The sequence below is a fragment of the Erinaceus europaeus genome, chromosome 21 (genome assembly GCF_950295315.1).
Source record: "Erinaceus europaeus chromosome 21, mEriEur2.1, whole genome shotgun sequence".
Classification (NCBI taxonomy): Eukaryota; Metazoa; Chordata; class Mammalia; order Eulipotyphla; family Erinaceidae; genus Erinaceus; species Erinaceus europaeus.
The window spans coordinates 338,566-460,461 of NC_080182.1; the positions used below are offsets into that span (position 1 = coordinate 338,566).

Genomic DNA, 121,896 nt, shown 5'->3' on the forward strand with positions numbered 1-121,896 from the left:
TTTTTCTTTCTTTACTTTCTATTTTCTTGATTATTCACTGGAATAAATAGACAGGAATTGAGAGGGAAGGGAGGTAGAGAGAGTTTGAGACACAGAGAGAGACAACTGCAGCACTTCCGCACCACTTGTAAAGATTTCCCCTGGCAGGTGGGAACCAGGGTGTTGAAGCCCAGTCCTCCTGCATTGTAACATGAGTGCTTAACTGCGTGTGGCACCACCTGGTACCCTTGATGGGACACTTTTTTTTTAGCAATGAAAAGAAATTCTCGTGGCAAGGTAATAAATACATGAAGAAGTAAATAAAAGTGCATTTACATTAACTCAGTGGAAACACACAGGGACATATACGTCTCTGTTACCTGTGTTACTTCTTCATGTATGGATTGATTGCCTCAAGGGGTTATTGCCACAGCTGAGTGCCTACGCCACGAATAATCCACAGCTCCTGCACTCCATTTGTTCCCCTTTCGCTGCCCTTGTTGCTTGGTCACTGTGGTGGTTATTGTTTTTGTTGTTGTTGTTGTTGTTGTTGTTGTTGTTGTTGTTACTGACCTTGCATCTGACAGACACAAAAGGAGAGAGCAGAGGAAATACAGGGTGGGAGAGAAAGATAGAGCTCCTAAAGACCTGCTTCACCCCCTGTAAAGCGAATCCCCTGCAGGTGGCGGTCTGGGGGCCAGACCCCAAATCCCTCCACCTGTCCCCTCTATTCGTGAGCGCCACAAGCCTTTAACCCTCTGACATACCGCCAAACCTCCCTGGATTTACTTTTGAAGGCAGTATCACCTGCCTCGTTTTGAATCCTCATTATCCTGAGGGTCAGTCCTGATGACAGTGTCATGACACGACACACGGAGATCTCTGTTATCAGAGAGCACCTGGAACAGCAGCTGGGGCTCTAGTGCCAGGGCAGGAGCAACTCCCCATGCACCCTCCACGGAGTCCACCTGCCTGCATTTTGGTCCTTTTCCCTCCAAAAAAGATTTTTCCCTTTTTTCACTTTGAAACAGGCAGCAGACAGGTTACCCAGGCAGGGGAAAAAAAAATAAAAAGCCTTTTTTTTTTTTTTTTTTTTTTTTTTTACCGAAGTGAATGACCATCTTCTGGCAAGTATAGGTTTTGAACCTGAAAACTCTGTCTGTCTGTCTGTCTCTTAGTCCACAGAAAGAGCCACTAGCCCAGCCAGATCTCACACTCAGATGGGGTGTTTTTGCCAGTCAAAGGTCTGCACAGCGCACTAGGGATTGGGCGGCCTGAGACCCAAATGTTACATTGTAGATGGACTGTTTGCAGTTCTTGCTCCCCAGGACATTGGACTTTCTCAACTCCCTCCCCTACAGCATGAAAAAAAGACTCTTGACAACCTTGGAGCAACTGTAGTGGGGGCAAGGGGAGCTGTTTGCATGTCTGCACTGCTCATGCCCAGGTGTCTGTGGGGGTCCGTGGCAGAGGCTGTAAGGGGGCTAGGGGGCAGAAGGAGACTGTTTGAGAGGCAGGCTGCAGGCAGGGGAGCCCAGGAGTGTGTGCAGGGCTGTGTGTGTGGGTGTGGTGGCAGGGGGTTAGGGCAGGTCCCCCTGCTGGATGGTGAGATGGCAGCTGGGCTGGCCCTGGGCCCTCATGGCTGAAGGGCAGAAGCAGGGTGGCAGTAAAGTAGCGCAGGGAGGAACACAGTAGATGTTAGTTGGGAGCTGGGGGACAGAGGGTAAGGGGAAAGGGGGCATCCTTGAGGAGGGGTCAGGACTAGAGAGTGGGGGCAGCTGGAGGCATGGAAGGTCCCAGGAATCAGGGACTGACAGGAACAGATTCCTACACCCCCCCCCCCCACTGGATAGAAGCTGCAGCAGCCAGAGCAGCAGCCCTGGCTTGCCTAGGCCAAGGGCCCTGAGTGAGTCCCTCTGAGGATGAGGAAGAGGAGGAGGGGGTGGAGGAGGAGGAGGAGGAAGAGCAGGAGGAAGAGGAGGAAGAGGAGGAGGAAGAAGAGGAGGAGGAGGAGGAGGAGGCAGAGGAGGAGGAGGAGGGGCAGGAGGGCCGCTGTCAATAGGCAACGGGATTAATGGAGGCCTCCATTACGGAGGCATGTGTCCAGGCAGGCACCCACCAACCCTCAGGGGCAGCTCAGGGCACCCAGGGACTTGGTGTGGGTATCTCTGGGGCGGGGACTGTCAGTCAGTCAGCAAGACTGTGTGTCAGTGCACATGGTGGGACAGGGGCCTGGCGGAACTTGGTCCCCCGCCCTGGACTGTCAGATGCCAGCCCCATGCCCAGACACACACCAATCTGCCCATAGCCCCTTGGCCCGGCCGACCAGCACCTGCTTTGGCCTGGGGCTCTGGCTCTGGTGGCTGGCCACCACCCACCCCTCAGGTCAAGTTCAGCGTGGGGGTCATGGCTGCTGGTCAACTGGATGGCGGGGTCCCCGTGGCCTAGCAACCACAGGAGCCCTCTGTGATGTCCTACCCCTGGCAATCTGTGCTGGCCACACTGGCACTGGGCAGCCCAACTGCCCTGCCACTAGGTCAGGCAACAGCGCCCAGACGCCTGGGCCCTGGCACAGAGGGACGGAAGGATGGGAAGACAGTGCTGACCGACGAGGGACCTCAGGGCTGGCAGCTAAGAGAAGACAGGTGGAGGTGCGCCCGGGATCCAGGGAGCCCAGGCCAGAGCTGCCTGCATGCCTGCCTGCCTTCCTGGATGTCTGTATGCTGCCTTTGTCCAGGAAGGTTTCTCAGGTCCCCTCCAATCCTGTCCTCTCCTGTCCTCTCCTGTTCTCACCATCCACTCCCCTCTCCTCTCCTCCACACTTTGCTTCTCTCCTTTGTCTGTCCTCTCTTCCAGGTGCCCTGGCTCACCAGCTCCAGCACTTTTGATGGATCTCCAGTGACAGCTGTTCGCAACCCCTTCCACCCCCTGCCTGCCCCTAATGTGACCCAGCTCACAGGGTCTCCGGCTCACCTCACCCAAACCCACACGCCCCAACACATTCCCTGGTTCAGCCCCTCTGCCCTATTCAGCCAAAATGGGCCTTTGCAACCTACCTATGCATCTTTGTTTCTCCTCACCATTAAGGAGAGATCTCCTTTTGTACTTAGCTTGGTTGACTGGTGGGTGGATGGATGGATGGATGGATGGATGAATGGATGGATGAATGGATGGATGAATGGATGGATAGATGTATGGGTGGATGGATGGATGGATGGACAGGTCAATGGATCGGTTTTGTAGAGGCAGAGTACCATATAGGGGTCACTGGAGACCGCTGGTGTCAGATCCTTAGTCAATGTCAAATGTAAAACATTAATTCGTCAATAACAAAAATGAATAAGCACCTAAATAAATAAATAAATATAAAAACTGGGTTAAAAAATACATGGCGTCTTTGCCTTTCTGCATATGGAATGCTGTGCGGATCTTAACAAGGAAAGCATTGTCCTGAGTAGCCCATTTGAAGTCGTGGAATATTTCCTTTTCCTTTTTCTTTCTTTACTTTCTATTTTCTTGATTATTCACTGGAATAAATAGACAGGAATTGAGAGGGAAGGGAGGTAGAGAGAGTTTGAGACACAGAGAGAGACAACTGCAGCACTTCCGCACCACTTGTAAAGATTTCCCCTGGCAGGTGGGAACCAGGGTGTTGAAGCCCAGTCCTCCTGCATTGTAACATGAGTGCTTAACTGCGTGTGGCACCACCTGGTACCCTTGATGGGACACTTTTTTTTTAGCAATGAAAAGAAATTCTCGTGGCAAGGTAATAAATACATGAAGAAGTAAATAAAAGTGCATTTACATTAACTCAGTGGAAACACACAGGGACATATACGTCTCTGTTACCTGTGTTACTTCTTCATGTATGGATTGATTGCCTCAAGGGGTTATTGCCACAGCTGAGTGCCTACGCCACGAATAATCCACAGCTCCTGCACTCCATTTGTTCCCCTTTCGCTGCCCTTGTTGCTTGGTCACTGTGGTGGTTATTGTTTTTGTTGTTGTTGTTGTTGTTGTTGTTGTTGTTACTGACCTTGCATCTGACAGACACAAAAGGAGAGAGCAGAGGAAATACAGGGTGGGAGAGAAAGATAGAGCTCCTAAAGACCTGCTTCACCCCCTGTAAAGCGAATCCCCTGCAGGTGGCGGTCTGGGGGCCAGACCCCAAATCCCTCCACCTGTCCCCTCTATTCGTGAGCGCCACAAGCCTTTAACCCTCTGACATACCGCCAAACCTCCCTGGATTTACTTTTGAAGGCAGTATCACCTGCCTCGTTTTGAATCCTCATTATCCTGAGGGTCAGTCCTGATGACAGTGTCATGACACGACACACGGAGATCTCTGTTATCAGAGAGCACCTGGAACAGCAGCTGGGGCTCTAGTGCCAGGGCAGGAGCAACTCCCCATGCACCCTCCACGGAGTCCACCTGCCTGCATTTTGGTCCTTTTCCCTCCAAAAAAGATTTTTCCCTTTTTTCACTTTGAAACAGGCAGCAGACAGGTTACCCAGGCAGGGGAAAAAAAAAATAAAAAGCCTTTTTTTTTTTTTTTTTTTTTTTTTTTTTTTACCGAAGTGAATGACCATCTTCTGGCAAGTATAGGTTTTGAACCTGAAAACTCTGTCTGTCTGTCTGTCTCTTAGTCCACAGAAATAGCCACTAGCCCAGCCAGATCTCACGCTCAGATGGGGTGTTTTTGCCAGTCAAAGGTCTGCACAGCGCACTAGGGATTGGGCGGCCTGAGACCCAAATGTTACATTGTAGATGGACTGTTTGCAGTTCTTCCTCCCCAGGACATTGGACTTTCTCAACTCCCTCCCCTACAGCATGAAAAAAAGACTCTTGACAACCTTGGAGCAACTGGAGTGGGGGCGAGGGGAGCTGTTTGCATGTCTGCACTGCTCATGCCCAGGTGTCTGTGGGGGTCCGTGGCAGAGGCTGTAAGGGGGCTAGGGGGCAGAAGGAGACTGTTTGAGAGGCAGGCTGCAGGCAGGGGAGCCCAGGAGTGTGTGCAGGGCTGTGTGTGTGGGTGTGGTGGCAGGGGGTTAGGGCAGGTCCCCCTGCTGGATGGTGAGATGGCAGCTGGGCTGGCCCTGGGCCCTCATGGCTGAAGGGCAGAAGCAGGGTGGCAGTAAAGTAGCGCAGGGAGGAACACAGTAGATGTTAGTTGGGAGCTGGGGGACAGAGGGTAAGGGGAAAGGGGGCATCCTTGAGGAGGGGTCAGGACTAGAGAGTGGGGGCAGCTGGAGGCATGGAAGGTCCCAGGAATCAGGGACTGACAGGAACAGATTCCTACACCCCTCCCCCCACTGGATAGAAGCTGCAGCAGCCAGAGCAGCAGCCCTGGCTTGCCTAGGCCAAGGGCCCTGAGTGAGTCCCTCTGAGGATGAGGAAGAGGAGGAGGGGGTGGAGGAGGAGGAGGAGGAAGAGCAGGAGGAAGAGGAGGAAGAGGAGGAGGAAGAAGAGGAGGAGGAGGAGGAAGAGGCAGAGGAGGAGGAGGAGGGGCAGGAGGGCCGCTGTCAATAGGCAACGGGATTAATGGAGGCCTCCATTACGGAGGCATGTGTCCAGGCAGGCACCCACCAACCCTCAGGGGCAGCTCAGGGCACCCAGGGACTTGGTGTGGGTATCTCTGGGGCGGGGACTGTCAGTCAGTCAGCAAGACTGTGTGTCAGTGCACATGGTGGGACAGGGGCCTGGCGGAACTTGGTCCCCCGCCCTGGACTGTCAGATGCCAGCCCCATGCCCAGACACACACCAATCTGCCCATAGCCCCTTGGCCCGGCCGACCAGCACCTGCTTTGGCCTGGGGCTCTGGCTCTGGTGGCTGGCCACCACCCACCCCTCAGGTCAAGTTCAGCGTGGGGGTCATGGCTGCTGGTCAACTGGATGGGCGGGGTCCCCGTGGCCTAGCAACCACAGGAGCCCTCTGTGATGTCCTACCCCTGGCAATCTGTGCTGGCCACACTGGCACTGGGCAGCCCAACTGCCCTGCCACTAGGTCAGGCAACAGCGCCCAGACGCCTGGGCCCTGGCACAGAGGGACGGAAGGATGGGAAGACAGTGCTGACCGACGAGGGACCTCAGGGCTGGCAGCTAAGAGAAGACAGGTGGAGGTGCGCCCGGGATCCAGGGAGCCCAGGCCAGAGCTGCCTGCATGCCTGCCTGCCTTCCTGGATGTCTGTATGCTGCCTTTGTCCAGGAAGGTTTCTCAGGTCCCCTCCAATCCTGTCCTCTCCTGTCCTCTCCTGTTCTCACCATCCACTCCCCTCTCCTCTCCTCCGCACTTTGCTTCTCTCCTTTGTCTGTCCTCTCTTCCAGGTGCCCTGGCTCACCAGCTCCAGCACTTTTGATGGATCTCCAGTGACAGCTGTTCGCAACCCCTTCCACCCCCTGCCTGCCCCTAATGTGACCCAGCTCACAGGGTCTCCGGCTCACCCCACCCAAACCCACACGCCCCAACACATTCCCTGGTTCAGCCCCTCTGCCCTATTCAGCCAAAATGGGCCTTTGCAACCTACCTATGCATCTTTGTTTCTCCTCACCATTAAGGAGAGATCTCCTTTTGTACTTAGCTTGGTTGACTGGTGGGTGGATGGATGGATGGATGGATGGATGAATGGATGGATGAATGGATGGATGAATGGATGGATAGATGTATGGGTGGATGGATGGATGGATGGACAGGTCAATGGATCGGTTTTGTAGAGGCAGAGTACCATATAGGGGTCACTGGAGACCGCTGGTGTCAGATCCTTAGTCAATGTCAAATGTAAAACATTAATTCGTCAATAACAAAAATGAATAAGCACCTAAATAAATAAATAAATATAAAAACTGGGTTAAAAAATACATGGCGTCTTTGCCTTTCTGCATATGGAATGCTGTGCGGATCTTAACAAGGAAAGCATTGTCCTGAGTAGCCCATTTGAAGTCGTGGAATATTTCCTTTTCCTTTTTCTTTCTTTACTTTCTATTTTCTTGATTATTCACTGGAATAAATAGACAGGAATTGAGAGGGAAGGGAGGTAGAGAGAGTTTGAGACACAGAGAGAGACAACTGCAGCACTTCCGCACCACTTGTAAAGATTTCCCCTTGCAGGTGGGAACCAGGGTGTTGAAGCCCAGTCCTCCTGCATTGTAACATGAGTGCTTAACTGCGTGTGGCACCACCTGGTACCCTTGATGGGACACTTTTTTTTTAGCAATGAAAAGAAATTCTCGTGGCAAGGTAATAAATACATGAAGAAGTAAATAAAAGTGCATTTACATTAACTCAGTGGAAACACACAGGGACATATACGTCTCTGTTACCTGTGTTACTTCTTCATGTATGGATTGATTGCCTCAAGGGGTTATTGCCACAGCTGAGTGCCTACGCCACGAATAATCCACAGCTCCTGCACTCCATTTGTTCCCCTTTCGCTGCCCTTGTTGCTTGGTCACTGTGGTGGTTATTGTTTTTGTTGTTGTTGTTGTTGTTGTTGTTGTTACTGACCTTGCATCTGACAGACACAAAAGGAGAGAGCAGAGGAAATACAGGGTGGGAGAGAAAGATAGAGCTCCTAAAGACCTGCTTCACCCCCTGTAAAGCGAATCCCCTGCAGGTGGCGGTCTGGGGGCCAGACCCCAAATCCCTCCACCTGTCCCCTCTATTCGTGAGCGCCACAAGCCTTTAACCCTCTGACATACCGCCAAACCTCCCTGGATTTACTTTTGAAGGCAGTATCACCTGCCTCGTTTTGAATCCTCATTATCCTGAGGGTCAGTCCTGATGACAGTGTCATGACACGACACACGGAGATCTCTGTTATCAGAGAGCACCTGGAACAGCAGCTGGGGCTCTAGTGCCAGGGCAGGAGCAACTCCCCATGCACCCTCCACGGAGTCCACCTGCCTGCATTTTGGTCCTTTTCCCTCCAAAAAAGATTTTTCCCTTTTTTCACTTTGAAACAGGCAGCAGACAGGTTACCCAGGCAGGGGAAAAAAAAATAAAAAGCCTTTTTTTTTTTTTACCGAAGTGAATGACCATCTTCTGGCAAGTATAGGTTTTGAACCTGAAAACTCTGTCTGTCTGTCTGTCTCTTAGTCCACAGAAAGAGCCACTAGCCCAGCCAGATGTCACGCTCAGATGGGGTGTTTTTGCCAGTCAAAGGTCTGCACAGCGCACTAGGGATTGGGCGGCCTGAGACCCAAATGTTACATTGTAGATGGACTGTTTGCAGTTCTTGCTCCCCAGGACATTGGACTTTCTCAACTCCCTCCCCTACAGCATGAAAAAAAGACTCTTGACAACCTTGGAGCAACTGGAGTGGGGGCGAGGGGAGCTGTTTGCATGTCTGCACTGCTCATGCCCAGGTGTCTGTGGGGGTCCGTGGCAGAGGCTGTAAGGGGGCTAGGGGGCAGAAGGAGACTGTTTGAGAGGCAGGCTGCAGGCAGGGGAGCCCAGGAGTGTGTGCAGGGCTGTGTGTGTGGGTGTGGTGGCAGGGGGTTAGGGCAGGTCCCCCTGCTGGATGGTGAGATGGCAGCTGGGCTGGCCCTGGGCCCTCATGGCTGAAGGGCAGAAGCAGGGTGGCAGTAAAGTAGCGCAGGGAGGAACACAGTAGATGTTAGTTGGGAGCTGGGGGACAGAGGGTAAGGGGAAAGGGGGCATCCTTGAGGAGGGGTCAGGACTAGAGAGTGGGGGCAGCTGGAGGCATGGAAGGTCCCAGGAATCAGGGACTGACAGGAACAGATTCCTACACCCCCCCCCCCACTGGATAGAAGCTGCAGCAGCCAGAGCAGCAGCCCTGGCTTGCCTAGGCCAAGGGCCCTGAGTGAGTCCCTCTGAGGATGAGGAAGAGGAGGAGGGGGTGGAGGAGGAGGAGGAGGAAGAGCAGGAGGAAGAGGAGGAAGAGGAGGAGGAAGAAGAGGAGGAGGAGGAGGAGGAGGCAGAGGAGGAGGAGGAGGGGCAGGAGGGCCGCTGTCAATAGGCAACGGGATTAATGGAGGCCTCCATTACGGAGGCATGTGTCCAGGCAGGCACCCACCAACCCTCAGGGGCAGCTCAGGGCACCCAGGGACTTGGTGTGGGTATCTCTGGGGCGGGGACTGTCAGTCAGTCAGCAAGACTGTGTGTCAGTGCACATGGTGGGACAGGGGCCTGGCGGAACTTGGTCCCCCGCCCTGGACTGTCAGATGCCAGCCCCATGCCCAGACACACACCAATCTGCCCATAGCCCCTTGGCCCGGCCGACCAGCACCTGCTTTGGCCTGGGGCTCTGGCTCTGGTGGCTGGCCACCACCCACCCCTCAGGTCAAGTTCAGCGTGGGGGTCATGGCTGCTGGTCAACTGGATGGGCAGGGTCCCCGTGGCCTAGCAACCACAGGAGCCCTCTGTGATGTCCTAGCCCCTGGCAATCTGTGCTGGCCACACTGGCACTGGGCAGCCCAACTGCCCTGCCACTAGGTCAGGCAACAGCGCCCAGACGCCTGGGCCCTGGCACAGAGGACGGAAGGATGGGAAGACAGTGCTGACCGACGAGGGACCTCAGGGCTGGCAGCTAAGAGAAGACAGGTGGAGGTGCGCCCGGGATCCAGGGAGCCCAGGCCAGAGCTGCCTGCATGCCTGCCTGCCTTCCTGGATGTCTGTATGCTGCCTTTGTCCAGGAAGGTTTCTCAGGTCCCCTCCAATCCTGTCCTCTCCTGTCCTCTCCTGTTCTCACCATCCACTCCCCTCTCCTCTCCTCCACACTTTGCTTCTCTCCTTTGTCTGTCCTCTCTTCCAGGTGCCCTGCTCACCAGCTCCAGCACTTTTGATGGATCTCCAGTGATAGCTGTTCGCAACCCCTTCCACCCCCTGCCTGCCCCTAATGTGACCCAGCTCACAGGGTCTCCGGCTCACCCCACCCAAACCCACACGCCCCAACACATTCCCTGGTTCAGCCCCTCTGCCCTATTCAGCCAAAATGGGCCTTTGCAACCTACCTATGCATCTTTGTTTCTCCTCACCATTAAGGAGAGATCTCCTTTTGTACTTAGCTTGGTTGACTGGTGGGTGGATGGATGGATGGATGGATGGATGGATGGATGAATGGATGGATGAATGGATGGATGAATGGATGGATGAATGGATGGATAGATGTATGGGTGGATGGATGGATGGATGGACAGGTCAATGGATCGGTTTTGTAGAGGCAGAGTACCATATAGGGGTCACTGGAGACCGCTGGTGTCAGATCCTTAGTCAATGTCAAATGTAAAACATTAATTCGTCAATAACAAAAATGAATAAGCACCTAAATAAATAAATAAATATAAAAACTGGGTTAAAAAATACATGGCGTCTTTGCCTTTCTGCATATGGAATGCTGTGCGGATCTTAACAAGGAAAGCATTGTCCTGAGTAGCCCATTTGAAGTCGTGGAATATTTCCTTTTCCTTTTTCTTTCTTTACTTTCTATTTTCTTGATTATTCACTGGAATAAATAGACAGGAATTGAGAGGGAAGGGAGGTAGAGAGAGTTTGAGACACAGAGAGAGACAACTGCAGCACTTCCGCACCACTTGTAAAGATTTCCCCTGGCAGGTGGGAACCAGGGTGTTGAAGCCCAGTCCTCCTGCATTGTAACATGAGTGCTTAACTGCGTGTGGCACCACCTGGTACCCTTGATGGGACACTTTTTTTTTAGCAATGAAAAGAAATTCTCGTGGCAAGGTAATAAATACATGAAGAAGTAAATAAAAGTGCATTTACATTAACTCAGTGGAAACACACAGGGACATATACGTCTCTGTTACCTGTGTTACTTCTTCATGTATGGATTGATTGCCTCAAGGGGTTATTGCCACAGCTGAGTGCCTACGCCACGAATAATCCACAGCTCCTGCACTCCATTTGTTCCCCTTTCGCTGCCCTTGTTGCTTGGTCACTGTGGTGGTTATTGTTTTTGTTGTTGTTGTTGTTGTTGTTACTGACCTTGCATCTGACAGACACAAAAGGAGAGAGCAGAGGAAATACAGGGTGGGAGAGAAAGATAGAGCTCCTAAAGACCTGCTTCACCCCCTGTAAAGCGAATCCCCTGCAGGTGGCGGTCTGGGGGCCAGACCCCAAATCCCTCCACCTGTCCCCTCTATTCGTGAGCCCCACAAGCCCTTAACCCTCTGACATACCGCCAAACCTCCCTGGATTTACTTTTGAAGGCAGTATCACCTGCCTCGTTTTGAATCCTCATTATCCTGAGGGTCAGTCCTGATGACAGTGTCATGACACGACACACGGAGATCTCTGTTATCAGAGAGCACCTGGAACAGCAGCTGGGGCTCTAGTGCCAGGGCAGGAGCAACTCCCCATGCACCCTCCACGGAGTCCACCTGCCTGCATTTTGGTCCTTTTCCCTCCAAAAAAGATTTTTCCCTTTTTTCACTTTGAAACAGGCAGCAGACAGGTTACCCAGGCAGGGGAAAAAAAAATAAAAAGCCTTTTTTTTTTTTTTTTTTTTTACCGAAGTGAATGACCATCTTCTGGCAAGTATAGGTTTTGAACCTGAAAACTCTGTCTGTCTGTCTGTCTCTTAGTCCACAGAAAGAGCCACTAGCCCAGCCAGATCTCACGCTCAGATGGGGTGTTTTTGCCAGTCAAAGGTCTGCACAGCGCAGTAGGGATTGGGCGGCCTGAGACCCAAATGTTACATTGCAGATAGACTGTTTGCAGTTCTTGCTCCCCAGGACATTGGACTGTCTCAACTCCCTCCCCTACAGCATGAAAAAAAGGCTCTTGACAACCTTGGAGCAACTGGAGTGGGGGCGAGGGGAGCTGTTTGCATGTCTGCGCTGCTCATGCCCAGGTGTCTGTGGGGGTCCGTGGCAGAGGCTGTAAGGGGGCTAGGGGGCAGAAGGAGACTGTTTGAGAGGCAGGCTGCAGGCAGGGGAGCCCAGGAGTGTGTGCAGGGCTGTGTGTGTGGGTGTGGTGGCAGGGGGTTAGGGCAGGTCCCTCTGCTGGATGGTGAGATGGCAGCTGGGCTGGCCCTGGGCCCTCATGGCTGAAGGGCAGAAGCAGGGTGGCAGTAAAGTAGCGCAGGGAGGAACACAGTAGATGTTAGTTGGGAGCTGGGGGACAGAGGGTAAGGGGAAAGGGGGCATCCTTGAGGAGGTGTCAGGACTAGAGAGTGGGGGCAGCTGGAGGCATGGAAGGTCCCAGGAATCAGGGACTGACAGGAACAGATTCCTACACCCCCACCCCCCCACTGCATAGAAGCTGCAGAAGCCAGAGCAGCAGCCCTGGCTTGCCTAGGCCAAGGGCCCTGAGTGAGTCCCTCTGAGGATGAGGAAGAGGAGGAGGGGGTGGAGGAGGAGGAGGAGGAAGAGCAGGAGGAAGAGGAGGAAGAGTAGGAGGAAGAAGAGGAGGAGGAGGAGGAGGCGGAGGAGGAGGAGGAGGAGGCGGAGGAGGAGGAGGAGGGGCAGGAGGGCAGCTGTCAATAGGCAACGGGATTAATGGAGGCCTCCATTACGGAGGCATGTGTCCAGGCAGGCACCCACCAACCCTCAGGGGCAGCTCAGGGCACCCAGGGACTTGGTGTGGGGATATCTGGGGCGGGGACTGTCAGTCAGTCAGCAAGACTGTGTGTCAGTGCACATGGTGGGACAGGGGCCTGGCGGAACTTGGTCCCCCGCCCTGGACTGTCAGATGCCAGCCCCATGCCCAGACACACACCAATCTGCCCATAGCCCCTTGGCCCGGCCGACCAGCACCTGCTTTGGCCTGGGGCTCTGGCTCTGGTGGCTGGCCACCACCCCTCAGGTCAAGTTCAGCGTGGGGGTCATGGCTGCTGGTCAACTGGATGGGCGGGGTCCCCGTGGCCTAGCAACCACAGGAGCCCTCTGTGATGTCCTAGCCCCTGGCAATCTGTGCTGGCCACACTGGCACTGGGCAGCCCAACTGCCCTGCCACTAGGTCAGGCAACAGCGCCCAGACGCCTAGGACCTGGCACAGAGGGACGGAAGGATGGGAAGACAGTGCTGACCGACGAGGGACCTCAGGGCTGGCAGCCAAGAGAAGACAGGTGGAGGTGCGCCCGGGATCCAGGGAGCCCAGGCCAGAGCTGCCTGCATGCCTGCCTGCCTTCCTGGATGTCTGTATGCTGCCTTTGTCCAGGTAGGTTTCTCAGGTCCCCTCCAATCCTGTCCTCTCCTGTCCTCTCCTGTTCTCACCATCCTCTCCCCTCTCCTCTCCTCCGCACTTTGCTTCTCTCCTTTGTCTGTCCTCTCTTCCAGGTGCCCTGCTCACCAGCTCCAGCACTTGTGATGGTTCTCCAGTGACAGCTGTTCGCAACCCCTTCCACCCCCTGCCTGCCCCTAATGTGACCCAGCTCACAGGGTCTCCGGCTCACCCCACCCAAACCCACACGCCCCAACACATTCCCTGGTTCAGCCCCTCTTCCCTATTCAGCCAAAATGGGCCTTTGAAACCTACCTATGCATCGTTGTTTCTCCTCACCATTAAGGAGAGATCTCCTTTTGTACTTAGATTGGTTGACTGGTGGATGGATGGATGGATGGATGGATGAATGGATGAATGGATGGATAGATGTATGGGTGGATGGATGGATGGACAGGTCAATGGATCGGTTTTGTAGAGGCAGAGTACCATATAGGGGTCACTGGAGACCGCTGGTGTCAGATCCTTAGTCAATATCAAATGTAAAACATTAATTCATCAATAACAAAAATGAATAAGCACCTAAATAAATAAATAAATATAAAAACTGGGTTAAAAAATACATGGCGTCTTTGCCTTTCTGCATATGGAATGCTGTGCGGATCTTAACAAGGAAAGCATTGTCCTGAGTAGCCCATTTGAAGTCGTGGAATATTTCCTTTTCCTTTTTCTTTTTTTACTTTCTATTTTCTTGATTATTCACTGGAATAAATAGACAGGAATTGAGAGGGAAGGGAGGTAGAGAGAGTTTGAGACACAGAGAGAGACAACTGCAGCACTTCCGCACCACTTGTAAAGATTTCCCCTGGCAGGTGGGAACCAGGGTGTTGAAGCCCAGTCCTCCTGCATTGTAACATGAGTGCTTAACTGCGTGTGGCACCACCTGGTACCCTTGATGGGACACTTTTTTTTAGCAATGAAAAGAAATTCTCGTGGCAAGGTAATAAATACATGAAGAAGTAAATAAAAGTGCATTTACATTAACTCAGTGGAAACACACAGGGACATATACGTCTCTGTTACCTGTGTTACTTCTTCATGTGTGGATTGATTGCCTCAAGGGGTTATTGCCACAGCTGAGTGCCTACGCCACGAATAATCCACAGCTCCTGCACTCCATTTGTTCCCCTTTCGCTGCCCTTGTTGCTTGGTCACTGTGGTGGTTATTGTTTTTGTTGTTGTTGTTGTTACTGACCTTGCATCTGACAGACACAAAAGGAGAGAGCAGAGGAAATACAGGGTGGGAGAGAAAGATAGAGCTCCTAAAGACCTGCTTCACCCCCTGTAAAGCGACTCCCCTGCAGGTGGCTGTCTGGGGGCCAGACCCCAAATCCCTCCACCTGTCCCCTCTATTCGTGAGCCCCACAAGCCCTTAACCCTCTGACATACCGCCAAACCTCCCTGGATTTACTTTTGAAGGCAGTATCACCTGCCTCGTTTTGAATCCTCATTATCCTGAGGGTCAGTCCTGATGACAGTGTCATGACACGACACACGGAGATCTCTGTTATCAGAGAGCACCTGGAACAGCAGCTGGGGCTCTAGTGCCAGGGCAGGAGCAACTCCCCATGCACCCTCCACGGAGTCCACCTGCCTGCATTTTGGTCCTTTTCCCTCCAAAAAAGATTTTTCCCTTTTTTCACTTTGAAACAGGCAGCAGACAGGTTACCCAGGCAGGGGAAAAAAAAATAAAAAGCCTTTTTTTTTTTTTTTTTTTTTTTACCGAAGTGAATGACCATCTTCTGGCAAGTATAGGTTTTGAACCTGAAAACTCTGTCTGTCTGTCTGTCTCTTAGTCCACAGAAAGAGCCACTAGCCCAGCCAGATCTCACGCTCAGATGGGGTGTTTTTGCCAGTCAAAGGTCTGCACAGCGCACTAGGGATTGGGCGGCCTGAGACCCAAATGTTACATTGCAGATGGACTGTTTGCAGTTCTTGCTCCCCAGGACATTGGATTGTCTCAACTCCCTCCCCTACAGCATGAAAAAAAGGCTCTTGACAACCTTGGAGCAACTGGAGTGGGGGCGAGGGGAGCTGTTTGCATGTCTGCACTGCTCATGCCCAGGTGTCTGTGGGGGTCCGTGGCAGAGGCTGTAAGGGGGCTAGGGGGCAGAAGGAGACTGTTTGAGAGGCAGGCTGCAGGCAGGGGAGCCCAGGAGTGTGTGCAGGGCTGTGTGTGTGGGTGTGGTGGCAGGGGGTTAGGGCAGGTCCCTCTGCTGGATGGTGAGATGGCAGCTGGGCTGGTCCTGGGCCCTCATGGCTGAAGGGCAGAAGCAGGGTGGCAGTAAAGTAGCGCAGGGAGGAACACAGTAGATGTTAGTTGGGAGCTGGGGGACAGAGGGTAAGGGGAAAGGGGGCATCCTTGAGGAGGTGTCAGGACTAGAGAGTGGGGGCAGCTGGAGGCATGGAAGGTCCCAGGAATCAGGGACTGACAGGAACAGATTCCTACACCCCCACCCCCCCACTGGATAGAAGCTGCAGAAGCCAGAGCAGCAGCCCTGGCTTGCCTAGGCCAAGGGCCCTGAGTGAGTCCCTCTGAGGATGAGGAAGAGGAGGAGGGGGTGGAGGAGGAGGAAGAGCAGGAGGAAGAGGAGGAAGAGGAGGAGGAAGAAGAGGAGGAGGAGGAGGAGGCGGAGGAGGAGGAGGAGGAGGCGGAGGAGGAGGAGGAGGGGCAGGAGGGCAGCTGTCAATAGGCAACGGGATTAATGGAGGCCTCCATTACGGAGGCATGTGTCCAGGCAGGCACCCACCAACCCTCAGGGGCAGCTCAGGGCACCCAGGGACTAGGTGTGGGTATCTCTGGGGCGGGGGCTGTCAGTCAGTCAGCAAGACTGTGTGTCAGTGCACATGGTGGGACAGGGGCCTGGCGGAACTTGGTCCCCCGCCCTGGACTGTCAGATGCCAGCCCCATGCCCAGACACACACCAATCTGCCCATAGCCCCTTGGCCCGGCCGACCAGCACCTGCTTTGGCCTGGGGCTCTGGCTCTGGTGGCTGGCCACCACCCACCCCTCAGGTCAAGTTCAGCGTGGGGGTCATGGCTGCTGGTCAACTGGATGGGCGGGGTCCCCGTGGCCTAGCAACCACAGGAGCCCTCTGTGATGTCCTAGCCCCTGGCAATCTGTGCTGGCCACACTGGCACTGGGCAGCCCAACTGCCCTGCCACTAGGTCAGGCAACAGCGCCCAGACGCCTGGGCCCTGGCACAGAGGGACGGAAGGATGGGAAGACAGTGCTGACCGACGAGGGACCTCAGGGCTGGCAGCCAAGAGAAGACAGGTGGAGGTGCGCCCGGGATCCAGGGAGCCCAGGCCAGAGCTGCCTGCATGCCTGCCTGCCTTCCTGGATGTCTGTATGCTGCCTTTGTCCAGGTAGGTTTCTCAGGTCCCCTCCAATCCTGTCCTCTCCTGTCCTCTCCTGTTCTCACCATCCTCTCCCCTCTCCTCTCCTCCGCACTTTGCTTCTCTCCTTTGTCTGTCCTCTCTTCCAGGTGCCCTGCTCACCAGCTCCAGCACTTGTGATGGCTCTCCAGTGACAGCTGTTCGCAACCCCTTCCACCCCCTGCCTGACCCTAATGTGACCCAGCTCACAGGGTCTCCGGCTCACCCCACCCAAACCCACACGCCCCAACACATTCCCTGGTTCAGCCCCTCTGCCCTATTCAGCCAAAATGGGCCTTTGCAACCTACCTATGCATCGTTGTTTCTCCTCACCATTAAGGAGAGATCTCCTTTTGTACTTAGCTTGGTTGACTGGTGGATGGATGGATGGATGGATGGATGGATGAATGGATGAATGGTTGGATAGATGTATGGGTGGATGGATGGATGTATGGATGGATGGACAGGTCAATGGATCGGTTTTGTAGAGGCAGAGTACCATATAGGGGTCACTGGAGACCGCTGGTGTCAGATCCTTAGTCAATATCAAATGTAAAACATTAATTCATCAATAACAAAAATGAATAAGCACCTAAATAAATAAATAAATATAAAAACTGGGTTAAAAAATACATGGCGTCTTTGCCTTTCTGCATATGGAATGCTGTGCGGATCTTAACAAGGAAAGCATTGTCCTGAGTAGCCCATTTGAAGTCGTGGAATATTTCCTTTTCCTTTTTCTTTTTTTACTTTCTATTTTCTTGATTATTCACTGGAATAAATAGACAGGAATTGAGAGGGAAGGGAGGTAGAGAGAGTTTGAGACACAGAGAGAGACAACTGCAGCACTTCCGCACCACTTGTAAAGATTTCCCCTGGCAGGTGGGAACCAGGGTGTTGAAGCCCAGTCCTCCTGCATTGTAACATGAGTGCTTAACTGGGTGTGGCACCACCTGGTACCCTTGATGGGACACTTTTTTTTAGCAATGAAAAGAAATTCTCGCGGCAAGGTAATAAATACATGAAGAAGTAAATAAAAGTGCATTTACATTAACTCAGTGGAAACACACAGGGACATATACGTCTCTGTTACCTGTGTTACTTCTTCATGTGTGGATCGATTGCCTCAATGGGGTTATTGCCACAGCTGAGTGCCTACGCCACGAATAATCTACAGCTCCTGCACTCCATTTGTTCCCCTTTCGCTGCCCTTGTTGCTTGGTCACTGTGGTGGTTATTGTTTTTGTTGTTGTTGTTGTTACTGACCTTGCATCTGACAGACACAAAAGGAGAGAGCAGAGGAAATACAGGGTGGGAGAGAAAGATAGAGCTCCTAAAGACCTGCTTCACCCCCTGTAAAGCGACTCCCCTGCAGGTGGCTGTCTGGGGGCCAGACCCCAAATCCCTCCACCTGTCCCCTCTATTCGTGAGCCCCACAAGCCCTTAACCCTCTGACATACCGCCAAACCTCCCTGGATTTACTTTTGAAGGCAGTATCACCTGCCTCGTTTTGAATCCTCATTATCCTGAGGGTCAGTCCTGATGACAGTGTCATGACACGACACACGGAGATCTCTGTTATCAGAGAGCACCTGGAACAGCAGCTGGGGCTCTAGTGCCAGGACAGGAGCAACTCCCCATGCACCCTCCACGGAGTCCACCTGCCTGCATTTTGGTCCTTTTCCCTCCAAAAAAGATTTTTCCCTTTTTTCACTTTGAAACAGGCAGCAGACAGGTTACCCAGGCAGGGGAAAAAAAAAATAAAAAGCCTTTTTTTTTTTTTTTTTTTTTTTTTACCGAAGTGAATGACCATCTTCTGGCAAGTATAGGTTTTGAACCTGAAAACTCTGTCTGTCTGTCTGTCTCTTAGTCCACAGAAAGAGCCACTAGCCCAGCCAGATCTCACGCTCAGATGGGGTGTTTTTGCCAGTCAAAGGTCTGCACAGCGCACTAGGGATTGGGCGGCCTGAGACCCAAATGTTACATTGCAGATGGACTGTTTGCAGTTCTTGCTCCCCAGGACATTAGACTGTCTCAACTCCCTCCTCTACAGCATGTAAAAAAGGCTCTTGACAACCTTGGAGCAACTGGAGTGGGGGCGAGGGGAGCAGTTTGCATGTCTGCGCTGCTCATGCCCAGGTGTCTGTGGGGGTCCGTGGCAGAGGCTGTAAGGGGGCTAGGGGGCAGAAGGAAACTGTTTGAGAGGCAGGCTGCAGGCAGGGGAGCCCAGGAGTGTGTGCAGGGCTGTGTGTGTGGGTGTGGTGGCAGGGGTTTAGGGCAGGTCCCTCTGCTGGATGGTGAGATGGCAGCTGGGCTGGTCCTGGGCCCTCATGGCTGAAGGGCAGAAGCAGGGTGGCAGTAAAGTAGCGCAGGGAGGAACACAGTAGATGTTAGTTGGGAGCTGGGGGACAGAGGGTAAGGGGAAAGGGAGCATCCTTGAGGAGGTGTCAGGACTAGAGAGTGGGGGCAGCTGGAGGCATGGAAGGTCCCAGGAATCAGGGACTGACAGGAACAGATTCCTACACCCCCACCCCCCCACTGGATAGAAGCTGCAGAAGCCAGAGCAGCAGCCCTGGCTTGCCTAGGCCAAGGACCCTGAGTGAGTCCCTCTGAGGATGAGGAAGAAGAGGGGGTGGAGGAGGAGGAGGAGGAAGAGCAGGAGGAAGAGGAGGAAGAGGAGGAGGAAGAAGAAGAGGAGGAGGAGGAGGAGGCGGAGGAGGAGGAGGAGGGGCAGGAGGGCAGCTGTCAATAGGCAACGGGATTAATGGAGGCCTCCATTACGGAGGCATGTGTCCAGGCAGGCACCCACCAACCCTCAGGGGCAGCTCAGGGCACCCAGGGACTTGGTGTGGGTATCTCTGGGGCGGGGACTGTCAGTCAGTCAGCAAGACTGTGTGTCAGTGCACATGGTGGGACAGGGGCCTGGCGGAACTTGGTCCCCCGCCCTGGACTGTCAGATGCCAGCCCCATGCCCAGACACACACCAATCTGCCCATAGCCCCTTGGCCCGGCCGACCAGCACCTGCTTTGGCCTGGGGCTCTGGCTCTGGTGGCTGGCCACCACCCCTCAGGTCAAGTTCAGCGTGGGGGTCATGGCTGCTGGTCAACTGGATGGGCGGGGTCCCCGTGGCCTAGCAACCACAGGAGCCCTCTGTGATGTCCTAGCCCCTGGCAATCTGTGCTGGCCACACTGGCACTGGGCAGCCCAACTGCCCTGCCACTAGTTCAGGCAACAGCGCCCAGACGCCTGGGCCCTGGCACAGAGGGACGGAAGGATGGGAAGACAGTGCTGACCGACGAGGGACCTCAGGGCTGGCAGCCAAGAGAAGACAGGTGGAGGTGCGCCCGGGATCCAGGGAGCCCAGGCCAGAGCTGCCTGCATGCCTGCCTGCCTTCCTGGATGTCTGTATGCTGCCTTTGTCCAGGTAGGTTTCTCAGGTCCCCTCCAATCCTGTCCTCTCCTGTCCTCTCCTGTTCTCACCATCCTCTCCCCTCTCCTCTCCTCCGCACTTTGCTTCTCTCCTTTGTCTGTCCTCTCTTCCAGGTGCCCTGCTCACCAGCTCCAGCACTTGTGATGGCTCTCCAGTGACAGCTGTTCGCAACCCCTTCCACCCCCTGCCTGCCCCTAATGTGACCCAGCTCACAGGGTCTCCGGCTCACCCCACCCAAACCCACACGCCCCAACACATTCCCTGGTTCAGCCCCTCTGCCCTATTCAGCCAAAATGGGCCTTTGCAACCTACCTATGCATCGTTGTTTCTCCTCACCATTAAGGAGAGATCTCCTTTTGTACTTAGCTTGGTTGACTGGTGGATGGATGGATGGATGAATGGATGGATGAATGGATGGATGAATGGATGGATAGATGTATGGGTGGATGGATGGATGGATAGACAGGTCAATGGATCGGTTTTGTAGAGGAAGAGTACCATATAGGGGTCACTGGAGACCGCTGGTGTCAGATCCTTAGTCAATGTCAAATGTAAAACATTAATTTATCTATAACAAAAATGAATAAGCACCTAAATAAATAAATAAATATAAAAACTGGGTTAAAAAATACATGGCGTCTTTGCCTTTCTGCATATGGAATGCTGTGCGGATCTTAACAAGGAAAGCATTGTCCTGAGTAGCCCATTTGAAGTCGTGGAATATTTCCTTTTCCTTTTTCTTTCTTTACTTTCTATTTTCTTGATTATTCACTGGAATAAATAGACAGGAATTGAGAGGGAAGGGAGGTAGAGAGAGTTTGAGACACAGAGAGAGACAACTGCAGCACTTCCGCACCACTTGTAAAGATTTCCCCTGGCAGGTGGGAACCAGGGTGTTGAAGCCCAGTCCTCCTGCATTGTAACATGAGTGCTTAACTGCGTGTGGCACCACCTGGTACCCTTGATGGGACACTTTTTTTTAGCAATGAAAAGAAATTCTCGTGGCAAGGTAATAAATACATGAAGAAGTAAATAAAAGTGCATTTACATTAACTCAGTGGAAACACACAGGGACATATACGTCTCTGTTACCTGTGTTACTTCTTCATGTGTGGATTGATTGCCTCAAGGGGTTATTGCCACAGCTGAGTGCCTACGCCACGAATAATCCACAGCTCCTGCACTCCATTTGTTCCCCTTTCGCTGCCCTTGTTGCTTGGTCACTGTGGTGGTTATTGTTTTTGTTGTTGTTGTTGTTACTGACCTTGCATCTGACAGACACAAAAGGAGAGAGCAGAGGAAATACAGGGTGGGAGAGAAAGATAGAGCTCCTAAAGACCTGCTTCACCCCCTGTAAAGCGACTCCCCTGCAGGTGGCTGTCTGGGGGCCAGACCCCAAATCCCTCCACCTGTCCCCTCTATTCGTGAGCCCCACAAGCCCTTAACCCTCTGACATACCGCCAAACCTCCCTGGATTTACTTTTGAAGGCAGTATCACCTGCCTCGTTTTGAATCCTCATTATCCTGAGGGTCAGTCCTGATGACAGTGTCATGACACGACACACGGAGATCTCTGTTATCAGAGAGCACCTGGAACAGCAGCTGGGGCTCTAGTGCCAGGGCAGGAGCAACTCCCCATGCACCCTCCACGGAGTCCACCTGCCTGCATTTTGGTCCTTTTCCCTCCAAAAAAGATTTTTCCCTTTTTTCACTTTGAAACAGGCAGCAGACAGGTTACCCAGGCAGGGGAAAAAAAAATTAAAAGCCTTTTTTTTTTTTTTTTTACCGAAGTGAATGACCATCTTCTGGCAAGTATAGGTTTTGAACCTGAAAACTCTGTCTGTCTGTCTGTCTCTTAGTCCACAGAAAGAGCCACTAGCCCAGCCAGATCTCACGCTCAGATGGGGTGTTTTTGCCAGTTAAAGGTCTGCACAGCGCACTAGGGATTTTGCGGCCTGAGACCCAAATGTTACATTGCAGATGGACTGTTTGCAGTTCTTGCTCCCCAGGACATTGGACTGTCTCAACTCCCTCCCCTACAGCATGAAAAAAAGGCTCTTGACAACCTTGGAGCAACTGGAGTGGGGGCGAGGGGAGCTGTTTGCATGTCTGCACTACTCATGCCCAGGTGTCTGTGGGGGTCCGTGGCAGAGGCTGTAAGGGGGCTAGGGGGCAGAAGGAGACTGTTTGAGAGGCAGGCTGCAGGCAGGGGAGCCCAGGAGTGTGTGCAGGGCTGTGTGTGTGGGTGTGGTGGCAGGGGGTTAGGGCAGGTCCCTCTGCTGGATGGTGAGATGGCAGCTGGGCTGGCCCTGGGCCCTCATGGCTGAAGGGCAGAAGCAGGGTGGCAGTAAAGTAGCGCAGGGACGAACACAGTAGATGTTAGTTGGGAGCTGGGGGACAGAGGGTAAGGGGAAAGGGGGCATCCTTGAGGAGGTGTCAGGACTAGAGAGTGGGGGCAGCTGGAGGCATGGAAGGTCCCAGGAATCAGGGACTGACAGGAACAGATTCCTACACCCCCCCCCCCCCCACTGGATAGAAGCTGCAGAAGCCAGAGCAGCAGCCCTGGCTTGCCTAGGCCAAGGGCCCTGAGTGAGTCCCTCTGAGGATGAGGAAAAGGAGGAGGGGGTGGAGGAGGAGGAGGAGGAAGAGCAGGAGGAAGAGGAGGAAGAGGAGGAGGAAGAAGAGGAGGAGGAGGCGGAGGAGGAGGAGGAGGGGCAGGAGGGCAGCTGTCAATAGGCAACGGGATTAATGGAGGCCTCCATTACGGAGGCATGTGTCCAGGCAGGCACCCACCAACCCTCAGGGGCAGGTCAGGGCACCCAGGGACTTGGTGTGGGTATCTCTGGGGCGGGGACTGTCAGTCAGTCAGCAAGACTGTGTGTCAGTGCACATGGTGGGACAGGGGCCTGGCGGACCTTGGTCCCCCGCCCTGGACTGTCAGATGCCAGCCCCATGCCCAGACACACACCAATCTGCCCATAGCCCCTTGGCCCGGCCGACCAGCACCTGCTTTGGCCTGGGGCTCTGGCTCTGGTGGCTGGCCACCACCCACCCCTCAGGTCAAGTTCAGCGTGGGGGTCATGGCTGCTGGTCAACTGGATGGGCGGGGTCCCCGTGGCCTAGCAACCACAGGAGCCCTCTGTGATGTCCTAGCCCCTGGCAATCTGTGCTGGCCACACTGGCACTGGGCAGCCCAACTGCCCTGCCACTAGTTCAGGCAACAGCGCCCAGACGCCTGGGCCCTGGCACAGAGGGACGGAAGGATGGGAAGACAGTGCTGACCGACGAGGGACCTCAGGGCTGGCAGCCAAGAGAAGACAGGTGGAGGTGCGCCCGGGATCCAGGGAGCCCAGGCCAGAGCTGCCTGCATGCCTGCCTGCATTCGTGTATGTCTGTCTCCTGCCTTTGTCCAGGTAGGTTTCTCAGGTCCCCTCCACTCCTGTCCTCTCCTCTCCTCTCCTGTCCTCGCCATCCTCTCCCCTCTCCTCTCCTCTGCACTTTGCTTCTCTCCTTTGTTTGTCCTCTCTTCTGGGTGCCTTGCTCACCAGCTCCAGCACTTGTGATGGTTCTCCAGTGACAGCTGTTCGCAACCCCTTCCACCCCCTCCCTGCCCCTGAGGTGACCCAGCTAACAGGGTCTCCGGCTCAACCCACCCACACCCACAGCCCCCAACACATTCCCTGGTTCAGCCCCTCTGCCCTATTCAGCCGAACTGGCCCCTTTGCAACCTACCTATGCATCTTTGTTTGTCTTCACCAATCAACGAGAGATCTCCTTTTGTACTTAACTTGGTTGACTGGTGGATGGATGGATGGATGGATAGATAGATGGATGGGTGGTGGGATGGATGGACAGGTCAATGGATTGGTTTTGTAGAGGCAGAGTACCATCTATGGGTACTTCAGACCGCTGGTGTCAGAGCCGTAGACTATGTCAAATGTAAAACATTAATTCTTCAATAACAAAAATGAATAAGCACCTAAATAAATAAATATAAAAACTGGGTTAAAATATACATGGCGTCTATGCCTTTCTGCATATGGTATGCTGTGAGGATCTTAACAAGGAAAGCATTGTGCTGAGTAGCCCCATTGAAGTAGTGGAATATTTCCTTTTCCTTTTTATTTTTTTACTTTCTATTTTCTTGATTATTTATTGAAATAAATAGACAGGAATTGAGAGGGAAGGGAGGGATAAAGAGTTTGAGACACAGAGAGAGTCACCTGCAGCACTTCTGCACCACTTGTAAAGATTCCCCCGGCAGGTGGGGACCAGGGTCTTGAAGCCCAGTCCCCCTGCATTGTAACATGAGTGCTTAACTGGGTGTTGCACCACCTGGTATCCTTGATGGGACACTTTTTTTAGCAATGAAAAGAAATTATCGTGGTAAGGTAATAAATAAATGAAGAAATAAATAAAAGTGCATTTACATTAACTCAGTGGAAACACACAGGGACATATACATCTCTGTCTCCTGTATTACTTATTCATTTATGGATTGATTGCCTCAAGGGGTTATTGCCTCAGCTCAGTGCCTGCACCATGAATAATGCACAGCTCCTGTACTCCATTTGTTCCCCTTTCACTGCCCTTGTTGCTTGGTCACTGTGGTGGTTATTGTTGTGGTTGTTGTTGTTGGGAATAACAACCTCCAGGAGCAGTGGATTTGTAGTGCAAGCAGGCACTGAGCGCCAGCCATAATACAAACAAACAGGCAAAAAAAGAAGAAAAAGAAAAAGAGAAAAGTAAAGAAAACAAGAGCTGAGCAGTGCTCTGGTAAAAATTAAAACATAACATTAATGGGAGTCCGGCAATAACGCAGCAGGTTAAGCGCGCTTGATGCAAAGCTCAAGGACGGGAGGATCCCGGTTCAAGCCCCCGGATCCCCACCTGCAGGGGAGTCACTTCACAGGCGGTGAACACCCTCCTAGAATGGCAACAACAGCAACAGCAACATCAGTGCAGGGGGAGTGTTCTAGGAAAGGAAAAGTAGACCTAAGAGTCCTTCCTCTCCCCCCCGCCCTCCACCCAGGTTTATGTCTGTGGTTCCCTGCCTACAGTAGGAATCCACTGCTCCTAGAGGCCATCCCCGACCCCCCCCCCCCCCCGCTTTGTATGGCCCTGGTTGTTCATCATTACCGTTGTTATTATTGCTGTCGTTGTTGTCGGATAGGATAGAGAGAAATCCGGAGAGGAGGGGAAGACAGAGAGGGGGAGAGAAAGATAGACACCTTGGGGTGGGGGTTGGGAGGGGTCTTGACTGTAGAGCTGTGGTTTGGGAGCACATGGTACAAAGTGCAAGGACCAGGGTGGGCATCCCAGGTTGAGAGCCTCTCGCATGGCGGGTGGGGGTGGAGGGAGGCTCAAAGAAGCAGGTCTGCTCCCTGCCATGTGTACTTAACCCTCTGCACTACCACGCGGGCCTCCCCAGTCCTTCCATTATTTCCAGAGAGAGAGAGACAGAGACAGAGACAGAGAGAGAGACAGAGACAGAGTACAGGGTGTGAGAAAGACATGAAAACAACACACCACTGCCTTTGGAGTTCCATCTCTTTTCTTTTTTTTTTAATATTTATTTTATTTATTTATTCCCTTTTGTTGCCCTTGTTGTTTTATTGTTGTAGTTATTGTTGTTGTTGTTGGTGGTGGTTAGGACAGAGAGAAATGGAGAGAGGAGGGGAAGACAGAGAGGAGGAGAGAAAGATAGACACCTGCAGACCTGCTTCACCGCCTGTGAAGCGACTCCCCTGCAGTTGGGGAACCAGGGTTCGAACTGGGATCCTTATGCAGGTCCTTGTGCTTTGCGCCACCTGCGCTTAACCAACTGCACTACAGCCCGACTCCCAGTTCCATCTCTTTTCATCCTCAGTGGTTCTCACTGTGGTTTCTTAGATTTCTTCCTATGAAATGAAAAGTTACATTGTGGCGGTCCAGAAGGTTGCGCAGTGGATAAATAAAGTATTGGACCTTCAACGATGAGGAGGTCCTGAGTTCGACCCCTGGCAGCACAGTACCAGAGTGATGCCTGGCTCTTTCTCTGTCTCCCTTCGTATCTTTCTGCTTCAGAAATAAGTACAATCTTAAATAAAATAAAATTAAATGAAAATAAAGTGACAAACCTTTGTGTCCTGAACCCTATCACCATGTAAATGGATAGTTTTAGTGATGCCTCCATCAGAGGGCATGTGTCACATGGTGAGGGGACTCAAGGCAAGAAGGGAGAGAGTGAGAAAATAAATAATTTAAAAAGGATGGTAGTAGTGGTGTTAGAGGAGGAGGAGGAGGAGGAAGGGGGGCCCAGTCAATGAATTAAAGTGAAGCAGTCAATTAATTAATTACTCAAAAATCAATTTTTTCCGGGCTTGGGGTAGGTGTATTTAGGAAACTATATACCCCTCCCAAAGGGGAGAGGGGTGAATTCTTAGAAAAGAAAGGAGGCCTAATCCCTCCACCTTTTCTGTGTGTGTATGCCTGTGTGTGGGGGGGGATGTCAATGTGTAAATGGCCTTTATACACACACGCACACACACACACGCGTGCGCACACACGCACCAACATCTGTGGAGTTCCACCTATTTTCATCTTTGTTGCTGTCTCGTGCACTCTTAGATGTTCTCATTTTAAATGTAAAATGATGTTTTAGACTGAACCTTTTCTGATCACATGCAAAGAAATGGCATTTTTCCAGGTTACTCTCATCCATCTCTCTCCCTCTCTCCCTCCCAGTCCCCCCCAAAGTATTTTATTAGAGATGGGACTCAGAACAAAAAAGTGTGTGTGTGTGTGTGTGTGTGTGTGTGTGTGTGTGTGAGAGAGAGAGAGAGAGAGAGAGAGAGGAGAGAGTTGTGTATATGCCTGTCTTTTGGTAGGTCACCCTCTTCCACAGTTTTCACCATTAACAAAGGAATAGGTTTATCACAGAGACTCATGCCTGAGTCTACCACCTACCAGGTTTGATTCTCCACCCCCCCCCAACATAAAGGAGAGTTGAGCAGTGCTGGGGTGGGGGGCAAGAAGGAGGATAAACAAGGGCAACAAAAGGGGGAAAAATGGCCCCTGGGAGCGGTGGATTCATGGTGCAGGCACGGAGCCCAGCAATAACCCTGGAGGGATAAGAAGAAGGAGGAGGAGGAGGAGGAGGAGGAGGAGGAGGAGAAGGAGGATAAAGATAGATATAATATATATATATATATATATATATATATATATATATATGTATATATATTTCAATCATAGGAACGGAGGCACTGAAATAGGCAGATGGGAACACTGGCCTTTTCTGGTTTGACAGTGGTGTGCTTTGCCTTGGGACATCTGGGGCCTCTAGCCAGAAAAGGCATGGTGATATGCAGCAGGCTTACAGGAGACCTTTCTCCCTCTCTCTCTCTCTCTCTCTTTCTCTGTTTCCTTCCTTCCTCCCTCCCATCCTTCCTTCCTTCCTTCATGGGTGGTGTTGTTAATGGTTTACAGTCGACAGAAAAATAAAACAGTTTGTACATGCACAACATGTCTCATCTTTCCACATAACTCTTCAACCCCCTCTAGGTCCTCCTCTCCCATCATGTCCCAAGAGCTGAACGCTCCCCCCCCACCCCGACCCCCACCCCAAAGTCTGTTACTTCCATGCCATAGATGACAGACTGACATTTTTCTCTCATTAGTATTTCAATGCTGGAAGCAAAGAGCTTGTTCATGGCTCCTCCTCCTCTGCCTCTGCCTTTGCCTGTGTCTGTAGCCTCGGGTTCCCCCTCCCCCGCGGAAGAAATTTCTTTTATTCATTTATTTTATTTTTCATGGGGAAATGACCACTGACCACAAGTTGGGGAGATGGAGACCAGGAGGTGTGTCCTTTCTTTTGTAAGGAGAATGAATGAATGAATGAATGAATGAATGAATGAACTGGATCTTGCCAGTGTGGACCATCCTTTCAAAGGCTTCATTCAGATGCAGATAGTCCCAGCTTTGGGGCGGGATGGTCTTTTTTATCTTCCCTCAACACTCAACTGTTGTTGTTGTTGTTGTTGTTGTTTCCAAGCTGCAGAGAGAGGGGGGAGGGGGGAATGAAATGTGCTTTCTTGCAAAAACAGTGAGAACAGAGCACTGCTCAGCTCAGACTTACACTGGAGAGCTGGGGATTCCACGTGAAGCCTTGGAACCTCAGGCATGAAGGCTTTTTTTAATTTTCCCTTTTGTTGCCCTTGTTTTTTATTGCTGTAGTTACTATTGTTGTTGCTACTGATGTCACTGTTGTGGATAGGACAGAGAGAAATGGAGGGAGGAGGGGAAGACAGAGAGGAGGAGAGAAAGACAGACAGCTGCAGACCTGCTTCACTGCCAGTGCAGGTGGAGAGCCCGGAGCTCAAACCGGGATGCTTATGCCAGTCCTTGTGCTTTGGGCCACCTGTGCTTAACCTGCTGAGCTACCAAACCCCGACTCCCACAGGAAAGCTTTTTACATAAACATCAAGCTATCTCCCCAGCCTTCAAGTTTAGATGTTATGAACTGGCAAAGATCCTGATGACAATATTAAGGAAAAAAAAAAAAGTAAAATCCATTATAGTGGGAACACCATTATGTTAAGAAAATACTTCTGTGTTTAACTGATGAATGTTAAAGTTTCTAATGTACTTCTTAAGCGATTAGAATTAACTCCATAGAGAGGAAAGAGATGCCGACCATCACTCTGGCATGTGTGCTGCCTGGGATTGAATTTGAGATGTCGTAATTTTAAATCCAGTGCTCTAGTCACTGTGCTGCTTTCTGGACTGCCGCTGGTGCTTAAAGTATCTCAGGAAATACCCACAAAGCTATAAATACCATTGCCTTGGGGATAACTGAGTGGTATACTCCTAGCTTTCTCTCTCTCTCTCTCACACACACACACACAAAAATAAATAAATAAATAAAATAATAAGTAAATCTAGTTAAATATTAAGAAAATTCCATTGCCCTGAGAAAGAAATAAGAGATTCACAGACGGGGATGGGAGACTTTGCCTTCCCTTTTCTGAGGCTCCTCTTGTCCTCTGGAATCACCTTTCTAGTCAAAGAGATCAGGAAGTGAAGAGATCGCTAGAGCAGAAGATTCCCCAGGCTAGCCTTCATGCAGCCAGCCATCTGGGCTCCGTGCTCGGAGATGGCAGACTTTGCTCTCTCTTTCCCGTGTGATCTTGGGATGAGCTATGGGTTTCTTTGAATTTCCTTAAAGGGGAGTTTGGCAGCTGGTGAGGTGACTCAGCAGGGAGAGCACAGGACTTGCAGGGGTTGAGGGCCCTAGTGCTATCTATCCCTGGCACCACGTATGCCAGAGTGATGCTCTAGCTCTCTCTCCCTCTTGTGAATTAATGAGTCTTTTTATTTATAATTACTTTTAGAAGATTTTATTTATTAATATGGGGGGGGTAAGAGCCATCACTCAGGTACAGGTGATGCCAGGGATAGAACTCAGGACCTCATGCTTGAGAATTTACCTCCTGGACCATTATTATTTTTAGTATAAGTTCTTCTCTATGTATGATAGAGGAGAGGAGGAGGAGGAGAAGGAGGAGGAGGAGAGTCAGAGGAAGGGGGAGAGCAGGGGAGGGAGAAGAGACTGAAAAAATAGAGAACCAGAACATCACTCTGGCATATGTGGTGCCAGGGATTAAACTTACCACATGCTCGAGAGCCCGGAGGCTTATCCACTGGGCCAACCCCCACGCCACAATGCCGCAATGAGAGATGGCAGCTCTCTTCATTAAAGCGCCCCTCCCCTGCCCCTGCTTGAAGAATCAGGAACATCTTCAGTCACTGGTCTACAGCCAGATGTGCTGGGGGTTTCTGGTTCCTGGGTATTTGAGACAAATAGAGGAAGACAACTCAGTTTGTCCTTCCTTCCTTGCTTCCTTGCTTGCTTGCTTGCTTGCTTTTACCCTTTCACCAGAGCACTGCTCAGCTGTGGCTTCTGGTGGTGTGGGAGACTCAACCTGGGTCCTTTGGAGCCTCAGGCATGAGATTCTGCAATCATTATGCTATCTTTCCAGCTCTATTCTTTAGTTTAGGGTGAAATACAGAGTGAGAAAGGGAGAGGAGACAGACAGACACAGAGAAAGGAGATGCACGACTGCACACTCCACCATGCATCTAGTTCCCCCCGGCCACCCAGCTGATGTTTAAGGCTCAGCTCAGCTCAGCTCAGCTCAGCTGTCCTCTCCTGCAGCTAGGAAGCCCTAGCTGACTGCCAGTCCAGGTCAGGGACCTCTGGAGCAGGGAGGCCAGCGGGGACAGCCCCAGTGGCTGCAGGGCTCTCAGGCGCATCTTCATTCTTTTCTTCTTGACCTGTATTGGGTACCTGCAGCACTAGCTAGCTAGGCCAAGTCTCTACCACTTGGGGGATGACTGCTGGGAGCCTCTGGCCACAGGTTTTTTTCCTGCAATTCCATGGGTGGGTGTCCAAGGGGCAGGCCCTAGGCTAGCTTTTCTAGCCACAGGTGTTACTGTTAATTCCAATGGAGGGTGGTAAAGCCAGCCACCAGGGTCCCCGGGGGGCGTCACTGGCTTTTCTAGTATATAACTGAGCTAATATTTTAGAATTACACAAAAGGACTAATATCCTTTTTTTTCCCCAGATTCTAGGCTACATGCATGCAAAATTTTATGCATTTTCATTCCTTAAACTTCCGAGAGAGGACAGAGACACCACAGCTCGGCCTCGCACCCAATGTGCTCCTCCCAGGTTGAAGTGAGCCCCCCCACCATGTTGAAGGAAGCTGTGGTTTCTTTAGCTCCCACTCTACCTGTCTAAAATAAATAAACAAACAACGCTGACAAAGACAGGTGTCTACAACTGTCCCCACTTTACAAACAAACAAACGCAAGCAGAGAGGGGTCCAGGCCCTCCCTGGGCAGTTCTGAGCCTTGACCTCTGCACGGGCACCCCCACCGCCAAGGGGCCCCATCGGCGATGTGTCACCGAGCCCGGAACACGCGCCCAAGGCGGCATCTCTTCAGCCCCCGACAGGCCGGTCCGCCGGCTGATTTACAGCCTGCTCAGGGGAGAGCGGTGCAGACAGGTCTGGGAAAGGCGATCCGCCGTTAAACCGGAGTCGGGCGATCCGCGGACACCGCAAGCCCGCGAAGCTCGGAGCCGGCCGGGGGCTCCACAGCCGGGGCCACCTGGAAGCTCCTCGTCCCGCCTGGAGGGACCCGCACGCCAGTACACGTGTCCCGCGCGGCTGCGGGAGCACACCGGCTGGCTGCCGCACTCGGGGCCCTTTCGTCTTATGTTTAAACATATTCGCGTATTGATCACTGGGTAGAGGCAGAGAGTAAAGAGAGGGGAGAGGCAGAGACACACCTGCAGCCCTGCTTCACCACTCATGCTTCCCCTACAGGTGGGGACCGGGGGCTTGAACCCGGGTCCTCGTGCGCTGTGATGTGAGCGCTCAAGCAGGCGCGCCGCCGCCCGGCCCTGTGTCTGTATCTGCGTCTGCGTCTGCGTCTGCATCTGTGTCTGTCTGTGTCTGTGTCTGCATCTGTGTCTGTCTGTGTCTGTCTGTGTCTGCATCTGCGTCTGCAGAGCGCCGTCTGGGCAGCACCATCGGGAGCAGCACCTGACCCGCCCCAGCCCGACCCCGGACGCCATCGGCCCTGTGTCTGTGTCTGTGTGTCTGTGTGTCTGTGTCATCTGCGTCTGCGTCTGCAGAGCGCCGTCTGGGCAGCAGCCGGGAGCAGCCCTGACCCGCCCCAGCCCGACCCCGGACGCCATCGGCCCTGTGTCTGTGTGTCTGTGTGTCTGTGTCATCTGCGTCTGCGTCTGCAGAGCGCCGTCTGGGCAGCACCCGGGAGCAGCCCTGACCCGCCCCAGCCCGACCCCGGACGCCATCGGCCCTGTGTCTGTGTGTCTGTGTGTCTGTGTCTGTCTGCGTCTGCAGAGCGCCGTCTGGGCAGCACCCGGGAGCAGCCCTGACCCGCCCCAGCCCGACCCCCGGACCCCGGACGCCGCGCGGCACCTGTAGGGGTTGGAGCCCACCACCTCCGGGCTCATCTTCTCGATGCGGGTCCGGCCTCCCCCGTCGCCGCCCGCGCCCCGCAGGCTCCTCTCCCGCGCCAGCTGGCGCTCCAGCTCCTCCACCCGCCGCCGCAGCCGCTCCGGAGACTCCGCCATGGCCGCGCCCCCGCCGCCGCCGCCGCCCCACGCTGCCGGGCCGGCCGGGCCCTAGAGAGGGACGCGAGCGGGCGCCGCGCCGCCGCCAAGCCCGAGCCCGGGGACCGGCTCGCGGAGCCCAGCCGACAGACACGTCTCCCGCGCCGCCGCGGGCCGCCCACCGCGCCACTTCCGGTGTGTCGCAGTCATCGCTTCCCCCGCTCCGGAAGAAACAACAACGACAGCTCTTGCCACTTCATTCTTCGCCGGAACCGAAGAGTCCAGGCCGCAACAGGCCTAGGGCCTAACGCCCCGAGCCGGCGGCCAGCGAAGTCGCCCTCCGGGCGCCGAGACTCGGAGAAAGTGCTAGGATGCTTCCTTCCCGGGATGGAGATTCCGACGGACCTTTTTACCTGACGGACTCAGGTCTTCCGCCTGCTGCTACTGCCCATTCAGAGATGAAGCCGCCTTTCTGTTCTTATCCGCCCGAAGGACGAAAGGGGATTTTATTCCCTTTCACACGGAAGCCTCCTATTCTGAGCCTACTGGATACTATACCCTAAAGCGCTGCGCTAGCCCTTCAGGCATTTGTGAAAAAGACCCTCAAGTTCCCAGAGGCGGCGGCTCCGTGTTGCTAAGCAACGGCGCCAAGGCTCGCGATTGGCTGTATCAGCAGCCCCGCCCCCGGCGCTGATTGGGCCCGGCCCTGCACGGCGCTGGCCACGCCCCCGGCTCTGGAGCGGCTCCTCCCCCAGCGGGCTCCGGAGACCCGGTGACGGTCGGGCTCGGGGTCAGTGGCGCCCGCGACGATCATGGGCTCCCGCACGTCCCCGCAGCCCGAAGCTGCCGAAGTGCTGCCCCAGCACAGGTTCGACCACAGGTCCCTGGATGCCTACCTGCACCAGCATTTGCCGGGCTTCGGCGCCGAGCCCGGGGCCGAGCTGAATGTGGCGCAATACAGGTATCTGCCCCCGCGCGTGCTTCACACTGGGATCTGCAGGTGCATTTTGCGGGGAGGCTGGAAGCTGCCCGACCGTCAGGGTTCCTCGCTGGAGGAGTCTTTGTGAAGGGATCCACGATGCGCCCTCAGGAGCCACAGGCGGTTAAAGGCTCTTCGCAACTTTGGTTTGGGGCCATTTGCTCTTGTTTTGGAGAAGCAGGTGTACATTCTGTTGCAAAGGGTGGTATTAATAGCTGGGGGGGGGGGGATTCGAATTTTAGAACTTGCAGTAAGCAAGTCCCAGAATCTCTTGAGTTTTCGTTTTTTGTTGAAATGAGGAACTAACTGGCTGGTGACACCGAGAACTCCTGCCCCTACTGTTTATCTGACTCTAGTCTGATGTTTTGTAAAAGAATAGAGATGTTCCAAATCTTTCTTCCAAAAAAAAAATAGTATTTTGATAAGCAGTGCTATATCAGATCTGCCTTTTAGTGACAGGGAGTTCATCTGTTATGTAAGTTCTTCAAGAAATAGTGTTTAACCTTTAGTTTTATTAGCCCGTTTTGAGTAATCTCGGTGACTCAAGGAATATAGGTGAAAGGGTTTAAAAACATGGTTACAGCACAGCTAGGCGTGGCATTAACCACTGGCATGAGTCTTGACTATTGCTTTAAGTGAAAATAAAAATAGTAGTATAGGGACGAAAGAGGGTGTGAAACTGGAAAAAAACAACTTGTCTTAGAAGATAATGGAGGCTGAAGAAAGTGGGATAAAAAATAACTGAAATTCTAGAAGTATTGTGCTGTAAGCAAACAGATCAAAGTTCAAATTTCATTGACTCCACTTGCCACATTATTATTCATCCCTTTGGCAGAATGGAGATAACAATATTTATTTCCTAGGGTTGTTAGAGCATTTTCAGAAAAATACTTCATTCTGATTTTGGTTGAAGACTAAATAAACCAGAGTTGTCTTTGATACATGGAATTAGTGTGGCACAAGCTGTATTTACATATACTATTCCACAGACCATATACATTTATTTCCAGGACCTGTGAGACAGTTTATAAAAACTGACGATATAAAGGCTACAAGAAAGTTTCCAAAATTCTGAAATGTTAATCTTAGAAAAATATTTTCTCAGAAAGTGTCAAAAGTATTTAATTGAAATGATGAAGACAGCTAACAAATATTTGTTTAGAAACTTAATGATTGGGGGGGTCGGGTTAAGCGCATGTGGCGCGAAGCACAAGGACTTAAGGATCCCAGTTCGAGCCCCCAGCTCCCCACCTTTAGGGGAGTCGCTTCACAAGCTGTGAAGCAGGTTTACAGGTGTCTATATTTCTCTCCCATCTCTGTCTTCCCCATCTCTCCCCATCTCTCTCCATTTCTCTCTGTCCCATCCAACGACAACAACAATAACAACGACAACAACAAGGACAACAAAAAGGGAGAAAAAAGCAAATTAAAAAAGAAAAGAAAGAAAAGAAACTCAATGATTTGAGCCAGGTGGTGGCTCACCGGGTTCAGCACACATAGTATAAAGCGCAAGAACCCACATAAGAATCCGGGCTGAAGCCCCTGGCTCCCCCACCTGCGGGGGATCTGGAGGGGGGTGTCTTCACAGGCGGTGAAGCAGGTCTGCAGGTGTCGATCTTTCCCCCTCTCTGTCTTCCCCTCCTCTCTCGATTTCTCTCTGTCCTGTCCAATAAAAAAATGGGGAAAAATGGCCTCCAAGAGCAGTGGGTTCATAATGCAGGCACCGAGCCCCAGCGATAATCCTGGAGAAAGAAAAAAAGAAACTTAATGATTCATGGATTAAAGAGCCAATCTACATATAGTGATAGTTGATCAAAGTTCGGTATGAAAAAATCAATTGTATGACTGTGTTTTCGCAACAATTAAGCTGACCAGACTTCCCTGGACAGATGACTCCACCAATGTGTCCTGGAGCTCCACTTCCCCAGAGCCCCACCCTACTAGGGAAAGAGAGAGGCAGGCTGGGAGTATGGACCGACCAGCAATTCCAGAAGCCAGACCTTCCACCTTCTGCACCCCACAAGGACCCTGGGTCCATACTCCCAGAGGGATAGAGAGTGGGGAAGCTGTCAGGGGAGGGGATGGGATATGGAGACCGGTTGGTGGGAACTGTGTGGAGTTGTACCCCTCCTATCCTATGGTTTTGTTAATGTCTCCTTTCTTAAATAAATAAATAATAATAAAAAATGTGATTCCTCGGGAAGTTGAGGATCTAAGTCCTTATGGTGGAATAAGTTGATGGCTTGGTTAAGGGTGAAATGCACTGATGACTAGCTTGGGAAAATGTGGAAATGTACCTTTGTGTTGACAAAAATCCTATAAATTAACATTTTATCAATAAAAATGCTGTTGGAATTGGGGAAAATGTAATTTTCAAGGGACCGGGCAGTAGCAGGGTGGGTTAAGTGCACATGGCGCAAAGTGCTAGGACTGGAATAAGGACCCGGGTTCAAGCCCCCCTCCCCAGCTCCCCACCTGCAGGAGGGGCTCTTCACAGGCGATGAAGCAGGTCTGCAGGTGTCTCTTTCTCTCCCCCTCTCTGTCTTCCCCTCCTCTCTCCATTTCTCTGTCCTATCATCCAACAACAGCGGCATCAATAACAACAATCATAATAATCACAACAATGATAACAAGAACAACAAAAGGGAAAAAAATGGCCTCCAGGAGCAGTGGATTCGTAGTGCAGACACCGAACCCCAGCAATAACCCCAGAGGCAAAAAAAAAAGTAATTTTCAAAAAGATATAATTAATATGAGTATCAGAGATAATAAATGGCCTCAGTGATAATATAGTAAGATATGTGCAAGCCATTCATAAGGCTCGTAAGACTTTATTTGGATTATAACAAAAATAAATTAAGAGATGTCTTGTTCAGGTACAGAAAAAGCCAATATTTTCTATTTCTTTTTTTCCTCAGTTAATTTATAGACTCAGTTCAATGGCAATTAAAATCTTATTTTTTACTCAGATTTGAAAAATGCCTCCTAAAATTTATTTCTCAAAGCCAAAGGTGAGGCCACATCGTGACATGTTAGGTAGAGCAGTAGAGCCCATGTCACCTCAAGCCCCAGGTTCCCAGCTTCTGGGGGAGCTTCCCGAGCAGTGAAGCAGTGCTGTAGGTATTTCTCTTTCCCCTGTATCCTACTTATCTCAGTTTTTCTGTCTCTATCTCTATCTAACTGAAAAAAGAAAAAGGGAAACAAATGGCCTCTCAGAGTCATAGGTTCATTGTACATGGACCAAATAAATAAAATATATATAAATATATGGGCTTTGGATAGCAAATACACTCCTGAAGAACAAAATAAGAAATTTGAATTAAGTCAGCATGGTATTAGTACAGAGACAGACAGACTAATAGGAGAGAAAACAAATTCCACATCGGCAGTGGACTTTGATATGCGCACTGAGAATCTGGGCTGGAAGGGTGAGAACTTTTCAATGATTTTTTTTTTTTTGGATAATTGGGCAGGGATAATTGATATCTATATATAAAAAAAATTAAGGGAGTCGGGGGGTAGCACAGCGGGTTAAGCGCACGTGACGCAAAGCGCAAGGACCCACGTAAGGATCCTGGTTCGAGCCCGGCTCCCTACCTGCAGGGGAGTCGCTTCACAGGCGGTGAAGCAGGTCTGCAGGTGTCTTTCTCTCTGTCTTCCCCTCCTCTGTCTTCCCCTCTGTCTTCCCCTCCTCTCTCCATTTCTGTCTTCCCCTCTCTGTCTTCCCCTCCTCTCTCCATTTCTCTCTGCCCTATCCAACAACGACGACATCAATAACAACAATAATAACAACTACAATAAGGGCAACAAAAGGAAATAAATAAATTTTTAAAATTAAGGGAGTTGGGCGGTAGCGCAATGGGTTAAGTGCACGTGGCGCAAAGCACAAAGACCGGCATGAGGATCCTGGTTCGAGCCCCCGGCTCCCCACCTGCAGGGGAGTCGCTTCACAGGCGGTGAAGCAGGTCTGCAGGTGTCTGTCTTCCTCTCCTCCTCTGTCTTCCCCTCCTCTCTCCATTTCTCTCTGTTCTATCCAACAATGACGACATCAATAACAATAACTACAACAATAAAACAAGGGCAACAAAAGCAAATAAATAAATAAATATTTTTAAAAACTGAGATCAGAATCTCTACCACACATAGTTCCAGGAAGATTATACACTTGAATATTAAAGAAAGGATTATAAATGTTTGGAAGACATAGGAAGTTATCTTTCTGACATTGTAGTAGGGAAAACAATCTCTGAAAAGTCAAAAGCACAAATCATAAAGAAGTGTTTTTCGCGGAAATATTTCTTTTAAAAGGTGGAATGACAAATATTTGCAGTGTTTATACTCATAAAAGATTCGTATCCAGAATTAAAGGAGCTAGGTGGTGTTGCACCAGCTGAGTGCATATGGTACAGTGCGCAAGGACTTCACAAGTGATGAAGCAGGGCTGAAGGTGTCTCTCTGTCTCTCTACTACCTTCCTGATTTCTCTCTACCTCTACCCAAATAGATAAATAAAATAAAAAAGAATAAGAATAATAAAAATATCTTTAGTAGCCCAGTAGGAAAAGGGCAAAGGCCTATGGACTGTGCAAAACTGAGATGAAGACACAGCCTAATTATGCTATAGTAGTCAGGCAAAGGCAAATTGAAAAGACAAGGCATACCATTTCACACCACTTAAATAACAAGACAACTGTGATGTAAGTATTTGTCAGAATATGAGGCAAGAGGGACTCACATCTAGTGAGTATGTGGGTATGTAAATTAGCATAACTGTCATGGTAAGTAATTTGGCCCAATCTTATAAAGATGAAAATGGGAAGATAGTCCAACAATGATGACACCAATAACAACAACAATAAAACAGCAAGAGCAACAAAAGGGAATAAATAAATAAATGTTTTTAATTAAAAAAAGAAAGAAAATGGGAAGATCGACGTGTCTCATCATACAGCAGTGCTATTTCTATGTGTACGTACTCTTCAGGAATGTTTGCACTTGGCTTTCAGGAGATAAGCTACAGAAATATTTATTGCACTGTTTTAAGGGCAAAAACCCGGAGCTCAGCATAATGTTCATCAATAGGGGAATAGAATAGTTTGTAGTATATTCATTTGATGGAATACTGTACAGCACCAGAAATGATGTTACTGAAGTTATACACAACACAGAGCCAAAACGTGGACACATAAGCAGTATGCTGCTTGAGGTGATAACCCTCATGGGAATGATCCATTGGAAAGTCAGAACCATGCTTTCTTAAGAGGGAGGGGCTTACCTGAAGGGAAGTCGTCTCACAAGTGGTGAAGCAGGTCTGCAGGTGTCTTTCTTTCTCCCTCTCTGTCTTCCCGATTTCTCTACATTTTTCTCTGTCCTATCCAACAACAACCACATGAACAACAATAATGACAACAACAATAAAAACAAGGGCAACAAAAAGGAAATAAGTATTTAAAAATATTTTTTAAAAAATAAAGGAAACTTTCTCCCTGTTCAAGCCCCAGCTCCCACCTACAGGGGAGTCGCTTCACAAGCAGTGAAGTAAGCCTGCAGATTTCTCTCTTTCTCTCCCAGAGATGACATCAATAACAAAAACAAAGACAACATCAATAGCAACAATAATAACTACAACAACAATAAAAAGACAACAAGGGCAACAAAAGGGAAAATAAATAAATAAATAAAATATATACAACTTAAATAACAATAAAGCAAGGTGAATTTCTTAAAAAATTTTTTTTTAAGTGTGCCATGCAGTAGTTTTTAGGTATTCACAGTGTCAATTCTAGAACATTTTTATCGCTTCAAAAGGAAGCCTCTTACCTCCTAGTCTTCCCTCTGTCACCTGTAGACACCAAACTACTTTCTGTCACTGGATGTATGGACACTGGATGTATGGTCTGGACATTACATATAAGTGGAATCGCATAGTATATGACCTTTACAAAGACATTTATTCTGCTTATTAATATGAGATAGAGATTCACATGATGGAGAGTACATGCGATCCTGGGTACTAAGCTGGTTGCCCCATGCATGTCCTGTGCTCTGCCAGTTAGGTTATATGGTCGGGACATACAGCTTAACAACATTTAAGCTATTTCCCCAACCAATTTCTGGTGTCTTGTGACTAACTTATTTCACTTAGTATACAATTTTTATTTATTTTTTAAATATTTTATTATTTATTTATTTATTTATTAACAAGATAGGAGAAGAGAGAGAAAGAACTACACATCACTGGCACATGTGCTGCTGGGGATTGAACTGCGGACCTCATGCTTGAAAGTCTAATGCTTTATCCACTGCACCACCTCCCTAGTATACAGTTTTCAAAGTTCATCTATGTCATAGCGCATGTCAGAACTTCAGTTCCTTTCTTCCTACCTTCCTTCTTATCTTTCCCTTCTCTCTCTCTCTCCCTCCCACTCACCCTCTCTTTACTCCTTCCTTTTTGACTTTCTTTCTTTCATCACTGGCACTTTACTGGTCCAGACTAACTTTTCAGGTAGAAAGAAGATACAGAAAGACAAAGAGACAGACACAGCACTGAAACTTCCTTCTAAGTGGAGGCCTACTAGAACCTGGGTCATGTGCGAGACACAGCAAGGGCATCATCCAAAGTGAGTTGTCTTGCTGACCCCGAATTCCATTTATTTTGTAGCTGAGTAGTATGTCATGTATTATATGACTGTGTGGCATTCTGTTTATTCTTCTGCTGATGGGTTGTTTTCACTTGTTGGCTGCTGTGAATGGTGCTGGCTCATGGTAAATGTATCTTCCACAAGAAACTTTTAGTATTCCCTTTACATGTTACCTGGGTCACTTACCATCATGGTAGGCTACTATACCATATGTGATTTCATCATCAAGAATTATTCTCGTCAGACATTTGGTACAAATAGATGATTTTATAAACTTTGTTGCGTCTTGACTCTTTGGAGCATCGGAGACAAATTTTTCCTTGTCAAGACAGGCAGCATAGCTTGAGGCAGCCAACCTCCTAAGGCTGGTGATGACCTCCACTTTTCCTATGCTAAAGGTAAAGGGATTAGAAGGAACCAGTATTTGTGCTTTTGCAGAGGGGAAGATATAGATGAGGGGGTTGCTGGACTGGCTGGACACCTAGAGAGAAACTTCTAAGTGTATTTTGTGTTTGCTTTTACTTTCTCCTATTGTCCCTTGCCTTGGGGATTGGTTCTTTGTTTATCAGCTTAAGGTTTATACTCTTGGAGTATGGGTAACTTGAAACTGCTCATGCTGTGCAGAGAAGTGTGGACTGAAGAGCTTTGGCAACTGGGTTGCATTTCCTTACTCCATGTGGGGATTTCTGCTCACCTGGCTGGGAAAGCCAGTACCTTGCCATCTGAGTTACCTGGGGTACCACTGCACTTCTTGACCCTGATCTGCACCCTGGGACCTTGTTTATCAAGGTCCCCCTTTGGAGAGAGCTGTGTTTGAGTTCAGCTTTGGTGACACACCAAGATGACCTTTTTCAGATGGCAGAGAAGGTGACGCTAAGCCAGCTGTTGTTCTACGTACTATAATGTTCAGGTCTACAATTTCTTCTCCCAGACTTTCTCTTCTTAGTTCTAGGCACAGTTCTAAGGGTTCTTCTAATAAAGCTTGTGATTTGCAGGCAGGCGTGGTCTTTGCCCTGTGTGGATTTTCTCCTGCTGGCATTGCGTTTGCTTTATCTCATCCTCAAAACATGTTCTGAACTGCCACTAATAGCGCTCCTTCTTGGCTTTCCAGCACTGAAATGAATTTATTTTTGTTTTGTGTTTCTTCTGATCTTTCAGTGGAATTTGTCAAGCTATGTGCACTAGTTCTTGGTTCAGGAATGACAGTCACTCCTGTGACAGCGCTGACAGTACTGTGTTCTGGTTGTCTGTCTGCACATCTGTTAGTCCATAGAATAGTGAGTGACTAGGAAAGAGGACTTAAGAGAATTAAAAACAGACCAGTGTTGTATGCTTTACATTGGGTTGTTCTAACTCTCCCCCCTGCCAAGAAAATTGGTTCAGTCCTGCTAGTTTCACAGGCCCGCTTGTCCCCGCCCCAAGGAACCCCGAGAGGGTTCCAGACTTCCAGAGTTCGAGAATGCTTGGCGTCATCGCGGGGGAAAGAGGCAACAGAGTTTTGTTTGGTGATTAGTTTGGGTTAGTTTATAAACCGTTGTTCTTGAATAAAGAAATACAGCTTCCCTGCCCAGCCGTATGTCTCTGGTCGTCTCTGTTACCCGCCCGTGAAGCTAGCCCAGCCAGCTAGAGCCTCCGAATTATAATAACAGACCAGAAAAGATAATTTTTGGTAGAATTTGGAGACAGAAATGACTTCACCATAATTGCTTGTCTCTCTGCTCTTATCTAGATTAGGACAGTCCAATCCCACCTTTCATCTCCAGAAGGGTTCTCGAGCTTATGTACTCAGAAAAAAACCACCTGGTTCACTTCTTCCTAAAGCACACAAGGTACAGTATACAAATGCATTGATGCCATCTTTATTGACAAGTGAATGCTTTATGTATGCACAACAACCTTGTAAATTGCTTCTAAGTCATCTCACAGTCATTAGTAACAGAAAACATATTTTGTGTCTTGGATAAAATTTTTCCTTGAATTATATCCCTTTTTTTATTGAGAAGTTTGAAATCAAAAGTTTTTGTTTTTGTTTTTGTTTTTCCCCTCCAAGGTTATTACTGGAGCTTGGTTGCCTGCACTATTAATCCACTGCTCCTGGTGGCCATTTTTTCTTTTTTATTGGATAGGACAGAGAGAAATTGAGAGAGAAGGGGGAGTGTAGAGACACCTGCAGACATGCTTCACTGCCTATGGAGTGACCCCCCTGTAGGTGGGGAGCTGGGGGCTTGAACCCGGATTCTTGTGCAGGTCCTTGTACTTTGTACTATGTGTGCTTAACTAAATACCACCACCCGGTCCCCAAAATCTAAGGTCTTTTTCTAGGCTGTTAATCTTGAATAGCAACAACTAATTTTGTGTAATTTAGTCTTTCCTGTATAAAATGGCTAGAAAAATGGTAATCTAATGAGTATTTTCAGTGCCATTAGTTCATAAATGTTTTGTACTTTGGTTGTATATTTAAATCATTTCCAAAGTACATTACTGTGCCTTCCAACAGTAGCTACTCACTGAATTACTTTGACACATTTATTAAGGCAATCCCCTGGTCTAGTGGTGATCAAAAGAAACATCTGAATAGTTAGTTTGTAATATTCACAAAATGTTAGAATTATAAGAGCTTTTTGTTGTTGTTGTTGAAACTGCTTGCAGAAAAAAAGACATCATCTGTGGACTTTTAAAGAAGACTATGGGGGGTCGGGCGGTGGCAGCGGGTTAAGCGCATGTGGAGCAAAGCTCAAGGACCGGCGTAAGGATCCCGGTTCGAGCCCCCGGCTCCCCACCTGCAGGGGAGTCGCTTCACAGGCACTAAAGCAGGTCTGTGGTGTCTGTCTTCCCCTCCTCTCTCCATTTCTCTCTGTCCTATCCAACAGCAAACGACTTCAACAATGGCAATAATAATAACCACAACGAGGCTACAACAACAAGGGCAACAAAAGGGGGAAAAAATGGTCTCCAGGAGCGGTGGATTCATGGTGCAGGCACCGAGCCCAGCAATAACCTTAGAGGAAAAAAAAAAAAAAAGACTATGAAGAGAGGAGAGACATACAAGTTCTGGAGAATGTTAAATCCCTGCATATAGTTAGGGTATTACCTTATCATGTAACAGCTGTTCTCCCCATCCCACTCACTGGAGCAGGGCCTTTGAAGGATGGGCTTAAGATCACAGGAACTTAAAAATGCAGGCTGACTTTCTTTACCCCCTATCATAGTCTTGGAATCATGAAAGCTGAGTGCTTTGGATTCCAAAAAGTGGGTGACTTTTCTCAAACCTCAACATGGGAAAATGCCCAGCTGTTCCCAGAGGATACAAAGCTCCTTTTGTCTTTTTTTGATAACATCGTACCAGAACATTGTGTCCCCTGTCCAAAGATCTGGACAACTTCATTTCAACTCTCTTTGCTTTTGGGTCTGCATGGGAGTAAACATTAACCACTTTATGACAGTCTTTTTATATCCACCCCCAGTGCCTGGCACTTTAAGCAGATCTTTCTCCGATTATTGGCTGGCTGGTCTCACCTTGGTTGTGGGCTTAGTCACTTCTCTGTTCTAATTATGGCTGATGCACCTGCTTTACTCCCTGTAGCCAAGCAAACTGCATGGTTTCTCCTCCTTAGAAATGGTCTGGCACCATTGCAAAAGCCCCCAATAGTTATCTTGAACTCTGTAACAGCCCCAGACACCAGGAAAGATCTCATAATATTGTGTTGGATGCAAGTACCTCCTTTGATTGTGGGAAGGAGCAAATGCTTTTCTCTTCTTTCAGAATCCACTGTTCACTCCTAGCCCCCTGTAGCTAACTGTACTTGGAGTACTAGACTAGAGACTTCCCTATGTCCCCTTGGAAGACAAGAGGGAGAATAAGAGAAGGAATGAATGAGAACAAGCTAGTAAACAGGGAGATGCTGAGAACAAAGGGATATTTTATGATGCTATTCATGAAATACTGTGGTTAAAGCTAGGATTAAGCCCCATGCATGTGCCTATCATTTTAGCCTAATTATAAGATCATATTCAGTACTGGCCTAATTTATAATTGTAATACTTGCATTAAGAATATTTAAGGGATAAAGAAGTTGAAAAATAAGAAAACACAAAGCAGAACTTGGACTGTGTTTGCTGTATTGCACCAAAGTAAAAGACTCTGGGGTAAGGGGAGGGTTCAGGTCCTGGAACATGATGGCAGAGGAGGACCTAGAGGGGGTTGAATTGTTATGTGGAAAATTGAGAAATGTTACACATGTACACACTACTATATTTGACTGTTGACTGTAAACCATTAGCCCTGCCAGCATAAAGAAAAAAATAAAGTATGCCATCCTTGAGGAAAAACAATACCTAATGGAAATTGTCAAGAAAATTATTACTCTGTGGTCCGGGAGGTGGCACAGTAGATAAAGCATTGGATTCTCAACCATGAGGTCCTGAGTTCGATCTCCGGCAGCAAACGTACCAGAGTGATGTCTGGTTCTTTCTCTCCTCCTATCTTTCTCATGAATAAATAAATAATTTTAAAAAAGAGAATTATTACTCTGTGGACTTTTTCTTGGTACTGTTTAAAACTGACTTCTGTTTTCAATGTTTTATTGCTACCGGAGTTATCATTGGGGCTAAGTGCCCGCTCTACAAATCCACTGCTTCTGATGGCCATTTTTTCCTTTTCTTCTAATTTTCTTTATTAGAGAGAAATTGATAGGAGAGAAAGATAGACACCTGTAGACCTGCTTCACTGCTCATGAAGTGTTCCCCCCTGCAGGTGGAGAGCAGGTGCTCATACCCGGTCCTTGCCTTGCACTTGGTAATCTGTACACTTAACTAGGTGTGCCACTGCCCAGCCCCCTTAGGATATTTTTTCTTTTTTTTAAATGTGTGGTAGAACCATTTTTTAAATATTTATTTATTCCCTTTTGTTGCCCTTGTTTTTTTATTGTTGTAATTACTAATGTTGTTGTTACTGATGTTATTGTTGTTGGATAAGACAGAGAGGAGGAGAGAAAGATAGACAACTGCAGACCTGCTTCACCGCTTGTAAAGCGACTCCCCTGCAGCTGGGGAGCCTGGGGCTTGAACCGGGAGCCTTACGCAGGTCCTTACGCTTCGTGCCACCTGCGCTTAACCCACTGCGCTACTGCCTGACTGCCCTAAGATTGTTTTCTAACATCAGTGTTAGCTCACAAGCAGTTAGTCAGTTTCTGTGCATCTGATTTTTAACAGCCCATAATCAGGGCTCAGCAGTGGCACAGTTGGTTAAGAGGACCAACATTACACTGCACCAGGACTCTCGTTCAAGTTTCTGCTTCCCACATGCTAGGGGAAGCTACACAAGCTGGGAATCAGTGTTGCAGGTATCTCTCCCCCCTCCCTGGCCTCCCCTCTCAATTCTATTTCTTTTCAATAAATAAATCATATATTTTAAAAATAATCCGTCATTCTATTTAGATTGACAGAGAATTTAAAGTCCAGAATGCTCTGTTTTCCACTGGATTTCCTGTCCCCAAGCCTTTACTATACTGCAGCGATGTTTCTGTCATTGGAACAGAATTTTACGTGATGGAGCACGTGCAGGTATGTTAACACTTGACCTTACTTTGTTGTCGCTATAAAAAAAAAAATCAGGTGTTAGTAAATTATAGTTTATTATTCCGTGTCTTTAGGTAGTGAGTCTGCTTTTCAGGGGCTTAAACTTTTGTGAAAAAAATGAATTAGACCAGGAACAGATTCAGTCAACTGTATTGATTAATCCTCCAGGATTCCTCTAGGTGGCAGTAGAGAACTATGTGTATTGGCTATAACCTAGCCTGGACAGTAGGGACAAAAAAAAAAAATGCTCCAAAATTGTTCTGTATTTTAAAAAAGCTGCTAAAAGATACAGCAGTGCTATCTTAGTGTTTCTGTTTTTAATTGAAACTTTAATTCCTTTATAAAAATCACAGCTGGAAAATTGTATTCTTTTTAAAAATAGCTGAATATAGAATGTTTGAAAACTTCAATTTTCCTGTATGTATGCAGACTCAAAAATATGGGGGGAAACACAGTAATAGAAATTTAATTTTTCTGTAGCTATCCAAGACATATGTTTAAGCTTTTTAAAATGTATATTCCACAAAAGATAATGGTTTCAGACTGGGTGCAAGTGCTATACATTTTTTTATTTTAAAAATAATCTTTTTAAAAAATATTTATTTATTTATTCCCTTTTGTTGCCCTTGTTGTTTTATTGTTGTAGTTAAAAATAATCTTACATAGCAAAAAAAGAAAGCCATTAAGAGCTATGAGAGCAAAATCTTGATTTAAAACTATTATCTTGAGGGATATTTTTTTCCATGAAGCCAGTCTTAACACATCCTTGGATTTTCATTTTGTTATGTATGCTCTCACATGAAACATCTTTCACAAATCAACGTTTGTCTAGCATTTTCTACAAAGAATTGAGTTTGGGCACAGTGCTGTTTGTTACCCAGATCTTTTTTATAGGTAGTAGGGGATGAGGACAGTGAAGAATTAGAATGGAAGACTTTTTCTGTTTTAAATCAGCTGCTACAATTGCCTCCATAGGGTCGAATCTTTCGTGATTTCACGATTCCTGGAGTTAGCCCCGCAGAACGCTCAGCCATCTATGTGGCCATGATAGAAACCTTGGCTCAGTTACATTCCTTGAACGCACAGTCACTGGGGCTGGGAGACTATGGCAGAGGTGCTGGCTACTGCAAGAGACAGGTAACAAAGCCATGGCAAGAACTGCTTTTCTCAGGTTCTTTTGAAATGATATATATTAGCATTCAACACGATATCGATAACTTCTATACTTTTCTGAAATTTGGCTCTGGCTTTTAATATCACACTTTGTATTGACTTCTTTTTAGCATTAAATAAGCTTATGCTTTTTAGATTGTTTGGTTCAGCAAAAACTTCTGTAACTGACAGCATGTGCAGGAGTGCACACTTAAAGCCATTTCAGTCTCTGAGAGGTGTGTATACCTTGTACTATATATTTCTGGAAGGATAACATTTAGAGTGATGGGAAAAAGATGTAAGTAGTTCAGATCAAAGGAACAGCAAGAACAGATAGGCCTGGAGCTATTGCCTTTGTAGGTATGTCATTTCGGGAGGGTTGAGGGGGAGAGAAGGGAACTAAGGCTTAGATGGTATATACTGCAAGCCAGGTCTCACATTGTGTAAGCTAGTGACTGACCATTCAGTGGTCTTTGTAGCAACCCTAAGACAAGTAGCATTACATTCGTTCTTCAGATGAGGACATTGAGGCTGCCATGCAATACACAGTTAAATAGCTGAGGCATAATTTCAGCACTCTGATCTGTATGCTTCCAAAGATGAAGATCTTTACCGTGCTACACTGGACGGAGATGGAGGTCTTGAGAACAGGATGATTTCTTTTTTTCCTTTCTTTCTTTCCTTCCACCTTTCTTTCTTTCTATTTATTTTTTTAATTTTTATTTTATTTATTCCCTTTTGTTGCCCTTATTGTTTTATCGTTGTAGTTATTACTGTTGTTTTTATTGATGTTGTTATTGTTGAATAGGACAGAGAGAAATGGAGAGAGGAGGGGAGACAAAAAGGGGGAGAGAAAGACAGACACCTGCAGACCTGCTTCACCATTTGTGAAGTGACGCCCCTACAGGTGGGGAGCCAGGGGCTCGAACCAGTATCCTTACGCAGGTCCTTGCGCTTGGCGCCACATGCACTTAACCCACGGCGCCACCGCCCGAACTCCTGTCAATGGAAGTTTAACAGAACCCTACCTTCTGAGAACTTAAAGATTAGAAAAAGAATTTGAACAATTAAAAAAGTGTGTTGCCAATAAGCCTACTCTATAACTCCCCCTTCCCTCTCAGTTTCTGGCTGTCTTTTTCCAATAAATAAAAGATAATATAATTTTTAAAAAGAAGTGATTAAATTTAAAATAAGTAAATATAATTGAATTTTTTATCATTTCCAGACCTTACATTCTGCTCTGCCCACTCTCTTTGTTTCTGTGTCTCTAGGTAATAACCTGGACAAATCAATACCAAGCCGCGGCTCATCATGACATCCCTGCCATGAGCCAGCTGTCTCAATGGCTAATGGAGAACTTGCCCGGTAACGACAATGAAGAAAAGCTGATCCATGGAGATTTCAAATTGGATAACATAGTTTTCCACCCTAAAGAGGTTTGGAAAGACATAATTACAATAAATGGGTGGGATTGACTGGGGCACAAGAACAGGGAAGATGGTCTTTTAGAGCATCTGACATTTGAGTCTCGTGACTCAAAGCTTTTTAGAAATGAATCCTGTCGGCTTGGTGCTATAGATAACAGCTTGCTCAAGGGTAGGTGGAGTCCTTAGTGATTTACTGCTTAAAGACCATTTGGAAATTTACATGTCTGGTGCTGTTTGCTTCAAGGGAGGTTTTCCATCCACTCAAAAAAAAGTTTTCTTTTTTTGGTTTGTTCATGTTCTTTTTTAATCATTCTTCTGGTATTCATTCCCCCCCCCCCCCAATCTCATGAGGGAAAAATCACCCATTGTGCTGAAGCCAGTGCTCTGTTTGTCAAATCACCAACCTGAGGCAGGTCACTTGTTTCTTTGTGTTCCTAACACATCTTGTTATTTACAGAATCAAATAAAGGTCGTAAAAGGAAAAGCAGTAAAATATTAGGGTTGCTAAGTAGTAGAAATGAAATGACTGACATGGAGCATGGCTGGTAAATGCTCAGCTAGCACTCAAATTATTTCATTTTTTTAATTTTCTACTAATTTCCACTCTGCTTTTATTTTTCTCCCTCTCTCTTTCTCTTTCTTTCTTTATTTGTGATGAATATTTTGTTACAAGATTGTAAGATTACAGCTTATAGTTTCACACCTTATCCACCAAAAAAGTTCCACCTTCCAAAGAGAACCACCATATTTTCACAGAGGCTTAGAATCAGTTTGTTTCCTTCTGTCTTTTTTTGGCAAGTTCATGTGTATCAGTTCTTTAGATTCTACACATGAGTGAAAACATCTAATTGTTGAGTTTCATCTCTGCTTATTTCACAAAGCATAACCACTGCCCATCCCAAAGGACACAATACAGTGTTTTTATATTGCAGAGTAATAGTCCATGGTAGATAACCCCATCGTTTCTTTAGCCAGTCATCTGTTGATGGGCATTTAAGTTGCTCCCACTCTTTGATTATTATGAATATTGCAGCTGTGAACATAGAAGTGCAGATGTCCCCTTTGATTCAGTGTCTGTGTGTCCTTCAGATAAATGCCTAAGAGTGATATTGCTTCATCATAAGTCAATTCCATCTTTATTTGTTTAAGGATTCTCCACACTGTCTATCAAAGGGCCTGTACCACTTTGCCTTCCCACCAGCTGTGTGACAGGGTTCCTTTTCTCAACAACCTCGCCAACACCTGTCATTTCCTGCTTTGTTGATGGAGGCCATTCTCACAATATGACATGGAATCTCAGTGTAGTTTAAATTTACCTTTTTCTAATAGTAAGGGAAGTGGAGCATTTCTTCACATGTCTGTGAAAATGTGTATCTCTTTTTTCGAAAACTATTTAGTTCTTTTTATTGGGGGGTGATTTTTTTCTTTTGTTGATTTAGACCAGTTCTTTTCTCTTCTTTCATTCTTCATTAGTGACTTAATAATGGTTACCAAGATTGTAAGGTAACAGGGGTGTAATTCCATACAGTTCCCACCACCAGAGTTCTGTGTCCCATCCTCTCCATTGAAAACTTCACTATTCTTTATCCCTCTGTGAGTATGGTCCAAAATTCTTTATGGGGTGCAGAAGGTGGAAGGTGTGGCTTCTGTAATTGCTTCTCCACTGGATATGGGTATTGACAAGTTGATCCATACCCCCAGATTGTTTCTATCTTTCCTAGTGGGGTAGTGTTCTGGAGAGGTGAAACTTTGGGACGTGTTGGTGAGAGTGTCTGCCCAGGGAAGTCAGGATAAAATCACAGTAACATCTGCAACTTGGTGACTGAAAGGTGGTAAGATATAAAATGGGAAAAATTGTTTAATGAACAGGAACCTAAAGGTAGGAATAGAACAGATGAAATTAGGAGACCTATTTACCCCTTTTTTCTCAGAAGTGCTTTGGGTATTCATGATTTTTGTGATTCTATAAAATTTTTGGACAAATTGTTCAATTTCCTTGAAAAATGTCATTGGCATCTTAATAGACACTACATTGAAACTGTAAACTGGTGGTCTGGGAGGTGGCATAGTGGATAAAGCACTGGACTCTCAAGCACGAGGTCTTGCATTCGATACCCAGCCGCACATGTGCCAGAGTGATGCCTGGGCTCTTTTTCTCTCTCCTCCTATCATTCTCATTAATAAGTAAATAAAATATTTAAAAAAAAAAGAAAAAGAAACTGTAAACTGCTTTTGGTAGAATGCCATTTTAATCTTTATTCTTTCAATCCAGGAACAAGGAATGTTCTTCCGTTTCTGTGTGTCTATCTCTATTTCTTTTAACAGTGTCCTGAAGTTCTCCCTTATAAAGGTCCTTAACCTCCTTCATGAGATTCATGTGATTTATCTTTTTGGCTTCAGTTGTAAATTGCATTGAGTCTTTTATTTCTGTTGCATCTGACTCCTCATTTGGATACCGACCTACCAGATTTATACGTACTGATTTTGTATCCTGGTAATCTACTGATCCCACTGCTTTTCTGTTCTTCTCTTCTGAGACTATCCATCAAGCTCTATTCCACAGTTACTAAGGTAAAAGTAAATCTTTTGCAACATGTACTAAAAGATAAGCAGTAGTTTTAGGGACTAACTGTATAGGAGACTGGTAGGTAATACATTTCTGTCAAGCTTAGGTTTGAGATTTTGTTGGTTTTCTTTGCACCAACAGCTTGTTTTACTTTTATCATAAGAAAATATAATAAGGAAGAAACAGAAAACAGTTTGAATGATAAGCTCTACAGGAATGCGTGGAATAAGCCAGTAAAAGATTACTGTGGAGTGTGGCACAACAAGAAGTCTTGCTACTCCTGCAGTCACCAGTTATTTTCCAGTTCCTTGCACGTGAACTGCAGAGGCAAGTTTGAGCAAGTATTTCAGTTGTGCAAAACACACAGCAGGGCTGAAAAGAAATCTAATTTTCCAGATAGAAATCTTACCTAGTAGAGAAACCCTTAAGTTTCTGGAGTTTAATGCTCATCTTGCGGCTTCAACTTGAAAAACCAGGATTTTTTTCCATTAGAAAAAGATAACCCCATAGATATTTCACTGACATTCATTAGTATTTATGATTGTATTTAAGAGAATGAGTGGATGTACAGTGGTTCATCTTAAGTCATTTGCCTTGGAACCCTGCTGATTATTATTTTTTATTTCCATGGTGCTATCTAATGATGGATAATAAACAATATGGCAATTCTATTTTTTTTTTCTTTATTGGGGAAGTAATGTTTTATATTCGGCAGTAAATATAATAGTTTGTACATGCATAACATTTCTCAGTTGGCAATTCTATTTTGATATCTACAGCATGAAATGATTTAAAAATCACTATTGCCGTAAGAGGTAAGATTTTTATGTAATGAGATTCATCACTAGCTATAAGGCATAAATTTTTAAATTATAAGTAATCATTAAACTTTTTTTAAACTAAAGTACTGCTTAGCTCTGGCTATTGGTGGTGCTAAGACTGAACATGGCACCACTCTATGCAAGTTCTGTGTGCTACTGCTGAGTTTTTACTGGGTCCTAGAATTCTGCTCTACTACAGTTGCTCCCACTTGAGCAGTGTGAACTGCTTTTGCCTTCACTGGGCAGCAGAACTGGGTAAAGTCAAATCTAGGAGGGCTGATGGTCAGTAATCGAACCAAGGGACTTGACTCTATACAATCCAGCTTACTTACCTATTTGGTGAGTGAGATGCGTCACTGTCGCTAAAGACGACACACTATGGCCACAGATTATTTTAGTTGTTTACAATTTTTATTTGTTAATGAGAGTGAGAGAGAGCATTCATTATTCTGGCATTTTCAGTGCCTAGGAATGAATTCAGGACCTCCTGCCTGCACATTCAGCACTCTTCCCATTACTCCACCTCCTGGGTCCCTCTGTTGTTTTGAATCTGGCTTGTTAAACTCTTCTTGTTTTTAATTACAGTCTCGAGTTATTGCTGTATTGGACTGGGAGCTCTCAACCATTGGCCATCCTCTGTCAGACTTAGCTCATCTTTCCTTATTCTACTTTTGGCCAAGGACCATTCCAATGATAAATCAAAGTTCTCATTTGCAAGAAAACATCGGTATGAAAATACAAGCTTGCCTACATTGCTGTTGATATAATTATTCTTATTGTTCTCCAAAAACTGAGAGGGTTGTATCACAATTTTTAGGTAGTTCTTTTTTGTTTCATCAAGGATTTGCAATAATTTTATTCTTTATTGGTTTTCCTGAGTGTCACATACTTTTAGTACATATATATAGAGAAAACATATGTTTCACTATGTGGGCTAATGGTTATGATACTTCATTTTATGTATTTACATAATACGATAGCATTTGACATGTCACTATGCTATTTTTATTAAGTTCATGTGCTTTGAAATTTTTATTTGCTGTTCCCACAGGACTTCCATCTATGGAAGAATTAACTTCAATATATTGCCGCTGCAGGGGAATTGCTTTCACTCTTCCTCACTGGAATTTCTTCCTTGCCCTTTCATATTTTAAAATGGCTGGAATAGCACAGGTAATCAGTTTTTTGTTTTTAATCAAAGCACTACTCAGCTGGGTAATGGTGAGAACCTTAGAACCTCAGGCCTGAGAGTCTGTTTGCATAACCATTATGCTTTCTCCCCTGCTTTTCTTTTTTTAACACCTATTTCACCAGTATTTACCTACTTCTATACCATTGACAATATTTTCTCATCTTTGGGGGTTTTCGATTCTGTCTCCTTAGATCATTTTGCTTTGTATAATGAAAAATGCCAGATATGGATATGATATAAATCCAGAATTTACAGAACAGGAACTTGACAAAGGAAAAGTTGAGTCACAAAATGTGTCACCACATTTTGGTATAATGAACTTACAAGCTGGAGGAAGAAATAAAGGTATAATAGCCAAAAGAGCAAAGCATGTAAAAGTTGACTACTTGCAAAATACTCAGTGTCCGAGGAGCTACAATCTGTTTTCATCCTTCCAGTTCACATCCATTTAGACAGAGAGACAGAGACAGAGCTTCCTTCAGTGCCATCCTCCCTCCCATGTCCTGCCGGGGCTCCGACCTATGTTCATGACAAGGCATCCAGTCTACCCAGTGAGTTGTGTCTCTGGCCCAAGAACTAAAATCTTCTCATGATGTTTTAATTTAATTTAAGTCCTTTTTGCTCTTCCTCTTCCTCCTCATCTTTCTTCTTCTTCTCCTTCTCCACCTTCTCCTTCTCCTCCTTCTCCTCCTCCTCCTCCTTCTCCTTCTCCTTCTTCTCCTCCTCCTCCCCCCCCTTCTCCTTCTTCCTTCTTCTTCTACCTCTTCCTCCTCTTCCTCAACCTCCTCCTCCTCCTCTTCCTCCTCCTCTTCTATTTTGATTTTTCAATTGCCACTACTGTTGGGGCTCAGTGCCAGTACTGTGAACCCAGTAGCCATTTTATTTTTCTATTTTTCAGTTGATATGACAGAAAGAAATTGAGAGGGTAAGGAGAGAGAGAGGAGAGAGAAAGATAGACACTTGCAGATCTGCTTCACTGCTTGTGAAGGGTCCCACCTGCAAGTGGGGAGTGAGTGCTCAAACTCTAATCCTTATGCATGGTGATGTGTGCACTTAACCAGGTATGCCACTATCCACCCCTCTATAAAATAGTCTTAAAGAAGAGCTGGTCAGGATGGAATTAGCTTTGTGTTACCCAAAGACTAACATTGGCCTATCATGGACTTTTAACTGTATATTTTTGAGTATATGAGTAAAATGTTCTGTTTTCCATTTTCCAGTAATTTCCGATGTATGCTTTGAGAGGCATTGAGCAAAATTCATTCTTCCCTAAATTCCTTTTCCTCAAATGCATTTTTTTTCTTGCCTCCAGGGTTATCACTGGGGTTCAGTGCCTGCACTATGAATCCACTGCTCCTGTGGCCATTTTTTTCGATCTTTTTGGACAGGACAGAGAGAAATGGGGGGGGGGATAGATAGAGAACGAGAAAGACAGACACCTACAGGCTTGCTTCACCACTTGTGAAGCTACTTCCCCCCACCCCCCTGCAGGTGGGGAGCCGGGGGCTCGAACCCGGTTCCTTATACCGGTCCTTGCGCTTTGCGCCACCTGCGCTTAACCCACTGTGCTACCGCCCAACTCCCGTTGGCTTTGAATTTAAGATGGATTTTGTTTCAAATAAAAATTTTGAGAGCTGGCAAAATAACTTGCCTGGGTAGTGTGCCTGCTTCATCACACATGATACTCAGGTTTGAGCCCAACCCCCTCAACCTTGGAGAAAGCTTTGACTCTGTGGTCAGTCTGTCCATCTATCTGAAAAAGTTAGCCCAGAGTAGTGAAGTCTTAGTGATGACCAAAAAACAAACAAACAGAAAATAACTCCCCCCCTTTTTTTTTTTAGAAAAAAACTTTAAAAAATGGCTCCATCACAACACTCCATTCTACCTAGAGCTATGAAGGAAAGACTGTATTCCACAAATAAGTTTATAAAAACAAAGTAATGAAATAATTGGATTGTGTTGGGTGGAGGCCAAAGTGGGGGACATGTATTTTGTTGGAAGCACAGTACACAGAGAATTAAGAGGAGCCAGGTGGTGACGCGCCTGGTTAAACGCACAAACTACAGTGCTCAAGGACCCAGGTTCAAGCCCCCGGTCCCTGCCTGCAGCGGGAAAGCTTCACAAGAGGTGAAGCGGGGCTGCAGGGTCTCTCTGTCTCTTTCTTCCTCAATTTCTCCTCTGTCTCTAGCCAATTGAGACATTTCTCAGTTTCTCCACCCTCTCAATTTCTCTGTCTCTAGCCAGTAATAAATAAATGAAAATATTTTTAAAACATTCAGAAAGAACACCAAATTGGCATTTGGCTAACATTGCTTAAAGGAGATAGTTTCACTTGCATTAGAGATAAAAAAAAAAAAAAAAGATAAAATATTCTATAACAACAAGGGTATAATTCCACACCGTTTTCATTACCAGAATTCTGTGCCCCCATTCCCTCCACTGAAAACTGCAGATATGGGCTGATTATTACTTATATAACTATCTATGTTTATATAGATATGCCCATTTTTTTTTCTATAATCCTGCTTTCCCTTCCTGTCTAAGTTGAACCTACACCTATTCTATTTTTTTTTTCCCTCCAGGGTTATTGCTGGGCTCGGTGCCTGCACCATGAATCCACCGCTCCTGGAGGCCATTTTTCCCCCTTTTGTTTCCCCTGTTGTTGTAGCCTCGTTGTGGTTATTATTATTGCCATTGTTGATGTTGTTCATTGTTAGATAGGACAGAGAGAAATGGAGAGAGGAGGGGAAGACAGAGGGGGAGAGAAAGATAGACATCTGCAGACATGCTTCACCGCCTGTGAAGCGACTCCCCTGCAGGTGGGGAGCCGGGGGCTCGAACTGGGATCCTTACGCCGGTCCCTGCGCTTTGCTCCACATGCGCTTAACCCGCTGCGCCACCGCCCAACCCCCTACCTATTCTATTTTTCAAAGTTCTTTTTTTTTTTCCCTTTTCTTTCTTTGATCTTGGGGTCCTAATGGAGTTGGAGTCCTCTGGTCATCTTCCTTTGGACCCGGGATCATCATGGGAGGTCTGGCTTCTGTAATTGGTTCTCCACTGGACATGGGTGTTGGCAGGCCAATCTATACTTCCAGCTTGTTTCTGTCCTTCCATAGTGGGGTAGGGCTATGGAGAGGTGAGATTCCAAGACACGCTGGTGAGGTTGTCTACCCAAGGAAGTCAGGATGGAATCGGTAATATCTGCAACTTGGTGACTGAAAGGTGCCTGGCCCTTTAAAACTCCCCTCTGGTTCTCTCTCTTTACTCTCTCTCTCTTTCTCTCTCTCTCTTTCTCTCTCTCTCTTTCTCTTTCTCTCTCTTACCGGAGCACTGCTCAGCTCTGATTTGCAGTTATTTATAAATAAATAAATCTCCCCTTTGCCGTGACGTGGGTGAGACACACTTTTGGAACTACTTTTTAGTTGCTCACCTGAATCACAGTGCCCATTTTCAAACGATGCTTTTTGGATGACATTCCAATATGACTGTTGGAAGTCGACTCTGCTTTGGGAGGTTTGTGACTCACATAGCTGAGAAAGTCAGCAAAGACAGGTTAGTTGGGCCGTTTTCCGTCCATGTTAATCCTCTCCATTCATTTACTTGTAGGGGGTATACAGAAGATTTCTTCTGGGAAATAATGCATCTGAGAGTAGTTTTCTTTTTGCCAATATTGTGCAGCCTCTGGCAGAGACTGGATTACAACTTTCAAAAAGGTAAGTAGCATAAATTCCTTGACTAGCGCTGGCCAAGTGTTCTCTTAGATAGTGTGCTGCTTTGTCACTTATGAGACCCAGGTTTGAGCCCGACCCCCAATGCATGAAGGAAGCTTCAGTACTATGGTCGCTTTCACTCTCTCTGCCTCTCTGTCTCACTTTTTCTGTCTGAAAAATTGTCCCAGAGTGGTGAAACTCAAGTGACGATAACAACAGCACTCCCTTAATAGCTCAAATTAGGACCTTAATATTAGATATGTAAATGTTGTGAACTTTAGGGAATTGAATTATTTTAATTGCTTACATTACAATTGATACTGCCAATCACAGGAGTTTCTTTTTAATCTCTTACATGCTTAAAAAATGGATTGACCTCAACTATAAAGGAAATACTCTGCATGATTTAAAGTTTGCATGTGTAAACTGTAAGACTATACATAAAACTCTCAAATGTTTAGGGGCCTGACAATGGCTGGCCCAGTTGAACACATACACTACCATGTGTAAGGACCAGGTTCAAGCCCCTGGTCCCCCCCTTTGCAGGGGGAAGCTTTACCAGTGGTGAAGCAGGTCTGCAGGTCTCTCTCTCCCTCTTTATTTCCCCTGCCCCTCTTAATTTCTCTCTATCCTATCAAATAAAAAGAAGAAAAAGAAAAAGAAAGAAAGAAGGGAAGGAAGGAAGAAAGAAAGAAAAAGAAAGAAAGAAAGAAAGAAAGGAAGGAAGGAAGGAAGAAAGAAAGAAAAGAAAAGAAAAGAAAAGAAAGAGCTACCTGGATCAATGGCTTCATCATGAAGGCACCTGGTCTCAGCCATAGCCTTGGTGGCAATTAAAAATGTAACAAATTAAAAAAAAACTCTCAAACATTTTTTCTAACATTTGAGTCACCTTTTTTCTTTCTTTTTTTAAAGATTTTTTATTTATTGGGAGTCGGGTGCTAGCGCAGCGGGTTAAGCGCACATGGTGCAAAGCCCAAGGACCGGCATAAGGATCCCAGTTCGAGCCCCCCGGCTCCCCACCTGCAGGGGAGTCGCTTCACAGGCGGTGAAGCAGGTCTGCAGGTGTCTGTCTTTCTCTCCCCCTCTCTGTCTTCCCCTTTTCTCTCCATTTCTCTCTGTCCTATCCAACATTGATGACATCAATAACAACAACAGTAATAACTACAACAATAAAACAACAAGAGCAACAAAAGGGAATAAATAAATAAATATTAAAAAATTAAAAAATATTTTTATTTATTAGAAAGATAGGAGGAGAGAGAGAAAGAACCAGACATCACTCTGGTGCATGTGCTGCTGGGGATTGAACTCAGGACCTGACGCTTGAGAGTCTAATGCTTTATCCACTGCTCTACAAGTCACCTTTTTTTCAATCACGAGTTATGTAAGATGATTTGTTAAATTCAATTCATAAAGATGGCTCTCCTCTACAGTCATGCTTCATGTCATTCTAGTCAGATACTCTGTGCACATGCTTGGAATTCATCTCTCTGTAAGTGGGGCCTGGAGCATGTTTTGAGCCATCTTGTGCACTCTGCCAACCACTCCCCCAGCTCAGCAATGCCAGCCACCAATGCCTACTTGACACTGTCCTGGAAGTTCTGCCAGTGTCCATGGCAGTGCATTAGGACAGTTGCTTTGTCCATCTCATCCTATGGATAGAGATCTATGATTTCCCCCAACGTATGATGTTCTTTGCAATGACCTTGAAAGATCTTGCTTATAGTGACATACAATAGCTGCACTTGTGGGGCATGTACCAAGAATAATGATTAAATTTGTGTTGAGTTTCTATTATTATTATTTATTATATATTTTCAAAACAAGAATATTGCTCAGGTCTGATATATAGTGGTTCAGGGGGTTAAACTAGGGACTTTGGAGTCTCAAGCATAATCATTATTCTTTTTTTTTTTTTTTTATTAAAGAAAGGATTAATTAACAAAACCATAGGGTAGGAGGGGTACAACTCCACACAATTCCCACCGCCCAATCTCCATACCCCACCCCCTCCCCCAATAGCTTTCCCACTCTCTATCCCTCTGGGAGCATGGACCCAGGGTCATTGTGGGTTGCAGAAGGTAGAAGGTCTGGCTTCTGTAATTGCTTCCTCGCTGAACATGGGCGTTGACTGGTCGGTCCATACTCCCAGTCTGCCTCCCTCTTTCCCTAGTAGGATGGGTCTCTGGGGAAGCTGAGCTCCAGGACACATTGGTGGTGTCTTCAATCCAGGGAAGTCTGGCCGGCATCCTGATGACACCTGGAACCTGGTGACTGAAAAGAGAGTTAACATACAAAGCCAAACAAATTGTTGAGCAATCATGGACCCAAAGCTTGGAAAAGTGGAGAGGAAGTATTAGGGAGGTACTCACTGCAAACTCTAGTATACTTCTGCTTTCTTACTTTTGTGTCATACTCCAGACTCAGGCAATTTCTGCTTTGCGTTTCTACTTCTTTTTTTTTTTTTTTTTACATGCATAACATTCCCCAGATTCCCATTTAGCAATACAACCCCCACTATTTCATTCATCATTTTTCATGGACCTGTATTCTCCCCACCTACCCACCCACCCCAGAGTCTTTTACTTTGGTGTAATACTCCAATTCCATTTCAGGTTCGACTTGTGTTTTCTTTTCTAGTCTTGTTTTTCAACTTCGGCCTGAGAGTGAGATCATCCCATATTCATCCTTCTGTTTCTGACTTATTTCACTCAACATGATTTTTTCAAGGTCCATCCAAGATCGGCTGAAAACGGTGAAGTCACCATTTTTTACAGCTGAGTAGTATTCCATTGTGTATATATACCACAACTTGCTCAGCCACTCATCTGTTGTTGGACACCTGGGTTGTTTCCAGGTTTTGGCTATTACAAATTGTGCTGCCAAGAACATATGTGTACACAGATCTTTTTGGATGGATGTGTTGGGTTCCTTAGGATATATCCCCAGGAGGGGAATTGCAGGGTCATAGGGTAGGTCCATTTCTAGCCTTCTGAGAGTTCTCCAGACTGTTCTCCACAGAGGTTGGACCAATTGACATTCCCACCAGCAGTGCAGGAGGGTTCCTTTGACCCCACACCCTCTCCAGCATTTGCTGCTGTTACCTTTTCTGATGTGTGACATTCTCACAGGAGTGAAGTGATATCTCATTGTTGTCTTGATTTGCATTTCTCTGACAATCAGAGACTTGGAGCATTTTTTCATGTGTTTCTCGGCCTTTTGGATCTCTTCTGTGGTGAATATTCTGTCCAATTCCTCCCCCCACTTTTGGATGGGGTTATTTGTTGTCTTGTTGTTGAGTCTGGTAAGCTCTTTATATATGTCGGTTATTAAACTCTTATCTGATGTATGGCATGTAAAGATCTTCTCCCATTCTGTGAGGGGTCTCTTGATTTGGGTAGTGGTTTCTTTTGCTGTGAAGAAGCTTTTTAATTTGATGTAGTCCCATAGGTTTATACTTGCCTTAGTCTTCCTTGTAATTGGATTCGTTTCATTGAAAATGTCTTTAAAATTTATGCGGAAAAAAGTTCTTCCAATATTTTCCTCTAAGTATCTTATAGTTTCTGGTCTAACATCCAAGTCCTTGATCCACTTGGAATTTACTTTTGTATTTGGTGAAATACAGTGATTCAGCTTCATTCTTCTGCATGTTTCAACCCATTGTTTCCAACACCATTTGTTGAAGAGACTCTGCTTCCCCCATATAATAGTCTGGGCCCCTTTGTCAAAGATTAGATGTCCATAGGTGTGGGGCCTCATTTCTGGGCTCTCAGTTCTATTCCACTGGTCAGTGTGTCTGTTCATGTTCCAGTACCAAGCAGTTTTGATGACAATGGCCCTATAATATAGTTTGAGATCTGGCAGTGTGATGCCTCCGGTTCTGTTCTTTTTTCTCAAGATTGTTTTGGCAATTCTAGGTCTTTTCTGGTTCCAGATAAACATTTGTAGCATTTTTTCTATTCTCCTAAAAAATGTGCTTGGAATCTTGATGGGGATAGCATTAAATTTGTAGATGGCTCTGGGTAATATATTCATTTTGATGATGTTAATTCTTCCAACCCATGAGCATGGAATATCTTTCCACTTCTTTGTGTCTTTTTCAATTTCTTTGAGTAGTGACTCATAATTTTCAGTATACAAGTCTTTCACTTCTTTGGTTAGGTTTATTCCTAGATATTTTATTGTTTTTGTTGCTATAGAAAAAGGAACTGATTTCTGGATTTCAGTTTCTTCTAACTTAGTGTTTGCATAGAGGAATGCCACTGACTTTTGAATGTTAATTTTATAGCCTGACACATTACTGTATTGCCTGATGATTTCCAAAAGCTTCTTGCTAGATTCCTTAGGTTTTTCCATGTATACTATCATGTCATCTGCAAATAAGGAGAGTTTGACTTCTTCTCTTCCAATCTGTATTCCTTTAATTCGTTGCTCCTGCCTGATTGCTATGGCAAGAACTTCCAACACTATGTTGAATAGTAATGGTGATAGTGGGCAGCCCTGTCTAGTACCTGATCTGAGGGGAAATGCTTCCAGTTTTTCACCATTGAGTATGATGTTGGCTGTAGGTTTGCTATATATAGACTCCACTATCTTCAGGAATTTTCCATCTATTCCTATTTTCTGTAGTGTTTTGATCATAAAGGGATGTTGTATTTTGTCAAAGGCTTTCTCTGCATCTATTGATATGACCATGTGGTTTTTGGTCTTGCTTTTGTTGATGTGGTGGATCACATTGATTGATTTACGTATATTAAACCAACCTTGCATGCCTGGGATAAACCCCACTTGGTCATGATGAACAATTTTTTTGATATACTGCTGTATCCGGTTGGCTAGAATTTTGTTCAATATTTTCGCATCTATGTTCATCAGAGATATTGGTCTGTAGTTTTCTTTTTTGGTTGTGTCCCTGTCTGCTTTTGGTATCAGGGTGATGTTGGCTTCATAGAAGCTGGCAGGGAGTATTCCAGTGTCTTCAATCTTCTGGAAGACTTTTAAAAGTAGAGGTATTAGTTCTTCTTTGAAAGTTTTGTAGAATTCATTTGTAAAACCATCTGGTCCAGGACTTTTATTTTTGGGAAGATTTTTGATAACTGTTTCAATTTCATTAGCTGTGATGGGCCTGTTCATGTTATCCACTTCCTCTTTACTTAGTTTTGGAAGTTGGTAGGTATCTAGGAAATCATTCATTTCTTCCAGGTTCTCTAACTTGGTGGCATATAGTTGTTCATAGAAGCCTCGCATGATATGTTGAATTTCTGCGGTGTCTGTTGTGATATCTCCTCTTTCATTTACTATCCGATTTATTTGGGTCTTCTCCCTTTTTTGTTTTGTGAGTCTGGCTAAAGGTTTGTCGATTTTGTTTACTCTTTCGAAGAACCAACATTTACTTTCATTGATCTTTTGTATGGTTTTCCTATTCTCAATGTTATTTATTTCTGCCCTAACTTTAGTAATTTCTGTCCTTCTGGTTGCTTTAGGGTTCCTTTGTTGTTCTTCTTCTAGGTCTTTAAGATGTGCAGTCAGGCTGTTTATTTGTGCCTTTTCTTGTTTCCTAATGTGTGCTTGTATAGCTATGAACTTCCCTCTTAGGACTGCTTTAGCTGTGTCCCAAATATTTTGATAGCTTGTGTCTTCATTTTCATTGAACTCTCGAAACATTTTGATTTCTTCCTTGATTTCCTCTTTGACCCAGAAGTTGTTAAGAAGTGTACTGTTGAGCTTCCACATTTTGAGACTGTTACTAATCTTTTGTTGATTGTTAAGTGTTAGTTTAATTCCACTGTGGTCTGAGAAGATGCTTGGGATGATTTCAGTGCTCTTTAATAGGCTGATGCTGTCTTTGTGGCCTAACATATGGTCTATCCTTGAGAATGATCCATGTGGATTTGAGTAAAATGTGTATTCCAGTTTCTTGGGATGAATGACTCTGAAAATGTCCAATAGTTCTAGTTTATCTATCTCTTCATTTAGCTCCCTTATGTCTTTACTGATTTTCTTCTTGGATGATCTGTCAAGTTGAGAGAGTGGGGTGTTGAAGTCCCCTACTATGATTGTGTTACTGTTAATATATTGCTGTAGCTCTTTCAGTAGAAGTTTGATGTATTTAGATGGCTTCTCATTGGGTGCATAGATATTAATAATTGTTAAGTCCTCTTGATTGACTGATCCTCTGAGCATTAAGTAGTGTCCATTCCTATCTTTTTTAATCTTATCTATTTTAAAGTCTATCATGTCAGATATGAGAATAGCTGTTCCTGCCCTTTTTTGTGGGCCATTGGCTTGAATGATAGTTTTCCATCCTTTCACTTTAAGTCTGTGTTTGTCTTGTTGCGTTAGGTGAGTTTCCTGTAGACAACATATTGTTGGGTTGTGTTTTCTCATCCATCTTCCTACTCTGTGTCTTTTAATAGGTGAATTCAGGCCATTCACATTTATTGATATCAAAGATTGAAGATATTTTAACGCCATTCTTGTAGAGTTTTAGAGTGTTTTGATATATGTTCTATTTGTGGTGGTCTGGTTGTTTATAGGAAACCTTTCAGAACTTCTTTCAAGGCAGGCTTGGTGATGGTTGCTTCCTTCAACTGTTGCTTGTCTGAGAAGGTTTTGATGCTTCCATCTAGTCTGAATGACAATCTAGCAGGATATAGTATTCTTGGCTGAAAGCCTTTCTCATTGAGCACTCGATAGATATCTTGCCATTCTCTTCTGGCCTGTAGTGTTTGTATGGAGAAGTCTGCTGCTAATCTTATGGGTTTTCCTTTGTAGGTGACTCTTTGTTTTTCTCTTGCAGCCTTGAGGATCCTTTCTTTATCCTTATTCCTTTCCATTCTAAGTATGACATGTCTTGGTGTCTTTAGGTCTGGGTTAATTCTGTTTGGGACCCTCTGGGCTTCTTGAATCTTTATGTCTTTGGTGTTGTCTAGACTAGAGAAATTTTCAGCTATTATGGCCTGGAGAACGCTTTCTTCCTCCCCTTCTCTTTCTTCCTCTGGTAAGCCAATAATGCGTATATTGTTTCTTTTGAAGTCATCCCATAGGACTCTGTTGTTGTTTTCAGCATCTCTTAATCTCTTTTTGAGATCTCTTACTTCTTTTTTAGTTGTCTCTAATTCATCCTCAATCTTGCTAATTCTGTCTTCAGCCTCATTGATTCTATTCTCTCTGCCCTCTACTGCTTTCTGGAGTTCATCTATTTTGTTGCCCTGCTCTGATACTGTTTTAGCTTGTTCAGCTAGTTGCCTTCTTAGCTCAGCAATTTCAGCTTTCAGCTCTCTAATAACCATGAGATTATTAGAATTTTCTTCCATATTCTCATTTGTTGTTCCTGCAGTTCTGATTACAATTTTTTCAAATTCTTTACTCACTCCTGTTATTATTTCCTTAGCTAATGTTTGGATGTTGAACTCGTTGTTTTGTGCTTCGCCCTCTGGAGGACTTTTAGCTGGACTCTTGTCCTGGTTCGAGTCTCCATTATTTTTTCTTGTTGTTTTAACCATTTTATATAAGTTAACAGTTTTTTCAATCCCTGAGTTGGAGTTCAGTGGTGTAAAAGCCTTTTTTTTTTTCCCCTGTAGGCTATGGTAGCCTGAGGGCTTTTAAACTATCAATAGGCTTCTTGGCTTAATCACTGACTCCTGACCAAGAGATAAAGCAGGGTGTGGCAGAGATAATCCAGTGGTTATGCAAAGAGACTTTCACAGCCCCTCAGCTATGCCACCGAGGTATAGGTCTTCTCCTGAGTTTCCCGGTTAGATCTCTGTACCCTGGTGTTCCTCCCTGTTGCTGCTCCAGATTCTGAGGGTAGTAGCAATGGAGACTCAGAGTTGCACTTGGTGAGTCTCTGGGGAGTCCTTTCCTCCCTTCAGCTGTCCCCTTGTTGGTGGAGCAGACTGGAGGTGGTGTCTCCACTGACAAACTGTCAAACTGTTAGCAGTCTCTTAATCTCTCCTTAGGCCCCTCTCTCCTCTCTGTCTCCAGCCACGCGTGTTTGTACTCACGGGTGATTTACTGGGTTTCTGTGGTCATTCTAGTCCTGTCTTGTTTCGGTCCGGGTGGTCTCCTTTGGTATTCCTAGTTGATCCAGGAGAGGAGAGGAGAGGAGAGAAAGCGATCTGCTGCTCGTAGCTCCGCCCATAATCATTATTCTACCTCACCCTGCCCTGTGTTCAGTTTTTTTGGCTGCCTTTCCTTTGAATCTGACAGGTAAATTCAATAATTCAAAACTACCTTTTGTTTTGTTTTGTTTTTCATTTCTTATTTGTGATTAGTAGTGGATTACAAGACTAAGATTGTGGGGTATACTTCCTCACCACACCCTAACACCAAACTTCTCTGTCCCTCCAACCTCCTAGAGGCAATCACTATAGTTCTCACAGTTTGTTTGTTTCTGGTTTTTGTTTGTTTGTTTTTACCTAATAGGTAACATCAATAATTTCCCAACTAGCTTTAATTGAATTCTGTTTTTACCCAGATAGTGCTTTAAACATACAAGTTCCGTTCCAAAATAAAGTGATTCCTCATTTACTCTATATTATAGAAAATTTCAGATTCTTGTGAGGGATATTTGGGGAACTTGGGAGCTGGAGGAAACTTCACATTTACTCAGAACAACCTATCATAATGAGGACATGGGAAATAGCTCAGCAGCAGCAGAGCCCAGGACTTACATGCATGATACCCCGGTTCAATCCCTAGTACTGCACATGCCAGAGCTGAGGATAGTCCTCTGGTCTCTCTCCAAAATGATTTTGAATATCATTTAACTTTTTTTTTTCTATAAAGAACTTTCAATATGACACTACCCCAGGCTGATTCCCAGAGGTTGTTTGGACAGACCAGGAGAGGCCAGGAAGTTCTTAGCAGGGTAAAGCATTTTATACAGCAGCACATCCTCCCTGCTGAAAAGGTAAGAATTGTGAGATAAGCAGCATATCTGGCTATTGATGAATCTCTCTTGTTATTTCTGCTTCTATAGAGATGCTTCTCATCTCATTATCACTGCAAGTAGTGTTTATGTAGATTCCTCTCCTCTTAGCACTGAGCTGCCACAGAACCTGAACATTCCATACTTCTAGATTATGCCAAGGGCACGCCCCAGGGAAATCTGTGGGAACTAACTGTAAAGTTAGGATCCTAGATATACTAGAACACAGTGCACATTCTAGGACCTTTTCTTAAAGTGATGACTTTCAGCTTCTAAATTTTTTTATTTTTTTGTTTTTTTTTTTAATTTTTAAGAATATATTAAAAACTGTAGACCACATGAGATGGACCTACCCTGAAAATTTTGCCTATCACTTCACCTTTCTCTCTGAGTGTTACTATATATTCTTTTTATTTATTTATCTATTTATTTATTGGTTGTCTCTCTCTCTCTGTCTCTTCCTCCCTCTCTCTTTATCTCAAACCCTCTATCAAAATTTTTAAAAAATGGTCACCAAGATTTGGTGGTGGAGTCATGTAGGCACATAGTCATGGAGGAGTCCCATCGATAACTCTTGTAACAAGATAAGCAACTAACCAACGAACCAACCCAACAAACAAACATTACACAGAGCAAAATGGTAGCCTCTTAGATGTGTTTGGTGATTGTCACTGGGATGAACTCTTGACTGTCATAAAGATAGTGTAACTCTTGACTCAGGATGGCAGACAATTTAGTACTTGCCTCCTCTCCCTCAAACAAAACTCCATTGAATTAATAGGAAGGACACTAGAAAAACCTATCATGAGTAAGTTGACAAAATCACAAAACATATGTAACAAGAACCTATCAGATAATTAGTGGTTTTGCAGAGAAAGTGAACATTGGATTTGAAGAGCAGAATGGGTCATACCAATGAACAAACAATAAAGGAGGATAGATACTACATCTCAAAAGTATATTGACAGTAGAGCAGACTGTTGCATGAGTGAGAACCACTTCTTTACACTGGATTTATCAGTGATTAGGTGCTACAGAGCGTGAGAATAGGAGGGGAAGATAAGTCAGATGTTTAATTGAAGAACCAGTAGGTCAGGTCACTAACATTTCTGGGTAGCGTTGGTGTTTGCTCCAGACAGAAGGCTGCAAGAGTGCTCCTTAAAAAGCAGGTGATGGGGGGAGCTGTGTGATGGCACAGCAGGCATCAGGATCCCAGTTTGAGCCCCTGGCTCCCTACCTTCAGGGGGGGGTCGCTTCATAAGGGGGTCGCTTTCTCTCCCCCTCTCTGTCTTCCTCTCCTCTCTCCATTTCTCTCTGTTCTATTCAACAATGACAGCAATAACAACAATGACGATAAGCAACAATGGCAACAAAAGGGAAAAATAAATAAAGTTTTTTTTTTTAAAAAAAAGCACGTGATCTGTTTCAAAGAAACCAGGCTTAGTGATCACAGCACGAGGCTTAGGGATCTGTTGGAGGGGCCTCTTTTTTTTAAATTCCTTTTCTGCTGGGAGTTTGGTGCAGACCCCACTTTGCCTCTCAACCTGCCTGATTCCTACTTGTTCACTCTCCAGTGAAGCTCACCCTATTGGCATGCTGCTGCTTGCAGCCAGCCCATTGAGAGGAGAGGCCGGCATTGACAGAAGAAGCCAACAAGCAGCCTGGTTCTTTCATGAATGGGGGAAACTTAGAGCTTCAAAGAGAAGTGTCACATGTTGGGCTGTGACTCATCTACTGATTTAGTAGCATGCAGCTATTATTTACAAAGAAGATCCAGTAACAAAAAGTACTTTATTCGAAGTTTAACAAAAAAATAAAAAGAGGCCATTGTAAAGATGCTGTGTGGTAAGGGAAACCACAATCATTTTGTTCCAAATCTATACATCCACATCTGACAACATGAGCTTTACAACACTTGTGGCGACATCTGTGGAAATGTTTTATACTGTAGAATGAGTCCAAACAATCATAATCTCTCTGTGTGGGACACACACATTTGAAAGGATATTTGAAAAAAAAGTAATTAGTTCTCTTTCTTTTCCTTTTTTTAACAGAAAGGCAAACATCTAACAATTTTACCCGATGTTATCATAGCAAAGTCTAGAAAAACAGCACAGTCTTGGGGCTGGGTGCCGTCGCACCTGCTTGAATGCACAGGTTGCCATGCTCAAGGATCTGGGCTCGGGCTCCGTGCGGGGAAGCTTCATGAGTGGTGAGATAGTGCTATAGGTGACTCTGTCTCTCCCCATTTCCCCTTCCCTTCCCTCTCAACATCTCTATCAAAAAATTATTTAATTAAACAAAAAAGTCTTATCTAGAAAATAAAATTGTAGAATGTAATACACTAACATTTTAACACTCTATATCTTTAGCCAGAAAGACTTGATGATTTTTCTTTATACTTGTGCATATTTCTCCAGCTTTCTGTAACAGGAAACATATCTTTTATAATTCCTTCACTATTAGAAAGTGAACATAAGAGCCCACTTTCTTTTTTTTTTTTTAAGAACTCCTTTTCTTTTCTTTCTTTCTTTTTTTTTTTTTAAGAATTTGTTTATTCATGAGAGATAGAAGGAGAGAAAGAACCAGACATCGCTCTGGTACATTGCTGCCAGGGACTGAACTCGGGACTCTGTGGTTGAGAAGTCAATGCTTTATCCACTGTGCCACCTCCCAGACCACAAGAACTCATTTTCTATGAATATATTAAAAGGCAGTCCTTCCTAAATGAATCAGCACACAAATCCTAAATCCTAAAACTAGCACCCAAATCAGGAATTGGTAAATAACATATTGTGTCGAGGATACATTTAAAAAATAAAAGGGAGTCGGGCGGTAGCGCAGTGAGTTAAGCGCAGGCGGTACGAAGCACAAGGACCAGCGTAAGGATCCTGGTTCGAGCCCCCGGCTCCCCACCTGCAGGGGAGTCGCTTCACAGGCGGTGAAGTAGGTCTGCAGGTGTAATAAATAATAATAATAATTTGGGGGGCTGGGAGTGGTACACCCTGTTGAGCACACACATTACCATGTTCAAGGACCTAGGTTCAAGCCCCAATCTCCCCCTGTAGTGGGGACGCTTCATGAGTGGTGAAGCAGTGCTGCAGGCGCTTCTCTTATTCTCTTCCTAATCTTCCTTATTCTCTTCCTAATTGGAGGGAGGAGAAAAAAATGGCTGTTGGGAGCAGTGAATTCATAGTGCCACCACTGAGCCCCAGCAATAACACTGGTAGTAATAGTAATAATAAAATTAAAATTAATCTTTTTTAAAAGAGGGAGAAAAGATGAGGGATTTGTAACTATGTTGCATAATATGTTATTTCTAAAGCACAATAGCATTGACTGTTTCCATAGAAATAATAAATAACTCTAAACAGGAAATCTTCTGACTTCCTGGCAGAAGTGAAAATAGCTATTCACCCTGGTGCCTTTGAAAGAATAGTCCTTTGCCTGCTTGAAGTTTTCCCTAAATGGAGCAATGAAGTACTTTTATTGAAACCATACCTCAGGAGATGGAACATTTTGGTATATTGTTTGTAGGACTGTGAGTTGGTGGAACAATTTTAGGAAGTTGTTTTGTAATCTGGAATTTCATCAGTGTTCATGCTCTTTATCAGGAAATCTCTAACCTAAGTCCAGGAAGAAATAGATGCATAGATACTATTGTAACAAAATATTGGAGGGAGTCACTGAAGTCCAATATTTGAGTTCATCTTGACTTTTTAGTTGTGCAAATTAGCGATTGTTGTTATTGCTTTATGTGACTAGTTTATAACTTAGATTTACCCATGAGTTCATTAATTTATTGGTTTAGTCCACCATTTTTCATCTCAAATGTTTCTTGTAGGACCAAATTCACTTACAAAGATTTTGCTAGCCGTTTCTATCTTCGTTTTATTTAAAAATATATATATTTTCATGAGAGAGGAAGAAAGACCAGAGCACTGCTCAGCTTCTGGAATATAGTGATGTTGGGTACTGAACCTGGGGCCTTTCTGACCTCATGTGTGCAAGTCAGGTGTGACACTGTTGTGTTATCCCTGAACTTCTTTTTCCTTTTCTTCCTCCTCCTGTTTTTTTTTCCCCCTTTATGCATGTAAGGAAAGTTTCTCTCTCTTTAGAGATTTAAGGAGAGTTTTACTCAACTCTGACATGTACAGAACTAGGGACTCCAGACCTCACATTCGTCTGGTGCTATACACCCTGCCACCTCCCTGGTCCCCTTGCTTCCTTCCTTTCTTTCTGCCTCCAGGGTTATTGCTGGGGCTTGGTGCCTGCACCACGAGTCCACCGCTCTTGGAGGCTATTTTTTTACCCTTTTGTTGCCCTTGTTGTTTTTATCGTTGTTGTGATTATTATTGTTGTGTTATTGATGTCATTGTTGTTGGATAGGACAGAGAGAAATGAGAGAGGAGGAGAGGACGAAGAGGGGGAGAGAAAGATGGACACCTGTAGACCTGCTTCACCGCTTGTGAAGCGACCCTCCTGCAAGTGGGGTTCGGGGGCTTGGACCCGAATCCTTACGCTGGTCTTTGCTCTTTGCACCTCATGTGCTTAACCTGCTGTGCTACCATTTGCCCCCTGCCCCCTTTCTTCCTAAGGCCTTTATTTTGCCCTCACTCTTGACAGTTCTATTGGCTACAAAATTCCCTGTTGCTATTATTGTCTCTCAGCAATTGAAGATAGTACTTCCCTGATTTCTGATACCATTGCTATAGGAAGTCAGGTTTCAGTTTAATTTCTTTTTCTTTTTTAATGTATTCATTTATTTGTTTATTTTCCCTTTTGTTGCCCTTGTTTTTTTTTATTGTTGTTATTGATGTCGTTGTTGGATAGGACAGAGAGAAATGGAGAGCGGAGGGGAGGACAGAAAGGGGGAGAGGAAGACACCTGCAGACCTGCTTCACCGCCTGTGAAGCGACTCCCCTGCAGGTGGGGAGCCGGGGCTCGAGTCAGGGGCTCGAGTGGGGATCCTTAGCCGGTCTTTGCACTTTGCGCCACGGGCTCTTAACCCGCTGCTCTGCCGCCCGACTCCCTTAGTTTAACTTCATAATCAGTCACCAGTCTCCTTGTCATCAGCACCTCCCCTTTTCCCTCTGAGAGCTTGGCCTTCTCTCAGATGTTCAGCACTCTGCTCGTACTCTGGGCTCGTTGTGCTTTCTGAGTTTGAGGATTGACATCTTTTATGAGTCTTGAAATCTTCTAATATTTCATTTCTACTCAGTTTTTTCACCTAAGATGCTAATGAGACTTGGGTGGGATTTTGTCCCTGTCTCCACCATTTTCCTAACCCACATACATTTTTTCTCCCATTGACTTTCTGCGTTAATGTCCTGAGTTGTTTCTTTCAGTTTACTTCCTTTTTTATTTTTGCAGAGTTGAAAGCTTACATGTATTCAATTTCACTGCTCCTGGGCTACCTTTGTCCATCAGACAGAGAGACAAAGGGGGAGAGATATCTCAAAACTGGAGCTTCCCCTGGTGCCTCTCTCCCAAGTAGGTGTCAGGGTGTGGACCCAGGCCTCAGGCATCGCAAGGCAGATCACTTGCCTGGTAAACGATTTCTCTGGCCCTCAATTTCTCCTTCTTATTTTTTTTAGCTGTATGTAATCTACTTTTCAAGTATGTCCAGAGCAGTGATTCTCAAAACTTGGAGCATATGGGAATTGCCTGGAGACCTAGAAAAGAGCACAGAGCCCTCAAGCTCATTGAAGTCCGATGGATCCAGGGTCTTGTGCTTTTACAGAGTCCCAGGGGAACCACTACCCACCAAAGACTGAGAACCGCAATACTGTGTCTTTTCTTTTTTTTTTAATTTTCATTTATAAAAAGGAAACACTGACAAAACAGTACTATGTCTTCACGTTAGTTATGATGGCTTTTCCTTTACTCAAGCTGCAACCAATTCTTTTTTAATTATTATTTTAATTATTTTTATTGGGGAATTAATGTTTTACATTCAACAGTAAGTACAATAGTTTGCACATGCATAACATTCCCCAGATTCCCATAGAACAATACAACCCCCACTAGGTCCTCTGAATCCTTCTTCGACCTGTATTCTCATCCCAGAGTTTTTTACTTTGGTGCAATACACCAATCCCAGTTCAGGTTCTACTTGTGTTTTCTCTTCTGATCTTGCTTTTCAACTTCGGCCTGAGAGTGAGATCATCCCATATTCATCCTTCTGTTTCTGACTTATTTCACTTAACATGATTTTTTCAAGGTCCATCCAAGATTGGCTGAAAACAGTGAAGTCACCATTTTTTACAGCTGAGTAGTATTCCATTGTGTACATAAACCACAACTTGCTCAGCCACTCATCTATTGTTGGACACCTGGGTTGCTTCCAGGTTTTGGCTATTACAAATTGTGCTGCCAAGAACATAATGTGTACACAGATCTTTTTGGATGGATGTGTTGGGTTCCTTAGGATATATCCCCAGGAGAGGAATTGCAGGATCATAGGGTAGGTCCATTTCTAGCCTTCTGAGAGTTCTCCAGACTGTTCTCCACAGAGGTTGGATCAATTTACATTCCCACCAGCAGTGTAGGAGGGTGCAACCAATTCTTAATTTAGTTTAATTTTTTATTTGACTGAACAGGAAGAAATTGGGAGGGGAGGTAGGGAAAGATAGAGAGGTAGAAAGACAGACACCAGCAACATAGTTTCACCTCTTGTGAAACATCCCCCCTGCAGGTTGGGAAGGGGGGCTTGAACCTGGGTCCTTGCACAGTGTGCCACTGCCCAGCCATGCATCCAATATCTTTTCAAATTTGTCTGACATGATTTGATATTCCTTTGTGATATATTTTTTTTCCACCACAGCTGTTGCTGGACATCTGGGCCTGCAATTCACCCACTCCTTGCAATTATTTTCAGTAGAAGGTGGGATACAGAGAGGTAGAAAAAGAGAGACATGGGAGAGAGAGGGAGAGAGACTGTAGCACTGCTCTGCTGCTCATGAATCTTCCCCCATGCAGGTGCTCTGATGGGGTGGCCGGGTGCTCAAGCCCTGGTCCTCATGCTCAGTGAAGTGTACAAGGATCAACTATTTCCTTGAGTCATCTCCTTGTCATACTTTTCATTTCTTCCTTCTCCTTAAAAAATATTTCAGTGGGAGTCGGGCGGTGGCGCAGTGGGTTAAGCGCATGTGGCGCAAAGCGCAGGGACCGGCGTAAGGATCCCGGTTCGAGCCCCCGGGTCTCCACCTGCATTGGAGTCGCTTCACAGGCGGTGAAGCAGGTCTGCAGGTGTCTATCTTTCTCTCCCCTTCTCTCTCTGTCTTCCCCTCCTCTCTCCATGTCTCTCTGTCCTATCCAACAACAGAGCAACGTCAACAATGGCAATAATAATAACCGCAACGAGGCTGCAACAACTAGGGCAACAAAAGGGGAAAAATGGCCTCCAGGAGCGGTGGATTCATGGTGCAGGCACCGAGCCCAGCAATAACCCTGGAGGAAAAAAAAAAATTTTCAGTTACGTGGTTGCTCACAACTGAAGTGTCCATGCCATATGGCAGCCGGGCCACAGAGCCCTAACTGACCGTTGGTTTCTGCATCCGGACCTGTGGTCAGACCTCGGACTCAGGCTGCTTCTGACACCGTCTCTTCACACAGGGTTTTCGCCCATCACTAACTACAGCCGAGACTGACATCCTCCTGTGTGCACACTGGTTCTGCCTTTGTCCTCACACGCTGATATACGATGGCATAAAACTTGTGGCAATGGGAGGATTTAGAGAGAATTCTTTTTTTTTAATTGGGATTAATGATTTGTAATTGACAGTAAGTACAGTAGTTGGTACGTGTGTAACATTTCTCAGTTTTCTGCATGACAGACACTCTAACACCCCTACCGAAGTCCTCTCCCATCACCATGTTACAGGACCTGAGCACTTCCCCAGCCCCCAGAGTCCTCTTTACTTTGGTGTCACACACCAACTCCAGTCCAAGTTCTGCTTTGTGTTTTCCCTTCTGGTCTTATTTTCAACTTCTGTCTATGAGTGAGATCATCCCATATTCATCCTAGAGAGAATTTGAATATAAAATTTCTATGCTCAATTTTTACTTGAGAGATTGGAAAAAAAAGAAACTCCTGCTGCATTTTGACAGAACTTTTTATTAAAATACACATCCATGAGAATGAAAAAATATTATTCTTTTTTTTACTTTTTCTTTCTACTTTATTTGATTGGACAGAGAGAAATTGAGAGAGGGAGGAGAGATAGAAAGACACCTGCAGCCCTGCTTTATTAGTCATGAAGCTTCCCACCGTGTAAGTGAAGATCAGAGGCTTGAACTCAGGTCCTTGTGCATGGTAATGTGTGTGCTCAACCAGAATCATCACTGCCCCACCCCTAGGAGTCAATGCTATTAGTTGTAGGAAAAACAAACAAACAAACATTATTTTGCCTGTCACCTTTGCAGAATGTGAGTCTGTTGTTTTGGACAATGGCTTTTGCTAATTCCTGTTAATAGTGGCCTTGTTTCCTTGGGTTCTTGTGTATTATTATTCTAAATTCATTTTCTGGAAATGGAATTCCATCTGGTGAGATTGTTGATGGCTGTGGTTTAAGGTTCTTTCCTCCAGACCTCTATACTTATGCTTTTGCTTGGTGCTTGTAGCCAGTGCCACCAGGGACTCTGTGAACTACGTTTTTGGCATCAGGTGACTTCTGTGTGACTCATTAAAAAACTAGGGCCCAAGGCCAGCAAAATAGCTCACTTGGATAGTGTGCTTCTTTGCCATGCATACAGTCCAAGTTCAAGCCAAGCCCCCACCACATTGATGGAAGCTTCAGCACTATGGTTGGTCTCTTTCACTCTCTGCCTCTCTGTCTCTATCTAAAACAAAGGAAAAACTAACTAACAAAAAGCAGGGTCCAGACTAACGTGGACCTGCCAGCCTACTCCTGCCCATACTCTGGGGACCCATGTTCCCTCACATCTCTGCAGTCAGCCAGCTTCTGACTATGAGCGATGCCCAGAGCCTTCCATGTGCTTGGAAATACCGCTATGAAGTAATTTATTTATTTATTATTGGACAGAGACAGAGAGACATTGAGAGGGGAGGGCGACATAGAGGGGGAAAGAGACAAAGAAACACCTGCAGCCTTACTTCACTACTTGTGAAGTTTTCCCCCTGTATATGGGGACCAGAGGCTTGAACACATCCATGTCCTTGTGCACTGTGATGTGTGTGCTTAAATTAAGCAGGTGCACCACCATCTGGTCCCTGATTTTTTTTTTCATTCTTATCTTGAGAGAGAGGGATGAGTGGGGGAAGGGGAGGGAAACAGAGAGAGACGGAGAGAACAAGGGAGAGATACGCTAGCACTCCTCCACCATCTGTGAGACTTCCACAGTACTATCCCCACTGCTCCCGTGTGGTGCCAGAGTTCAGACCTAGGACCTGTACCCAGGGCACGTTGTGCACTCTGCCCTCCACGCTATCTCCCAGGCTGTGCAATTGTTTTGAATACTTGTCTTGCATTTCGCTTGTTCCATCCTGGGAGAGCATATTGTGACCCTCTAGTGTGTCATTTTGCTAGATGGACTACTCAGATTTTGGGATCGGAATTGGAAAGTCCATTGTTTAACTCTTGAGGCAGCATAGTCTCGTGAGCTATAAGCTAGCTTGAAGATGTTTACATGCTGTATACTTTTGCGCCTAGTTTTTGAAAAACACATCATTGATTTTCTAGCAGCTGAAACAGTGTCTTCACCTAAATACATTTATTTAGACATTAGCAGTTTACGGCAGTACTTAATCTATACTACTTTTGCCAATGAACTTTTTCTCCTTTTTATTACTTTAAGGAGGTAATTGAGTTCTATGCTCAAAATGAAAACACGGAGGATAAGTGGAGAAAACCTTTAGTGTTTAAAAGACTCAAGGTAAGGAAAAAAAAGAAAAGAAAACATTTAACGTTTAAAAAATGTTTATGCAGGTGTGTTTGGGACCTTGATTTCTTGTTGCCTGTATATATAGCAATTATAGTATTCAAAAGAAAGTTAAAATGGAACCTGTAATGTGCAAATGCACTTACACAGTGTTTTATACAACTTGTGATGAATATGGCCTCTTACAGCTGTTCTAAGAGAAAAATGTGGGAAAACACTATTGCCAACTATCACTGAATTGTGACTGAAGTTCAGACAGGGTATTTGTCCTGCATGGACATAATCCAAATTCTATGTTTTTTAACAATTCCATGTTTTTCAGCAAAACATATGAAAAATTGAAATGTGCAAGATAGTTCAGCATAATTATACCCAAATGTGAGAGACTCTGTAAGAGCTATGACTCAAGAAATAGTTCCCAAATAAACAAATTTGGTTTTCCAGTCTACTCTAAGAACACTTGGAGGAAAAGGCATTTATCTCACAGTGAAGAAACAGTTGGCCTTATGATGAACTAATTATGACTAGGGTTTGGGACATTGTTGGAGACAGTGAAGTAAAGAACTCCATGAGTGTTTTTAAATTTGAAGAGACACAGATACCAATATGCCTTTTAAAAATAAACTATTTTCCATCGTGGTAAATTATGATCTCTGGTGTCTTCATCTCCTTCACAGGAAATGGCCAAAGCAGAGGGCCTCTGGAATTTGTTCTTGCCCGCAGTCAGTGGTCTCAGCCAGGTGGACTATGCCCTGATTGCTGAAGAAACAGGAAAATGTTTTTTTGCACCAGACGTCTTTAACTGCCAAGCACCAGGTCACCAAGTTTTTAAAAACAGAACTTACTCTGGTCATTTGAGCTTTGTCTAACTCACTCTCTCTCTCTCTCTCTCTCTCCCTCCTTCCTTCCTTCCCTCTTTTTCTCTCGTTTTATGACAACCACAGTTTTCCTATGCAGCCTTTGATAGACAATTTATCTATAATTTTATTTTCTCAGTTACTTTGATTTAAATGTTGAAAAGAGATCTAAAATGCTCATTGGACTGTCTTTTTGTTAAGTCTCCTATGATGAGAGTATTACTGAATAGAAATCACTATGAAAGGAACTGGCAGTGTAAGGATTGTGGTTTCCTTACTGGGTAGTAACTGGAGTGGGTAAGAGTGTTCCAAAGCTTGTGCTTAGTGTTGGAAAGAGAGTTCACTAGTTAGGGTGCCTGAATTGCCAAATCTTTTGGGTAACCTTATTTCTCTACTTATTTTCCAGTTACTCAACAACCACCTGCTATGTTCTAAGCAGTGATCTAGGTCTTAGGGGTTTATGAAAGCATAAAATACACAAAGATTCCATATGGAGGCAGGAAACTGTGGGATTCTGAGAGAGAGAAGTAGCATGTCTTCTAATTTAAAACAGACTGATGGAGCTTAGCCTACTGAGAAAATGGCATTCTCTACAGGGTCAAAGAGCATCAGAGAATTAACTATGCTCAAACCCTGGACAAAGACTCCCCCCCCCCCCCCAATAACCAAGGAGTAGAAAAAGCAAAGACCCTAAGGCAAAAGTGTGATAATATATTCCAGGAACAGCCAAGAAGGCCCTGTGGCTGGAAAGATAGTAAGCCAAGAGAAGCTGTTAGGTTGGGCCTCACAGAACCGATAAAGTCTCATACCCTCAGCCAAATTGGGGGCCACTGCAGGTTTTGAGCAAGGGGCGAGATATAGCTTCAGTTTTTAATAGTCCTCTTTTAGGTGACTTGAAAATTCACAAAAGGGAAGAAGGGAATTTGTTGCAATAATCCTGGTGAGGGATAGTGATGATTTGGTCTAGGGTGGTAGCAGTGGAGGGAGAAGAAGAAAGATCTTAAACACACTGATCATAAAGCCTAGAGAACTTCCTGTCTGGATTAGTGGTGTTAAGGGGCAAAGATAGGATGCCCCAACAGCCGTGGCGTGAAAAATCAGAAGAATGAGGAAAAAAGTTCTTTCATTCAAAAGTTGATATAGAAGAGATAAAGCTAGGGTGTAGTCTATAAAAAGTGTTTTGGGGGAGCAGTGGGTTAAGTGCACATGGCGCAAAGCGCAAGGACCGGTGAAAGGATCCCAGTTTGAGCTCCCAGCTCCCCACCTACAGGGGAGTCTTCACAAGTGAAGCAGGTCTGCAGGTGTCTATCTTTCCCCCTCTCTGTCTTCCCCTCCTCTCTTGATTTCTCTCTGTCCTATCCAACAACAACAACAGCTATGACAACAATAACAGTAACAACTACAATAAGCTCAACAACAAGGGCAACAAAATGGGTGGAGAGTGTTTTTGAAGATGAGTCTGCATAAGAACCACAGGCTCTATCCCTAAAGATTTCAGTTTTGTTGATAATCCCCAACTGTCGTGTGTGTGTGTGTGTGTGTGTGTGTGTGTGTGTGTGTGTGTGTGTGTGTTTAAGGTACTCTAGTTATTCTGGTGTTGACAATCAAGGCTTAGTACTCAATCTGTAATAGAAGGACGATGTGTAATAAAAGACTGTGGACTTTGTATTGTATTCTGTGCTGTTCTTGGACAAGTGAAGCTTTAGTATTATCTTTTGTGTGTATGGGCATGATCATAGTCCTTACCAAACCTCTCCCCCACAGTAAGTCAGTGCAGAACGAAATTGACAAAACACGGTATGATGAATTTCTGGCAAAAATATGCAACCTGCCTATGTTGCAAAAGGGGTTACACAATGGACTTTGAGTCATACATTTGACACTATAAAGATATTCTTGGACATCCGATGATAGCTTGACTTACCCTTGACACAGATGTATGTACTGCTGTAAGCGTGGACGGACTGATGGATGGATAGATAGAAAAGTGGATAGACAGATACATTTGATTCATTTCTAAAAAAAAAAAGACTTTGTGAGACAACATGTTCCTATATTACCCTCAGTACATTCAGATTTTTTCTGTTGAGTCTAGTCAAATGTTTTCTATTTTGATCTTTTTCATTTTTAAAAATATTTTGTTTTATTTACTTGTTTATTTATAGGATAAAAGCATATATTGAGAGTGAAGAGGGATATAAAGAAAGTAAGAGCAGGAGTTGGGTGATAGCGCAGTGGGTTAAGTGCAGGTGGCACAAAGCGCAAGGAACAGAGTAAGGATCCCGGTTCGATCCTCCAGCTCCCCACCTGCAGGGGAGTCGCTTCACAGGTCTGCAGGTGTCTATCTTTCTCTTCCCCTCTGTCTTCCCCTCCTCTCTCCATTTCACTCTGTCTTATCCAACAACAACGACATCAATAACAACAACAATAATAACTACAACAATAAAACAACAAGGGAAACAAAAAGGAATAAATAAATATTTAAAATAAAAGAAAGTAAAAGAGAGAGAGGGAGAGAGCGAGAGAGATCTGCAGCATTGCTTCACTGTTAGGGAAGCTTCCCCCCCTGTAGGTGGGGGCTGGGGACTTTCACCCAGGTCCTTGAGCATTCAAAGATGTACATTTAACCAAGTGTGCTACTGCCCACTGTGCTTTAAATTTTAATCTTTTAGAGCTACATTGCATTAAGTTGATTTCATTGTACATTAATGGGCTGTTATATGGAAAAACAGTGTTATGAGAAGCATGCTTGAAATTTCATGACTCTATCAGCTTTGCTATCTGAATGATATTCCCACATTGCTACAGTTTTTTAATTGGCCAGAGAAGTGCCTCTAACAAAATATCACAAACAGCTCTCCTAAGCAACTATAACACATGAAACTGCAAATAAAAAACAAGCTGTTCTTTCTTTGTCGTGAAGGTTCATGAAGGCCTTGGGGTGTTGGGTTTTGGAACATTTCCAAAGCAGATAGAGAAAGGAATGCAGTTTATGCTGATTAAATACTTTGAAGGTTAAGTAGAAAATATTTATTTATGCTGAGGCTACTTAAATTATCTCCCAAATAGTAGTAAAGATTTATAGGAAACATGGGAAGTCTTCTAACTTGTCTTTTGTTTTTAGTTCTTTAATAAGTTATATAAATGGTGAGCGTGGGTATATTAAAATAGAATTTTTAATCTAATACTAATTCTGGAAAATTTGGGGACCTTTGGCCTGATTTTTTTAAATGGAAAAATGGTTTATTAGAGGTAGTTAGACTATTTTTTCCCACCTCATAGATGATAACTTTGTTTGGCAGCTTTTCAGTATTCTATGAACTTTTTGGAAATTTTTAATTCAGCATTTACTGCATTTGAACTAGAAGAAGAATGTAAATTTAAAACAGCCTGAGAAAACAATGAACTTCATTAATAACTCAGGAATCATTTTCTCCCTTAACTCATAAGAATTTTAAGCTGGTCTTAATCTACTAGAGATTCAGTGCATTTTAATATAACCTTGACTCTTTGGGGAGTGTCAGAATAGAGGACAAACACATTTTAAGAGACTGATCTCAACATTCAGTGGCCATCCTTAACATCCTTGCTCAAGGTGACATTGGCAACTTCTTCAAGGTGTCTCAGTAGAATAGGTGTTTTTTTTTTTTTCTTAGAACATGCAGTCATTCTTAGCAAGGCATATTTGCATGATAGATATCAGACAAAATGTTGGCCAAATAGTGTTTTCTTTAGTCCTACGAGGCCTCAGTGGAGCCTTCTTGCTCCATCGGAATGAAGTGGACAAGAGTGGTATTCACAACATGCTGACTATTCACCTAGTATCATGTCCCTGTATCTGTTCTCAGTATAGCATCAAGGTTCATTGCACTAAATACTATGACTCAAATATTTTTGTTAGCACACATTCACTTTTTTAAAAAATGCACATCTGGGGCCCTGGTAGTGGCACACCCAATTGAGTGCACACATTTCTATGCACAAGGACCAGCATTTGAGCCCCTGCTCCCCATCTGTGTGTGGGGTGGGCTTCACTCTCCCTATCTCCCCTTCCCCTTTCAATCACTCTCAGTCCTATAAAGTAAAATGGGGGGGAAGGAAAAACAGCCTCTAGGAGCAGTGGATTCATTATACAGGTACCAAGCTCCAGATATAACCCTGGTGGCATTAAACTAATACTAATGATAACAGTAATGATAAGGATACAAGTGTGCCTTATTTCCATGGAGTTTCCTCCTGAGAAGGTATTAAATGCAGAGCAAATGCCTTTTCTTTTTCTTTATTTTATTTTATTTTTTTATTCCCTTTTGTTAGCCTTGTTGTTTCATTGTTGTAGTTATTGTTGTTGTTCTTGATGTCGTTGTTATTGGATAGGACAGAGAGAAATAGAGAGAAAAGGGGAAGACAGAGGGGGAGAGAAAGACAGACACCTGCAGACCTGCTTCACCGCCTGTGAAGCGACTCCCCTGCAGGTGGGGAGCTGGAGGTTCGAACCAGGATCCTTACGCTGGTCCTTGCGCTTTGCACCACCTGCACTTAACCCGCTGTGCTACCGTAGGTCCAACTCCCTTGCAATTGCCTTTTTTTTTGTCCTGTGTAGACACTGGGAACATGGAGGTGCTCCACCTGTATGGAAGTGAGAAGCAGAAGCAGCAGTGGCTCGAGCCTCTTCTTCAAGGGCATATTGTCTCCGCCTTCTGTATGACAGGTAAGAGTGGACCCCGGTCCTCCTCTGTGTACTCAGTCATCCTGGAGTCGTTTGGATGAATGGAGAACATGCAGGATGTGGTTCTGATATATCTTCCTATCACCAGAATTTCGACCATATTTCATTAGCACATAAAATAACTGAAGGACCCATTCATTTTTTTCCCTCTTTTATTTAAAAATTACATTGGCTTGCAATACTATGTAAATTTTGAGAATATGGCTTTACACCTCTGTATATGTATACGCTTCACCATACCCACCACCAAAGTTCTAGTGCCATTCCCAGATCAGAATGAATCCGTCTTGTCTCCCTATCCACCTCCTTCTCCTTCCTCGTCTGCTATTTTATTTTATTTTATTTTTACTGAGTAGCGCTGAGTAGCTGTGGTTTATGGTGGTGCTGGGGATTGAACCTGTGACTTCAGAGCCTCAGGCTTGAAGAGACTGTTTGCATAGCCATTATGCTATATACTGCTGCCCTCATTTTTAAATTTTTAAAAATTATCTTTATTTACTTTCTGGATAGAGATAGCCAGAAACTGAGAGGGAAGGGAGATGTAGAGAGGGAAAGAGACAGAGAGACACCTACAGCACTGCTTCACCACTCACAAAGCTTTCCCCCTGCAGAAGGGGACTCGGCGCTTGAACCCAGGTCCTTACACATTGTAAGGTGTGCGCTCAAGCAGGTGAGCCACCACTTGCCCCCTAGTAGTCAATCTCTATGGAGCTGGTTCTACAACTCCAGTGGGCATCAGAGTCCTCTAGGAAGCTTGCTAATGCCCATCTTCAGAGATTAGGCAGTGCATTTCTAGCAACTATCCGATACTGTGGTCTGGGGACTACGTACCCTTCAGGAGTGAAGGAGCCGCGTAGAAGAAAAGGGATTTCATAAGTGCAGACTGTGGCTGATTTCGAGCTAGCTTCCTTGCTCTGAAATGCCCTGCAGTGAAGCAGTAAAGTAGTATCCTGTTGAAGTTTGTTGGAAAACAAAGTGTTAAGCAGGCATTCAAGAATGCAAACTATGTAAATGAGAGAAAGCATTCCAGATGGAACTTCCAAGGTTCAATAAGAGGTTGTTTAAGATCATAAAGCTATATGCTGGGGAAATCTGGTTTGTCAACACTTAGTACAGACTTCCACTGTGAGAAGTTAAAGAGCAATCTTTTCAGTCTGCCTTGATGATTGGAAGTGAACCGAATGAGCTGTATTCTAGTTATCGGTTAATGAGGAGGCCAAGAACACAGTACAGTTGCTGATCCCCAGCTCATCCATTCTTCCACTGCACACTGACCGTACACCCAATACTGTCTGTTAAAAGAGAATCAGGCAAAATGGGGAAAGGACAGGAGGATGAAAAAGACTCTTTTTCAGTTCAGTCTCTCTTGTGAACTATAGTAACTGCTTGTTGTAAATCTGACTTTTGCTTGTTTGCAGAGCCGGGTGTAGCGTCCAGTGACGCCACGAATATTGAATGTAGCATTGAACGTGATGGCGACAGCTATGTTGTCAATGGCAAGAAGTGGTGGAGCAGTGGTGAGTATTCAGACTGGTCTCCAGTGCCAGGTGCTGTGCAGGAATGATATACACATAGTTTTTCATTTCACAGTTTAGTGGTTCATTTTAAATAATTGCTTCTCTAAATTCTACCTTTGAAAGCATTTTCAAATGTAGAAGTGTTTGGTTTGGAAAAAAAGCAATTTTAAAATAACATTAAGAGAGTCTTAATTTAAAATGCGAAAAGGTCTTTTTCTTTTTTTTTTTTTCTTTGTGAAATATAAAGCTTATAAAGATTCTAACTTGGACCATTCTAACTTCTATAAAAGTTTAAATTTAATGGAGTATATTACATCGAATATAATACTTGATATATAATTGTTTTAAAGATAATCTGTACATGTTGCTGTGATTAGCTTATTGTGACACACTTTCTATTGAAAAAAATTAAGGTTTAAGTGAAAAATAAACAGAACTTTATACACAGGAAAACACTGTTTTTTGTTTACTCAACCCTCAATAATAGTGCTGCAAATGAATGAAGCTTTTAGGAAGTTGTGAAAGTTGGGACAGGTAAACTTGATTTAGGATTGTTGTTAGCATGTATATGACAAATCTAACATTCATCATGGTAATCAGTCTATTATTAAAGAAAAGTTAACTCCATAGAAGCAAATGATGCATTTAGAAGCTTACCTGGAATGTATTAAAAAGACCAGTAAAATGCTTCATGTATTTTTGTTGAATAATAATTTCTCCTGGGTTCGTATGAAACTACTTACACATTGGGAAATGGGAGGATGAGGAGGAAGGTAGATTAAACTTGATACATAGTAATTGAAGTATTAGATGATTCAGGGCGATGATTTCCATATTAAGATTTATATAATTAAAATAATTATAAATGTCCCACTATGAAAACCTTTTTACTACTCTGCTTTAGATTTAAATCAGACCTAATTTAAGCATAGCATCTTTATTCATGCCTTTTACTGTTTTCCTATGTCATTCATTTTAATTTTCACCTTCTGTGCATTTATTTCCTCTTTGTGTCTATACTCCCTCTGCCCCTTGTTATACAAGTTGCAACCACAGTATTTGAGACATGAGTTTCAGAATAACGCAGATGTTTGATTTGCAGGAGAAGCATCACTCAGGTGCATCCAAGCAAGGGACATTTAAAGCAGTATGACATTTAAATGCTGAAAGTACTGGTTGGTTCTGTAGGCTCTTCGGAATCGAAAGGGATCTCTTCTGTGTTTTGTCTCTGTCGTCTCCAAGCTCCGTATTTCTTGGCGACCTTCATAATGTAGTGTTTGAAAGAGGCACCCATAAACACATAGAGGATGGGGTTGAGGCAGCTGTGGGAGAGCGCCACGCTCTCTGTGACTTGAATAGCCACATCCATGCGTTTGCTCATATCACAGTTGGTGATCAGGGAGTAGATAATGTCAATGGCCTGGCAGAACTTGACGATGTTGTAAGGCAGCTGGGTGACAATAAACACAATGACCACAGCAAGCAGGACTCTGAGAGGCTGAGACTTTTTGATGTTGGGGGTCTTGATGAGCATCCTGGCCGTGATAGAGTAACACACCCCCATGATGAGGAAGGGCACTGCAAAGCCAATGCAGATTTCCAGCATCTGGATGGATGCTTTCATGGATGTCCCCAGGTAGTATGGGAAGACGGGGACGCACCTGGCATTGTGATTCACTGTGTAAAACACCAGCTGAGGTATACTTAGCAAGATGGCAGCCATCCAGACGCAGCAACAGATGAGCCGGCAAGGCCTACCCACCCCCGAGTGGCTCATGGCTTTGGTTACTGCCAGGTATCTGTCTATGCTGATGCAGGCTAGAAACTGCATGCCAGAGACAAAGTTGACCGTGTACAGTGCCGAAGTGACCTTGCACATGATTTTCCCTAGCACCCACCCGTGAACAGCGTTCACCGCCCAGAAGGGCAGAGTGAACAGGAGGAGTAAGTCAGCCACAGCCAAATTCAAGATGTACACGTCAGTTTTGGTTTTCTGCTTCTTGTAAAAGGCATAGATGGCCACCACAACAGAGTTGCCTGCCAATCCGATGACAAAAGCGATGGTGAAGAAGACAGGCAGGAAGACTTTGGCAAAGTCTCTCACCTCTTCTTTTATGCAGATCACTTCATATTGGCTGTAGTCATGCGTGCCGTTCATTTCATTCTCCTCGTAATAGTAATCATTTGACTGGCTGTGTTCCAAAGCCATGGCTCCGACCTAAATGGCAAGAAGGAAACAGGACATTCATTTGAATGTCTCAAAAGAAGCTCATTTACCTACCTTGCGCTTTGTGCTTCTACTGTAGAGTGCTGGCACTCTTTGAAATACTTTAATGGAAGCCACACATCCCTCCAGATTAGTTTTTCCTCCTTATTTCTTTGCCTCCAAGATCATCTTGGGGGCTCAGTACCTGCACAACTCCACCATTCCTGGCAATCATCTTTTTATAGAGGTTGAGAGACAGAGAGAGATGGAGGAGGAGAGTGAGAAGGGGAGACATCTGCAACACTGCTCCACCACTCATGGAGCTTCCCACCTGCAGGTAGGGAGCGGGGCATAAAGCCAGGTCTTTGCACATGGTAACGTGTGTACTCTGCTGGGTGTGCCATCACCCAGCCCCTCTTCCTTTGTTTTCATACAGTTCCATGTGCAGGGAAAAAAAATAGCTTCCAGGGAGTCGGGCTGTAGCGCAGCGGGTTAAGCGCAGGTGGCGCAAAGCACAAGGACTGGCATAAGGATCCCGGTTCGAACCCCGGCTCCCCACCTGCAGGGGAGTCGCTTCACAGGCGGTGAAGCAGGTCTGCAGGTGTCTATCTTTCTCTCCCCCTCTCTGTCTTCCCCTCCTCTCTCCATTTCTCTCTGACCTATCCAACAACGACGACAACAACAATAATAACTACAACAATAAAACAACAAGGGCAACAAAAGGGAATAAATAAATAAAATAAATATTTAAAAAAATTAAAAAAAAAAAAAAAGCTTCCAGGAGCAGTAGATTTGTAGTGCAGACACCGAGCCCCAGAAATAACACTGGAGCCAAAAAAAAAAAAAAGATAATAAAGTAATTAAAAAAAAGAAACCATACAGCCACAGTGTTCTGTCTCTAGAAAGCCAGCTGACTGGAGAGAGAAAGAACCAGCGCATCACTCTGGCATAGGTAATACTGCGGATGGGATGCAGAATCTGTGAGTCCTGGACTTTCTCCTGCTGTGCCACCTCCCTCCCAGCTGCCGGAGTGCACTATCTGTAAAATGTCATTCTGTCACCCTTCTGGAGAAAACAGCTTACCTGAAAGACACATTTACCTAAAAGCTCCTTTGCATAGTTTCCTCTGCTTCCCTTCCCTACCCTGTGCCCCCTGGGAAGGCAGAGGACTGATTCACTGGCATGTTGCTGGCGCACGCCTATCGATTATCTGGTTCTTTGTTCTGGCATACTCTTCCCCATCCTTCTATTGATGGGCCAGTTCCTACTCTATTAACTTGAAGTCGCCTCCCCAGGACACTCCCCCTGATCCAGAGAACCGAGCCCCTGCTCTGGAGAAAGGTCCACTTTTCCTCCACCCCCTCTAAATTCCCTAAGCATAACCCCCTTTGGCCTTATGTTTGTAATTAGCATCAGACAGCGTACCTGGCACACATTAGACACCCAGTAAATATTTTTCAAACTAAAGGATTGCCGGCAAGCGCACAACTTTCTAGATGTTGTGCCAAGAGTTTTCTGTCTTATCTCGAAGTTGTTTTACTGTATTGGCTATTAATATCCCCCAGTATTAAGATATGCCAGTAGTGAACCCACAGGTTTTTAGTAATAGTGACTTTCCATGTGTCCATACTGCTGAATCTATTATTGTTGTTATTATTCCTAGTTCTTTTTTTCTTAGTCCTTATATCTTACTTTGGTTACTTCTGTCCTTGGAAAAAGTTCAGACATTTTTAGTAAAAATGTCATTTTCCCAGTAGTGTGGCAGCTTATTTTCAAAAATATTTTAACCTTTGGTAACTGTTTTTCTTTCTTTTTCTTTTTTTCATGAGTGAGTCAAGGCCACAGATACCACATAAAAAGGAAAGATTCCTCCCATTAGATTAAAAAGAAACAAACAGGGATTGACAATTTTAAATGAATGTTTTTTTCTTCTCATCTTTAAGCCTATTTGAAATACTTCAATATGGAACAGTACTATTCATTTTCCTATGTATTAATTATTAACAAAATATGAACTTTGTTCTTTCCATCTCTTCCATCTCAGATGTCTTAAACTCTATGATAAGGGATAGTATGGACAAATAATAGGAGACACTAAGGGAAGGAATTTTAAAATAAGAAATAATCTTACTGAAAATGTGAATAAATAAAAAGTAGGAATGGATATTACTTGCGGAAACAATTCTGACAGAGACACAGAAACACATTTCAATGTCTTTATAATTATTGCAAGAACAAAAAGCAATTGTTCTTATAAAACAAAACAAAGTAATATAGCAAGAATAATTTTCTCATTAGCAAAGTTTTGCAGGCCACTGATATTATTAAAAGTAATTTTAATTCTTGTCATGTCCTGGATTTTTTTTTCTGGATTTATTTTTTAAGGTTTAAGTGTACAGCTTTTTTTTTCTTTACCAAATAACTCTTGCACAAGAAAAAACATTCAGACTTATGTGTATCAAGACTATCTATACATATAGACATGCTCTGTACCTTATAAACCCAATTCTAAGTCAGGGTGAGAGAGAGAAAGAAAAAAAACCAACCAACCAACCTGTTGCAGTGGGCAGAGAGGAGCAGCCTTGAGTGCAGAGTCAAATCAAATGACCTCTCTCACTCAGCCGACTTTTATTTTCACTTTACACTCCGCCTTTGTCTTGTATCCAGAAGGGCTTTCCTGAATTTAGTCTCGTGAGCACTCGGTCTTTTATTCTCTCTGTAAACCTTCGGTAATGTAAACATCTAAGATCGCAAGTAACCCAGAATGCAAAATTGAAGGGATTTCCTCTCACTTCCAAATCTACACAGAGCTTTCAAAGTTTGCAGAGGCAGGGGCGCAAGAAAGTGCTTGCAGCTGAGGAGCTCCCTACCAGCCCACAGGAATCCACACACCAGTGCAGCTGGCTGCTTTGGGACTGGCATCTCCAGAAAGGCCCCTTAAAGCTAGCTTGGCTAGGAGAGAAAATGAAAAACATCTTAGCTCAGAAAATGTTCTTTCTGTAGATGAAATCATCAAAGACTACATTCAGAGTGTCATTAGGCGTGACTTCAGTTTTCATATTTTTATGCTATTTAGTCATTTAGTAAGACCCCCCCTGGCTTCTCTGTACTCCTAACCTTGACTCCAGAACACACCTTTCTGTGTGACTTTGAACTTGCTATCTTATAACCTTTTCCTTTAAGCACCAGCATACAAGCCTTCAAAATCCTGCCTGGGGAGCTCCCCCACTCACAACCCCCCCACACACATTTCTTGATAAATCAAAGCTAGAGAAAGAAGAACTATGTTGCATATCTGCTTCTTGTGGTCTATTTGAACTCCCCTCATATTTGCATTAACTGTTCTTACTCATTTTCTCATGCAAGGCTGGGTCCAGTCGCCACCTGCAGAAGTTATTTCAGACCCATGCCATTTTTTTTTTTCTGCTCCAAGCAATCAATTGAACTTTCTTGTGGTTTCACAGAGAAGAGGCCTCAGGTCTTTTTTTTTTTAATAAAAAGGAAACACTGACAAAACCATAGGATAAGAGGGATACAACTCCACACAGTTCCCACCACCAGAACTCCGTATCCCATCCCCTCCCCTGATAGCTTTCCTATTCTTTATCCCTCTGGGAGTATGGACCCAAGGTCATTGTGGGATGCAGAAGGTGGAAGGTCTGGCTTCTGTCATTGCTTCCCTGCTGAACATGGGTGTTGGCAGGTGGATCCATACTCCCAGCCTGTCTCTCTCTCTCTCCCTAGTGGGGCAGGGCTCTGGGGAGTGAGGCTCCAGGAAACATTGGTGGGTCATCTGCCCTGGGAAGTCCGGTTGGCATCATGCTAGCATCTGAAACCTGGTGGCTGAAAAAAGAATTAACATATAAAGCCAAACATATTGTTGACTAATCAAGAACCTAAAGGCTGGAATAGTGCAGATGAAGATTTGTGGTCTCCATTTTGGAGATAGCTAGTAGGTCTATTTTAGGTATATTCCAAAGGGCCCATGACTTTACTAGTTTTTTTCCTGAGCCTGACATCTGATGCAGGTGGACCCAAGTTACTGTCTAAAGAGATGATGTCATGGCTGGAAAAAGGATTAGAAAGCTGGATCAGGGAAGAGAGTAGCTCCCAAATATGGGAAAGGGGTATAAATATTGTTGACTGTAAACCTAATCAATTTGATCTGGGGCCCATATTCAGCTTAGGAGCCTGTGTGACCTCTGCATCCCTGTAGGTCTGAGCTCACATTCTATGGTCATGAGTAGGAACTTTCCAAGCTGCCCCGATTTCAGGACCCATCTTCCTCAGGTGGTAGATAGAGTATGTTGTCCAGCCTCCCTTCGAAGGATGGAACATTCTCTAATGTTTGATGCACACTGAGGGCAAGGTCCTATGGGGGAGGCCCCAGGTCTTTAAGGCTTGTATTTTCCATCCTCTCCCCTCAGTTTATGTTTGAGGACATGTGAGCTTCTCTTTATTATCCACCACTCTCTGAGAGTCACTTGCATGAGAGTCCTCTCATCAAGAAAAAAAAGAAAAAAGCTATTTCCAGTGATAAAGGTAAGTCACACCTGGACATGAATCATGGCACCATTAGCTCCTGGGCTAGTCTTTTCCTGTACAGCAGTCCCCACCCCACATCAATCCACCCCACCCCTACACACCCCAATCCTTGGCCTCCTTTCATGCTTTCAGCTCCTTGGGGTCAACTGTAGTCTTAAATTAATACATACAATAAGGTATCTTGAGAGATAACACATCCATATCTCTTTTGTTGCTGTAATTATTTATTTCACTATTATTTGTCATTAGTCTCTTACTATGCCTAGTCTATCTGTTTATTTATTTTTATTTTTTGCCTCCAGGGTTATCACTGGAGCTAGGTGCCAACACTATAAATCCATTGCTCCTGGCAACCATTTTTCAAATTTTTTGGATAGGACAGAGAGACATTGAGAGAGGAGGGGGAGAGAGAGAGACCTGCAGACCTGCTTCATTGCTTGTGAAGAGTCCCCCTTGTAGCTGGGGATCAGGGGCTCAAACCTGGATCCTTACATAGGTTCTTGCACTTAGTACTATATACAGTTAACCGGGTACGCCACCTCCTATCCCCCACTAATCCTAGTTTGTATTTCAACCTTATTAGACATTTGCTTGTAGAGGAAAAAGCAAAGTATAAAAAGGGCCCAGTGCTACCTGAGATTTCCCCTGGGAAGTTAGGATGCATGCACCTGTGTCAGCAGCTGTACTATAAACCATCGCTCCAATGAAAAGGGGGGTGGAGAGAGGGAGAGAGACAGAGAGAGAGAGAGAGAAGTATTCCTCAAGATATGAGGGAATCACCCTTTCTTTTCTCATGTTTCTCTAGGTGTTTTTTTTAGGCACTACTACTTCTACTTGTAAAAGTTGAGTCTTTATGATTTCTTATTCTCTTACTTCAACTAATTAATTGTTTTTTTTTTCCATCTGGTTATCACAGAGGGTTGATGCTGACACTACATATGAGTCCTGTTACTTCACCTAATTAATTCTTTTTTTTCCATCTGCTTATCATAGGGGATTGGTGCTGACACTACATATGAATCCACCACTCCAGGCAGCCACTTTTTACCTTTTTTTTTCTATTTTATTTGATAAGACAAAGAAATTGAGAAAGAAGGGGGAGACAGAAATAAAACACCTGCAGCCCTGCTTCACTGCTCCTGATGCTTCCCCACTGCAGGTGGGGAGCAGGGCCTAACTGTGCACTCAGCCTGCTGCACCGCCACCCAGACCTTCACTGCTCCGGAAGCTTCCCCACTGCAGGTGGTGAGCAGGGCCTAACTGCACTCGACCTGCCGCACCGCCACCCACCTTCACTGCTCCGGAAGCTTCCCCACTGCAGGTGGGGAGCAGGGCCTAACTGTGCACTCGGCCTGCTGCACCGCCACCCAGACCTTCACTGCTCCGGAAGCTTCCCCACTGCAGGTGGGGAGCAGGGCCTAACTGTGCACTCGGCCTGCTGCACCACCACCCAGACCCAAGCTTTAGGATTTCATTTGTCTGCTCACCATAGACTCTTGCCGTTAACTGCTCTTATATAGAAATGCCACCTGTTTCTGAAGAATCTCTCTTTCCATCCCATTTGTCATCCTTCCTTTTGTAATGTTGTTTTACTCAGAAATTGGAATTTGGAAAGCAATCTGACTAGAATAGATAGATCATTGAAAGTACAATTGATCCACTGAGCATTTTTAGATAATCTCACATTTTCTTTCTAGTGTCCGTAATGCTTACAGAATACATAGTATACATGAGGGGTTTTTTTTGTTTGTTTTATTTTTTACCTTACAGTTTTCAATAAGCATTTTCTTATTCTAAACTCATAATAAATACCATTTCCAGTGTGAAGGAATATTTGGTTATTTGGGTGTCATAATTTGCTTTACCTTTCAACTGTTAGAATGGCTTTAGAATTTTCCCACTGTTTTACTATTGCAATTGGCATTACAAAGAACATCTTAGTAGGTATTGCAGGAAAGTGGAAACTAGTCTCACTGAGGAATATTGACTAATCATGCGCCACAAGCCCTTTGTTTTCTTGCACAGAGCTAAATAGCCCTACTGTTCTTTCAGATAAGGGGATCAGAAGCTTGCTATTCTTGTTCGTATGGACACAGCACTGTAGATTTAAATATCCCCTATTGAAAGATTCTGGCTTATGCCCAAGTATTTGCAAATGCAGGCAATACTATCACTTGACTAGTTTTACACACCTGTCATTGCATCAGAAACAGTTACATTTAGGGAGTCGGGCTGTAGCGCAGCGGGTTAAGCGCAGGTGGCGCAAAGCGCAAGGACCGGCATAAGGATCCCGGTTCGAACCCGGGCTCCCCACCTGCAGGGGAGTTGCTTCACAAGCGGTGAAGCAGGTCTGCAGGTGTCTATCTTTCTCTCCTCCTCTCTGTCTTCCCCTCCTCTCTCCATGTCTCTCTGTCCTATCCAACAACAACAACAATAAAACAACAAGGGCAACATAAGGGACTAAATAAATAAAATAAATATTTAAAAAAAAAAGAAAAGAAAAGAAACAGTTACATTTATAGGGTAAAATTCAGAAGCTTGGTTGAGATAGTAGAGGCTGAGTGTGTGTGTGTGTGTGTGTGTGTGTGTGTGTGTGTGTGTGTGTGTGTGTTTTCCTCTATTTTACTTTTAGGGCTAAGTGAAATGTCATGTTAATGTATATTGCCAAGACATATTTCATGGGGGTGATAATACTTGGTACCACCTGGTCCTGCAAGATAGACTTTAGATTACTTAATATTCACATGCCTTTATTCTCACAACCACTTTCATGCTCCAGAGTTACGTTGTATCTCTCCCTGGCACCTGTTCTTGTGTTAAGAGAGTGATTTTATTTGCTTGTGTTGTAGTTATAAGAACCTAAAAAAGCTGGGGAGACAGCATAATGGTTATGCAAAAGCCTTTCAAGCCTAAGGCACCACCATAAACCAGAACTGGGCAGTGTTCTGGAAAAAAAAAAAAAGGCAGTTATCAGGGAGATGTCATTTGCAGTCTGACTTAATCTTGGCATTTGGACAGTATCGCAATAGTGCAGAGTCTGGATTCAAAACAAATTTATTAATGCCATCTGTGTTCACTCATGGAAGCCTGTGACAAAGCAGACACACAAGTTTTCCAAGTCTACTCAGATGTTCCGTACTATATTTAATTTATGACACCTGAGTATTTTGCTCATTAATTAAAATTGTTTTTTTAAAAAAAACAGCAAAACTGGGAATTGGGTGGTAGTGCAGCAGGTTAAGCACACGTAGCGCGAAAAGCAAGGACTGGCGTAAGGATCCCAGTTTGAGCCCCCAGCTCCCCAGCTGCAGGGTTGTTGCCTCACAAGCAGTGAGGCAGGTCTGCAGGTGTCTGTCTTTCCCCCTCTTTGTCTTCCTCTCCTCTCTCCAACAATAACAACAACCATAAAAAAAGGGGGCAACAAAAGGGATGGAGAGAGATTGGGAAGACAGAGAAGGGGTTGAGAGGGGTACAGTTCATACAATTCCCATCGCCAATGTGCCATACCCCGTCTATGTTCCTGCTTTCTGAAATATCAAGGCTAAAATTATTTCAAAACTTACAACTTACCTAATCACCCTTCCTTCCTCTGCTTAATGATCACCAAAGGAGAGCCAAGTTAGAAGTTTTACTCTAGAATCTGAATTGTTTGCCATGTTAGATTGAGCAAGGCAGCTTCAAATAATCATTTGCCTTATTTCTTCAAATTTACCTGGTATTGAAATCTATGGAATGCTTATGAATACCTATGACAGCAATTTTTCATGATAGAAAGAATTGGGGGGCTTCTGGTGAGAGGTCACAGGCAGGGTGACAAGAAATTGTGCACATGTGCCAAAAACTGTACTCTAATTCTACCAATCTAACTCTACCAATGAAGGGGGGAAAAAAGAATGAGGTTAAAAATGGGAGGGGCCAGGTGGTGGCACACCTGGTTGAGTGCACATGTTACAATGAGCAAGGACCCAGGTTCGAGCCCCCAGTCCCCACCTGCAGGGGGAATGCTCTGCAAGTGGTGAAGCCGTGTTGCAGGTGTCTCTCTGTCACCTTCTTCCCTCTTGATTTCTGGTGTCTGTATCCAGTAAGTAAAATAAAGATAATTTTTAAAAAATGCTATTGGGAAATATTAGAGGAAAATATATGTTTTTTGAATAGACATCAAGAAATATTCCTCCAACCAGCATTTTTAGCTAAGGTCCACAGTGAAGTTTATGTATTATTGGAAATTCTACTTTTTTTTTCTTTATTTTTTTTTAATTTTTTTATATTTATTTATTTTCCCTTTTGTTGCCCTTGTTGTTTTTTATTGTTGTTGTAGTTATTATTGTTATTGATATCGTCATTGTTGGATAAGACAGAGAGAAATGGAGAGAGGAGGGGGAGAGAGAGAGACACCTGCAGACCTGCTTCACCGCCTGTAAAATGACCTCCCTGCAGGTGGGGAGCCGGGAGCTTGAACTGGAATCCTTATGCCAGTCTTTGAGCTTTGCACCACCTGGGCTTAACCCGCTGCACTACCACCCACTCCCTATTTGGTTTTGGTTTTGGTTTTTTTTTTATAGCACCAGGGTTATCACTGGGGGCTTAGTGCGGATACTATGAATCTACTGCTCACGACGCCATTTTTTTCTTCTAATTTTTATTAGATAGAACACAGAGAGAGGACGGGGAGATAGAGAGGGGATGAGAACGAGAGAGACATCTGCAGACATGCTTCACATCTAGTGAAGCGTCTCCCCTGCAGGTGGGGGGTGGAGGGTGCACCCGAGTCCTTGTGCTTGGTAATATGTCCTCTTAATCGGGTGCACCAGGATTCTACCTTTTTTTTTTTTAATCTTTATTGGATAGAGACAGTTAGAAACCAAGAGGGAAGGTGGAGATAGAGAGGAAAGCTTTCCCCTGCAGATGGAGGAGACTGGGGCTCGAACCTGGGTCATTGTGTACAGTAACATGTATGACTCAACCAGGTGTGCCACCACCTGCCCCACACTGTATTCTGCTTCTTATATTCTTGAGGTTGATTGTCAGATTAGTAGGATTCTTCTTTTACTTATTTGTACCTATAAAAATCAGAAATAAGGGAGTCCAGCGGTAGTGCAGCGGGTTAAGCGCAGGTGGTACGAAGCACAAGGACCGGCGTAAGGATCCTGGTTCGAGCCCCCGGCTCCCCACCTGCAGGGGAGTCGCTTCACAAGTGGTGAAGCAGGTCTGCAGGTGTCTTTCTCTCCCTCTGTCTGTCTTCCCCTTCTCTCTCCATTTCTCTCTGTCTTATCTAACAATGACAACATCAATAACAACAATAATAATAACCACAACAATAAAAAAACAACAAGGGCAACAAAAAGGAAAATAAATAAATAAATTTTAAAAACTCAGAAATAAGCTGTTAGGAAAAAAAAAAATGAAACAGTGAAGCCTACAGAAACAATTCTACATTAGGGTTTAGGAACGTGCATACATGAGGCCCAGAAGCCCCAGATTTCTGCCAGAAAGTGGTGTACTCTAGTATTAGTGGTGTACTAATACTCTAGTAGTATTCTACTGCCCTTACGAATATAGGAATATGCAGAAATAAACAAGCACATAGGGAGAGGATCTGGGCAGTAGGCACACCTAGCAGAGCATCCCCATGTGCAGAGACCCGTCTGCAGGGGCAAGCTTCTCGAGCAGCAAAGCAGCCTTGCAGGTGTTTCTCTCCCTCTCTGTCTTCCCCTTGTTTCTCAGTTTCTCTCTGTCTATATCCAAAAATGAAAAAAAGGGGGGGGGTAGTCACAGGGAGCAGAGAACTTATCTTGTAGGCACTGAGCTCCAGCAGTAATGCTGGTGGCAATAAAAACAGACAAACCAAAAAAAAAAAAAAAAAGCAAAGTAATAATACAAAATTTCAGAACTCAGATATGGCTTTACACTTTGTCAACTTGGACATTTTTTTTAAAACAGGACTATCAAGTAGAATAATGCATTTAGCTCATCTCATTCACCAAACTTCCTGAGCTGACCTAAGTGACCTTTAAATGCTCAGCACACTTCTATCAGCTAACAGTTAGTTACAGTCATCTTCCAACACGGAGGCTGCTTTGCAGTGAAGTGCTGTCTGCCTCAGCTAGCTCATTAATTATTACCTGAAAACCAGTCTGTAGCAATTTCACTGAATGGGAGTTGTAACACACAGCCACCACCATGTATGCACCATATCTTACCAGCCTGGGGAACCATAAGAATTAAAAAATCTGGGCTGCCTGCTCCCCGTGAACATGTAAAGTCACCTTCAACATGTTCTACTGTCGTATAAGTCAAAAGTTAAACAATTGTAAGTCAGGGACAATCTCTCCGTGAAGGGACCAGGGGATGTTTTCTCATTAGAATGTAACAAGTACATCCATTGGGAGGTCCTTGTCCTAAAGAGAGTGTTCGAAGAATGGGCAGAAAAGTATATTCTGGGAGTCGGGCGGTAGTGCGGCAGGTTAAGCGCACATGGTGCAAAGCTCAAGAATCGGCGTAAGGATCCTGGTTCAAGCCCCCGGCTCCCCACCTGCAGGGTGTTCGCTTCACAAGCGGTGAAGCAGGTCTGCGGGTGTCTATCTTTCTCTCCCCCTCTCTGTCTTCCCCTCCTCTCTCCATTTCTCTCCTGTCCAACAACGATGATATCAATAACAAAAATAACTACAACAATAAAACAACAAGAGCAACAAAAGGGAATAAATAAATAAATATTTTTAAAAGAAGTTTTAAAATCAAGTTTATTCCACTAGATTTGAAGGGACCCAAAGTACAAGGATTGATTTTAAAAACAATCACATTAGTTGTTTTTTTTTTTAACCAATGAACCATTGTATTATATAGGTTTCAGTTGTGCATCATTCAAGACAAACATGTGTCTCCTTTGTCCTGATTTAAAACCTAACTTCCTACCATCCCCTTCCTCCTTTTGCTTCTGCTAACCACTAATCAGCCTTAGAGTCAGAAAGTTTACCATTGCTCTGTCTCTGCCACAGATGAGTGAGGTCGTGCAGTGTTTGTCTCTTTCCATTTGGCTGATTTAACTTAGCATATATCCTCTCGATCCACCCTGTTATTGTAACTGGTAGAATTTCATCTTTCTTTATCCTTTTGTCAGTCAATGGGCATTTAGGTTGTTTCCAGTTCTTGGCTACTATAAATACTGATGGAAGTGCATATATCTTCCCAAAATAGCTTTTGTATTTTTGGTGTAAATATTCAGAAGAGAGATAGCTGGACAATTTGGAATTCCAGTTTTTTAATTTATTTCCTCCTTTCTTTTTTTTAAAAAAATTTATATTTATTTATTTATTTATTGGATAGAGACCATGAGAAATTGAGAGGAAGGGGAGATAGAGAGACACCTGTAGCCCTGCCTCACCGCTCTTGAAGCTTTCCCCCTGCAGGTGGGGACCAGGGGCTTGAGCCTGGGTTCTTGCACACTGACTGTAACATGCGCTCAAAAAGGTGTGCCACCACCTGGCCCCTTCTTCCTTCCTTCCTTCCTTCCTTCCTTCCTTCCTTCCTTCCTTCCTCCCTTCCTTCCTCCCATCCTCCCTCCACCCCTTCTTCCCTTCCTCCCTTCCTCCCTTTTTCTTCCTTCCTTCCTTCCTTCCTTCCTTCCTTCCTTCCTTCCTTCCTTCCTTCCTTCCTTCCATCCTCCCTCCATCCCTTCTTCCCTTCCTCCCTTTTTCTTCCTTCCTTTCTCTCTTCCTTCCTTTCTCTCTTTCTTTCTTTCTCTCTTTCAGGAGTTAATGGTTTGCAGTGCAGTTGTTGGCACATGGGTAAAATTTCTCATCTCACCAAGATGTGTGTCTGCAAAATACTCCCACCCCCTAAAGTAGGTCCATTGTCATGTACCAGGACCTGAAACCCCCATTTCTCCCACCCTCACCCTTTTCTCCTTCCCCAGAGTCTTTTGCTTTGGTATAATACATCATACTAGACCAAGTTTTATTTTATGTTCCTTTTTTTTCCCTTTTGTTGCCCTTGTTTTTATTGTTGTTGTAGTTATTGCTGTTGTTGAATAGGACAGAGAGAAATCGAAAGTGAAGGGGAAGACAGAGAGGGGGAGAGAAAGATAGACACCTGCAGACCTGCTTCACCACCTGTGAAGCGACTCCCCTGCAGGTGGGGAGCCGGGGGCTCAAACTGGGATCCTTACGCCGGTCCCTGCGCTTTGCGCCACGTGCGCTTAACCCACTGCGCTACCGCCCGACCCCCGGATTCATTTCTTTTTAATGTGACTTCCTTTAAAGAGATTTAGATTCAGTAATAAGCTTATGTTGCAAGGGGTGGAGAAAATTGTTTGGCTCTTTAGCTCATAGATAATATAAATAATCAGCCTGAGGATTTGAGGAAAAATGAGAGAAGCAATTTTGTCTAATGTATTTGTTATCTGATTACAGGATGGCTTCTAAAGACCAATTTAATGTGTCCCAGATGGTTGAAGGATTTTTTCTCTCCCTTCTAGCCATAGGGAAATCATATATATGTATCTAAGATTGGCATAGAGAAAGCATTCTTGTGATTCACATTCTAAATCAGCTTAAGGTGTTCATTCCACCACCAGCTTGGGTGTGAACAAAACCACTCATTTAGAACCGCTTCCTTCTTCCCTTTCCTTCCCTCTCCCCCTGTGAAATCAATTTTTACTATTTCTAAACATTTTATTTACCTTGCTATTGGATAGAAACAGAGAAATTGAGAGTGAAAGGAGAGATAGGGAGAAAGAGAGACACCTGCAGCACTGCTTCACTACGCATAAAACTTCCCCCACAGGTGAGGACTGGGGGCTTGACCTCAGGTCCTTGCACACTGTAACATACATACTCAGCCAGGTGCACCATCACCTGGCCCTTATTTTTACCATTTATTTTTAAAGAATTTTAAGTGTTTTGTAAGAGCATGCACATTAGATTTCTGGAGTTATGGTTTACCACACAAAAGAAGTAGGGGATGGGTGGGGGGCAGATTATAGGTCCTGGAAAAGGATGACAGAGGACCTAGTGGGGGGTTGTATTGTGATGTAGAAAGCTGAGAAATGTTATGCATGTACAATCTATTGTAGTTACTGTCAAATGTAAAACATTAATCCCCCAATAAAGGGAAAAAAAGTAGGGGATGCCCCACTAGATACAGGAAATTGTTCCTTCACATCTACAGATACAATGCTGAGAGGAAAAGGAATTTAGATAACAGAAATCAAGAGAATCTGTTGGGGTCTCTGCCTCTCATTTGCAACCTACAGATTTGTTTGTAAGAGGACAGGCGTTTTCTTTTAAGTTGTTCCTGTTTTTATTACTTAATTGGAAGTGGAAACACATCACAAAACATCTCACGCACACTGTGCTGCCTCCCTCTGTTGCTTCCCCTGTATGGTTGGCTGTTTATTTAAGAGTCCTCAAATACACAAAGCACCATCAGAGTTTTACTTGTGCAAGGGGTCTCAACCTTTCATATCCAGTTGTAGTGATTCAAGTACAACCCTCTGGGTTTGATCCTTGGCCAAAATAAGACCCCTTCTCTCTAACGTTGCTTCTTAATGTTCTCCATCCTTTTGTTTGTTTGTTTGTTTTTATCTCTGCTTGCCTGGGTGTGTCCCTTCTTTCCATCTTTCTTCTAGGACTGCTTCAGCACTATTTCTCCTTCCCATCTCCTCCTAGTCCACAGAGCTAAGGCATCTCTTTCCTCTGAACCTGGCGCCCTTTTCCCCTCTTGGCCACTGTTATTTGAGCTGTTCCAGACATTGCAACACACCACTCACATTTTTCCTTTCTACGTCTTCATAGTTCAAAGTTTCCCTTAAATACTCTTCAAGTAGTCCTGAGTCACAGTAACTGCCAGCTAGCTCCTAGGCATCCTGCCTCCTCCCTGCTGATACCCTCATGCCAGTCCTTGTGCTTTGCACCTCCTGCGCTTAACCCTCTGCTCTACTGCCCAACTCCCTTCCTCCTAATACCCATGCCCTCCTCTTTCTACATTATCTTTAAATAAATCACAGACATCAGATTATTTTCTTTCTAAATATTTTTTATTTCACTGGGGGTATTAATGGTTTATAGTAAATATAATTATGGGTTGGTTCATGTGTAAATTTCTCAGTTCTCTGCAAAACACAATCATCCCCAGGCTAGGTTCTCCTCCACCACCATCACGCATCAGGACCTGAACCACCACCACCACCCCCAGTCCTTTACCAAATCCAGTCCAAGATTTGCTTTGTGTTTCTCCTTCTGTTGTTATTTTTCAACTTTTATCTATGAGTGGGATCACCCCATATTCATCCTTCTCTTTCTGGCTTACCGCACTTACCATGATTCCTTAAAGTTCCATCCAGATGAGATGAAGAAGGTGGATTCATTATTCTTAATGTCTGAGTATTGTGTATATAGATCATTCCATTGTAATCACTGTAATCATTCCACAACTGTTTTTATATATTTATTTATTTTCCCTTTTGTTGCCCTTGTTTTTTTTATTGTTGTTGTTACTCATGTTGTTGTTGTTGGATAGGACAGAGAGAAATGGAGAGAGGAGGGGAAGACAGAGAGGGGGCGAGGATAGACACCTGCAGACCTGCTTCACCACCTGTGAAGCGACTCCCTTACAGGTGGGGAGCCGGGGGCTCGAACCGGGATCCTTACGCCGGTCCTTTAGCTTCGCGCGCATGTGCGCTTAACCTGCTGCACTACCACCTGGCCCCCTAGACCACAACTTGCTCAGCCACTCATCTGTTGTTGGACACCTGGGTTGCTTCCAGGTTTGGGCTATTACAGATTGTGCTGCCAAGAACATATGTGTACACAGATCTTTTTGGACGGGTGTGTTGGGTTCCTTAGGATCTATCCCCAGGAGAGGAATTGCAGGGTCATATGGTAGGTCCATTTCTAGCCTTCTGAGAGTTCTCCAGGCTGCTCTCCACAGAGGTTGGACCCATTGACATTCCCACCAGCAGTGCAGGAGGGCTCCTTTGACCCCATACCCTCTCCAGCATTTGCTGCTGTTACTTTTTTTTTTTTAAATATTTATTTATTTATTTATTTATTTATTCCCTTTTGTTGCCCTGGTTGTGCTGTTACTTTTTCTGATGTGTGACATTCTCACAGGAGTGAAGTGGTATCTCACTGTTGTCTTTATTTGCATTTCTCTGACAATCAGAGACTTGAACTTTTTTTTTTCCTTCTTCATATGTCTATTGGCCTTTTGAATCTTTTCCTTAGTGAATACTCTGTTCATATCTTCTCCCCACTTTTGGATGGGGTTTCTTGGTGTTTTTTTTTTCCTGCTGAGTTTGGTGACCTCTTTATATATTTTGGTTATTAGCCTTTTGTCTGATGTAAAGATCTTCTCCCATTCAGTGAGGGGTTTCTTTGTTTGGATGGTGGTTTCTTTTGCTGTGCAGCTTTTCAATTTGATGTATTACCATTGGTTTATTTTTCTTTTAGTCTTCCTCACAATTGCATTTGTATCCTTGAAAATGCCCATAAAATTTAGATGGAAAAGGGTTCTGCCAATATTTTCCTCTAAGGATTTGATAGTTTCCAGTCTAACATCCAAGTCTTTGATCCATCTCGAGTTTACTTTTGTGTGGTGAAATGTAGTGGTTCATTTACGTTCTTCTGCACGTTTCAACCCACTTTTCCCAACGCAATTTGTTAGAGATTTTCCTTTCTCCATTTAATAGTTGGGGCCCCTTTGTCAAAAATTTGATGTCCATAGATGTGGGGGCTATAAATATTTTAGTACATGTCTCAACAATGACTCATTTAAAACTGTAGCCACAATACCATTAGGACACCTAAACTGACTTAATATCATTATAAGCCTAGTAAATACTTGAATGTTTCCTAATTATTAACACTTTAACAACATTCAATTCAATTAAGATCCAAATAAAGTCTAAAAATTGCTGTTGGTTCGTGAGTCTTTGTAAATCCATAAGCTCCCTCCTTTGCTCTCTCTGTTTTATTCTTACTATAATTTAGTTGTTGGAGAAACTGGATTACTTGTCTTTTTTAAAAAATATTTATTTATTTATTTATTGACTAGAGACAGAGTACTTGAAAGGGAAGGGAGTAATAAGGAGAGAGATGCCTACATTACTGTTCCACTGCTTGTGAAGCTTTCCTCTGGCTGGGGACTAGGGACTTGAACACAGGTTTTTGTGCGCTGTGATGTATATACTCAATTAGGTGTGCTACCATTTGCCCTGGGTAAGTTGTTTTATAGATTTATCCCAATCGGGATGCTACTGGCTATTTCTCTGAAATATCTCTGAATAGGTTCTGTGAATCTTATCACTTTAATTCCTGGGACTTTAGCTAGAAGATCATGCTCTACCCATAATTTCTGGGGTTTTAGGCTTTACTTAACTATTTGATATAATTACTTGTTTTTATTGGGGAAGTAATGTTTTATATTTGACAGTAAGTAAATAGTTTGTACATGTATAACATTTCCCAGTTTTCCATATAACAGTACAACCCCCACTAGGTCCCCTGTCACCCTTTTTGGACCTGTATTCTCTCCACCCCCCCCCCCACCCATCCCAGAGTTTTTTACTTTGGTGCGACACGCCAATCCCAGTTCAGGTTCTACTTGTGTTTTCTCTTCTGATCTTGTTTTTCAGCTTCTGCCAGAGAGTGAGATCATCCCATATTCATCCTTCTGTTTCTGACTTATTTCACATAACATGATTTTTTTCAAGCTCCATCCAAGATCGGCTGAAAACGGTGAAATCACCATTTTTAATAGCTGAGTAGTATTCCATTGTGTATATATATATATATACCACAACTTGCTCAGCCACTCATCTGTTGTTGGACACCTGGGTTGCTTCCAGGTTTGGGATATTACAGATTGTGCTGCTAAGAACATATGTGTACACAGATCTTTTTGGATGGGTGTGTTGGGCTCCTTAGGATCTATCCCCAGGAGGGGAATTGCAGGATCATAGGGTAGGTCCATTTCTAGCCTTCTGAGAGTTCTCCAGACTGTTCTCCACAGAGGTTGGACCCATTGACATTCCCACCAGCAGTGCAGGAGGGTTCCTTTGACCCCACACCCTCTCCAGCATTTGCTGCTGTTACCTTTTCTGATGGATGACATTCTCACAAGAGTGAAGTAATATCTCATTGTTGTCTTTATTTGCATTTCTCTGACAATCAGAGACTTGGAGCATTTTTTCATGTGTTCCTCAGCCTTTTGGATCTCTTCTGTGGTGAAAATTCTGTCCAAGTCCTCCCCCGATATTTGGATGGGGTTATTTGTTTTCTTGTGGTTGAGTTTGGCAAGCTCTTTATATATTCTGGTTATTAGCCTCTTGTCTGATGTATGACATGTAAAGATCTTCTCCCATTCTGTGAGGGGTCTCTTGGTTTGGGTAGTGGTTTCTTTTGCTATGAAGAAGCTTTTTAATTTGATGTATTCCATAGGTTTATACTTGCCTTAGTCTTCTTTGTAGTTGGATTCATTTCATTGAAGATGACTTTAAAATGTATGCGGAAAAGAGTTCTGCCAATATTCTCCTCTAAGTATCTGATAGTTTCTGGTCTAACATCCAAGTCCTTGATCCACTTGGAATTTACTTTTGTATTTGGTGAAATACAGTAGTTCAGTTTCATTCTTTTGCATGTTTCAACCCAATTTTTCCATCACTACTTGCTGAAGAGATTCCCCATTTAATAGTCTGGGCGCCTTTGTCAAAGATTAGATGTCCACAGGTGTGGGGGCTCACTTCCAGGCTCTTAATTCTATTCCACTGGTCAGTATGTCTATTCATGTTCCAGTACCAAGCAGTTTTGATGACAATGGCCCTATAATACAATTGGAGATCTGGGAGTGTGATGCCTCCAGTTCTGTTCTTTCTTCTCAAGAGTGTTTTGGCAATTATAGGTCTTTTCTGGTTCCAGATAAACATTTGCAGCATTTGTTCTATTCTCCTAAAAAATGTGGTTGGGATCTTGATGGGGATAGCATTAAATTTGTAGATGGCTCTGGGTAGTATATTCATTTTGATGATGTTAATTCTTCCAACCCATGAACCTGGAATATCTTTCCACTTCTTTGTGTCTTTTTCAGTTTCCTTGAGTAGTGACTCATAACTTTCTGGATACAAATCTTTCACTGCTTTGGTTAGGTTTACTCCTAGATATTTTATTGCTTTTGTTGTTATAGTAAAAGGAATTGATTTCTGGATTTCAACTTCTTCTAACTTAGTATTTGCATAGAGGCATTATTTGATATAATTCTTAACATTTCCTATTGACTCGTCTTATGATTTCAAAGTTCTTGAGACTGTTTTTTTTTAGATGTTGGTAGGAGTGGGGTAAGCATCAGATGGTCTGTTTCAGATTTTTGTACAGATGTGTTTAACTTAATACGACCCAGTTATTTGTGGCTCTGTAACTGGAAAACTAGTTGAATGGAAGTTTCCCTGAGGGACTAAGCACTTAAACTTACTGGTGAAAATGAAATGCACTTATTACAAGGTGAGTGCTTTGGGAAATTGCCAAAGACTTCTGGACTATAATAAGATAAAAGTCTCCATTAATATGAAAAATTATATTTTCAAATAACTAGATCTTGAAAAATCATTAAATAATAACACAGTCTGAGCCTCATATGTGTGGACAATCCCACATAAACCATCTTCATCTGCTCCACAGTCTACGTTGGGCAAATGGTATAGACTGGCGTAAATACTGAGAGTCTTGTAATAATCACCCAATTCCAGTGCCAGGGAGTTCAGTCTTTTTCATCTCTGGTTAAGGAATAAACATATGAGGTTTCATAATGTCTTGGCCTTGTGTCAGAGGATGCAAAGTCTAAACAGGAGGAAATGCTTAGGAGGATTTCACAACCTTTCTGGCATCTTTTTTTTTAAATATTTATTCCCTTTTGTTGCCCTTGTTGTTTTATTTTTGTAGTTATTATTGTTGTTGTTCTTGATGTCGTCATTGTTGGACAGGACAGAGAGAAATGGAGAGAGGAGGGGAAGACAGAGAAGGGGAGAGAAAGATATACACCTGCAGGCCTGCTTCACGACCTGTGATGCGACTTCCTTGCAGGTGGGGAGCCGGGGGCTCGAACTGGGATCCTTACACCGGTCCTTGTGCTTTGCGCCACGTGTACTTAACCCGCTGGGCTACCGCCTAGCTCCCCCTTTCTGGCATCTTACGTGAGCTGTTGTAGGAGTTGAAATGGTATGATTGTGAGAGGTGCCATCCTGTGTTAAGGCGTGCAGCTGTTTCTTGGTGTGATTGTGAGAGGTGCCATCTTGTGTAAGGGGTGCAAGCTGTTTCTTGGCTTCTGGTCATTCTCATTTAGTAACTCCCACTGATGCAGTTCATCATTTCTCTTGGGTGATGTACAAGTTTGTATACATGTAGTATGTAATGAATCAAAGGCTTTCAACCTTTGGGTGATAATTCATTTATTTTCCCAGAGAAAAATTAGAAAAGAGTAGTGTCTTTAATGTAAAATATCAAACTGAACAATTTTTTTAATGATGTATTCTGCTTTTTTTTCCCCTTTGATATTAGGAGCTGGGAATCCAGACTGCAAAATTGCAATCGTTTTGGGAAGAACTAAAAGTACCTCAGAAAACAGGTAATAGGAAAATGACAACTGAGAAATCTCTGCAGCTAAGGAAAGTCAGTTTTTCTCTATTCTTACTTAATTTGCCTAAATTACATGACTCAGCAAAACTCATAATACTATGAAGGGTAATGTCAGATCAAATGTCACACAGTTATATTTCACAATTATTTTGCTAGAAGAAAAAGGAAACATTTTAGGGAATGTTACTGTGCATTCCTCATACTGTACATTCCTCACTGTGGAATTTCACTGTCTTAGAAAGTGTTGCTGAATCTATAGATATGTTCAGTTTATTTGTTTAATTTTTAAAATTTACGTTTGTGTGTGCGAAGCTGAGATTTTGCCCATGCACTATTTTACTACTCCAGGTCATTTTTTCACTCAGAGAGAGACAGAGACCACAGACCACAACACCAAAGTTCCCTAAACTGCTCTCATGGCAATGCAGGTGCATTGCCCAGGGAAATATCTTCCTGGCTTCTCAAACCTATTTGGATCAGACATATACAATTTTCCATCACTGTCTATAAGTAATTAAGTTATTATATTCTTTGATCAAAGGCCATAGTCTTGACACATTTAACATTTAATTGTGTATTCATTTCCAGTTACTGCTTTTGAGCAGTGGGGAGTCTTAATCAAATACCTTTCACTGATTTCCAAATCACTGCTGCTGTTCCAGATCAGAATCAGAATCTGACGGTGCTTTTTTTTTTTTCTCTTTCTTTCTTTCCACACAACTCTTATCGCAGGCATCACTGCATAGCAAGGAGAAAATGACAGCTATGACCATCCCCACCACCTTCTATCTGCTTTTTTGTTCCTTTAGCAAACTTTCCCTAACATCTATCTGTTTTTCTTCTTGACCAGATACAAACAGCATAGTATGATTCTTGTTCCTTTCGACACACCTGGAATAGAAATAATAAGGCCTTTGTCAGTCTTTGGCTACCAGGGTACGTACTTAATCAACACAGCCATGTGTGAGGTATCTTCCCAAAAATCCTTTGACCCCAACAACTGTCTTTATGGAAGTAATATGAACATCAGTGAAGTTCAAATTGGAGTGAATCAAAAAGAGAGATGATGCAGTAGTCTACCTTCTTTTGTTTGCTTTGCGCAAAGAGCAGATGCTACTCAAGTAAAAGTAATTCTGCCTTGTCAGTTTTCTCTCTGCCACCCAAAAGCATGATTTTTCTTATTTTTATTTATTTATTTATTTTATTTTTACATTACAGAATTACATGTCGACAGGGGTTTGAATCCACACCCTCCCACCACCAGAGTTCTGAATCTCCACTCTCCCCACTGCAACTCACCACAGTTCCCCTAAGGTTGTAGACAAGTGCAAGGACCTGGGTTCAAGCCCCCATTCCCCACATGCAGGGGGAAAGCTTTGCAAGTGGTGAAGCAGGGCTGCAAGTGTCTCTCTGTCTCTCTCCCTCTTTATGCCCCCATTCCTCTCAATTTCTGGCTGCTTCTATCCAGTAAATAAATAAAGACAATGAAAAAAAAACCACCTGGCATCACCACCTGCTGCCAGCTGTGGAATACACCCCCAGGTTGAGTGCAAGCTGGGCAGACCAGAATGAACCATCTCACTGGGACAAACCGTCCATGAGAACTTATGAGCACAGATAGCCCAAAAGGCGCCTGATAAATGCATGTGTAACATAGCTGGAGTGCAAATACCCTCGATTGGCCCAGCCTATGCTTGGATTTGCAAAATGACAAATTCCCCAGCACCATTCCAACTCCCTCCAACCAAGGCCAAAAGAAATAGCGTGAAGCAGGATGATGGATGAGTCATGTCTCTTCTGACAGGAAAAGGGTGTGGGGTGAGTACGAAATTATCTCCAGACCTTGGAGGGGAGGAGAGGCTGCAAAGACAGGAGTGCAAGTGTTATTTCTAGACTTAATGAAGTGCCAGTTGTATTGAGAAGCCTGCAAGCACACAGTGTACAGGCCTGGACCGGGAGCCAACAGCCCATCAGTGCCTTCTCTGCTCTTCCTCTCACACAGAGTCTCTCCCAGCAATCCTTCTGCCTCTCCCTGCACTGGTTTCTGCTATGGTGAGATAAGAAACTTGAGTAGTTAACACAGCTCACTTTTTTTTTTTTTTTTGAACCTTCAGAACCAAAGCCTCACTCTGGCATACGCAGTGCCAAGAATTGAACTCAGGACTTTGTGTTTGCAAGTCCTACACATTGCCGCTGCGCCACCTCCCAGGCTCCTCTTCTCCCCCAGGAGAACTTGTCTTTAGATGCCCATACATAAAAATATTGCAAAGTGGCAATAGTAGTAAAACAATAATGAAGTCGAAGTAGTCAGCTCAGAGCCATGGAGTCCAGTTTCCCCTTGTTACAACTTTGTAACTTCAGAAAATAAACCAGAGAAGTTGGGGTGGGATGATTTCTAGAGTCTCTTCTCACTTGAATAACCAGTTGGTGAGGGTTTTGTTGTTGTTGTCTTTGTTAAGCCATGGGGTTGAGTGAGGTAGGGTGGGAGAGGGGTTCAGGACACAGGTCTGCCTAGGAATGCCTGTGACATATGAAACATTCATTCATCCATTCATCCATCCATTCATTCAGTTTTCTCTTGCCCTTCCTTTTTCTACATGCTACTACAGAGTACAATAATCACGCTTGCTTTGACAGCACCTATACTAAAATTGGAATAATACTGAGAGGATTAGCATGGCCCCTGCTCAAGGATGAGATGCAAATTCATGCAGCGTTCCATATTTTAAAAAAAAAAGAAAGAAAGAATGGGGAGTCGGCAGTAGCGCAGCAAGTTAAACGCAGGTGGCACGGCACAAAGCACACGGACTGGCGTAAGGATCCCGGTTCAAGCCCCCGACTCCCAACCTACAGGGAAGTCGCTTCACAAGTGGTGAAGCAGGTCTGCAGGTGTCTGTCTTTCTCTCCTCTCTGTCTTCCCCTCCTCTCTCCATTTCTCTCTGTCCTATGCAACAATGATGACAACAATAGTAACTACAACAACAAAACAACAAGGGCAACAAAAGAGAATAAATAAATAAATATTTAAAATAAAGAAAGAAAATACAATAGTCAAATCTGTAGACAACAGGCAACTTTGTGTGTGCTGTCTCCTCTCTTCCACTGGAACAACCACCCCCTGACTGTTGCTGAGGAGTTATTCTGATGCAGTCTCCGCCCCCAGGTTTTACTACGCCCCCCGCGAAACCCTAGCATTGCCCCCTTCAACCAATCCTGGCCTTATACGTCACCCCTGGTTGTCGCCCAATAAAAAGCCCCCTCACCCCCCCCCTCTCTGGGCTCTCAGCTCTCCCTCTCTGAGGTCTCGCTCCCTGCTCCCCCCCCCCCCCCCCCCCGTGGTCGGCCATTGCTGGCTGGCTCCACGTGGTCCGAACCAAACCCCCCCCATCCTATAATAAAGATTTGTGTACCCCTTTGCTCTGGACATCCGCTCTCTTCTCCGCGGTGCAGCCCGACACCAGACCACCACAACAACACCTGACTCTCTTCTGGGCAGCCACCTCCTCCCATTCTGTGTATGTAGCTAGGGCTAGAATGGTCTCCTCACCTGTTCCAGGTGGTGGGCACATGACCAGGCTTGGCAGGTGGCATATTCCATTCTACAGGAGGCGTTTCAACCTGATATTCTTTGTAGATTAGTTAGGTGTGACTTTTTTTTTTTTTTTTGACATGGGGGAGATGAGGAAGGGAAGGGATCAACTTACATTTGTAGTCTCTGTTTTGTAGACAACCTACACGGAGGACATTTTGAGATCCACTTTAATCAAGTACGAGTTCCTGCTGCCAACTTAATACTAGGTGAGATGAGTCTGGGGGAGGAACAAAACTTCCTGATATTGTGTATTCTTAATACTGTCCGGGGAGGAAATCTGGAAAAGTGATGGTGTCTGCTGTCATTCAGAAGCTCTCCTTTCTCACTCCATAGAGATGAGGAAAAGATCCTCACCTTATGGATTTCTTACACGGAACAGTTAGGCTTTACTTAACTGCTGGCTGAGGTTTTACATATCGTGTCAGTTGATACAAAAATTAGGCGGTTGAGAGCGATGTACCTTCCCCTCAGTTGTGAACTTCAAGCTGCTGCCTACCTTAAAAGGCTTCGGCACTTTCTGAAGTCCCGAGCCATAGAAACATTAAAGTACAAGCAAAGGTGAGCGTGAGCAACACAAGCTTGGTGTGACTTCATCCTCAGAACACATCCCCAGTGGCCACTCTCAGGAAGGTTTCCTTCCCTCCCCCCATCCACTCAGCACACCGCAGGTTCCTTCCAAGTACTGAGGTTACAGTGTGTCCCATTTCCTCTTCCTCTGCTCCTCTCACTCCCTCTCCACCCCACTGGTCTCCAGCATCCTTGCCCCTTCTTCTAGGCTACAAACACCCCCCCACACACAGAGAGACACACAGTGTAGGAGGTACTTTTGAAACTGCAGCACCAATAAGTTAGGCATTGTAGGTTCTCAAGCGACAGCTCTTAAACCAGTGTTTGCTCACCCAGTAGAAGGCACATGTTACCAGGCACAAGGAGCTGGGTTCAAGCTCCACTTTGAAAGAGGGAAGCTTCACAAATGGCAGAGCAGTGCTGCAGGTCTCTCTCTCTCTCTCTCTTTCAGCCTCTTACCCCCTACCAAAGAGTGCATTAAAGGATGGGAGGAAGGGAAAAATGGCCACAGAGAACAGTGGAGCCATACAGCCACCAAATCCCAGCAGCATCTAAGTGGTTCATGATGGTTAAAAACACAGAGACATTGAAAGTTCCACACGTGGACACCAACGAACATATCTATGCCCTCTCCCTCCTGCCTACCCCAGCAGAATACCATTGGTTATGACAACAAATTGTTTTTTTCCTCAGAGTTTTTGTAGACAATGACAGAGGTGGGATGTGGCCATTTTCCAGTGCTCTGTCTCTCTTGCAGGTGAGGGCAGGGGCTTTGAGATTGCCCAGGGCCGCCTCGGGCCCGGCAGGATCCACCACTGCATGAAGCTAGTCGGTTTGGCAGAAAGGGCCTTGGAGATCATGTGCGAACGATCAACACAACGGGTGGCTTTCAAGAAGAAGCTGTATGAACATGTAAGGCCGGTACTAGTTATCTCTACTCACTAAGGTCCACAGGCTACACCAGCCTCAGACATACGCATCACTACTAGGCCAGAGAGGGCCATATAAGAACAGGCCAACTCTTTTTACTGTAGTTTATCTCCGTCTGTATTTCAGTCTTTGTCAGATGAGAGATGTTTATCTGTGTGTGATATTAAATAACTGCTAAGTGCTTCGGCACCTCAGCAGTGTGGGGACAATTCTGCAGAGTCCTCTGACAACTCCCGCTATCTCAAGAACCTGGGATGTTGGCTTTCTCTGTGGGTGGGAGAGGTCTGTTGAAGGAAGATGGATTTGCCTTGGCCTTTGGCCTTCTGGAAGGAAGTCACACAGTTGCCACAGAGACATAGGAAAACAGCCTAAAACTCAGTGAAAGGAGACCCGAAAATAAAGTGGACAGCTTCAGGTGGATATGAGTTCTCTGTCTGAGGAGAAACCAAACAGGAAGAAGATCAGAATTTGGTGAGTGGATCACAGTCTTTAAAATTCTCCTTAGGGAGTCAAGCAGTAGCGCATCGAGTTAAGTGCATGTGGTGTGAAGCGCAAGGACTGGCGCAAGGATCCCAGTTCGAGCCCCCGGCTCCCCACCTGCGGGAGAGTCGCTTCACAAGCAGCGAAGCAGGTCTGCAGGTGTCTGTCTTTCTCTTCCCCTCCTCTCTCCATTTCTCTCTGTCCTACCCAACAACGATGACATCAATAACAACAACCAGTAATAACTACAACAAAAAACAAGGACAACAAAAGGGAAGGTAAATATATATAGAAAGAAATAAAATACTTTAAAGAAAAATTCTCCTTGATAGGAGCCAGGTGGTGGCACACACTTAACCACACATGAGAAGCCAGGTCCATTCCCCTAGTCCGCAACTGTCGGTGAAACTTCACAAGTAGTGGAGCCATGCTGCATGCATGAAGTGTATGTATGTGTGTGTCTCTCTCCCTCTCTGTCTCTCACTTTCTATCAAAAAGAAGAAATGGGAAAAATGGCCAACTGACATGGTGGAGTCATGATATCAAGTGCTAGCAATAACCCTGGTGAAAAACAAACAAAAACCTCACCTATAATTTGTCTACTGTTTAAAGAGCAGAATATAGTTAGTTACATGCAGTCAATATAACAAAAAAAAAATCAGGAATTGTTTATTAAGAGGGAAAAGTTAACATTTTAGATTTGGAAAACGTTCTTTTTTAAATAATATACTCAAATAGCATTCCTCCCTACACTCCTCACACACATACACAATGCCCTTCTAACTTCAAAGAAAACAGGGAAATTTGACTTAAATATCAAATACTTGTGACTGCTGGCTTTACTATTAGGATTGGGTTAAACTATGGTGATAGATTTGTGTTTGCTGTACATGCGTATTTTAATTCATTGACCTCCTTGTAAAGCATACAAGAAAGTGACTGTCTTGTACAACTCTGCCATATACATGTATTTGATTTTTGTCATAGCCATGGCTTCACCACTTTGGCGGACTTTTTCAGATAGAGTGAGAGGCGGGAGTAGAAAGGACAGCACAGCACCACATCTGGGGGGTGGAAGGGAGACAGCCCCGCCCCACTGCTCACTTCTCCCCGACTGGGAAGCACGTCCTCACACGCGGTGCTGTGTGTTGTGTGTGCCCTCTACCAGGGCGTTGTGCGCACCACTGCTTTTCCCTCTTGCTTTTCATGTGAAGAGGCTCTGAAGCTAATTTGATAGTCTTCTCTGATCGGTCTGCTTGTCTTCATCTTGCTTATTAAATACATAAAGTATATCTTAAAATAAAAGAAAAAATCCTACATGTTATGCTATCATTTTGGGAGAGATTGTTCAGTACTGTTAGGATCTAGTTGAACATTCTTCCTATGTGAAACAGAGCCTGGCTTTGGTCCCTGCTAGTATCTATGATTTTAGCAAAGGAGAAGGCAAAAGTGTAGCTGTTGGCAGCTGGTGGTAGAGTCGCTCAGTGAGTAGAACAAGTGGCTTGTAGGTGTGGCCCCCAGGTTCAATCTCCACACTGTATATGCCAGAGCAGAGCAGGGCTCTGACTTCTTCCTCACTCTTGCATAAAATAGATCAATCTCTTTTTAAAGTTTTATTATCTTTATTTATTTACTGGGTAGAGACGGCCAGAAATGGAAAGGGAAAGAGGAGGTAAGAGCGAGAGATAAACAGAGAGACAACTACAGCCCTGCTTTACCACTCACGAAGTCATCCCCCTGAAGGTGGGGACCAGGGGCTTGAACCTGGGTCCTTGTGCATGGTAACATGTGCTCTTAACCAGGTGCACTACCCCCTTGCCCCTAAAGAAGATAAATCTTAAATGACAAGGTTTACACAGTGCTTGGGCGTGGTGGGAGGAGCAGAAAGTGAGAGCGTTGGCGGGCTGTGAAATAAAGCTCCATGCAGCTGTCGGAGCTGGAGCCCAGGAGTGCCCGTGGTCTCAGTGACCACTTCTCATTCTGCTTTTCTTTTTCCTTTCCTTTCCTTTCTTCCTTTCTTACTTACCTACTTTTTTTTTTTTTTTTTTTTTGCCTCCATGGTTATCGCTGGGTCTTGGTGCCTGCACTACAAATCCACTGCTCCTAGAGGTTATTTTTTCCCCTTTTGTTGCCCTTGTTTATTGCTGCTGTTGTTTGTATTATCACTGTTATTGCTGTCATTGGACAGAACAGAGATAAATAGATAAAAGAGCGGAAGACAGAGAGGGGGAGAGAAACATAAGATACCTGCAGACCTGCTTCACCACCTGTGAAGCAACCCAACCCCCCCACCCCACGCCCACAAGTGGGGAGCCAGGGGCTCAAACTGGGATCCTTATGCTGGTCCTTGTGCGTCACGCCATTTGCACTTCATCCACTGTGCCACCGCCTGGCACCCTTTTTTACCCCCCCAGTTCAGCTCTGGCTTATGATGGTGCAGGGATTGAACCTGAGACTACGGAGTCTTAGTCATGAGAGTCTGTTTGTATAACCTTTGTGCTGTCTACCCCCACCCCTCATACTGCTTTTCTTAATGAAGCGCAGGGGATCAAACCCATCATGCATCTGCGATACTACTAATCCTCCTTCCTGGTGCCCCGTCTTTTCTTAGTTTATGTTTTTAGAGGAGGAGGGAGAGACAAAGACAGAGAGCCGCCAAGCATGCCCTGCCATCTGTGTAAGTCCACATGACTGTCTTTGGTGCTGCTACGTGGGGTCAAGGACGGAATGCAGGGTCTCACGTGGGACAGGTAGGCACTCCACCTGCAGACTGCCATCCATCCCTCAAAGCAGGGAAACAGGAAGATATGGAAGGGCTGACGGGCTGGGAGCTGGTCACACAAAAGCCTCTTGCTTCACACGCCACGCTTCCTTGCTGTTCTGGAGGGAAGTCCCCGTCCCCTCCTGCTTTTCCAAGTCAGCACATTCAGCCAGACAAGCCTGGGCTTTTCAAAATGATGCCTCTCTTCATTGGAAGCTTCTTGCATTTGGCTCGAAGGAAATGATCTGGCAGAAGCCAAAGCGATGTGTGAGCATGTCATAAATAAAAACCAGGGCCAGCTTCTCCTTCTCCTCCTCCTTGTTTTTTTCTTTTCCTTTTTCAATTTGTACAAGTGACATTCCATTTCCCTGACTTTTGAGACTTCTTCCAGCTGCCCTCTCAGGTCTGCTGGGAACAAAAGTAAAAGTTCTAGATGGAAGTGATTTCATAAAATCAATCTGGCAACTTCTTAGCACTCTGCTTCCACCCACCTAACTGCTTTTCAGTGAAATGGTATAATCCCAGCTGGGAACACTTTCCTCTGTTCTAAAGCTAAGAAACCTGGGCACTCTGCGCTTGAAGTTACCTCCACCCACTCTGACAGCCATCAAAGAGACACACTCCCACCAGCTGGGGCTGGTTTGAGCTTGCTGATTCAGGTTCAGTCTCTGAGACAAGGCTAGAGACAGACTACCAGCCACACACGTGATTGAAAATATTGTCCTTCTGTCCCCTCTCTTTATTTTTTTTAAGTAAAAAGAAATCGATGGAATTTTATTTGAATAACACATTTTTACTTAGCCCAGTATGTTCAAACTGTTTTCAATGTGGAAACAACACAAGGAGGAGAGTAGTTGTGAAGGACATTGAGCTCCCTGACCCCTTGGGGCTCTTGGGTGGGGGTGGGGAGTGATGTTATCACATGCACAGGAGGTGACAAGCAGTCATTAGCACAGAGGTACAGGATGGAGGTGAGTGATTGAGTCCAAAGGGAGGCAGGGGGTGTCCTGCCTCAGTGCTGTCACAGCTCTGGCTTATGGTAGTGCAGGGGATTGAACCTAGGACTTTGGAGCCTCAGGCATGAGAGTCTCTCTGCATAGCCATTATGCTACCTCCCCCCGCTTTTTTTCTTCATATTTGTGTATTTATTATTTTTTTATGAGAAAGAGGGAGTGACCAGAGCACTCTTGCATTCTGGCACATGTTGGGCCTCAGTCATGCGTGTTCTAACACTGAGCTATCTCCCGCAGCAGAGGCGACCACCTGGAAACAGTCTGTTTTGCAGACAGAGTAGTTCCAAGTCTCAGACTGGGCAGTGGTCTGTGGGTGTAGAGATTCGTAGCAATTACCGTTTCAGGGTTCAGGATTCTGAGAAAATGAGAAGTATCATGTTTCCAGAATAGGACAGAGAACACATTCTAAGAACAATTAAGAATTTCCCATGTAGTCTGGGAGGTGGCGCAGTGGATAAAGCATCGGACACTCAAGCATGAGGTTCTGAGTTCAATTCCAGGCAGCACATGTACCAGAGTGATATCTGGCTCTTTCTCTCTCCTCCTATGTTTCTCATTAATAAATAAAAAAATATTAAAATAAATAAATAAAAATAAAAACAAGGGCAACAAAAGGGAAAATAATTAATTTAAAAAAAAAAGAATTTCCCATTAGGGAAATGTAGAAACAGGCTGGGGGTTAGGGTTGCCAATGTCCATGTCCAGGGGAGAAACAATTATAGAAGCCAGACCTTCCACCCTCTGCACACCATAAAGAGATTTGGTCCAGGGGGCTGGGTGGTGGTGTACCTGGTTGATCACATGTTACTATAATGCAATAGGACCTGGGTTCAAGCCCCCAGTCCTCCCCTGCAGGGGGAAAGCTTTGCACGTGGTAAAGCAGGGCTATAGGTGACTCTCTGTCTCCCTCCCTATCAGCCCTTCCCTTTTGATTTCTGGCTATCTCTAGCCAATAAATAAGTAAATTTTTTTTTAATTTTTTTATTTAAGAAAGGATAAATTAACAAATCAATAGGGTAGGAGGGGTACAACTCCACACAATTCCCACCACCCAATCTCCATATCCCATCCCCTCCCCTGATAGCTTTCCCATTCTCTATCCCTCTGGGAGCATGGACCCAGGGTCATTGTGGGATACAGAAGGTGGGAGGTCTGGCTTCTGTAACTGCTTCCCCGCTGAACATGGACGTTGACTGGTCGGTCCATACTCCCAGTCTGCCTCTCTCTTTCCCTAGTAGGGTGGGTCTCTGGGGAAGCAGAGCTCCAGGACACATTGGTGGGGTCTTCAGTCTAGGGAAGCCTGGCCGGCATCCTGATGGCATCTGGAACCTGGTGACTGAAAAGAGAGTTAACATATGAAGCCGAACAGGTTGTTGAGCAATCATGGACCCAAAGCTTGGAATAGTGGAGAGGAAGTGTTGGGGGGATACTCACTGCAAACTCTAGTGTACTTCTGCTTTCAGGTATATATTTTGCAGTAGTTTACGGATACGTGTGAACATATGTTCTCTCTCACAGAAACTGGTGTATATCTAGGTTTTGGGACTTTGTTAGAAAGTGAACCACCTGGGATGGAATTAGAGTATACTATGAAAGGAAAGGTCTCACCCGAGTAATGAAGCTGAAGGGTTGTCATTCCCCACGTGAAGTCTCTGGACACAGTCTGAGCTGAAGCATGTTGAGGTGGCAATTGTTGTGTTGATTAGGTTGCGATCGGCAGATGCAATATTATTTGATATGGATTGGGAGAGGCATGCAGGAAAGTGGGCCCTATCCAAAGGTTCCAGGACTGGGGGAAGTAGAGACTCTATAGTGGAGATGTGAGGTTCCTGCTGTCTTAGGGTTTAAATGTTAAAAAAAAAAAAAAAGAATTTTGGTCCATACTCCCAGAGGGATATAAATAATAGAGAAGCTTCCAGTGGAGGGAATGGGACATGGAACTCTGGTGGTGGAAACTGTATGGAATTATGCCCCTGTTATCTTACAATTTTGTTAATCACTATGAAATCGCTGTTAAAAAAATAATTTCACTGACAATCACAGTTTCACTCTCTGGAAATAAAGCACAGAAAATGGTCTCTAAAACCAATGATAGTAAGCCAAGCTGCATTCCTTTCTGAATGCCTGTTCTTCTAAATGTGGTGTAGTACTCACAGTGCATATCCTCTCAGATCAAGCATATCTGAGAAGCTCAGTAACCACATGTGGCCAGGGGCTGTCATATTGAATGTCATTTCCCTGGGGATAATGACTAAATATCCACTGTTGAAGGAAAAAGCACTAGGGCAAACATGAATGGCCAAGCCTAAAAATAGCTGTGGACAGCTTATGTGGCTCAGACTGGAACCCCGTAATTGTCTGCAGCTCAAGCTCATCTTACAAATGTTATTTTCCATGATAAAGTTCTGTGTTTACAACTGGAGACAACCAACCACCGGAAGCATGTGCTATGCCACCAGGATTTTAATGTTGATTTCCAAGTCTGGTTGCTTGTGGTACTTAGCCTGAGGTTGGGTCTCCATATTGTGCTTTCTTCAGCTTCTCAACAGGGGAAAAATTCAGAGAATGGTCACTAAGTCCAAATGAGAAGCAAGTACCAGCTTTCCAGTTAATATGTTTGTTTGGAGTTCATTGTAGGCTTGCCTGAGTATGTGAGAAATGACAGAAGGATCCCATGAACCCTCTACCCTCACGGTAGCATCACACCCAATGACAGAATAGCATCCAAAGCTTCGATTGTCATTGATATAGAGAAGACACAGCATTTACACACGCCCCTCCCACCACCACCACACACACACACCTTGTCCTTTGATAGCCATGCCATTCGCTTCACCACTTGTGAAGCTTTCTCCTTGCAGATGGGGACCAGGGACTTGAACCCAGGTCCTTGCACAGTGCAGTGTGTGTGCTTAACCAGATTCTAGGTTTGCCACTGCCTGTCCAGTGGTCATGAATTTGTTCTTCATATATATATATATTTCACTTTTAATAACAGAATCATGCAGCATACAAACACTGGGTACTGGATTTCCTCAATTGACTTAATTCTTGGAAATCTATCCAGGGTATCAGTAGTTGGTTCCTTTTCCTTGTGGAATGATTTTCTTTAGTACAAGTCATCATAACTGAACTGTTCACCTGTTGAGAAATATCTGGGTTGTTTCCAGTTTGGGACTGTTACCAAATGAATCTGTAATAACACTTATAACTTGAATTCTCTTCTAAAAATGCCCAAGAATGTAATTGTGGGCTCATATGATAATGGCATTGTTTTATCTTTTGAGAAACCACCAATCTCAAGTAGAGGAAATAACATAATGCAAAGAGACTCTCCTGCCTGAGGGTCCAAAGTCCCAGGATGGTCCTGTTTCTCATTCTTTCCAGCTATGTATATAGAGAAAGTTTCTCCACATCCCCACCAATATGTGGTGTTTTCACTATTAAAAACAAACAACCAACAACTAGTCATCCTTAGGCTTACAGTGCTATCCTGTGGTTTTAACTTATGTTTTTCCTGATGGCTGATCATGAACATCTTTTCATGTGCTTATTGCCATCTTATGTCCACTTCAGTTCATGTCCATGTGTTAACCGAATCCACTGAGATGGGAAGTGATGGCTAGAAGACAGATATTCAGATCTCATGCCTCGGAAGGCATTTTTTCCTTTTTCCTGCCAGAGAACCCTGGCTCCTCCCTAAGCCATCAGCCCTTGGTTTTTCCATTTCAGACTTGCATGCCTGAGGCTCCAGGTTTGGTCTTTGACAAGCATGTAGCAGAGTGGTCCGATGGCTGCCCTGCTCTCCCTCTTTCTCTCCCTCCTCCCTTCCCTCCCTCTCATGTGAAAATCTCTCATGAAATAAATCTTTAACAAATAAATAAATAACAACAATGCATATAAATAAACAAATAAATAACAACAATGCATATAAATAAATAAATAACAACAATGCAGGTTTTTGAGAACAGCCCATGGCCTGGAGAGCGTTTTCACCAAGTTACAAGTCTGTTAGCTCTGGATTTCAAATGCCAGCATCTCACCTCGTGGCCCCTGCTGCCCTCTCTCCCCGCCTCCTGCAGGAGGTTGTGGCCCACTGGATTGCTGAGAGCCGCATTGCCATCGAGCAGATACGCTTGCTGACCTTGAAGGCCGCGCACAAAATTGACACCGTGGGCAGTGCAGGTGCCAGGAAGGAGGTAAGGCCCCCTTTGAGCTACCCTTTGCCACCCTCCTCCACCTTCTCCCATTCAGTGGGCACTGCAAATTTCTTGAAAGCTCTGGGGACATTCAGAACACTGGGAGGAATAAGAACATGATCATTTAATTCTAAGCCAGTAGAATTACCAAGAGAAAAACCAGTGAGTAAAGATTTGTAAACCCCTGGGGGTGGAGTGGCGGCACATCTGGTTAAGCATACACATTACAATGCATAAGCCACCTTCTACCTTCTGCAACCCACAATGACCCTGGGTCCATGCTCCCAGAGGGATAGAGAATGGGAAAGCTATCGGGGGAGGGGTGGGATATGGAGATTGGGCGGTGGGAATTGTGTGGAGCTGTACCCCTCCTACCCTATAAAAAAATAAATTAAAAATTAATTAATTAATTAATTAATTAAAAAACAGGGCTAATCATGATAACCTCCTAATAAAGTTAGGAGAATCCAAAAAAAAAAAAAAAAAAAACAATGCATAAGCCACCACTTGTAAGGAGAAACTTCAGAAATGGTGAAACAGTATTGCAGCTCTCTCGCGCTCTCTCTCTCTCTCTCTCAATTTGTCTCTATCCAAAATAAATTAATCAAATATATTTTTTAAATATTTGTCAACCCTTTTCATGATATCCAAAGTGATGGATGTGTTTTATCAGCTGCCTGAAATACTTTTGGGGAAAAGGCAGGTTATACAGAAATTCAGACAATCTGATTTGGAAGTGGTATCTCTTCCAGGAGGTCTACATTGACTGAAATATGACCTTGAACTACACAATAGTGGTGGGTCTGTTTGTTGGCTTTCACTGGAGATCCGTGTCTGTTGGTGAATTGCATGTGGGAAAGTTCCCTTGTTACATTTCACAATGGAAATACAGGTTATATCATCCCGCCGCACTGTGTATTGTCTTAGAAAAGAACACAACTTTCCTCTCTCACTTGGGTAGATTTCTATGATTAAAGTGGCTGCGCCTCGGACTGTCTGCAAAATCATCGACCGAGCCATTCAAGTGTGGGGAGGTGCTGGCGTGAGCCAGGATTACCCTCTGGCTAACATGTAAGTAGTAACCATCTGCATCCATATTTGTGTCTAGATTAGGGTGTCGGCAGGTGGCTCACATGCACAAAGGCCCAGGTTTGAGCCCTGGGCCACCACATGGGAGCACTTTCAGGGAGGGAAGCTTCACAAGCAGTGGAACTGTGCTGTGGTATCTTTCCTTCTGTCTGTCTGTCTGTCTGTCTCTCTCTCTCATCCTTTATCTAGAGGAAAGGAAAAAATGGCTGTCAAGAGCAGTGGAGTCACGTTAGCAATAAGCCCCAGTGATAATCCTGGTGGCAAAAGAAAAGAAAAGAAAAAAGTACATAGATCAAAACTGGGGAGGTGGTGCTGTGGATGGAGTGCGTGCTCTCAGAGTCAGGCCCCCAGCCCAACCCCTGTCATTGCAGATGACCAAAGTCTCTGTCTTGCCCCTTAAATGAATGTATATATATCTTCTTTGAACAAGTTCACAGATGGATGGTCAGGGAGCTACGTCAACTGGTAGAGCACACGGTTTGCATGCCCGAGACTCCTGACTCTCTCCCTGGCGCATGCATGCACAGGAGTGGGGCTCTGGTTTCTCTCCCTTCCTCCCTCTTACATAGGAAATTTTGTCTCATAGGAGTTTTTTTTTTAATGTTAAAATGTGGAGATGACTTGCAGACTTGACGCTGATTAGCGAGAAAAGCAGTCGGACAGGAGGCTGAGTGCAGCAACAGGGGCTTTAATGGAGAGCTCAACACCAGGAAGTAGTTGTTCCCGGGTTTACAGTGGCTCCTGCATTTATCTGTGGCAGCCTTTGGCATGCAGGGACATAGTGAGTGTTCAGAGACAGTGGCAATAGCTGGGGTTCTCCTGAAGCAGGCAGGAGAGGAGGCCAGCCCAGAACCAGGCTTGAATATGAACTTGGGAGGGTGTCTGCCTCTTCAGGGAGCCCTCAGTGGAGTCTGAACTCTGGTGGTGAAGAGGGACACTTCCTACTGCCCATCAGTGCCCTGGCACTCGCCACCTTCTCCATCATGTGGGAGACGAGAGCCTTTCACCCCGCCAGTCCCGTCCATCATTTTTTAAAGATTTTTTTATTTATCTATTTATTTTTATTTTTGCCTCCAGGGTTATTGCTGGATTGCATTTTTTTTTCTTATTTTATTTTATTGGCTAGGATAGAGAGAAATTGAGAGAGGATGGGGTAGATAGAAAGGGAGAGACAGCGATAGACACCTGCAGACCTGCTTCACTGCCTGAGTATCATCTCCCCCCCCCCCCCCGCAGGTGGCTGAGCAGGGGCCCAAACCCAGATACTTGCATGGGTCTTTGCACATAGTACTATATGCACTTAATGGGGTGCACCACCACTAGGCCCCAAGATTTGTTTTATTTATTTCACGAGAGAGAGAGAGAGAGTGGGTGAACCAAAACATCACTCTCGCCCAGGTGATGCCAGGATAGAACTCAGGACTTCATGCTGGTTAAGTCCAGAAATTTCACCATTGCACCACTTCCTGGGTCACCAGTGACTCACCCCACCAATCAGTTTTTAATCTTGAGAAAGAATCCTATCATACCACGTATCTATGGTAAATAGACATTCTGTCTTTGCCCGTCACTGCCTGTGGCATACCTAAGACTCCTCTGAGTTCTAGCAACTTCTCATAACCTGGAGCAAGTCAAGACTGAGGTGAGGCCCACACCGCTGTGGCCCTTAAGGCTCTGCTTTCCAAGGCGAGACCTTTCAGTGGCAGATCAGGGGCCGAGAGACAGCTCATCCTGCAGAACACACCCCTTACCAGGCATGAGGCCCTGGGTTCAAGTCTGAACATCACATGGGCAGCACTGGAGGAAGCTGCGTGGATGGTGCAGCTGTGCTGTGGTATCTTTCTCCCTTTTTAACCATTATTTATTTACTTATTATTGGATAGAGACAGAGAAATTGAGAGAGGAGGGAGAGAGACAGAGAGACACCTGCAGCCCTGCTTCATCACTTGTGAAGCTTTCCTCCTGCAGGCAGGGAAGGGGCTTGAACCCGGGTCTTTGCGCACTCTAATGTGTGTGCTTAACCAGGTGCCCCGCAGCCTGGCCCCGCGCTCTAAAATAAGTAATGAACAGTCTCACTACTTGGGAGGCTGCTCAGCAGTGAAACACTGCCCGGGTGAGGTGGAGAGTCCAAGTTGGAATAAAAACCAGCGCCTCGGACGCCCTCGGGCTTACTTTGCTTGGGTCCCTGCTTTGCAGCCTCATTCCTGCCTCGGTCAGGGTTTCCAAACTGTAAGACTCGGCTTCAGCTTAGAGTGACTGGCAGTGAAGAGTTTGTTCTTGTGTCCTCCTCCCTCTCCCCGTCCCCCATCTGTCTGTCTGTCCAGGTACGCCATGGCGCGCACCCTGCGCCTAGCAGACGGACCCGACGAAGTCCACCTCTCGGCGGTGGCAGCCATGGAGCTGCGCGACCAGGCCAGACGCCTGCGGGCCAAAGTGTAGGGAGGCGCCGCTGCCTGGCCTCTGGACGGACTCCACCAGCCCCGGCCCAGCCCCAGCCCAGCCCAGCCCCAGACCCCGGCCCCCATTCCCCCAGCCCAGCCCCAGCCCCAGACCCCGGCCCCCATTCCCCCAGCCCAGCCCCAGCCCCAGACCCCGGCCCCCATTCCCCCAGCCCAGCCCAGCCCAGCCCCAAGCCCCAGCCCCAGCCCAGCCCCAGCCCCCATTCCCCCAGCCCCAGCCCCAACCCCCATTCCCCCAGCCCAGCCCCAGCCCCAGCCCCCATTCCCCCAGCCCAGCCCAGCCCCAGCCCCAGCCCCAGCCCCCCTTCCCCCAGCCCAGCCC

The 121,896-nt window shown here is 45.0% G+C and overlaps 2 protein-coding genes, 2 long non-coding RNA genes and 1 other non-coding gene across 5 annotated transcripts; 2 read left to right on the plus strand and 3 right to left on the minus strand.

Moving 5' to 3' along the window:
* Positions 1–27,775: 27,775 nt before the first annotated feature.
* On the minus strand, positions 27,776–32,230 carry LOC132535214 (uncharacterized). Its single transcript, XR_009546983.1, has 3 exons — positions 31,978–32,230; positions 29,641–29,813; positions 27,776–28,022 (listed from the first exon to the last, which is right to left on the minus strand). It is a non-coding gene; the product is annotated as an uncharacterized LOC132535214 (long non-coding RNA).
* Positions 32,231–32,899: 669 nt separating this feature from the next.
* On the plus strand, positions 32,900–121,644 carry ACAD11 (acyl-CoA dehydrogenase family member 11). The gene is made up of 20 exons (XM_007537586.3): positions 32,900–33,072; positions 41,460–41,559; positions 45,167–45,292; positions 46,283–46,444; positions 47,731–47,895; positions 51,859–52,000; positions 52,325–52,446; positions 56,072–56,178; positions 64,966–65,089; positions 74,927–75,004; positions 75,688–75,826; positions 80,468–80,575; positions 82,012–82,110; positions 104,407–104,473; positions 105,335–105,420; positions 108,211–108,282; positions 109,401–109,555; positions 117,910–118,026; positions 118,988–119,097; positions 121,440–121,644. The coding sequence occupies exons 1-20, from the start codon at positions 32,924–32,926 to the stop codon at positions 121,552–121,554; spliced, it is 2,343 nt and encodes a 780-aa protein (XP_007537648.3). The 5' UTR covers positions 32,900–32,923; the 3' UTR covers positions 121,555–121,644.
* On the minus strand, positions 79,577–80,469 carry LOC132535265 (uncharacterized). Its single transcript, XR_009547034.1, has 2 exons — positions 80,057–80,469; positions 79,577–79,977 (listed from the first exon to the last, which is right to left on the minus strand). It is a non-coding gene; the product is annotated as an uncharacterized LOC132535265 (long non-coding RNA).
* On the minus strand, positions 82,562–87,249 carry ACKR4 (atypical chemokine receptor 4). Its single transcript, XM_007537585.3, has 2 exons — positions 86,871–87,249; positions 82,562–84,328 (listed from the first exon to the last, which is right to left on the minus strand). Exon 2 carries the CDS (start codon positions 84,317–84,319, stop codon positions 83,267–83,269), a length of 1,053 nt encoding a protein of 350 aa, XP_007537647.2. The 5' UTR covers positions 84,320–84,328; positions 86,871–87,249; the 3' UTR covers positions 82,562–83,266.
* On the plus strand, positions 107,110–107,212 carry LOC132535369 (U6 spliceosomal RNA). Its single transcript, XR_009547151.1, has one exon. It is a non-coding gene; the product is annotated as a U6 spliceosomal RNA (small nuclear RNA).
* Positions 121,645–121,896: the final 252 nt, after the last annotated feature.

Excerpts from the sequence above, each read along its gene's own strand:
- ACAD11 (XM_007537586.3), top strand. The coding sequence starts at position 32,924 with ATGGGCTCCCGCACGTCCCCGCAGCCCGAAGCTGCCGAAGTGCTGCCC. Across the intron at positions 105,421-108,210 it reads GTCAGTCTTTGGCTACCAGG|ACAACCTACACGGAGGACAT; the intron begins GTACGTACTTAA and ends TCTGTTTTGTAG. Across the intron at positions 109,556-117,909 it reads AGAAGAAGCTGTATGAACAT|GAGGTTGTGGCCCACTGGAT; the intron begins GTAAGGCCGGTA and ends CGCCTCCTGCAG.
- ACKR4 (XM_007537585.3), bottom strand. The coding sequence starts at position 84,319 with ATGGCTTTGGAACACAGCCAGTCAAATGATTACTATTACGAGGAGAAT.